This window comes from Drosophila miranda, chromosome 2, assembly GCF_003369915.1.
Source record: "Drosophila miranda strain MSH22 chromosome 2, D.miranda_PacBio2.1, whole genome shotgun sequence".
NCBI lineage: Eukaryota > Metazoa > Arthropoda > Insecta > Diptera > Drosophilidae > Drosophila > Drosophila miranda.
The window spans coordinates 24130435-24244014 of NC_046675.1; the positions used below are offsets into that span (position 1 = coordinate 24130435).

The following is a 113580-nucleotide window of genomic DNA, read 5'->3' on the forward strand; positions in this document are numbered from 1 at the left end:
CAAAGCTATATCGATGCAGATGTTAGTCAAAGCTGCGTTAAACGAGATCATGGTAAGAGGCAGTCGGATCCCGATACATCGCCCTATTTATCCCATCTTTGCAGAAAGCGGAAAAGTTCTTGAAAGTCCTCTTACTCGTCTTTCTTGCCATGTCCTGGACCGTCAGCGGAGCACGTAGACGCCTTCGTCGGGCACATTACAGATACCGTCCGTCAAAAATCATGAAATCCATTCATCATCACAAGCAAAACCAAATGTGGCCCAACTGCACTGGAATGTCCCGCGACCTGGCGCCCCTAGTGAAGTCCGCCATCATCGGACAACTGAGCAAGAAGCTTTTGCAGAAGTGCGGCTTTGAGGAGAAACTTCCGCAGCTGGATGAGTGGCGGGAAACACTAGACAAGCAGCTAGACGACCACTCGGTCATCGGCGTCATTGATTGGTTCTACGATGAGGTCCAGATTCTGCCAGTCACTGACGATCCTCCTTACTTGGAGGTATCCCATATTGATGACAACGAAGGTCCGCCAGCTCCCGAACAATGTCACGACTACAGGGAATATGTGCAGATCGTGGAAGAGCTTGGCGTTAACGATGACGATTGGACCTTTTAATGGTAATGATCAGGAAAAATAGAGTCGGGATAAATAAACAGAAGATAATAGAACTAGGTATTGGAAAATACAGATGATATCTTAATTATTTTAAATATTCATTATTCTGAAAGTCAAGAAATCTATGGTGCAATTTGAATTTGGAGCCAACTTTGCGTTCTATGGCAGCCAGCCTTTGATTGATAGCCAGTCTCGTTCATCGGGAAATTTAGTCATGTTTTGCACCATTAGCATACTTTGCGGCCCTCATGTAAAAAAAAACTCTAATTACAAATGTAGATGTAGATATCGTGTACAGTGTAAATATAATCTTTTCATAGTACCCAGCTTCAATAGTTTCATAGCAGACAGCATATAGTCTAATAGCATTCCACTTTAATAGTCGTATAGCAGACAGCATTAATAGTTTCTTTTTATACCCGAAGAGTTTAAAAATTCTTAATTCATATTCTTATATTAATATAAGTCTTGTGTTGGAAGTGTGTGTAACACAAGTGTGTGTGCGTTTCCTCCCCCGTAAAGTATAAATATTATTGATCAGCATCAATAGTCGATATATGTATGTCTGTCCAACTGTTTTGATGGACGCCTAGATCTCAGAGGATATACGAGCCATAGCAAACAAATTTTGTATCCGGACTCCTTTGAGATTACACTGAGTCAAGTGTATTTTTCGTAAAATTTCGCCTCCTTCTGCCCAACAAAGCACAGACATCTTTCGGGCGAAGATACCATATCTACCCTCTTTAATACAGCAGATTCAACAAAACATTCTTTAATGTTGAAGAGCCGCGGCCCTTTCCGCGACTCCCTACGTTTTGTTAACGGTATATCTCGGCTATAGAGCGACCGATCTGGACGTGGCATGTGTCCCTTTACGTTTCGTGTTTGGCAAAGTCTACAATGATTTTGTCAGCTGTCGTGGGATGCTGGCAATGCCTATTAAGATCCTTTAGATCAACGCCAGCCATCAATATATTATAACTTTTGTATGTACTTTTATAATACTTGCATCTCTTCTGTATTTCATGCCCCTCTCCATTGACAATGAGTAAAGAAAGTTTTGTCTACGATGTTCACACCACATACAATTTAATACTTGGCTCATAGCGTTAGCGGGTAAGTAATTTACAATTACAATTAAATAATGCTTAGAGTAGGAGCTTAGACTAGGATGCAGGGCCGGGGCTTCGACTAGTTCACGTAGAACTGCTCGATAGGAACGTTCTTCAGCAGCTGGTTGGCGAGTTTTCCGAATTCGCTTGCCAGCTTCTTCTGCAGCTGGCTCTGCATGGCTTCCAGGACAATCTGGGAGTTGTCGCGCAGGAAGAGATTGGTGGCCTCCACTAGGGGGACAGAACGCAATTGATTTAGGCAGGAGCTTGGGTAAATGCCAAGATAAACTTACGCAGGATACGGTTGTTGTTGAACGCCCCGGAGATGCTCATTTTTACATCCTTTACATCCAGCACCAGGCTGAGCGAATCGATGTGCAGATAGTTTGCCCCCTTGGACGCACGCACCGATGTCTTGCCGGTAAGATCGGCAGTCACGCCCTCGAAGACGGCATGGAAATCACCGCCGCCTGAGGCGGGCAGGATTAGCAGGACACCGGAGCTGGTGTACTTCGCTTCGATCTTCAGCTTGGGCATCACGATCTTCGCCTTGAAGGGCTCGTTGTTTTCAGTCAGCTTGAGAGACTTGACCTGGAAGTTGCTAGCCCCAAATGCTTCCATGTTCTTGAGGGTGATCTTATAGCCCTGTGGCCCCTCTGTCAGCTGCAGGGCCAGGGAATCCATCTTGAAGGGCTCCACAGAGGGCAGCTGGTGGGGAGAAAGGGAAAGAGTGTAAGCTTAGTCATAGGTTTGCTTGATTCTGCACCACTGCACCACTGTTCGAAGAGTGAGAGATTTCCGCACTTTCTCCACAAAAAAATTGGCGTTGCGCAAGTCAATCTCTAGCCCACTGACTTCCATTTGACTTACAACTGACTTATGCAACTCCAACTCGTTTGCAATGGAAAATCAGCAGAAAAGAAAGGGAAACGCAAGGAAAAACAAATGCAAATGAGAGAAAAAAGTAGCCCACCTGGATTTCGGGAATTCCACTGGCCAGATAGGGCTTCAGATGCTCTATGGCACCCATGAAGCAGTCCACCAGCTTGGGATCATCGCGATGACATTGCTTGATATAGGCGGCTGCAAAATAGAAACAAAACAGAAGATTAGAAAGGAAAATCACTTAGCACAGTCAACAAAGTAGAGATCAACAACAGTTAAAGTCTCTGCACTTCAATTCCTGTAAAGTTCAACGACTCTGCGGACAAGTAATAAATACCATAAACCAGTCTCGGCTTCAGGCGGCCTTCAGCCAGCCAGATTGAGATCTCGAACTCGATCTTGATCATGATAATGATAATGATAATGATTTGAGTCTGCGGGCAAGGTTGAGGCTATGCTGCGCTCTGCCCGAGAAGTGCAGCTCTAGAACCTGTTGTCGTCTCGATTCTGACGCACATGACACACATTTCGGCTGCGCTGAGGCCGGGGACCCCCGCCCCCGGGTAGCGATTACCGGTATTACCATTACACAATACTACAATGCGGTCCGATTTCATTAGCGCCATTCGCTGGCAAGGCAAACTGCACCGAGAGCTATCGAATTTTCAAGTTGAAGGCTGTTCAACGGCCACGCTCTCAAGCGCTAATTAAATATGGATTTGGCTCATAGTCTGCATTTTGAGTTCGAAGCTAAGATGCCATGATATGCTCCTAGCATGATGCCATGGGGCTCCAAACATTTATAATGCGGAAGCGACGTCTTTGTTGACACTCAATGCTTCCGAAGCGGGGCTTTGTCCCCCTTTTTCTTTGTTTCGCTCATTTGTCAAATAAAACTGTGTCGCTTCAAGCAATTAACACTTTGAATAGTATCTCTAGATCGATTTGGAATGGGTTGCACAGGTGCCTTTGTGTGTACATGTGTATGCCTGTCATTAAACTTGACTTTTGACTTATTCGGGAAGATGCAAATGCATTTTTCCCCAGCCATAGTGTGAAAAGAGTTGAAAGTGTTAATTGTTTTGATGGGTTTCACCAAAGAAACCATTTTAAATGAAATCGAAGCTGGAATACCCTTTAAATGTTATGGGTAAAGAACCAAAGGTATATCTTTAGCTTTTATTCAAAACTAAAAGAGTTTAGAATATTGAAATGTGCAGAGACAAATTATGGGTAATCCTTTTCGGGCAAATCTAAAATAAATATCAGACTCTGTAATACTTTAACTGTTGTAGGGAGAGCTTTTAAGGAGAACTTCTCAAATTATTATGCATTCACTTTCTAAAAGGGAATTTATTTTTCATCTTTTATCTTTGTCTTTTGGCTAGCGGGTTTCCCCACCAAATGATCCGTATTCCAACTTACGGGCTTCAGCCTGGACCATCCAGAGCGTCTGCAGCACAATCACCAGGCACACGTACTTCAACATCTCGGATGCGGATAAAAATAGCACTTGATCACTTTTATGAATTATAGTTCGACACAGAGAAAAACGACCAACACGCGACACGGAATGGGAATTATAATTAATTGAAATATTTATATTATTGGTCGTAGTCGTGGTCGAACGTCTGTCACCGCGAAGCTGAGAACTTGAACTGCGAGACAGTCGCCAGTCGATCGCAGATTTTAAAGGCCCCTCAAGTGGTGGAGCGGGAAATGGAGACTGGGGACTGCGGGGCACACACTCGTAGTACATAATGCAAAGCCCGGACAAGTTAAAGCAGAGCTCAAGTCAAGTCCCGACGTTTAAGTCGACGTCGTCGCTGGCAGAGAACTTCAATATTTCCGAACAGATCTGAGATGGGACTACGTGAAGCGTTGGAACTGAGTAGCAGTTGGCCAACTGACTGACTGACCGACTGCTTACCTGCTCTTCGGTCCCTCCATCTCTCTGTCTCTCTCTGTCTCTAGCTTGGGCTGGGCCTCTCTTTCCGTCTGACTTCTTTGGCTTCTTGCAAATTTTTTGTTTACCCATTTTGTCGAGTGCCATAAAAACTAATTAAGCAATTCCGTTTACGCAATAGACTGCAGATTTTCTTTGTCAATCTTACGAGATGCAGTAAGAACTCACAGTAGTACATATATGTAGGTAAAAATGTCTATGGTTTTCCCTTAAAGGGAAACTGAGAGACTTCACACCTGCTTTTATAACCTTCCTCCAGTTGACCGCAAAACAACCCTGGAGGCAAACAAAAGTTGTGGCAATTATTTAGAGAATCGGCCAAAGACATAATAAGATATATCAGCTTCAAGATCTCTGAGGAAACCAAACTTTGGATCCAATAAAACTTAAGTTTTAAAAACCTTGAGGTACTAAATAGAATTGGTACATTCTTGGAATCAGAACAGGCTAAAGCGAGCTAAATAAACCTCATTACGCGAAATCTGGGAATCAAATTAAATTAAGATGTTTTGTGTGTGTGTGAGTTAATGAGTTATTAGGCTTAGATGACAAGATGTGATTGTATAAGACTGTAACGAATGTCTTGTCTATGAAGCCTGACTACGTAATACTCTAAAATCCCGTTTAACACTTTGTTTTATGCATGAAATGGTCGTCAATAAAACTGTAGAATTGACATTTTCAGTCAGAAAAACATTCATTAACTTGAATGGTACTAGCATTGACTACTGACTCGCCCCTACATCTATTCACAAGAAAAATATTTACATGTTTGCTTATTAGCACTTCATTGAAACTAGTTAATCAGGCACTTTTATGTGTTGCACATGGTAAGACTTTCCTCACGCGTTCATCTTATAATGAATAATGAAAAGGTTATACTGGTTTAAACTTTAAGGCATAGATCTTATCCGTTAAGTTCTAGTTTCTAGCCAGTCCAGTCTCTGGAGAAATATTTAATTAATAGCTGGGTGAGTGACTAAACTGGTATAACTATGTGCAAATACTGCGAAATTCATTAGAATTCACTCTCTTCTATATAGAATGGAGCTGTCTGGGAACCACTGAAAGCCCAGATACTTTGCCCCAAAACTTTGCACTGCAGCCTCGAGACTTTCGACTGAACCTAGACGAATGAAGCTGAACTCTTAAACTGTTTACAATGGCCCTGAGCACAAACAAACAGCGCAATGGGGAAGTAGTACAGTATCTGGGAGCGTGGAATGGAACGAGGGCCAAATACTTATTTGTCATACAAAAGGCCTCTTCGCCGATTCTAAAGCTTGTTGACAGCAGGTCCATGCGTACAATGCGAGTAAGTATTTGTATCTGTATCTGTTTTTGTATTTGTATCTGTACAAAGGCATACGAGAATAAAGAGAATTGGCTGGGAAGTGGCAGTGCGAGCGGAATGGATAAATGCTTTAGGCTTTGAAGAGTAATGAAAACATTACTCAAATCTCATTGTTTTATTCACATCATTGTTGCCCCTAACTTTTTCTATACGTAAGTGTATCCCATCCCCTACATGTTCCCAGAAGGTGGCAATTGGCGCTGTTTGCCTGCTCACAAACCCATCATTTTTTAGTGAGACTGTCTTACTAATTAGCAAAGTGACTAGACAAATGTAAAAAAAACAACGAAGGTGGAGATCATTTAGCCAAACAGACTGATAAAATAACCATAATTTTTATTAATTAAAATTTGAAAGTTTTAATCACACTTGAAGAGCAGAAAAAGATAAATTTCCAAAAAACAAGTTCTATAAAATCTCGAAGTGACATTGTCTCAAAATTTGCATTTACTTTCAAGCTCTGGTATAATTCCATATTTCTTAAGCTTCCTTCTTTTCCTCTTTTGATTAGCAGTCAATTATCAAGTTTCGGCCATAAAACAGGAAGCAATATGACCCCAAATGTATGGTTTTAGTCCCTTAAAGCAGCTGGCCAAAAAGGAATCGATCCACAATTGCGTTCACTGTCGGGTGGCTGACCCAATAACCGAACCACCTTGACCTTGAAGCGAGTCGAAGTGAAGCAGTGGCACATGGGCCGCACAGTGGGGCCTTCGCCGAAATGATGTGCCAAAAGTCAAAATTTGTATGTGAGCTTTGGATAAATTGAATATACGGATCCAATTGAGAACTTGCCACAAATTCAAGCTTTAAGAATGCATAGACCGCATCTTTCAGGTTGTATAAAAATTCTAGATCAGCATCTGTAGCATCAACAATTTTAAAGATACCAGACAACCGACAACGCAGAACCGTAGACAATGACCATGTCTACGAGATTGAATACCAGATCTGGATGAGATCGAATCATTAGTATAGCCAGAATGAACAAATCAATTTGCATTGGCTACGCTATCACTTCCACGCGCCGAGAAAACAAGATATAACGTCTCTTTTTTGTGGGAAAATTGAGAGAGAGAGAAAGATGTAACGAAAAAAGGGAGACATAAGATATTCTACAAATTGAATCAAATACATATATCATTAGGTCGAAAGAATGAATTAACATTAAAACATAGCTAGAGTTCGCGGCGTGAATCATAAGATTATTTTCAATATTTATTTATTTAATTAACAATTATCTGATAATAATAGCTTAAGATAATAATACAACTGACGATAAATACAGAAGAGGGACAAGAAAACAATTTACAAATTTGCTAAATTCAGATAATGGTAAATATGATGTACTATAATCTTAAGGGATAGTTCGGGAATTATAAATATGGCATATAACCTCCAAAGGTTCATTCTGGGCGTATTTTGGCCGACGTAAGAGTTGGCGAATGGGCCGAAAAGTACGCGAAGGTCTAGAGGGAACCGCAAAGTCGATCTGACCCAAAAGAGTTTGGGAGTCAATAATCCCGAGAATGAACTTGTGCACGAACATTACACCATTATCTATTCTGCAATGAAGGTCTACAAGATTCAGAGTAAATCGGTGAGGAAGAAAGATTCTACCAGAGTCCCTCCTTGGACCAACCAAGGCTATATGGTTGTTTAACCACAATTTGAGATCGAAAATACTCCAAGGTCAATTGAACTCGATCGATTCGATCCAGGACATGATTTGCCAGAGAGTATGAGACCAAATTACTTGAAAAGCACATTAGTAGTTAATTTACGTCTAGTTGAAGGCGTATGTGCAAGTACCAAGCAGAGTAGGGCAGACGGATTTGAACATCATCAGCATTCACAAGTGGAGTAGAGGATGTTATAACTTTAGGAAGGTAATTGACTAGTTATGGGGTTGATATGTAAATAGAGCCAAGGATCTTGCTTCTTTGTATATTTCTTTACCTATGTACATATAAATGTCTCCATCTGCGCAGCTTTGCGTCACAGGGGCATCTATAGTGATATTTGTCTCAACTTCGCACAAAAAGAGCTAAAAAAACGCTGCCGGAGTTATAAGAAGATACATGGCCAGCACTTTGATTCACCCTACCTGCTCTTATCGGAAAACATTGTATATGGCATTTTCTCACTGCATGCAAGAATTAGATGCATGGAGTTTTATTCCTCGAGAGGGAAAATCATTGACGGCAGCCCTTATGGAAGGGAGGAACATAAATAAGGAAGGAAGTGATTCAAGTCGAGTGCAGCAGACATGGATACGGGAACACAAACGATGGAAACTCATCTCGGACTTTCTTTAAGAAAAACGAAATTCCTGCAAAAATAAATACATTTGCATGCAAACGACTCTGCAGTTTATACGTTTCCTTGGCATACTTTCAGGCGTTGTAGCTACAGTGGCGGTAGGAAATATTGAACCATGCTGTATGTAAAAATCGTGATCGTTGCAGACGGAAAGTCGGGACGGTTTTAAAACCCTTTTAAATATATTTATTAGTGCCAATCTGTGCGTGGCATTCTTTTTTCAAATGGATTTTGGGCAAAAAATTGTATAAAAACGATAGAATAGACTCGGAAAGATTGCGAGTGTACGCAATTGTTTTGATAAGTCGACTTTTAGAATCGCTATGAATTATTTTATTATTGCTAATGCACGGCGAGATAAACATCCAACTTTTAAACGATGTGATTCACAGCTCACGACCCGCTTACCTTACCATCTCTAGATGTAAATTAAATTTAAATGCAAAACGCACAATCATAAACAATCAGAATTATTCTCGACAGTGAATAAAGTTCAGTGACAAAGTTCTCCGAGGCATGTGCATTTCTTTTGGAGGGCTTGTCACTCGCTGTCAATGGCAGGAATAGATGGATGGTAAGCCCAATAAATATTACTGATTTATAAAGGAAAGGGTTCAATGAATGGCTGGAAAGATGGATGAGATAATGAGGTGCCGCTTGGCTATCACTTGACACTCTTTAGAACAAAGGCCGCAAAAAAGGGAGAAGCAAAAGGAGGTGGATGCTAATCCCAGCTCGACCATCGCTAATGATGGATTCATGATTCGTGGCAGACTCATTACCAGACTGCAAGTTTAGATGGGCTGGAGCTTAGGCGGTGTTGCGTTGCATTGCGGCACCCAAGTCAGAGACCCTTTAGTGCAGGGTTAACCTTCAACTTCAAGGCACCCAGGCCCCAAACGACGACGACCTGTCTACGCCTGCCTGCTTCTGGGGTGTGTCAGAGGCAGAGGCAGAGACTGAGACCGAGGCCGGTGGAAGTAACAGAGGTGGAGGCCTCTCCTTGTGTTCGTCTTTCTTTCTCTGGCTCTTTAGTTGCATTTCGTCGACGCTTTCGAGCCGACTTCTTGTTGGTTAAAATGGCTTGGACCAAAGCACTGCGAGCTCATTCCTCGACCGAGTCGCGTGAAAGTTGGACGCAAAGTAAGCGCAGGCCAAGTCACGCCGAAGAAAGCAGCGGACAACAATTCGATTCTTTATTCAAGAACAAACAACGACGGACTGGTACTGGTGCGGACTGGTTGGGACTGGCTCTGGCTCTGCCTCTGTCTCTGGCTGGGGCTTGGGCCTGGGTCAGGGACTGGGTCTGGGTCTTCGTTGACCCACTTAAAGAGCCCGAAAGAATTTCCGTCAAAGTGAAACCCACAGATTTACTGTGCGAGTGTGTGTTCAAAACTGTTCTTGTTCAACTGTTTTCGCTTTCGCTCGTAAACCGGGCAAAGACCAACGACGTCATCTGACCAAAAATTAGCATATATCCATATATTTCCGATGAGACAGTAGACAGTAGAGCAGAAAAAACGTGCTAATCAATTACGAAACTAGGGAAAAAAAAGGTGAAACACTATCAATAATTTCCTCTGTTACTTCTACTTTCATTCAGACAAAACAAACCATAAAAATGTGCCACAAATTAGGATTCATTTTGCTCGCGTCCATCGTGGGCGCCATTTGGGCCCAAGAGCAGCGTAAGTATACAACCATCTACAACTACTCGTATGATTAATAGATATCAGCCGATTGAGCTAGAAAGCTTTCTTTTCGAAGAGTTACATCAAAAGCAGCGCTGGCTTTCCAGACCCCTCCTTAGACACGTTCGCCGGCCCCGGCCACGGCCCCAAAATTGGCTTAAGTAGCCCATGGATTGGGCTTTAATTACCCACCCCCAAACGTGCCCCGGCAACAACGAAAGTTGGCTAATACCGGTGGCTACGACTACCGCGAATGGCAATGAAGTTCCCGGAATAGCATTTGATGGCAGTGCTATCTCTCATCAAGACTTCTGGTTCTCTTTCGGTACTTCACTGCATAAATGAGCAATCTGGAACGGAGTTACTTGTGCCATTTCATTTCGCTATTTTAAGAACTTTGAGGCCTATAAAGATGTTTAGGATGGGACGTGTCTGGATAAATCTAAGATATAAACAAAATTTCTGGAATCATTGCTCAAAGTTCAAGTCAATTAAAAGTGACGGACATAATACAGGGCTCTGCATCTTCCGGAAAAGTCTAGACTCGAGCGCAATATCAAGTATGACTTCCATTTATCAAGTCTGTATCTCTGATATACATCCTCAATTGTTTCCTCCACTGGCCTCTCTGAACACCTTTCTTAACCCGGCAATAAACCTGTCACCAGCCTCATTTCTCAGTCGCCGCTCATACTCGTAATGCAGGCTGAACATGTTCACAGCGATTATCCACTATAGCTGTGAGAGATCCCCTGAGATAATTGCGAACTTGAACCCAACGACAACTCACGCACCCCCTGGAGAAGGGGAAGCGCAGTTAATGGGAGGAAAGCTCGAGTGCGAATCTTCAGCTCCATTGTGCACAATTTTCGATGAAACAATGTAGACTGTGAATAGGCAAAAGTGGCAGCAATTATTAAGCACTGCAGGCAGTATTTCCCACCCACACCCTAACTACCGATCACTTTCAGCGTACTATCTGCAGCAGTGTCCGCGGGATGAGGCTCAGATCAACGAGTGTCTGCGGGACAGTGGCAACAAGCTGGTCCACTACCTCCAGAAGGGCGTGCCCGAGTTGGACATCTACGAGGTGAGTGGAGATCTATCATGCTTCACGAACATTGCTAACCTACGAGTATTTCCATTCTAGATTGAGCCCGTGATGATCGATGAGATCGGCATTGTCTTGGGAAGCGGTCCGGATGGCTATCGTGCTCTCTTCCGCAACATCCAGGCCTATGGAGTGAGCAACATAACTGTCACAAATATCCGGTAAGTTCAGGTACACTCAAGATAAGTTCAAATGTACTTTGGTCGCCACTACTTCTGTCGTGCCTGGGGGGCAAGCTTAGCTTTGAACCCGCATAACTTGACCGACACTTTAAGTGGTTGCTTCTGTCATGGAAGGGGAATGATAATGGATTAGAACAGCTAGAGTCCCACTGCTATTCAACCTGAATGGAACAAACCGGCATTGAACAAAAGAACTACTTTGATACTTAACTTCAGGCTAATTCGAGGCTTATAGGCTCTTATGGAATTTTATGGTGCATCAGAGATACTTTCACGGTTCTTGTACTTTTATTTCCTTATTAGCTGTACTAGAAAGAGCATTTAAACTTCTTTATACATTATTTGAATCTTAATTATTATATTTTAACAGAAGGGGCTACATGCATTTAACTCTAGAATGTTTATTTGAACTTCCGTTAAAAAAAATATCAAAAGTCAAAGATGTTCACGACATCTAAGTGAATCCGAATCTCATTCAAGCTTCACTTCATATATCGCAACTATGTTATCAACCCACTTGGCCAGCATCCGAGTCAATCGGTCAGTGAGTCAATCGTTCAGTTACGCATTCGATCAATACCTCTAAGCACGCGATCTTCGCCATGATCATCGCTCACGTTGTCAACATTGTGTGGGGAGCTCATTGAATGAGCGCAGTTTCCGATACATTGCCACCGGTTATGGGCTCTCAAGTTCTTGATTTATAGCCATTCGAAACGATTAGCACTCGCATTTGCACTCGTATCGATCGCGCCATAATTGATTTACATTTGAGTGGCTCTTCAACTCTAACTCAAACGTTTTATGTTTGCCCGGATCGATTTGCATGCGCACGAGGGGTTTTTTTCATTGCAATGTTGCAAGTATATCACGTAATTGCCCCCAGATCGGCTCGTGCCCATTCTGGTTTGGGGGTGGGTGTGTATGTGTGCGAACAGCTCCAGGGAAATCTAAGCCATGTCTTAGCTGGAATCAGCCAGAGAAACTGTTCGCTGGAAATTTGTTTGAGCTTGTGTGTTGGGCTATAACCGATTAGTCGTAATTCATTTTTATGGCGAGCTTGACAATCAAAGAAAAAACCATTACCTAATTATCATTTAATGGGGGATTTGACGACGCGTTTTGCGGTTGAGAGCAGATTCTTGGAAAAGCAGGGGAAATACATACTTCATTGGGATGCATCATGTGCTCTCCTTATACCTTCTGTGTGGTCAATAGACAAGTATGGAAAGATTCCTTCGCGTTTAACTGCTTTTCAATGACTTTTCAATCATCTCTCAAATGGATATGGTCTCAGTTTTTGGGGGCCTCTTGGATTATGCAACGCCCCCAAAGCCAATAGCACTTTTGGCTTAACTTTCCGGTATTTGGAACAACAGAACAGCAGAACAAGAGAACAACCGAACAGCAGAGACAACAGTCGACGACGGACTACCGTTTCTCTACAGACACTTGTCACTCAATTGGCGAAAAAAGTGACGCCAAGTCAATTGGTAGACACATAAACACTGTCCGCGATGACAGACCAGACCCACAGATCGTTGACCAAGAAACGAGCCAGAAAAGTGTGCCAACACTAGATACTCTATGTGGCCCCAAACAGGGGCCGGTTTCGGAATCGGGATCATTTCAATATTGATTTGTCCACCGAAGGTCGTTTCAGACTGTTCTTTTTGGACAGTTCTCTTTGGGGGTGAGACTTCGAATTAAGAGAGTTTCGTTTCGGTTACCACCCAGCAAATCAAGGTTGTGGCAGTAATCGTCTGCTCATCGTTTCAATGAAGTGGCACTTTTGTAAGGAGCTTTAAGAGTCATTACGCAGATTGTCACTGTCATTGCCATTAGATATTCATATTCATACGTATTTATATATTTCTATATCTGTTTACCTTACAGCTCCGACTTGGACTCACTGCAGTTCCAGCTGACGTGCGAGATACCCCGCATACGCGTCAAGGCTCAGTACCGATCCACAGGTGTTCTGATCTTGGTGAAGGCCTCCGGTGCCGGCGACTACTGGGGCGAGTATGGTAAGTAACTTCATCGGATAGATTTTTCATGGTCGGATGCTAATAATTCGCTTCTTGGCAGAGGGCGTAAAGGCCAAGATCTACTTCAAGGCGGTGGCCAATGAGGGAGCCGATGGCCGCACTTACTTGACCACCGATTCGGTGAAGATGGACTTCAATGTGAAGGATATTCAGATGGGTGTCGATAACATTGCCAATGGCAATTCAGTCATACGTAAGCTTAGATCTAGAGTCGTTCTAAAGCCTATTTAATTCTGCCCCATAACTTCCCATTCACAGAGGCTGCTCTCAATCTGTTCATCAACTCGAACTCTCAGGAGCTCCTCAAGGAAATGAAGCCGGCGCTTAGGACAAAGCTCACTCTGGTCATCAGGAACTTTATGGATCGCATATTCGCCAAAATCCCCCTGGATGAATGGATCAACTTAAACTAGTTCTCCCCAAGACCCATCCCTAAGATCCTGTTCTACTTCTAAGTTCTAATTTATTGCACAGAGTTCAAGCTAAATAAACAAACAAAAAACTGTACGAAAAACCAAAGATGAGAGGTGGAAACAGGAGAGATTATATTACTCAATCCTCCCGTGCGACCCAAACGAACAGGTTGCTATATTATCAGAGTTGTGGAGCTCATCAGAGGCGGCATTAGGCAACCGGGATCGGGGTTATCATTAGATGCACGTTTGAAAAGTTAGAAAAGTTACCCACTCTCGTTCAGGTTTGGCATGTTAATTCAAGGCCATCGCGCCGTCTCCATGAATGAGAAAATGTACGTAAACAACGAGGGTTTGGCATTTATCACTAGCCATATGGATTTAAGAAATAACCTAACTTTGTAGCTGTAGTGATCAGAAGATACGACAGTAGCTAAGATATCTCTTTAGAAATACATGAAGACAGCATTCCACTACCATTGGCACTGCACTTTGTGCCATACCCCCGCAAAACAATCCGTGAATGATCGACAATCCAAAGCTCCATGACCAAAGGGAGCTTCCCTGAGGCTTACCACTGCCGATTGAATAATAAACGATGAATGAACAGCAACTTAAGCCGTTGCAAGTTATCTAACACGTGGTGGCCGTTAAGCCGAAGCCTGGCCAACTGATCTTTTGGCTGACCCCCGAATTGCGTGCGGTTCAACAATTTTCCCCATACCACAATCAGTCGCAGCACCGAACCATGTCAGAGGCAGCCCAACGACGACCCAACCTCAACCCCAACCCCAACCCCAAGCGAGAGCCCAGCGAGAAAGCTTCTCGTCACCAGGAACATTACATAATATCCAAAGTGAACAGATTGTCAACCAACACACGACCTCAACTCACTACCGATCCGATCGTCTCCACGGAACACAGGGAAGATCTGTTCTCGACTCGTAATTGCGATTGGCACGACAGCGACCTTCCTTCCCTCTGGCCGCTGCAAACCCCTGACACCGTCGAACCACTAATCCCCGACTGCGTTTTCGGGTGGCAAGGCTGCTGAGGTGGGAAACAGCCCACAGCTTCCTGCATGACCTACCTGCTGGCTGTCTGCATTTTCCCAGCCGCCAACTGGCAACTGGCAATTTTCCCGCAGCTCGCAGATACATTTGTGTGGATGCAATCAGTATAACCATTATTATTAGTATTAACCAGTAGCTGCTTAGCGTCTTTCTCTATCTCTCTCCCTTTCTGCCGCAGCGTGCCTCGTGTCTCTCTCTAGTTGTCTAAGCGTTTTGCCAGCATGCTTCGCTCCAGCACCAGGGAGCGGAACCGGGGTATTTCTGAGTTCTACGTCGTGCTGCTGTTCTAGCTCCACAACTTGCCCAAGCTCTCATGTAAATCGAAGCGAAATTTTTGCTATAAAACGTGCCGGTCTCAACAATTTTGCATTCAGTACGATCTGTAGACGGTTACTAAAGCAACACTCGAATACGAGACTCTGAAACAAACAAACAGAATAAACCTCAAGCAGCAGCGAGAACGTTGAGCGGCCTTCGACATCAAAACTTAATCAAATAAAGTGCCCGAACACACAAAACTGAAATAAAAAGCTAAATAATCTTCAAGTGTAAGTTTCAGGCCAGGAAATATTTGTTTGATATATCCTAGAGAACTCGCAGGACAAGAACCCGGACGTAATCCTCAAGCAAAAATCTATTCAAGCGAACCAGTGAAAACATCCTATCTAAAGGAATACTCATTCTGCACCCCATCCATTACATTCCTTCGCACTTCTGAATGAGAATGAACCTTATTACGAAGGACTAATCTTCTGAAATTCGGCAAAACTATTTTTTTACTCCACGGAAATGTTTTGTACAAGAGTCCCAGCAGAGCTTCAATTTCAATCCATCTCTCTCAAGTTGAAAGGCAACCCCCCCCCTCCATTCAATTGCACTCTCGTAAAAGATTAACCAAAGTTCGCTCTCGCTGGCACCCCGCCAATCAGTGGCCATTCATAAAAACCGTAAAACATTGATAATAATATAGTGCGGAGACTCGATCAAAATCAGTTAAATTGCTCTCTACAAAACGAACAAAACAGACATCTGATGATAGTAATCGTTGTGGATCGGTTCAGTCGATAGAAACCTCCCACTTATTTGACTACGACGCAGTCACCATAATGCCTATAATCGGGACTGGGACTTGGGATGATTATAGCAGTGGGAGGAGGATCGGTTTAAAGGGGGCTGAGTGTGCCGACTCGGTTATAGCGGTTAATGATTTTTAGATAGATGTTCATTATGGAACATCGGCTGTGACGTCAATCGCGATAATGGTGGGATGGTGGGATGTTAGGGGATGGGGAATCAAACAATAGTTTCTGTCACCATTATTATAATACAATACAATACCTCTTTAATATCTTCCCATAGGAAACTAAACTTGCAACTATACAATCAATCAAAATGCAGTCCACACTCATTGTAGCGTCTCTGATGATCTGCTTCCTGGGCGTCACCTCAGCTGCCAGTATGCGTAAGTAAAAGGCTGATCCCATACTATATCCTTTACTCAAAATATCCTTTCCCTTAGCTGAATACATTCAGGTGTGCCATCGCAATGATCCCGAGCTGTCTAAGTGCCTGAAGAGCAGCGTCCACAACCTGCGTCCGTATCTGGCCAAGGGCATCAAGGAGCTGAACGTGCCACCGCTAGAGCCCCTTTACATTGGCGACCTGAGCATTCTGGACGGATCCGCTGGCATTACAGTGAGGGCTAAGAAGCTGAGCGTTCTGGGAGCCTCCAACTTTGAGATCACCAAGCTGCGCGCCTCTACTCAGAACAGGCGATTCGACTTCGAGCTGATTCTGCCACATCTGCAGGGCGAAGGCATGTACGAGATTAACGGCAACATTCTGGCGCTCCCCATTAAGGGCAACGGACCCTTCACCGGCAACTTCACCAACTTTGTGGCATATGTGCGCGTCCAGTACGACATCAAGAAATCGAATGATTTGGATTACCTGCACGTCAAGGAGTTCTCCCTGAAGATTCGCACTGGAAAGGGAAACCTGAAGCTGGAAAACCTCTTCAACGGCGACAAGGTGCTGGGCGATGTGATCAACGATACGATCAACCAGAACTTTGAGGTCTTCACCAACGAGGTGATCGCTCCGATCGCGCGCGCCCTTGAGGCCAAGTTCCTGGTCATCACCACCAAAATCCTCGAGAATTTCACTTACAACGAGCTTTTCCCCGTCTAAGATGAGCGTCATGGCATTTTGGATGCAGCTGTCGAGATTTAGAATTAAGCTTGTGATACCCTTTATTTGTTTTAATTAGTCTTAAAATATTAAAATATTCAATAAATTAAACGAAATTTAACAGAAACACACGATATTTGATATATTTAAGTAAGCAAGAAAATGCTATGTACATATACGCGAAACTAGTTAAGAATTTATACTTTTTGTCTTCAAATCTTCATCAAAGGCTTCCACTGAAACTATTAGGGACACCACTTCAAACAAAAACGAACCCATGTAAATCTTTACCTCTGGGGTAGGACGGAAATGAGATGAATAACTTCTAACTTTTAGATCAATGCTTTCTGTAAATGTACATATTATTTACTGAAAGAAATGAAATAAACCAATTGCTCCACACGCCTATTTCAATGATCAATATCGCTTTCAACGATCAGCGACTTCTGCAGCTTGCAAAGCCGGCTCGTTTTACCACAGAGCTCCGCCACGACAGTGCTCGCTCTTGGGTGTAGGCGTTTCCAATAACCGACAGATTCGGCTCGAGGTCCTTACTCTCGATGGAGTTCTTACAGTGATACTGGGTGATGGCCTTCTGGTAATCCTCTGCGTCTCGCAAGTGGAGGAAGAACCTGTGGGTAAACATCGAATTTAAAAGAATTTCCTTGAGAAAGGTTTTGTTAACATACAAGCGAATTGGACAGCATCATGTGTATCTTCGTTTCCAGAAGACATATGGGGATTAGCTCCGTGTCGTCCGATTATGTGTCAGTGACCACCTTCAGCGGTAGGATTCTTGAACTTCTCCGTAATCTTAGGGGCAAATATGAAAGGAAACCACCACAAATAAAGATAAAATTAGTATTAATATTTATTATATGACCCTTCACTGGCATAAATAACAAAAAAACATGACACGTTTTCACATTACTCATCGCAATCAGAAGCACAAGCCTTGCATGTGAAGTAGCTGCACTTTAAATGCACCGGGCGACTACATTCATTGCATTTAATGGAGTTTGCGGCGGTCAATTTACTTGGCAGAAGGTTCAGACAGATGAGACAGAAGTTCACATCATCGTCAGATGGTAGAGCTTCCTGTAGCTTTGTGCGCTTAGCCGATGATTTAGATGGAGTTTCCTTGGTGAGCTTAGTTGATGGTTTGACTTGTGGTGCCTTCCGTGTACGCTTTTTCTGGGGAGAAACAGATACCTTCATATCAGCCGCTCTTTTAGCAGCTTTAACCTTCAGTAAGCGCGGAGCTTTGCATCGGCTTTCGACCATTTCTTGTAGGCTTCTTTGATGTAGCCGCTTTCAGAGGAACAATGTCTTCCAAAAGTGATATGCAGATTGTTGAAAATGCTCTTGATTTTATCGAAGTCGAAGAATCTGATGTGATAAACTCAAGTTCGGAGTGCCGGCGCATGAATTTCGTATACCAATGGCGACCGGCCACCTGATCTTTATCCCAATTTTCTGGGTAGTCAACCGCGAGCTTCTTTGCGAATTGATAAGCCAATTCTCTAAGCTCGTTGATGCTTAGGTCATAATAATGGTTGGAACACTTTAAAATGTATTGGACAAGATCCATTTCTCGAGCCGAAGAGAAAACCTTTACAAAATGGAGTAAAGTAAATAAAATAATGATGCGCTATATATATATATATATATATATCGCTGCAGGATGCTCCGAGGAATGCCAAATGCAATAGCAATGGCCGCTAAGCAACACTTAGGGCTCGCGCACACTGTAGCTGAAATCGGAGCTGAAAGCGGAGCTGATAGCAGATTTATAAGCTCTGAAAAAACAAACACACTGCACCGGTGCAAGTGCGCACATTGCAGACTGAGCTGAGCTGAAAGCTGAAAAAGCTCGCTGAAATCAGCTCAGCTTAGTTTGATCGATCAAGCATGTTTGTTTTTTCAGCAAGCTGATTGCTGATTTTGTTCAAGTGTATTGGTTCATAAGTGATCGAAAATGGGCTGCAAAACATTGTTAAGCGAAATTACGGTTAACCCAGAGCTGGGGAATAAGCGGGATTATTAAAAATATTTGAATCATAGTTTTATTTCTGGCAGGAGATAAATTGGGCAAAAAAGTTGTATTATTTACCATTTTCATATGTCAATAATAAATATAATATACTATGTCCCCAAGTACAGTAAACGCTAGGAAAACATCACAATGTTTATTATTATACAACATAATGAATAATTGAGAAATTTAATAATAATTCGTAAAATAAAATTAATACGAATACAATACATAACGGAAATGTGGTTGAAATACACGGAATAAAAAAAAACGAAGAAAACTTCCGTCTGGCTACTGTACGTGCTGTGAAGTAATTAATTAACAATATAATAATAATAATTATAATGATAACTTTTGATGCCACTTGAGGAGACAAAGGGAGGAAATGGCTTTCAGCTTTCAGCAATCAGATCAGCCGACAATGTACGCACCTGCAAGCTGATTCTGCCTGGAAAAAGCTCTCAGATCAAGTGAGCTTTCAGCTCCAATTTCAGCGCCGATTTCAGCTCCGCTTTCAGCTATAGTGTGCGCGAGCCCTAATTGCGGAGGCTGAAGTACAATTCGAGAGGAATTTGAGGCGTGCTGCCTCACCAGTCCGTGCTGCTCCACCGGCAGCCGCTGATGAGGCCCCGCAGGACGCTCAATTCTGCATTCATTGCACATTCAAGAAAAATGTATAATAAATAAAGAAAATATAAGGACATAAGTACTTAAATAACTTCTTATTTGGGACGGGTGAAGGCCCTGGCTTGGGTATGGGAAGGGTTCTCTATGGAAATAGAACGCCAACGCTGACCAGGCTGTACATAACGGTTAACAGCTTGTTGGTCAGAGGGGGGAGGGGACGCGGTTCGAAAAAGAAATTTCAAAAGTTCGGTACGGCCTACTGGTGGCATGATCAACTTGATCTCGAACCTCCAGCATTATGCGAATGCTCCTTTCGTAGTGATATACGATGAGCTGCATGTGAAGTGGGATAGGCGCGGAACCATCAAGTGGAAGGGGCTAGCAATAGCAGCTTTTTGCTTGGATGGGTCGAACTTCAAGTTTTTGCATCAGAAACTCGCCCTGGGATCGCAGGATGTCATGGGCATGTCCTATGTGTTGGACAACATTCGGCAACGTGGATATGACCCGCGATTGATGGCCATCATAAGTGACGGATCAGCCAATATCTTCTAACAGGTAAGACGTATGTAGGGAAATGTAAGGAAATGCGTTTATATATAATATATATATATATTGGAGAAGGCCGTGGAGGCCGAGGAGATTCTCGGGAGAATGGCCTCAACAAAATTCAGCGGGCAGTTGCCACCATCGCTAGGGGAGCTGTCGGCGGGCGCCCTGCAAACTCCTGCCCGATCTTCAAAAATATTCAATCATTCTGTAAAAAATTGCAAATGTCAGGCTCCAGCAGCCCAGCAAGACGCCGACCACCGATTCCCGTCTCCAGACAATTTTTAAGCGGCCCATCGATGAGGACGCCGCCCAGGTGAAGGACGACGGCCCGACCAGCAGCCATGCCGTGGCATTCGAAATGTATGCGAATATACTATATTCGGATGACAATACTCCAGGCGAGACGCGATTGGGAGCATTATTTGGTTTTCAGAGAAGTCGGTTGTGAGCTCTAGATTGTTGTTTCCGTTTTCCGTTTTTTGTTTTTTTTGTGCGAAAATGGAATTGGATGCACTCTCAAACAAAAACCTCCTGGCCATGTGCAAGGAGCACGGCCTGCCCTCCGTCGGGGTGGCCGACAGCACTCGTGCCTGCATCATCCCCGCCGAGGGTTTATTTAATTTAAGTTTTAATTAGCTTTTAAATAATTTAGTTTTAAACAATTTAAACCTATTACTCGGAATCAAAAGCCATGCCCCCGAGAATATTCGTTGCGGAGGTTCAATTACGCTCCAAGAAGTGTGGTTGCGGAGGTTCAATTACGCTCCAAGAAGTGTGGTTGCGGAGGTTCAATTACGCTCCGAGAAGTGTGGTTGCGGAGGTTCAATTACGCTCCGAGAAGTGTGGTTGCGGAGGTTCAATTACGCTCCGAGAAGTGTGGTTGCGGAGGTTCTGGGGTGCCATGGTGCGCACGGTGCTGACTCCCTGCGCACTAGGTTTAGAAGAGTAGATGTTTACAGGAAAAAAAAAAAAAATAAAGTGGCGTGGATTCGACTGTGCTCGCCTTTTTATAGCAATTGGCAGCGCCGCCATTTGGGAAAATGACTTCGAAGTAGCGCAGTCGCGCCGCCGCAGGTTTGCCTTGCAAGAGCGAGAGAGATATATCGGCTGTCGCTGCATGTGTGAGATTTTGTATGTGCTTGCTTCTGAGTACAACAAAAATACGTCAGCCGACAGCGCAGCCGCAGCTGGTGTCTCTCTGTCTCTCTCTCTCTGCTTTTGCAAGATAGCAGAAAAGGGTGGGTTTTGTGTTATATATTTATTGTATACTTACAGTGTCGCTCAACTGAATAGGTTCAACAATTTTCCAAAGTCAAACCGCTATATCTTTTTAACCAACTTACCGATTTATATGAAACAATTGTTTGTGCATAGATTGATTCATTGTTAATAAAGCAAGAAAGTTTGTGGTTTCCAGGACACGTTTTTAAAGCTATTTATTTATTTCTTTTAAAAACATTACAAACGAGGGGGAACGTTGTGAGTTGTGAGATAATATTAAGCGACGCGACAAAGAGTGCGTGCAAGAGAGACAGAAAATCAGTCTGAGCGTGACGTCGGGCGTTGCGTAGCCACTGCAAATTGATATGTTCCTTTTGGCTATAAAAATGAACTAATGAACTAATCCAGATTCAGCAACCGGATAGATATGGTCATTCTCTATGATTCTGCGTTTTTAGTTTTCTCGAATCAGCACTATTGTGGATGCAACAGATTTTCGTTCTTTGTGTGGGCGGAAGGGGGTGGGGCGAAATTCTGAGATATACATACAGTATGTCAAGAAACTCTTTACACACTGAAAATAAATTAAATTTTTTTATGTTTTATAGTGAGATCTAACAGGAGTACGGATACCAAATTTGGTTACTCTAGCGTTAATGGTCTCTGAGATTTGTGGATGTAAGCCGTAGTATAGGCCTTTGTATACCCTATTTTGTTAATTTTCTATGAAAGTATAAATATTGATATGAAGATAAAACGTAACTAATAAAGACCTTTTCTCAAACTGACATTTTTTAAACATATTCATGTATATGATGAGTGTTTTGTATATATATATCGACCCTGGTACCTATTCTTGGTCTCTGCAAGAAGACAATAAGCTTTAAAATATCGTTGAAATAATATTTAATAATATATTAAAATCTATTGAAAATAAATTTTTTTTTGCCTGGTATGACAAACATATTCTTAATTCTATAACATCTATTTCCCCCAGGGTATGTGTGCATGGAATGGGACTCATTGTTGTGAACCGGTTATTACGACTAATTCTTGGTTAATCTTTCTTCCGTCGAATATTCGCAGCTATATAGATATCTTATTTTTGCCCAGATAATTTTATATGATTGCTGAATCAATTTTGATCAAGATTAACTACTTTTAAGTACTCGAAAATCTTTTATTTTGACAAAAAAACGATTTCAACAAAAATTTTCAATGTCGCAGGTTGTGACGTCAATGTTGCCGGCATTTGCAGACTCTTTGTTGTCAATTTCGTGAATATTATATAAAGATACTGTTTTCCAACCAGCTTTCAAATGTAATTAGTAAAGACCTTGTCTTAGATTGCATTTTTTTGGTCTATTCATGCATTCGATTAGGTGTTTGTAAATAAATCCTGATCCCAGTACCAGTTCTTGGCCTCTGTAAGAAGACCACTAATTGCAAAATATCGTTTAAAATAGATACTGACTAGTTTCTGCATTAATTAGAGCATGGGATGAAACACATTTCCGCAGTTCTATAACATCCATTTCCCCGAGGGTATGTGTGCATGGAATTAGCAACATGTTTGTGTATGGAGTGAGTGAAATTTCATTTGTTTGCCAGAGGGAAAAATTATCTTTTACGGCTCGCACTTTGTTGTGCTTTTTATGGGAACATAAACATCACTTGCATTACGCATTTTTGTGACTCTCCTTATTTGGATCATAATTAAACATCCCCGATAGATACTTAATATTCCATCCACAAGATTTCACTACTACATCCTGGAGCTCTGAAAGGGATGGGTGCACCTCCCTTTGGCTACTGCCTCTCTTCCAAGGGCCAGTGTGATCCCCTGGAAATGGGGCACTTGATAGCCATTTCTATCCCACATTCGACACGCTACTATATTGCTGGAGTGTTTGTCTTGGGCTCATGACTGCGTCGCTCTCTGGAGTCTTCAAGGGATTTCTGCCATGCCATGACATGTGTGTGTTTTTCTAATATTGAAATGAGTTTGTTGCGTTGTTTCCTCCAATGCCCGCATCACGATGTTGCCCCCCCGCCAGCAGAAGAGCTTCGTTCGATCATTTTGCTGCAATTGTGAGGAGGCCGCCTTAACCCATTGCCATGTCGATTACTATGGCTACGGTGGCAGGAGGAGGGAGGGAGGGAGGGGACAGGCTGTCAATCCAATTTTAATGAAATGTGTTACTTCGATTCCCAGGCGCAATTAATTTGAAATGTTTCAGTCGAGTAGGCATGCCGCCCTCTCCCCCCGCTCAATCCCTTTGCCCGCATTTGGAATGCAATTCGCATGAAACATACAATATTTCCAGGGCATTCCGGAGTTTTGGTCAATGCTCTCTCTCTCTGTCTCTCTCCTGCTACTATGCAGCCCCTCCCCGGACTTTCTGTGTAGTTTGTGTCAATTGTTTGAGCCTGAATTGTTTTGGCAAATGTTTGAAGAGCAGCCACAGCCACAGACACATATGAATACCATCTACGAGCACTCGTACATCTCTCTGTGCGGTTGAGAGGGGGCTGGGAGATCCCTGGGCTCATTGCACTCGTTGCTCTCCCTCTGTATCTGCATCTCTCTCTCTCTCTCTTTGCGCTGAGCCAACTTCCGGTTATGAGCCCAGCCAACACTGAGGCTGAGCGCACCTCTCGCACTGCAATTCCTATTCCCATTCGTATTCCCGTTTACGCTTCAGTTGCTTGTTGCAATGCAGGCGCCTCACCACCCTCCACCCTCCACTCTCCACCAGGCCCCTCTCGTGCTATCCTTTGGTGCACTTATGCCTAAGTGCAGCCGCGCTCTACGTTTTTCAAAATTAGTTGGCAGCAAAAACAAGCAGAAGCCGAAGCCGAAGCCAAAGTCAGAGTCATAGGCACGCCAGCAACAAAATGGTTTACTTGTTAGAGGTCATTAACGTTGCCATTGTTAGTGGAGCGAATGGCGGAGACGGGAGTGGGGAGTGGGAAGCGGGAAGAGCGTTAAAGGCAGGGAAAAGGTCACCCACACACAAAGTGCTAACGGATGTGGCCCCGGCTGGCTCATTAAAATCAGATTTTTGACTCTATTTTCACTGCACAAACACAAAAGGCTGAGGCCCGACCCGCTTAGAGCTGCTTCATTAATACATGCACTAATCGTGGCTTGTTCTCACTTGAACGCGCCCGCTGAAAGAGATACATATATAAATATGCAATATAACAGATTTCTAAACCTTACTCATGATCGCCTCTCTGTTGTCTTTGATCCATTCCAGATAGTGCCACCTATGTGGGCAACATACTGCGCATCAAGTCGGTGAAGAAGGAAGACCGCGGCACCTACTACTGTGTGGCCGACAACGGGGTCAGCAGGGGAGATCGCCGCAACATCAACATTGAGGTGGAGTTTTCGCCAGTGATAACCGTGCCACGGCCCCGTCTCGGCCAGGCGCTGCAGTATGACATGGATCTGGAGTGCCACATCGAGGCCTACCCACCGCCGGCCATTGTCTGGACCAAGGATGACATCCAGCTGGCCAACAACCAGCACTACAGCATCTCGCACTTTGCCACCGTCGACGAGTACACCGACTCGACGCTGCGCGTGATCACCATCGAGAAGCGCCAGTACGGAGATTATGTGTGCAAGGCCACCAATCGCTTTGGCGAGGCCGAGGCTCGTGTGAATCTGTTCGAGACGATCATCCCCGTGTGCCCGCCGTCCTGTGGCCAGGCGTACTATGCCGGAGCCGAGGATGTGGCTGCCACCTCCTTTGCCCTCGTGGGCATCTTGCTGGCGCTGCTCTTCACCAGATAAGCCAATGGTCCCCCCACTGACTCTGACTACAAACGCTCCAAGTCCAAACCATCAATCAGCCCTCGAATACATAAATATATACTATACATAGATATAATATATAGCAACCTACATCATATACAAATCAATCCAACAGACGTCGCAAAATGATTCGATTCTCTTTTCCTCTGTTCCTGACTATTTTTTGTAGAGTCTGTTTTTATACCCGATACTCAAAATGAGTATTGGGGTATATTAGATTTGTGGTAAAAGTGGATGTGTGTAACGTCCAGAAGGAATCGTTTCCGACCCCATAAAGTATATATATTCTTGATCAGCATCAATAGCCGAGTCGATTGAGCCCTGTCTGTCTGTCCGTCCGTCCGTCTGTCCGTCTGTCCGTCCCCTTCAGCGCCTAGTGCTCAAAGACTATAAGAGGTAGAGCAACGTTGTTTTGGATCCAGACTTCTGTGATATGTCACTGCTACAAAAATATTTCAAAACTTCGCCCCGCCCACTTCCGCCCCCACAAAAAACGAAAATCTGTGGCATCCACATTTTTAAAGATACGATAAAACCAAAAACGCAGAATCGTAGAGGATGACTATATGTTCTAGAGTGTAAAATCTCAACCAGATCGTATAATTATTATAGCCAGAATCAAGAAAACAATTTCATTCTTTCTCGCTCTGTCTCTCTCTAACACACAGGTTTCATGGTCGGCTTTGCCAATTGCAAAATATGAGTTCAAGGATCTCAGAACCTATAAGAGCCAGAGCAACCAAATTTGGTATCCACACTCCTGTGATATCGGACCTTGACCGTTTCGTGTCCAAATTTCGCCACACCCCCTTCCGCCCCCGCAAAGGACGAAAATCTGGGGCATCCACAAATCTCAGAGACTATTAAGGCTAGAGTAACCAAATTTGGTATCCGCACTTCTGTTAGATCTCACTATAAAACGTATATCTCAGAATTTCGCCCCACCCCCTTCCGCCCCCACAAAGCACGAAAATCTGTTGCATCCACAATATTGCAGATTCGAGAAAACTAAAAACGCAGAATCATAGATAATGACCATATCTATCAGACTGCTGAATCTGGATCAGATCGGATCATTTTTATACCCAAAAGGAACAAATCAATTTGCACTGGCTACGCAGCGCCCGACGTCACGCTCAGACTGATTTTCTGTCTCTCTCGCACGCACTCTTTGTCGTGTCGTTTAATATTGGCTGCGTCTGCCGGAGGAGAGCCAAATACAGACTAAGTATCGGGTATAACTGTAGAGTTGCGGTGTCCGCAGCAACTCACAACGTTCCCCCTCGTTGTTTCTGTTTCCTTTTGCTTTTCCGTTTCCGTTTCGCCCTGTCCAATCTTCAAACGTCCAATATTATGTCTTAAGTTAAGTACGCTAAGTGAAAGGGCCCACCATAACTACGATATAGTTTTTTAGAACCGAACCCAAAAGCTGAATCAAGCCCAGCCACCACATTCGTCCGCTTTGTTTTCTGATCTGGCTCTGTATATGTTTTAAATATGTATTTTATTCTAAGCAAAAGACAATGACGACGACGACAACGACGACGAAACATCACAGCATTCCAATTACACAACAAATTCATATCCGAATGAAGGCAAGCAACATCGTTGTGTACATCATTAGCTCCTAAGCGCAACTCGAAATTCTATTGAATACCGACATATTGTATGCCCAATTTGTAATGAGGGCGCAACAAAAAATCTATTTCGACTTTGTACTAAAATATAAAAACAAAAACAAAACAAACAAAAAATGAATAAAAATATATAAAAGTAAGATTTATAATTTATTTTCCCTTCGAGGGATGTATCCATCTACAAAGTATTTTGAGCTTATGCATTCTAAGAATTGCCTGAATTATTTAGTGGCCATAACCGAGCCCTCCATGGTGGCCATGCGATAATACAGATTGAACTCCGATTCGTAGTCGGAAAAGGTGCCGTTGCTGAAGACCTTTGTGGGAGGCACGTAGCGATTCAACGGATTCTCGAGTATGAAGTGATAGATGCGCTCAGCCTTCTCCAACTGAAGTCTGGACTTCACGGCGATGCCCGTTATGCTGTCCAGCTTTTGTTCGATTTTGTCCTGCTGGCGACGTGCCTTCAGCTTCAAATCGTGCGGATCCACTGTGGAGAAGGGGTAACAACGGAGTCAGACACGGAAATGATACAAAATGTCTACTCGGAAGGGTCGAGAATGCGAGCTTACCAATTAACGGCTGCAAACTCAATTTCAAGTCAGACGTGTGTGCGGCAATTGCCGACGCCCACAAAATGCGTTTACGGACTTCCTGCAGGGCCCTGAAGGGTGTCAGCAGATGGCCCGGCACCAGTTGAACGGTGGAGGCCAGCTCCTGGGCTTCAACGATGAGCGGATTGGCCGACAGCAAACCAGCGCTACCAGAGAAGAGAAATATTAAATATTAATTGCATTCATGTTGGGGGCTACGACTCTGACCCCCACTTACCAGGATCGGGGTACGCAGCTAAACTTTACCAGCGGCATTTCGGCGAACGTGTTTAGTTCGAGAAGGTGGCAGGGCACAAGGGTGCCGGGCCCAGATGTGAGAGTAACTGCCGAGCCGGCTGCTCCCGGCACCAGAGTGGAGTTGGCAATGCTGTTGTTGCCATCGAACTCAAGCTTGGTGCTACAGAACACACTGTCGTTGGCCATGTAGAAGCTTTCCGAGCTCAGCATCGACATGTTGTTGACCTTTAGCTTGGTGCTGATCAGCTGAGATTTGGCATTCTGGCTCTGGGTGGCTGCATGCATGTCATCGAGCAAGTTCTTCATCATGTTCCTCGAGTATAGGATCTTCTCCTTTATCTGCGAGAGCTGGCCCATATCTTCCTGTATGCGATTGATGGAGGTGCTTCCTGCGCTGTACACCTGTTTCACGGAGCTTAGAATTAGGTCGTGATTTTCGAGCTGCTTGGCGCCGGCTTTCAGCTCCTGGCGCAGCTGCTCAATTTGCTCGACGAGGAAATCGTTGCGGGCTATATTGAAAGTTCGCATGGTAAACTGCACAAGAAAGTCGCTGATTAGCTCGTCCGTGCTGTCCACGTCGGTACTGGCAATCGCATTGAAGCTGTTCACCTTCTTTTGCAGCTCGTCAACAAAAGGAGTATAGTCCTGGCAGAAGCGAGCCTCCAGCTTGACCAACTCCTTATCAGCAGAAAGGTACCTGGCCGCCAGTCCGAGCATCTCCGCCTTGGTCTTCAGAAGTTTTACCTCGTAGTTGGTCAACAGGGGCTTGGCTTTTGGGGTGTTTCCCTTATTCGCCGTACTTAGTTGCATTATGTACTGCAGCTGTTTCTCCTTGATCTTCATTATTACATTGAAAAGTGGAGCATTAGGAGTTTTAGAAAAGATGATCCGCATTTCGTTCCAAAGCCGCTCCTTGGCCTGGGCCAATGCGTCTGCACTGTTGGTCTCGTCATTGCAGACACCATAAAATGTATCTAGCTCCTTGAGCGCCTGTTCCACTACCTTGGTGGCCCGCTTCTCGCTAGCGTTCTCCGAACTCAATTGAACTGGTGTGCTCGCCAAGATTTGGGCCTTGTTCCTCAGCTCCTGCTCATACGATTTTTTCATTGACTCCAGTTTCAGCTCCAGCATATTGCACTTTGACTCCAGAAGATCTCGCTTGTTCTTAGCTCTAATAGTTTGTATGTCTGCGAATAAGGTAGGAGGTTAGAAGATGCCATTTTTTCTGTGCATTGCTCACTCTTTGATTTGATGCTGGCGGAAAGTTTATCATACTCCTGTCTGGCATCCTTCAGAGTTTGTTCTGCCGTCTCCTTCGCCTTCGTCAGCTCCTTCATTTGTTGGAGCCTTTGAAGCTGCGGTGGTAGAAGGCTGCGCGAGGCTAGGGGCACCACCTTGCCCTTATGACGCTCCACCTGGGCGATGAGCAGATTTGCCCTTATCTCCTCCACCTCTTCTCGAGGTCGAATACGTCTCTGCAGTTGCGCAAAAAGCTGGTGGGAGCCCGATTTGAAGATGCTGCGATCGGATATTTGACAATCATTAATGTCCTAGCGCCTATGGCTTCGAACTTACTTTCTGAGATCTTCATCGGCTGGTATGACACTGGGCGCACAGCCAAGACTTGTGGCCCATGCTTTAAATTCCTCAATTTTATCAGAGTGTGCCATTTTTAAAAGAATTATTTTTTGTTGTTGATTTTGCGCGCGGCCATTGATCTGAACGCGTCAGTGTGCCCGCGGATTTATCGACAAGATATACGGCCTGACTCTCCGAAATATACCAAAATATACCGTCTCATTTTAAAAATATACCGTAAATATACTGACGAATTCAAGTTCTATTTTACATATTCCTCGTTTTTGATATTCTGACGAATATTACTAGCTATATAGAACATTTAGCACTGCCCACATAATTTTACCCCATTGATGAATAAATTTTCTATACAATTGGTTAGTTTTTAGTCCTTGCTTTTATTGTATTTTGACTAAAACAAGGTTTAAACAAAATAGTTCAACAAAAAATCAGTCGCAATGTTGCTGGTATTTGAAGACATGATGCGTGTATAGGCCTTTGTGCACCCTATTTCGTTAATTTTATATGTAGATCAAACGCTATTTATTAAGACCTTTTCTCAATTTGAAATGTTTTTGACTTATTCATGTGTATTATTAGTATCTTGTATATATTTATCTCGATCCTGATACCTACGGAGCCTGGGATGACAAACATTTTCTCAATTCTATAACATCCATTTCCCCCAGGGTATGTGTGCATGGAATTAGCAACATGTTTGTGTATGGAGTGAGACTCATTGTTGCAATAGCGAAACTGCGGCGAATCGGGTATTGCCTATATCAAGCTATATAGATGCCCATTTAGCTCTATCCCATAGATAAATGCATTTTCTACAAGATTGCTTCTTTTAATTACCTTTACGTATTTTATTTTGACTAAAATACGGGTTTCAAGTAAATGTTGCCTGAACATTGTGTATGGAATGGGACTCATTGTTGCTAAAGCGAACTGCGGCGAATAAAAATTTTGGTCAAGACCGAAATATACCGAAACATACCGTTTCAATTAAAAATATACCGTAAATATACTGACGAATTTTATATATTCCTCATTTTTGATCTTCCGTGGAATATTACTAGCTAGATATGTTGGCTGCAGCCGCCGATTCTGGCGGGCCGATTATGGCTTTCTCGTAGCTGCTTTATATACAAAATTCAGCTTGTAATGTGGCCGTTGGTGTGCGCTGCGGGCACCCTGGGTACCAGTGCTGCCAGATTTTGAGAGTCACCATAAGCTAGATTGAAGAGAAAAAAGCTAGAATAGGCTAAACAAAAAAAAAGCTTAAACATAATCTAACAATAAAAACACATCAAAATAATGTACATATAATTCAATTTTATATATATATATATATTTTTTTTTTAATTTTTAGTGAAAGTATTGACATGATTTTATGTACTTGATTATGCCATGGCCGAGTGCTCAGCAATGTACAGCCTTTTGCTCCTCTGTTTTTGAGGACTTTCTAACAAGAGGTATTCTGTTAGTTTGTGTCATGCTAGCATTGGACGCATATGTTTTATAGCGAAAGCATACTGCCGTAATTCCCACGACTTGGCCCCAATTGTTGACTTACAAAAGCAGCAGTACGCTTATGTGGATTCAGTTAGCACATTTCGTATTTTTTGTATGTAAATGGGCAAGCAGGTGCAATACTGTAGTGTGACTGAAACTTATCAACGAATAATTACCTTAACAGGGTGACCGTTTACGGTATTTTTAATACTTTTCGGTATTTTTGGAGGTCAAAATTGAGGTCAGTATATCGGCATATAATGGTATATTTTGTCAATTTCATCAATCTATTAAATTTCATTTTCAACGTTATATAGAAATCCAATAAAAGTAAGTATTTAAAATAGGCCAGTCAAGTAGAAAATTGATTTATTAATCTTATAAAATGATGTGCGCATGGCTAAATGTTCTATCTAGCTAATAATATTTCACGGAATATCAAAAACGAGGAATATGTAAAAGAGAACTTGAATTCGTCATTATATTTACGGTATATTTTTTAAAGGAGACGGTATGTTTCGGTATATTTCTGAGGGTCGGTCACACTGTACTGCTCTGCTCAATTTGTCCTCAATAAAATTCCAAAATTTCACTGTTTCTGTTTAAAAAAAAGGCGCATATTTGCTTAGACTTACAATTCACAATACACACAAAGTGCTAGTATCGTTGTAAAAAATGTCAACACCCGCACGCAGACGTCTTATGAGAGATTTTAAAAGGTAAGAAAACGCCACGAAAAAATTAAAAGAAAAAAACGCAAAGTACACACACTTTGAGAGACCTCGTCGTCGTATCCGTCGCTCGTTCCCCAACCCAAATCGTGCTCTGCTCCCTCTGCCCCAATACATGTGAACGCAGAGCAGACCATTATGTCTGTATGTCGTGGAAAAGTTTGCGCAGCCAAAATATACACCCATACATATTAATGCATACATATGCATGTCTTTGACACTTGACTTTGATGTGGTGTGGTACTGCAGAAGAAGAAGAGCGCGAAAAACAAATCCAAAAGGAAAATAAAGATAGAATATGTGAAAATTGTAACAACGAAAATTCGTCTTCCGTTTTCGCCAATTGCGTCGCAGACAAAAATCATTAACAATAGCAACCATGAATGTGTGCCCCAGAGAGAGAGAGAGAGGAGACGAGAGGAAGAGCAGATCCGAAAATGTTGGGAATTGAGTCAGAGGAGAGAGCAGAAAGCAGCAGTAACAGCAGCTGCCCCAAAAGTCATTCGCATCCTGGTTGCTGCTCTCCCGCTCCCGCCACCACTCTCGCGTAACCTTGTTGACTTACGCGACAGAGATAGCAAGAATTGAGTGTGTTCCCAAATGGAATTTCATGTGATTTCGTCAGTGTATTCTCTTTTTGTCAATTAGATTTCACCCCAGAGATTGCACTTCGCACCGTCATGGCCCTGGCATAATGTCAAGGCTGCACCCGAACGAGAAGTGGGTGGCACGTGACCCTCTATTAACTGGTTTATCTCTTGGTACTCGTCCATCCATCCCTAGTCTAGTCCCTACTCCCTAGTAGTTCTTGTTTAATCGATGATTTCATTCGTTGGCCAGAGCAGCATTTCATTTCGCATTTAGGTATTGATTTAAGCCGATTGAAGGGCGCGGTTGGGTGGTAGGTCTTTTTTGTTGTGCGGTTTCGGCTCAGTTCAGGCCACCCGCTTGTTGCAGACCGCGCCAGCATTGACCTACATTCCTTACAGATCCCCGAACAGATAACGTGCCAATTGGCAGTTACCATATCGCGAATGGGATTCCTCTTTGGCTGGAGTTTTAGTCTGTTTATTGTGTACCTAATGTAAAGGAAAGGAAGGCACCTTAAATAATCATTTCGTGGTTACAAAATAACTTTCGCTGGACTTCAACAGAATCCTTCTTTATATTGATTACATCATACACTGCTTCAAATTACCGTGTCTCAAACAAAAGAAAAACCAACGACATATCTAGTGCTTAAGGCACTTAAAATGGTACCGAGCTTTCGTGTTTATTTCTATTTATATATATTTACACATATTTACGCGCCATAAAAAGCCTTCTCTTAGTCACAAAGAAAGATGTTTAATAAACAGTTTATGACTAAGTCAGATATGAGCTTTTGTGTGGACTAGTAAACAGTTTCAAAGTTCAATAAATATCATATAGATACCCAAGCAGATTTCATAATGCATTGATATTTCTAACATGTTACCACATTTCGAATCTCTTCACCAGACTTCAGGAAGACCCACCAACGGGTGTTTCGGGTGCGCCAACAGATAATAATATTATGATATGGAACGCTGTGATTTTTGGTCCACACGATACACCATTCGAGGACGGAACCTTTAAGTTAACCATAGAATTTACGGAAGAATATCCAAATAAACCGCCAACAGTTCGATTCGTGTCGAAAGTATTTCACCCAAATGTGTATGCAGATGGTGGCATATGTCTTGATATATTGCAGAACCGCTGGAGTCCCACATACGACGTGTCGGCCATACTAACATCCATACAGGTGAGGTTCTTAATCTCAATCGTGGTATACCGACATTATTTGTACTAATTGTTTTCGGTGTGTTCTCTTAGTCACTGCTGAGCGATCCCAATCCCAACTCACCGGCAAACTCCACCGCCGCACAGCTGTATAAAGAGAATCGACGCGAGTATGAGAAGCGTGTGAAAGCCTGCGTGGAGCAGAGTTTCATCGATTAGCCATGCGCCCACACTAGGAACAGCAACAGCAGAAAAATCAGAAGCGACAGCCAGGGCAGAGGCAGTACCAGCAGCAGCAGGAGGGGCACTAGCTTCAGATTGAGAAATCAGCAAACTACAGTAACAAAAATATACAATAAAATACACACATTTAAATTAAATAACAGCATGAATACTTATAACAATTTTAGTGCTATGAAATTGTAACAGTGTCACAGCAACAAATTCATTTACTATCCCCCACACAAACACTCACGAAAGTTCGATCCTAGTTAGATTTGTTTGGCCCGTTTCATCGTATCATCCAAGAACCCGATACACTCCCAGAAATGCGAAATACTTTCCCCAGCTGGCAGCAGCAGCAGCGTCAAAGGCCGCTGCAGCTGATAATCTCTTTCGTAAGCTAACAGCGATTCAAATGTTATAATAGTAGCATAGATAGCAGCGGCGAAAAATGATTAATAATTATAATAAAACACATTATAAAAACTATGTCAAATAATTGCAAAAACAAAATAGTTTCATTTTAGATGTGTGCAAAGCAACTCTACTAAGAACAAATTACTAAACGCATACTAAAACTAAATCCGAAGCTAAACCAAAAACTAAAAAGCGTAAAGCAACAATAATAAAACATGATACATATGTATATCTGTAGTAGTTCGTGTCGTAGCAAGCAACAGCACAGCAAAAGTTGAAAGTTAATTGATTGGCGGCAACTTTTCAGCTGCTCAAGAACCCGAAATTGAAATTGTAATTGAATTTTGAAAGTGGAATGCCAATGTTAACTCTCCAACCATGCCCACTTCCACGTGCACACACACACACCAACACCTACAGACTCGAACAACACCTGCTACCTAGATTGAATAATAAGTTTATTGGCTATAAAATGTGAAATTTACTAGAAATTTAAATTAAATGTTAGTTACTAGCAATTCGAAAAATGAAAATGAACATGGGAAGTGTGAAAAAATCCTGATCCTGGAAATGATTGGAATGAGCTGAGAAAGTAATGCTTGAAAGACCAATTCAAAATGTATTTTGTATATTCTTTTGTTGCTAACCCGGCACAGCACCACTTTCCTAGCCTAACTATAAGATCTTGGTCCTCCTTGGCCCGACCTGAACTCCTGAACTGGTTTGATATCGCACACGCAGAGACACACAGCACTCTCCCCTCCCCCAAAAATTACCCCAAATGCAATGGAGAAGATTGTATGATCGTGTGATCGCTCCCTTTAGTGTATAGTTGGATGGAAACACCTCATAAACTGCCATTTGCCACGCTATATAATCTCTAGGTTCAACTGTGTCTTGGCTGCGGCAATTCATTTAGTTTAGTCTTAAGCGTTTACAATCGAGTTTTGATCTGGTTTTGTATGTTGAATGAAAATTGCTGTTCCTTTTGCTATGAAACCAACCTCCCTCCACTTTTTGGCACTTTGTGTTGGACGCGAAACGAAACGAGATATGAAATATGATGTGGGATGAGATGAGATTAGAGAGATCCTGAATTGAATTGGAATATAAACGGAATAGAAGGCGACGAGAAGAAGCACTCGTTGACGGTGATGATGCTCTGAGCATCATGTTAATCTTATATATGTATGAATAATCTACCACATAGCAACCCATTCTTTTATTATTTAAAACTTATTATGAAACACTTAATAATGCGGAAACGGTAGAGCGGAGTAACGAATGAGTATATGGAAGAAACAGAATCCCAAATAAATCAAATCAAATCATAGAAAAATATAAATACCAACAAACAATGACAACAATGATTGATGCAACCATTCAAATTATGTGGAATTTCAAAATACCTTATTGTAATTAATATTATTATTATTATTATTAATAAAGTATAAGATTTCAAATATCAATAAATGAGAATACGACAAAAGTATCCCCCCCCACCGTCTAAAATTTCAATATGGAACTTCCCTTAATTTTGTTAAAATTGTTTTTATTAATTTGTTAAAGTCTATTAAAGTTAATGACTTAAGCTTACGATTAAACAATTGCATTATTTATACGTATATGAAAGTAGAATTTCATTAGATTTTTTTAATTTTTGCCAACAGTTTTTAACTTTCTCTATACTTTTTTTATTGCATATCGAATAAACATTTGACACAAGCGAATAAAAACTTTGAATACTAAAATACATAAAACCTTCCACTTAAATCAAAGTACAGATATAAAAAATACAGGATAAAATGATGTACTAGATACCGAAACAAAGACAAGACGAAACGATAGAAGACGACGTTATTTACAGGATTACTTAAGATACAAATAGAATACACACCGAATGTGTAGAATGTGTAGGGAGTGGTAGTAGAGTAGAATACAATATATAAAACGGGAATATTTGTTGTGGTGTATACGTTGTATAAAAAATAGAATACTAGAGGGCATTTCTATGCGTATGTGGTTGCTTGAGTGACTCCTCCATGGAATTGCACAGGGATTATACATATGTTGGGGGAGGACTTCGTCAAAGTACGTCCATGCTAGGTAGAGGTGTCCACATCCTAATTGCCGAGCACTGCATGGCTGTGTATGTTCTTAAAGTCTTGGGTCTGTGTGGTGCTCCGCAAAACCTCCAGCCATCTATGAAGATAAGGAAACCAAAGTTAGCTGGTTCTTTAGCTCATATCTGATAAATGTAGCTCCACTCACCTGTTATAGGTATGCGCACTCTCCGCTCTGAAGAAGTACACATGATTCTTGAAGGAGAGCTTGAACACAAACTCCTTCTGCACGGCATCCTGGTGGCCGGGCGGTCCCACTGTGTATCCCAGCAGCGGGAGACTGGCGAGGGCAAACTCATCCTGGTAACTCTTATAGAAGTACAGGCAGAATGAAGTGAAGACCACCCAGAGCTTCTGCCAGCCGGAGCTGTTCTTGAATTTACGCAGCAGATAGCCGGACAGCTGGTGCTCGGCCGCGATTAGATGATCGCCCAGTCCGACGGTTGCGCCACGATGCCAGCAGACGTGTAGAGCGGTATTGCTTCGGGATGGCTGCGTCTTGCTCTGCTGCTGCTGCTGGAGCTGCAGCTGCTGAGGGGTCAGGGGTCCGCCTCCGTTGATGCTGCTGTTCAGACTGCTGTTGTTGCCGTTCGTCAAACCGAACAGATCGAGACCTTCTTCGGACGAGCCTAGGGATAGCAAGAGACACAGAGATAGAGAGAGAGTTGAATTAGTTATGGTTCTGTATAGAGTGGAGACCGGGGATCTGGGTGCTTGCTTACAAGGCCTTGCAGCGTGCTTTTCTTGCCAGCCATAAACAGAGAAAAATATTAGAAAGTTTAACAAATAAAAGAAGACTAAAGAAAGAGTTATCTTAATGCACCCCACTGAATCCCCTCTAGATATACTCACTGCAGTTCTTGAGCGTCGTCAACTGGAGCTGCATGTTGGGCGGACCATTCTTGACGTCCGCCGCCGCCTTGGAGAGCTCGGCCAGCCAGAGGGTCTTCTCGGCGGTGGTGCCCGCACTCACCGTGATGGCGCACTGGCCCCCGAAGATGGAGAACGTGTTGTGCTCGGCATTCTCTGTAAGCAGGGAACGCACCGGAACGTGGCCGAGTATGCGAAAGCTTTGATCCAGCGGCGACTTTGAGCCGTACAGCAGGATGTCCGAGAACAGGAAGAACATGCGCTGCTGCAGGCCGCGCTTGGAGTGCTTCAGCAGGCAGCCCTGTCGAATGAGGCGCCGATGGGGCTGCACCAGCTGCTCGAAGCTGATGTCACGCTGCAGCTCGCACAGCTCAACGAAATTAGCCGAATCGGGAAGCTGGGCACGGATTTCCTTGGTGCTGCGAATGAGCAGATGGTAGACGGCCTGGCAGTCGGCATAGTCGATGTGCTCCTCGGCGTAGTAGTCGCAAAGCCGCTCCAGGAGGAGCTGGTAGTGCAGCAGGCGGTTTAGGGGCTTCAGCAGCAACTCCCCGATAGGCAGATAGCAGACCTTCTGTTGCTCAAAGTCCTTGTACACCTGCTGGAAGCGATTGTCCGTCTCGTACATGTCGTTCAGGCAGTGCAGTATGTCCAGATGGGTCTGCACGTACTCGTCATAGATGGGCAGCGCCGCCATGTGCTTCATCATCACGTCTCCGATGCGGTGGGAGTCGTGGGTGCCGCGGCCCTCCCACAGCACCATGCGGTGCTCGATGTCCCGCAAAAAGAGATTGTGGTGCTGCGCCAGCGAGTCGAGCAGCTCGAACAGCGGCTGCAGCTGCTCCACATCTTCAATGCTCAGTACCTGACGGAACGAGTTGTTCAGCACATCCAGGTCTTTCTTGTACGTCCGCTCTGTCATCAGCAGCTCCTTGGCCAGAAAGTAGCTCGGCTCAGTAGGCCACTTCCTCTTCTTGACCTCCGCCTCGATGTCATGCTGCGTGCTCATCGGATGGCCATTCCCGTTATGGCCGTTCTGGTGGGGTGCCGTTGCCGTGGCCACTCCGGTGGCCAGTTCCTGCCTCTTGGCATGCTGGATCTCTGCCTGGATCACATCGTAGGTGCCAGCCTCTGAGCGCGAGAGCGAAGAGGACTTATCCGATCCCAATGTGAGGTCGTAGCGCGTCGGAGGAGTGGTGATCTCCCCACGTCTATCCAGCGACATGTTGCCATTGATTCCGTGATAGACATCTGAAAATCAATTAAAAGGGGAACATAAAAATAATGAAATCATAAACCTAATGAATCAAATGAAGCTTAAAGCAAACTGTTAAAAATTAAATTAATATCTTAACTTGAAATATTTAACTCAAGAATATCATTAACTAAAATTGAATTTAACTAAAATATTGTTTCCTTTTTTTCTGAAATCCAAACTCATTCCCGATCTTTTGTTTGATTAATGAAGTTTTATTTATTTAGTTTTGTTTCTATATAATTATAATTTAATGCTTGTTAAATCGATTGCTCGTGTACATTTCATTTTGTATTCACTTTGTTTTAAGACCTTTGTATTATCCTTTTCGATTTGGTTGAGTTTTTATGTGAGATTTTTCGGTTGAAAAGAATTCAATTAAACTGAAATTTCTTTGATTATTATTTTTCCTGTCTTACTTTCTAAAATTCAGCTAAATTTTGTGTGTGGTGTGTTTTGTGTCTGTTCTCTATATAAATACAAAATCTTAAATGAAATAAACACTCAATTTGCACTCGAAGGAAAAGGAAAAGATTACAAATAGTAAATATTCCTTTTTGGCAACCGAAAAGTCCGGCTTAAAAAAGTTATCCTAACTAAATAATTGGGTTCTTTTGGTGGTTTGGGAAATCAAAAAATGATTAAATCCAAGCGAAACTTTGTTCACAACAACCAATTTTCGTTTAAATGTCATTCCCGACTAAGAGCTAAACACAAATGGATATTTTTTGATTCGAATACTTTTGATCTGGATTAACTTATGTGAAATTATTGTACGTTGTACGATCTTCTCTCCTGCTCTTCTAGGGCCCGTTTCTATTCTCACTAACAACTCTTATATATTTCTTCCAACTATCATTATAAACTTAAAGATCTCATGATGGAGTTTCCCAAACGATTTAAAACTTAATAGGGTCCGCCGTTTAATTCCTTGTGTTTCTTCCATTTTTAATAGTATAATTATGGAATGGGGATTGGGAAGTGGGTGTTTTCTTTTTGGCACATTTATGTACTAGAAACTAGAACTAATGGCTAATACAACATTTCTTCAATTGTGATAATTTTAATTAATATTTCAATTGTTAATTGCATCTAAAAACATTTTGGCATATAAATTAAAAACGTATATAGCACAAGAACTATATAAGATATATGGCTAGAAAACCCGCTTGGAGACATGAAGTAAATGCTTTCATTTCAAGCTGTGATAATACCGAACTGCTCTGATCTGGAGGATCTGTCACGAGGAACTCCCAAGATATTAAACTCCTTCCTGGAGGTTTCTATTTTCAATATATTTAGTTGGGTATTTCAAAGCATTTGGCTGATTTGTCGCACCTTCAACTGAGAGATTACTAGACTTATAGCATAGGTATTTGTATATATGGCAACTATCGTAGTTTAGAAGATTGATTCCATATACCCGCATGTATATGGATTGACACTTTGACTGGAACTCAGATTGATAACTATATTGAGAGCATAGATCTGCATAACCTATACTGATTGATCGAATACTGAATCATTGGCAACTTGAATGAAGAATCATATAATATATATATATATATATATATTGTATATAGATAACTTTAATCTTAAATGTCGTGTCGTCTCGATTTGTATTGTGTGTATTAGCTAAATAACAATTAAACATTTGTTTGGTTTATTCCATTATTCGATGATTAAACAGTGCATTAAAATTTGTTCAACTCGTTTAACGTTTTCGCTCTCGATATATCTCATATACTCGTATATATATATTTGAATGTTGAATTGATCTATAACATTATCATATATATATATATCATAATATATGTATTAGATACCGCTAATGGGCAACTCAATCTACCAACGATCTACCATCCATCCATACATCTACTACTTCATCTCATTTTTTAATTCTTTTCATCTGACATCAACGATCATCATCCTTATCATCATCATCATTTCGATTATTTAAGTTATTTTGTAAGTATTTTATTTGATTTTTTATGTTTGTTATGTTATGTTAATTTGATTAAAATGTCCTTTAATTTGGAATTTGATTTGATTTTCAAACGCTTCAATAATAACTTCTTGGCTCTTCTTTGGGTTTCTGTTTCGCAGCTTGTAAGATTCTTGGGATTCTTGGGATGCTTTGGTTTTTCTTTTTTCTTTTCTTGGTTTGTCGTAAATCAGTCTCAATTACAAATAAGTTGGTTATACATATAAGTACTTGGATTGTGTGTAAAAGTCGTAGAGTTGTTCTAAAAAATGTTGTTCCAAGGCGACGGAAGAAATCAAAATGCTGCACTCAAAAAAGGAGAGGGGGCACACGCAACATCCTAGGTATCCTAGAGATCTCTTTTAACCATTTTAATTCCATCTACCGATCTACTGATCACTTAGGTCATCCGAGTCATGGAACTTGGGCGGAGGATCGACGCGTATGTCCAGTCCACAGGCATAGCGCTCGTACTCAATGGGTTCGCTCTCGTAGTCGGACAGAAAATCGGGATATGGCAGCTGCTGTCGGGGCGGTTGTCCCTCCTGCTGTTGCTGTTGCTGCTGCTGCTCCATGGTTGCTCCTCTGGGTGCTCCCCGTCTTATGGTTCCCATGGATCCTGCTCCTCCTGCTGATCCCGATCCTGCTGCCACTGCACCAAAGCCACTGCAACTGTCTTCACTGGAGTTGGCCAGCTCATCAGAGAGACCTCCTCCTCGAGTCTCGTACTCGCTCTCCTCGGGATTGCAGTAGCTGCGTCCGTGGTAAGGCTGCGCCTGAGCCGCCGCACTCGAGGTGCTTGCTGCCATGGAATCCTCACGCTTCAGGGTCCTCTTTTTGGTGCGGGCTGGCTTCACAGGCTGCCCGCTGGCCGGGGGCATCGGGTGATTGGCCGGCGCCGGGCGATCCACCAGGGCCTGGTACATGGGCTTCGTGATGTGCCCGAGTCGGTCGTAGCGCGGGAAGCCCATCTCATCTACGTTGTCGCTCATGTCGAGGCTCTCGAACTTTCCGCTGTACTGCGGATAGTCATCGTATTCATCCGTCTCTCCGCGCTCCAGCTCCTCGTCGAACTCCAGATACTGATCGTCGCGTTGGTACTGGGAGGAGTACTCGGAGCTTCCCGAGTCCATCTCGGGCATATACCCCTCCGAGCACTCTGAGCTCTCGGCCTGCTCCAGTAGTGCAGCGGCCGTCATGTTGGCCCTGATCCTCTTGGCCGGCAGCTGTCGCTTTTTGCGATAGCCGCGACTTCGTAGCTTTGGGTCCTGGCCCCTCACATCCAGGGAGCTGTCCGTGTCGTTGCCACTGGGAGGACTCTTCATGGAGGTGGCCACAGCTGCCGCGGTCAGCTGACCGCTGGTCGCTTTCCTGGGGGGCTTCTGCACCAGCTGATTAGGGGGTGACTCCGAGCTGAGGCTGCTCGAGTAGTAGGGTGAGCAGCGGATCAGCTTGTCCGCCCGCTGGGGCATGTGAGGAGAATAGGGTTCGGTGCTCTCGCTGTTCAGGGTATTGGTGGTCGTCGTGGTGTTGGTGGCCGAGGATGTGGAGTGCGCGTCGCGCTCCTCGTCAATCCGCATGGGCTGCTCCTGCGAGGACTGCTGCGACTTGCTCAGCATGTGCTCGTGGAAGGAGCTCGACTGCCGCAGCTGCTTGCTGCTAGTCTTGAAGTCTCGTATCTGGGTCTTCGACAGTGTTTTGTCGTCGTAGCTATGATGCTTGGCTAGCGGCTTGGCTGGCGGTGCGCCCACATCTCCGGGCAGATCGCTGGGCGTCACAATCGGTGGCACAGTGGGCACCGGTGGAGGAGCTGCCTTTACGTGTGTTGGTACAGGAGGCGGCACCACTTTCTTGGCATTGGCATTGGCTTTGGCATTAGCCTCTTCCTCTGCCTCGGCGGCAGCGGCTGCCTGCTCTGCCAATCCTGGCTGCTTCATCTTGTTCAGGAGTGCCTGCATGATGGGACGGGTCACCGCTGGCTTCGGCTTTGTGGGTGGCTGTGGTGCCCGTGGCTTGGGGCGTACCTGCTGCGACTGTTGTGTCTGGATCTGAGTGGTGTTTAGTGCTCCCGCTGCAGTCGCAGCCGGAACAACCGCTCCGTGGAGTGGCACAAATTCCTGGCTCTGATACCGCTCCGTCAGCTTCTCCGTGTGCGCATACAAACGCTCCACGAAAGGCGACTCCGACTCGGAGCAGATCTCCTGGCTCTGGTAGAGTTTCGACATCATTTCCAAGGAACGTCGCTTGCGGGCCGCAGCACTGGTCTCGGGCTGTCCACTGGCGGTGCCTGTCAGTGGCGATATTTCAGTGTGCTCATGACTGGATCGGCCCTGATTGCCATTGCTGCCACTGCGTCGGTGCACCTGCGGCAGGGAGCAGCGCTTTTCCTCGCTGGGCGATCCCAGCGAACCCTTGGCGCCCGACCCCACACGCTGCTGCTGCTTCAAAGGAGGGGCAGCCACGAGAGTGCGGCTACTGGAGGTGGACCAATCGCTGATCGTTTGGGCCATCTCCGTGAGCGTCAGGGTGGTGTCGTCGCTGCGCGTGGCCGATGTGGGTTCGCTCATCTTGTCCGTCTCCGAGTTTGAGAGCATGTCGTAGCGCAGGCCGTCGGAGGAGCCGTTGTCCCCGCTGAACTTGTGCGAGAAGCTGCCGCCGCTCTGCTCGTTCAAGCTCTCCGCGGACTTGTTGATGGAGCTCATGCTCGACTTGGTTTGGTTTGACTTTTCGCTTTTGGCGCACGACTGCGTGGACACGGCCGACAGGCTGTCGGATCCCGAGAGATTGGCATACTGACGCACAGTGTTAGTGCCCGTAGACCACTCCGAGATGCTCAGCCCAATGGAAGTGTCCTCAGAGTGGGAGCTGTGCGTGCACTTCTTGTGTTGCAGTCCCATTCGCACGGTGCCATCCAGATCTGTACCAATGGAACTGGTCTCCTCCTCGGAGTGGCTCGAGTGACTGCACTTCTTGCAGCTGCCGCCGCTGCTCAATCTCTTCTCGTAGTTCCGCCGCACTGTGGTCTGATCGTCCAAGTAGGTGGTGCTCGCGGACAGGATGTCGTCGATGGAGGTGTCCGAATTGTTTGATCCTCGCGACAATTTTCTCAAATGTGGATCGGGCGAGAGCTGCACCTTGATGGTGCCCGGCATAAAGACATCGTCGTTGGAGAAGAGCTCATCCTCGGAGAGTGGGCTCCTTGGAGCTGGCGAGCGTGTGGGCTGGGCTACAATCACCTCGGGGCTGGAGTTCTTGCGTGGTCCCGCCCTGGCCGTGGGCTGTGTGGACGCCGTACTGCAGCTGACGTTCAGCGAAGACGACAGACACGAGGCAGCACTCAGGGTGGAGCTGAGACAGCTGACCGTGTCGGGCTGGATTTGCTCGCTGCCAAAGTCCTTGTCCTCGAAGGCAGAGGACATAAGGTAGGCAGTGTCCTCGTAGGGCAGCACCTTGGCCACATCGGGCGGTCCATGGCCCTCTTCTTCGAGCAGCACCACTTGGTCGGCGCTCTGGGCTTCGCTGGCGTAGTACGTCTCAATGTTCTCCACGATGATAGGTGCACCGACAGTGCTCGAGGGAGGCGAGGGCCAGTCTACGGAGTCCTGGCTCTGTTGAAAGGACATGCTCGCCTTCCAGCAGAAGGACTTTGGCACGGGCTTGTCTAGATCCGGCATGGCATAGAGGCTATCTGGCGGCTTAACTGGCACATGATCGAAGGGGATCTCTGGCAGTGGCCAGTCCTCCGAGTCCTGGCTTCCCGCATTCGACAGACACATGAGAGTGTGCCGCTCCCCGTCGTCCCCATCCCTCTGCTGCTCATCCACATGGGTCACCGAGAAGCGTCCCGTGACGAGGGTCGGGGACTTTGGGTCGTTTATGCTGCCCAAACTGGAGAGACGATCCCCGGTGGCCGAGTCGCAGGGAATCTCCGGCATTTCAGCGGAGGTGCGACGATCGGCATCAGAGATATAGGCCAGATTGGTGTTGCTTCTCGAGTCAGAGCTGAGACTCGGCTGGTGGTCGGTGGAGCCCACAGACTCGTCTCGCATGCTCACAGAATGCGTGGAGGCCTTGCTCACGTCATCTTCCATGCTGGACTTCTCCGAGGCCGTGCTTCGCTCCGAGATGCGCGACAGGGTGCGGCCCAGAGTGAAGCCTGTGCTATAGCCGATGATGTCCGTTGGATTGACCCCGATTCCGCCAAGATTGCTGGTCATCGCCGGGTAGCCGAATGTCGTGGGAAAGTCATTCAGATCGTCCTGGTAGCTGGTGTCGCTCTCATCTCTCTTTTGCTCGTCGGGGGACACCTCCTTCACGTCGCTGTCCGAGGAGTCGCGCAGGGGATGCTGCGCATCGTAGCGCTCGTATCCCCCATCCGTCTCCACGTGGTGCCAGGGATCGTCGGTGCTGGAGCTGTTTGAACTCTCGATAGGGAAGGGCTTCCAGGTGCTCTGCTGCTCCTTTGCGGCCAGGTCTCCGCGTCTCTGGGCAGCTCCCAGCGAGCCGGAGCTGCTCTCCGTCTCGAACGAGCCCCGCGACTCTACGCTCAGGGAACCCTTCGAGTCGAAGCTCGACTTCGACTCCTGGGAGCTGCGATCACTGCCAGATTTGCCCGGTTCCGCTTGGGTCACCGACAGCTTCTTCCCGGCATTCGCACGGGCGGGCTTCTCGATCCGCGGCGGCTTTCGCGATCCTCCCGAGCTCGATTCACTGTCCTCGGTCCGCTGAAGGATCTTGGCTATGCGCTCTTCAATCGGATCCAAGTAGGACTCTGTGCTGTTTCCCAGATCGATGGGACTCTGCTTCTCCAGCGTGGGAGTTGTTGGCTTCTTTCCTGGGATCAGTACTTTGGGTGGCTCGTTGGTGGGTGTCTGTTCATTGGATCCTCCAGCGGGTTCCTCCATTCCATCCTTGCCGGCGGCCACATCCAGCTGAAGCATTCTCTGCTTAAGCTCCTGGCACTTTTTGGCCTCCTCGTTTCCAAAGTCCTGTGAGATGCCCAGCGGGCGGGCTATGGAGCAGCTTACACTCGACTCCTCCTCGACGGAGCTCTTCTCTTTGCCCACCGACAGACTCCAATCCTGCTGCCGCTGGGGGCTGCTGTCCTTCTCGCCGCTAGTCCACGAATCAGAGCTCTTCGATCTGTCACTCTGCTTCTCCAGGCTGTACTTTTTTTTGGTGTCCGAAGAGCTTCCGGTGTACTTCTCGAAAGTCTCCAGCACGGACTTCTCAATCATGGGACTTGCATTTGGTGGCGTCACCAGTATGTTCAGGTCCGACGTGGGCGTGGCACAATTCGAGTACTCCAAAGGGTTCGCATCCTCCAGAGTGGCCTGCGTCTCGAGTATGTTCCGATCGGGCTCTAAGGTGCGCGGTTCATTCTCAGAGGTGTCCGATCCAATAAACTCGTCGCATTCTACGGTCATCCAGGAGCCCGTCTCGTCGCTGCGACTTCGGTCGAGACTCAGACGATTCGTGTCCTGCCTTCCGACCTTCAAGTGTCGTCGCTCCGAGGAGTTGTCGTCCTCCTCAATGGAGGGCTCTTCGCACTCGATGGTGGGCACGCGATGAGGGTAACCTTCCGTCCCAGGCACCGGGGACTTGCTGGCTGGAGAATGGCTGTCATCGGCCGATACGAAAGAGTCTAGGCTCTCGGCGGTGGAGGCCTTGCGACTGTGGGTGCACTCGCTGTCGCGGGCATCCTCGGAGGGCAGCGAGCGCTTAAGTATCTCCAGCGAACGACGCTCCGAGATCACGGCCTGCATGTCAATATCCTCCTGGACATTGTACTGATGGGCGAACATGCGGCGGTCCCCTATAGCGCTACGCGCCACAGGAGCAGGCTTCTCTTCGCTCTTTTTGGTCGCAGCTTCAGCGGCAGCAGCCGTCTGTTGCCTCTTGTCGTCCAGGCTGCGCGCCTTAATGTCCGTGCCGAGGTAGTGGTGCTCGGCAGGTCGCTCCAGACTGTTCGACTTTCCATCGATCTTCTTGTGGACGACACTGCCCTCGATCCTCTGCTTGATCTCCTGCGCCTTAGCTATTTTCTTGGGCGACTTGATGAGCATGTCCTCGGGCACATCCGATTTCTCCGAGTCCTCGAAGGACTTGTTGCGATCCTCGAAGCTGCGATTGGCCTTGTCCAGCTTGTCGGGGCTGCGTCCCTCGTCGAAGCTGCGACTGAACTTCACCAGCGAAGTGTCAAGCTTTCGAGGAGCCTTGGCGATCAGCACGTGATCCTCGGCCTTGGACTTGAATTCCGTTTCGATAATTATCTTGTCGCCGTCGGTCTTCACCAGAATCTTGTCCTCTGGCGCAGGGAACGCAGGCAGTGCGTCCTTGACGGGACTTAGCATGGTAATGGTCTGCTTCATGGCCGATTCGTAGAGCTTCTGCTGTCGCTCCTTGCGTTTGGCAATATCCGCTTCAGTCTCCTCCTGCGACTTGCTCTTGTCCTTGCTTAAACGCCGCATGTCAATGGAGCGGGGTCGCTCCTTTGGACTGGACTTCTTGCTTCCACCGCGACCATCCCTGCCTTTAATGTCATCCGCACTGGTGCGTCTCGACTCGGGACGGCTGCGGGATACGGGCCTTCCTTTATAGGGCTCCGCGGTCTTGAGCTTTCCCTTGCCCGTGCTCTCGATGCTACTGGCCCGGGACACACCGGGAGAGGTCTTGCGCGAGCTGTTCGCCGAGCTGTAGGGCGACCAGTCCGTGAAGCGATATTTGGGAATGTTCAATATGAGATGGTCCCCGCTCTTGAGCCTCGTCTTAGACTTTTTCTTGTCCTTGATTTTGACGCCCTGTAGGGCTATCTTCTCGATGTACTTTAGCTGATTCAGGAGCTGCACCTCCTCGCTGTCGATGGTCACGGCACTGAGGAGCGAGTCCTTGCCATGGGCATTGTTGTAGCTGCTCTGCGTGGGAATGGACCCGCCGCAGGAGTGCACGCTGTCCGCGTTGTCATCGTCCTGCGCCGCCGTTTGATTCGCACGCTCCAGCGATTTTTCCTCGAGGATCTCGGCCTCCTCCTCGAAACCCACAGTGTCGTCCTTAGAGGAGAATGCATTCATGGGCGGCAGACGATGCATAGAGATCACTGGGGTGTCCAGGCTCTTAGTGCGACGGTCTGCCGTCGGCGACTGCACCTGCGTGGCCTTCTGACGCTGAAGCGATACTGATCCCTCAGACAGATTGAGTCGAGCGTGGGCAAACAGGATCGGGGCATGGCCCTTGGACCGCAGCACAATCGAGGAGTCGATGATCTCCTCCATCATCTTGACCTTGGACTTGGCCGCCTGCGATCCGCTGGCCGTCTGCTTCTTGAGCGTGTAGTCAATGTCTGAGCCGGTGATCTTCTCCTCGTGGCACGTCTCGTAGATGTCGTCGTTGCTGCGGAAGAACTCGGCATGCTCCAGTATGGGCGAAGGGATGTTCTCGTTTCGCTGATAGTCATTGGTGCACTCGTCCATGCGTCCGCGCATCGGCACATGTGGTTCGTCCTCCGAGGAGGGTATCGAAATGGAGCGTTCCGAAATGCGCCTCAGTTCCGTGGCATTGGCATACTGTGGATCCAATTTCTGGGTGTGATAGCGACTCTCCAGATCGGCCAGGCGACGGCACTGCGGGGGCGAGCCTTCGATCTCGGTGGAGCTCATGGTCTGGCCGCGTCCCCAGGCGGCTGAGATGAGTCGACTTTGTTCGATGCGCAGGATCGATTCGATCTCTTTGCGCGACTGTGGGGGCGAGAACTCCAGCCGGTCGGGGATGGCCTCAGCCGAGCCAAAGACGTCATCAGAGTCAAGACTCTCGTCGTCCGACGAAAAGGAGGTGATGCGGGTCTTGCCATGCTTCTTCGACTTGACCCCCGACTTGGTTTTCGGTATGACGCGCGGCTTGTTGGCCTTGCGGGCATTCGCTTGCAGCTCCTTGCGAAGGCTCTGGATGAGCTCCATCTGCTTCTGCTCGAGCTTCTGCTGCTGCTGCATGCTCTCGGTCCGCGAGCTGGTGGCCGAGTCACTCTCGATCTGGCTTAGCTTCTTGTTGAGTTTCTCCAGCGTGGAGGCGTCCATCTGCTTGGTGATGTCCCGCTTGGGCGAGGACAGCTGTATGGTCGGGATGGTCTTGTCGATCTCCAGGGTGATCGGATCCACCTTGGACAGATCAATGTTCTGCGTGAACAGGAACTCTTTGGTCTCTGCGGGTAGGAGGCTGTCCAGGATGTCAGGCAAGAAGTCCCCTCCCATTACTGGCAGCACTGGGGCACTGGCCTTTGGTGACTTTGGTGACTTAGGAGACTTGGGGGATTTGGGGGACTTTGGAGACTTGGGCGACTTGGGCTTCGTGTGCTTTTTCTCGCTGGGAGAAGGCGCAGTGCCGTTCATGATGTGCCGCTTGTGCAGGACATAGGGTATGTCCTCCTTCAGGACCTTGGTGAAGCGACGCTCGTAGTCGCGGAAGAAGCTCTTCGGCAGTTCGAACCCTGTCTTTGGCAGCTCCTGCTGGGTGGAAGTGCCGCCTCCATCGTAACATTTGGGTAACTCAAAGTTTCCATGCGCCTTGCACAGCGGCGGGGCACTCGGTATCTGCTTGTAGATATAATCCTCGTCGCTAGAGTTGGAGTCCGCCGGCGTGAGATCGATGGACTTCTGGTGCATGAGGACATGGCGACGGGAGTTGCTGCCGAGGCGCGCACGATTGGCCAGCGAGTTGGGATCGCTCTTGGTGCGCTCCACGGTGGCGTGGCTGTAGCTAAGAGGCACCATTATGGGGTTGTACTCCTCGAAGTGCGTCTTGGCCATCAGCTCCTCCTTGCGCGTGATCTTCTGGTGGGCCATGATGCGGGCCTGCTGCTTCTCAAACTCCGATATCAGCTCGGGCGTAAGCGGATATTCGGGACTCTGTTTGGACTCTTTATCTTTTGGCTGGCCTTCCCACTGCTTGGTGTACTTCTGGATGCACTCGATCCGATCCTGGTCAAAGCTGAAGATGTTTTCGCTGTCGGAGCGCCGTCGGAAGGCGGAGATCTTGCACGACTGCGAGTTGCTTTTGCGGAAGGTCGTCAGCTCAAGCGATTCACCCGTCTGGATGTCCTTCTCCTTGCAACGCATGCCCGAAGCTGGTGTCGACACCGATTCGGGTGATTTGGCGCCGAAGGACTTGGCATTCCGCTCGATCTCCACGTTCTGGAGGCTAATCGAGTGTACCTTTGAGGTCTTGTGGGTCTTGTTGCTGGGGAACGTCGAGTACGTGTCCCGGCTGTCGTAGAACGAGCTGTTGGCCGTCGAGCTGTGGGTGTCCGAGAGTAGGCAGTCGTGGCTCTTGACCTTGGGGCGGGAGTAGAGACCCTCGGGGGCCTCTGCCACGACACCGCCCCCCTCCACGGCGTCGTAGTAGTCGCTCTTGGAGTCCTGTGAGGACTGGGCGAACTTGTCGTAGAGGTCCTTTTTGTTGAACTGCTTCACCTTCTTGCAGGTGGTCGTGGGCATCTCGTAGTTGCGCCCAAAGCAGTCTCCGACCAGCGACTCCTTCGAGTCCTGACTGGAGGCCACCGAGGTCTTGCTCTTGGTGGTTTCACGCGACTTCTTGCTATCCGTGTGGTAGAGGCTGTCGCGCGACTTCTTACTGGAGTCGGAGCTGCGCGAGATCTTCGTCTCGAATATCTCGCTCTGGCTCTCCTGGCTGGATGTGCGCGTGAGAGCCTCCTGGATCTTCTTGTAGAAGTTCCCGTCCGACTTCACCGACAGCTTCTCGCGCGGCAGATAGCGTGGATCTTCGGCGTCCCAGATCTCGTTCATTATGTCCGCCGCGGACTTGGACTTCACATCAATAGCCGATCGGTACTTGGGCTGCTCCGAGACGGACTCATCGTCGCTGGGGATGTAGTTGCCAGAGTCCAGGGAACAGGAGCGCATGTGGTCCTCGGAGCGACCGCGACCGCTGAAAAAGTCAATGTCGTACTTCTCCAGCAGCTCGTAACTATCCTGCGAGATGTCATCCTGAGACCCCGAGTAGTCCAGGTGCTGTCCATGGTGCCGTTTGTCTTGGGCGTTGTACGTGCTGCCCGGATAGCTCGAGGAGTAGACCTTGCTCTGCGGCAGCGGGGAGAAGTCCTGGTGGGCGTCGATCGAATGGTTCTTGGTGATGTACAGCGAATGGCGCGAGTCGTCGTACCGCGTGACAGGCGAATCGATGCGGTTTGAGGAGAGGAACTCCTTGTCAAGAACCGTCATGGGCTTAGGATGTTCTCGGTCGTAATAGGTGCTGCTGTAACGCTCGAACAGATCCTTGCACGAGCTGCTCTTCAGCCAGGACTCGCGTTCCACCTGATCGTAGATATTCTCTCCATCGACATCAGCATCCTCCTCATCCTCCTCCTCGTCGTCCATGTAGTGGGCTGCCGCCTCCTCAGGCTTTACAAACTGTGCCGTCGAATAGAGATTGCCCGAGGACAACTGATACTCGAGCTTCTCCGAAGAGGAGGACTGGCGCGGCGGCGGCAGATTGCCCACCGAATGGTGGGTGATGTAGTGACTGTCGTACGAGTCCACCGAATCCACCCCGGAGAGCTCCGAGTTGCGGGGCAACGAGTGCGTGTGCCTCGAGCTCTGAGAGTCCATCGAGGGCGTCAGATAGTTCTCCGACTGCGCCAGCTTCACCCTCTCGCTCTGGCCAGCATAGCGCTTCGTGCCGAAGCCAGTGCCAAAGTATGAGGAGGAAGACGACTCCGAGGGATGATTGAGATCGTTGTGGTACTGATTGTAGCTCATACCGTTGTAGTTCCGCTCCTGGAGTACAGACGCCGCGTAGGCAGAAGTGCTGGGCTGTTGTAGCAGTGGTGGGCCGACTCCGCCTCCCATCTGCTTGGCTCTGGCATACTGGATGATGGACTGATCGATGAACTCATCGCTAAAGTGCTTCTCGCGTGTCTTAGACTTGGCCTTGCGATTGACCGTCGCGTAGATGTCGTTGCGCTCGTTCAGATTGAGGTGTTCGCTGTTGGAGATCTTATGCTCCTGTGCATGTGGCAGGGTGCTGTGAAAGTCTGGATATTTGTAGTGGCCCATGTCGTTGATGTCGGTGTAGATGATGTTGTCGGTCTCCGTTTCGGTTGAGTTGGCATTGGCGTTGGCGTTGTTCAACATGCACTGCTTAGACATCGAATAATTGGTACTGCTATAATGGACTGGGGTGACAGTTTGCGACTGGGACTCCTGTGACCGAAGCGGCTGACGATGGGCACTGGCCGAGGCCAAGGCCGAGGCCGATGTTCCCGATGCCAAGGCCGATGCTGCCGCCGCTGATGCTCCCGTTATAGTCTCCCGATTGATGGTAGATGCTGTCAAGTCCGAATCCGCTTCCTCCTCGACTAATTCCTCCTCCTCCCCCATAGGCTCCTCCTCCGCCTCCTCCTCCGTGTCCGCAGGACCCAGGAATTCCTCCTCCTCCTCCTCCTCCTCCAATTCCATGGAGCTGCTGAGATCCACCGAATGACCCCCCACCAATGTGCTGTGTGGCATAGTGTTGTTGTTGTTGATGCTGATGCTGGGATTGGCATTGGGATTGGCATTGTGGGTGCTGATGCTGATGAGCTGCGGCGACGCAGGGACAAACGCCTGGGATCCCACTGAGACTCGACGAGGGGTGCTGCTGCTGTACAAGTGGGACAAGTGGCTCAGACCTGCATAGGCGCGCGGAGAGCAGCAATCAGACAGAGAGTTAGCAATCAATCAATTATGATCATATGTGGGACGTGGTAAAACGAAAGCCAAACCGAAATCATACCGAACACAAGGGATCACAAATCAAAACACTGAAAACGAAAGTGGGTTAAGGCCATTCTCTGCTTGAAATGCCAGAGAATTATACAATTCTTACAAAACTCAAGGCTAGAAATAACTTAGGCTTAAAAATATAACGGAGGTTGGAACTAGAGGTCTGCATGATGCTCAAAATGGATTGAAATAAAGTCCTACACCGATAGAGTTTGACTGAGTATGAGCATAGGCAAGCATAAAAGCATAAAAGGGCCTCCGTGGCCTTCTTCACTCTTTTTTTTTTGATGGTCAGGCTCCAATTAAGCTTCTTGTCAACTACCAATCCTGTCGATGAAGGAAAGCCTGCTTAAATTGAGTATTAGGGAGCTGAGAGGTTTAATCTTGTAGTTTTTTGTGAAAAGCACGAGTTCCTTTTTCGATGGATTAGCTCCCAGTCCCCTTGATCTTGTCCGATCAATAAGTCGCACAGTGATTGAGGGCATTTAACTTTGCACCTGGTACGAAATTGTTAAGGGCTCCCTTGATATCAAGAAAAGCTATTAAGGAGATTTCTTGAGATTTAGAGATTCTCTACCACCGAAATTACTTCATAGAGTGCCGTTTCCGGTGGGCATGTTATGCGCCTGACAGCATCCGAGAATTTAGGGAAAGTTTTCATAAAATAATTCCTTCATTTCGTTGTGTGCGCTCCTTCGTTCTAACTCATTGAATGCCGAATGCTGGGACACTCAATACACATTCGCAGTCATATCGACTCGTTTCATTGTGTGCTTCGGACTCACTTAATTCAATTCAATTAGAAGGCATACTATTGGGCTTATGTTGGGAGTGAAGCCACGCAGATCTCTAGTTGGAATCTCCCTTTGAAGAGAAAACATCATGCAACATCTATAACTAAAGACTAAGAATTCCTAGTGAGTGTCATTCCACTTTCTTATGGGATTTAAATTATACAACTACAACTAAATTAAGTCTAAGAATGTCTTAAATAATAAATTTAATCTAAAACTATAAAATCCTACTATTCTTAGATGAAAAGTAAATCATATTATAAAATCTATTGCGCGGATGTTGAATCCACACCTTAAATGGTTTACAAATCATTGTATAATCACAAAATTATCTCTAGGAATCGCTTAAATCATATGAAAATATAATTAACAATAATCTTGGGCTTAAGAACCAACTTAAATGGAGGTTGAGGTTGATGCACTCCTGTGCTATGGCAGCACTCACCTAAATTGTGATCGCCTGGATGCGCACGAGCCTGATCGGGAGCGTTGCGTGGCGGTGGCTGTGGCTGATGGTGGCTGCTGCTGTGGCTGGGCGAAGTCCACGATTGCGGACCCTGTGGTGAAAGCGAGCGGTTCGAATTCATTTGGTCCATAGCCACTGCCGAGTGGAGTTGTCGATCCGCCGCCGAGCATGCCGCCGCTTCCTCCTGCGAGGTTGGCGATTCCGCTGCATAGTTCTTCGTCTGATAGATCTCCACCTGGGCTGCTGTGACCTGAAAAAAGCAATAATTAGATGCAGAACTAGAGGGTTTATTGTAGAGACTAACTTGAGAACGCATGTGGTCGATAGGATTGTCGCGTCGGCGATCCAAGGTATCCGCTGCCTTCTTCGTCAGAGAAGGGGTCATCGAGTCGCTGCATTGATTGCGATAGTCCCATGTCGCTGTAGAGATCCCAAATTAAAATCGAAAAACATTACAAATCATACAGGACATAGCATATAGAAGACTAGAAGAAGAAGAACTCGACTCGACTACACGCACAACACAGACAGCATATAGAAGGCACGTGCGTGCCTTCTGCCGCACATTCATCATCAGCTAAGGCGACAGAACCGAAAGGCATATAACTCAAGAATTGAACTCAAAAATCGAAATAATCAATTAAGAAATCAGAAAATCGAATACATTGAATACTTGAATAGTTGAGAACGCATGTTGTAACAAAATAAATACAAACCAGTGTCAATTGGGAGTAGGGGATTGGCTGAAATGCTGGAATTCACATACGTATGCGATTGACTTCGGCTACTAGCATTCAGTGGCCCTTGCCGGAATGACTGAGACCTGCAGCAAAAGAAAAGACAAGAGGATACCACGCTTTATATATTTTCACATGCTCAGTTTTGTTTTTTTTTTTGTTCTTTAGTGTTTTTTTTTGGGTTTAGCTTTAGTTTTAGTTTTTCATTTTGGGGGTTTAGTTTTTGGAGAGATTTAGTTTGTTTAGCACAGTTTTTAGTTTATAGTTAGAAAGTTGTTCAGTTTGAGAGCTCAGAGGGGCGTCAGTTAAAAGTATAACAAACACAAGACACAACAAAACTTAGGAGAGTTTCAAAAGTTAAGGATTAGTAAACAACTAGAAAACAAAACTTGGAATAAAACACAACACAATATCCATTATCATAGGCAACTACTGGGGAGGGGTTTTGTTCCTTAAAGGAAGTCTCGGATCTCATAGGTGGATTACTCCTATGTGGGTTTATTATCATATTTATAGAGTATACCAAACATTATCGAATTCAAAAGTTTCTAAACTCTAAGGAATCGCACACGACTAATAAACTACACATTTAGTGGGAGAAATGGTTGGGAGGAGTCTTATGAACTACATTATGCTTGTAGGTACAGTCTAAACAAAACACACACAAAATTGTACGACAAAAGCAGCATTTTATTAAGTATTTTCGAGTGCAGGGCAAACCAAAGATGAGAACCACAATGATTAGCGATGATTTGTTAGAGCTATTCCATGAAATAGTCAGAAATGAATGATATACATACACGAATATTATAGTACACAAAAGATGAACGCCAATTTTTGGATAATTTATAATAATGGTCTCTAGTTGATTTGTGGTTCACACTCTCAACCATACACACACACACACAGACACACATACAGATTTGTTAGTGAGGGAAATCATAAATGGAATATACATTGGAAAATAAATTGGAAATCAAGAATGATTGTAATTGAAATGCTCGTCATTGCTCTGCTGTACATATCGACTAAATTTTGGTATTTTTTTGGGGTTTTCTTTGGGGTTTTTTGTTCTTTACTATTTGTATGCAAAGGTTTGGTTTTTAGTTTGTTTTTGTGCTTTTTTACCAATTGGTTTTTTAGATCCTCTTCTCTTTTCTAAAGCGCGCCACCAACATTTCGACCAAGTTATAGAGTTTTTTGTGGTGTTCTTTTTTCTTGTGGGGGTGGGGTTTTCTTTTGTGGGTTTTACGGAAACATAAATTGATTGATTTTAGAATTAACAACAAATAAAAACGAATATACAAATGTTGTAAAGAAGTGTAAAAGAAAGAACGAATGGATCTATCGATCGACGATGCAAACGATCGAGCGAACGAGTCGAGTTTTTGGATGAGAACGGAATCTGGATGAATTGGCAAATGTAGGCTGATGAATATATTATTATTTGCTTATAAAATATATATATATATATAGATAGAATATTTGATATTTTGTTAGATCTTGATTTGGAAGGATTAATTTGATTTTTTGTTAAGGAAATATACGATTATAAGCTGCAAAAGCCAAAAATATCATAAATTCCATCTCAACCAAACAAAATCGTTAAAGACAAAAGATAAAGGGGGAAACTTGTTAAAGAAAAACACAAACTTTTGCCAGAATAAGTTTTGATTCACAAAGAAAGAAAAAAAGTCGGAAGCTCCCCTACCTTTGGAAGTTCTGCCGCTTCACATAATTCTCGCGTACAAACTCGATGATCTGTTTCTGCGTCTTGCCACTATAGCTGTAAGGGAAAAAGCCAAAGCATTAGAAACTATAACAACATACATTTGTATATATTTTTAAAGATATTCCTACCGAAAAGAGCTGCCACGTGAGAGGACACGTGTCTTCCGTCTGGGGGTATTTTGTACTGCGGTACAGCGAAAGAATCCATGATTCTCGACGCATTTCTTCCAAAAGTTTTTGCACTCATTGCGACCCTCGAAGAAGAATTCCACCGTGTCTTTGTAATAGCCCTGGAATGTACACAAATAACAATCAATATGAGGCTGTAAAAGATCTTAAACCCGTATTTACATATCCCTCTGGATGCAGTTTCACCAAAAAACGTTTGCGCTTGAAAGATATCTTTCGTATCTTGGCCCACGAGAAGGTATTTATGCGCGTTATGTTCTGAAAGACGGTGATGCCCATATGGGCAACCGCAAGATTGAGTGGCACGCCTTCCACATCCTTTCCCGGGTGCATTTTCATGCCATAAAGCTCACAACGTCGTGCGGTCTCCAGCAGATTAAGATCTGCCTCCGCTGGGGATTGTCCGCTATCGAAACAGAGTGGGACAGTGTGCAAAATATATTAGAAATGTTCTGGGCAGCTCCATAATGATAGTCTTACACATGCTTCTTGTGGTTCTCCATTATCTTCCGCTGCACGCTGGCATCCTGATGGGGCACAAAGCGGTACGAAGATAGATACGTATGATCCGGATAATCCTCGGGCACAAAGTCCCCGCAAGAGGCCTGTACAATGTAGCTGGCCATCAGGGCGGCCGTATTATCGTTGCACTGTAGACTTCCTGTGGCCAAATCCCGTTTGATTTGCAAGCAGAACAGATACCTAAAATGAATACATTCAGCCTTCGATTCTCTGCGGAGGTTTCAGATGTTCCAGATATACCTGGTATACTCCTCTTCTAGTTGCGCTGGATCTGGTGTGTAGAACTTGATGCAGAAGCGCAGCACGGGATCGACGAGCGAGAGGCCCACCTGGCGATTCATTGGCTTCTCCAGGTCCAGCCAGTATTTGGTATGTGTGGACATTTCCTGGTACTCCAATCCGAAATAGTCCGCCTCGAGTAGGTTTAACTGACGGCAAACTTGCTCAAAGAGCACACGACCCAAGGCCTTGGCCTGGAAAATAACAGAAGAAATGGGATTTAATCGATGGAAACAACCCAAAGCATTGTCTGAAGGAACTTTCATCTTTTTTGCGGAAGAATCAGCTCAAAATACCATTTCAGGGAGATCTAAATATCGTCTTTAGCATTCTTCAAGAAACACCAAGACATTGGCTTTAATTGGTTGCGTCGTGCACACGAAATTTATGTTGTTTTTGCAGTGCTAGATAATATTCTTTTGCAGCATTCGCCTGTACCACATCATGTGGAAGCGATGGCAGCAGGGACGAGCCCTGGTCTTCAGAACTTTCACATTTATAGGGATTACCTATTCAAAATACCACCTAGGAGACGCTTCCATGCAGTATTTTCTTATCCAAGACCTGTCCCAAAGAACCACTTCAATGCAAACCCCAAAAGCCTTGCCACACCACTTTTCAATGTCAGGTCTGCCTTCCATGCATGCATGCCCAATTTCGACAAGCCACGGGGGCTCCATGAGGTAGGAGACTCCTGCCTCCCCGCTAGTGTCTTGGTCTTGCACACTCATTGAGCTCGTTAAAATCTAATCTAGCATGCAGTTTTCAGATCATCTCAGACGACCACAACGGCCGGCCCGCCGCACGACAAATTCTTTTTGTGGGGGCGGGCGCTGCAGCGTCTGATTGCATTTGAATAAATTTCAATTGAGTTTGACGCCTGGGCTTGGGCCACACTTTGCCACTTCTGGGAGCAAGTGGAAAAAACTGGGCCAGCTTGTCTCAGGCCGCAATTAAGTCATATACAAATAATTTGGGTCGTCGCGTTTCGCCAGCGAGGGTTTTGCATATTTTATGAACTATGTGCCGTATTCATATTTCGAATTCTGGCGAATGATTTATGTGGTTCCAGCATTTAAATTGCTGCCAGGAGAGCAGTTGCCAGTTGCAAAAGCCATAAGAAAAACCTACTTCGAATTTATGACACATCAAACAGAGATGTTCATCATGTAGAGCCGCTCCCTAAGCCCACCCCTTAAACCTTTCCTCTAATTACTTTCAGGGATTAGCAGGCAAATGAGTAAAACAGCTAATGGGCCATTAAATCCTTGGTCCTAACACCTATTAGGAATCCAATTTCAATTTGCTAATCCTCTTACGTCAGGCCATGTGTGTGCCGTGTGAGTCGTGGAATATATTAATTTTTGGATCGGGAAACAAGGAGATTGCTCCTCCACAGCTGTCTCCCCGCTTGGCAAATACAGGGATTCCGTCTAGCGCTGGCCAATCAAGGAAAGTGCTTTGTCAGTTTTATTCCAAACGAAGCCAAGGAACCCCATTCCACCCAGGCCACAGGACACAGGACACACAATCTATCAGAGTGTGAAATGTTCCGCAAGGAGTGCCAAAATGTTATTAAACCCTCTCTGTTTTCTCCATTTGAATATTTTATGGCTCTCATGCATATATACTCGTCGTATAGAAATGTAAAACCAGATATTAAGGACAACAAATTTGTTGGCAAAAGACCAAAATGCTTTTGCGGCTTTCAGGCGCATAAATCGAACGAACAGAACCCAAACAGAATTGGGCGTGGTCAGGACAGGACATTGCGTGGTCAGGACAGGACATCCTATTAAATAAAGATACTCGTAAAAGCCCTAAAAAGATAAAACGAATGGCCATATGCGGCAGTTTTTCGCAGTTTCCGTTTTCCATGTGATATGAAATAATCAGTAAAAATAAATACAAATAAAATAAAAGCTCGCAGGGAGAACAAAGGAAATTACTGATGCATTCGTTATGAGTGGAATTCAGTTTAAATTTTTGTATTATTTTGCATGCCCCGGAGTTCCCGGTGCTACAACCCGAAATCCCTCATTCGTCGGAACTGGAACTTATACTTTATTCCATATAAACACCTTCAATTGAACAATATTTGCTGGAACATCTCTCTTACTTTGAAAGAATAAATCTCGGAGAAATTAAATCGGTTTATTCCCAATAAATGATCAACTTTTTCAGCCTCATATTTATCTTCAATTCCAGCAAATAGCAAAATAATATTTAAGCAGATATCATATTGAAATGAGCGCTCATTAAAGCTCCTCCTTTTTGTGAAACAAAACCCCAAAAACCGAACCGAAAACCAACAGCAAAATGAAAACCCCAAAAACCGACAGAAACCGACAGCAAATCCATGTCATGGAGGCCACAATTAAATTTTCATTTTAGTTTTCCCATTCAGCTGTCGACGAAGCAAACCCGAGCCGAACTCCCCAATGGCCCCCATAGAACTCACAGCGAAAAACTTTGTTATAACACTGTTAATGCAATTTATGGCACTTGCCACTTGCCACTTGCCACTTACCACAAATGCAATTTACAGGCTCGAAAAACTAAAATGTTATTTGCCAAATTTTCGACAATTGAGGGACATTTTTAATTAATTCGACAAACAAGAGAAAAATGATGACAAGAGCCACAAGAGCATGGATGCAGATACATCAGGGTAGAATGCAGGACATTTTCCCAGGAGATGCAGTGTACGAAAGACCTTTGTTGGGGGACACACCAATTGGGGACACAGCCACGCCCATAGCCCTTTTATAGGGCCATAGCCATTTATCTTTTAAGGGCAATTCCTGTCTACGGCTCGCCCCGCCTCTTGGCCGGCTACAAAACAAACCAATTAACTTTGGCGACTTCTGCAGGCTGGGACAAGCGGAAATGGCAAAACGACAGGAAGCTTTTCAATGCAAACAGCCCTCTCGCAAAAGCCTCGCCATTTCCCCATTCCCCCCATATGCCAAAAGTTGGCCCACAATTGTCGGCTGTTCAATTTGTCGCTGTGTCGAGAGGAGGAAGCAACAGCAGCAGCAGTGGAATAGCCAGGGCCAGTGGCAGTGGCAGCCAGCAGGAACTGCAAGAGGCAGGTGTCGTCCTCTACGAGGGAGCTGCACATGCGGGCGCTTCCATTTCCCGTGTCATAGCCGACATTGTCCTTGCCTATTGAGTGGGGCCTCTAGCCCTAACCCTAACCCTAAGCCCCCCCCATTGCTGCCAAGTCCCTGAGCTGCGGGCTCTCCGGTCCTCGAATGGCAAACTTTCTTCGGTAACCAGAAAAGTTGAGAATGTCTTTTCAAAGAGCTCTGGAGTTTAGACGAAAATATGTTTTGGTTCGGAATAACTTTTTGGCAAGTACGTAATGCTTGTTGAATGGAAAAAGGTTTATTACTACGACACTGACTCTGAGGATGTGTCCATAAATAGAAGGAATTGGCAATGTCTTAGATCTAGAGATTATTCGTATCCCTCCATAAAGGATCGTATACTCCGAAAGGAATTCTGGGACCAGGAATACACTTGTAGCATTTGTAAGCAGAGAAAAACCAATGGGATGATTGTGAATTATCCAAAAAATAAGCCAAGAAATCAAACTGAAAGTATTTGCCTTCTGGCTTGCATAATTAGCTGCGTAGCCAATGGAAATCGTCTGTTCTTTGAGATCCGTAATGAATCAAGTTTCTGCAATTGAATCCCCTTCAACTCACGACAAAGAACCCCGACATTGTACAATAAATGCCTCAATTATTTGCGTCATAATTTAATAAAGTTCTCGGAGAATGCTTTCCCGTGTTCGTTCCTGCACTATCAGCACAACGTTCTCCCCGCTGGAAGATAAGCTTTTAAGAATGTTTGCACACACCAGACAGCCAGGCAGGCAGAGTGCTTTTGTTTGCTAAATATATGAAATGGCGTCAGGATAAGGCATTGAGAGGTGAGGCTCTTAAGGTAGAGTGCAAAACCTTAAACTTTTGGCAGCCGTAAAACATTAAAATCCTAGAAGTTATTCGCTTCGACCTCTGGCATTCACGAAAACATTTCAATTGCAAACATTTTTGGCCACATTCTTCTTTGGGAAATTTACATTTGTAAAGTTTGAGTGCGATTTTTCATGGACCACATGACCGACAAGGTCTGCCACATCCTCAGAGGCACAGCCACAGCCACATTATCGTTTACAAGCCACACAATCCATTAGGAGCCTTGATTAATAATGCAGTTGTTGACCAAGACCAGGCCACATACTCGTATTCATTTCTATTTAAGGGCCAACATGCGATGGAGAAAACGGTTCTGCAACTGATATTATGGCTACACCACACAGTGGCGAAGCACCGAAGGGAGAAAGGGTTGCAGGGTGCCTTGGGGGATGGGGTTTCTATTTTTAAAAATGTAACCATGTCAATATATATTACGTATACGCAGTGCACAGCGAAAGAAGTGCACGTCACAGCAGAAATTGTAACGTGATTGAATTTTTAATACCAGTCGGAGCTCAAGGAGAGCTTTTCGCGTCGAGTATGGACATGGACCGATGATATAAGCACAATGCCATGTGAGAGGTTTGAAGAGCTTTGAGCGGTTGATAATGGAACTGCTTTGATTTTCCGTAACATTTACAAGCGTTTTATTTGGTTTGGTGTGCCTTTTCCCAGGGGATTGGTCTCAAATATAGGAATTTCCCAGCAATTTATCGCTTGCATTGACATTTACTGCTTTATATAGGTAATACTTTAGCTTAAATCTTTAATAACTAATCAAATCTCCACTGAGAATGATGTTTTTTTTGAAAGAACATGGCTACAGATCATTTTCCTTGCAAACATATCATGGTACTGCTTAGTGCTGCTTTGCGATGCCTTGTTCTCTCTAAACTGCTTATAATAGGTAATGTTTTTGAAAATACATACTAGTGTGCACTGCTTTGAACAGTTTTTCCCTTTTTAAACCTGATGTACACTTTAATAGATACTGATTTGCACTTTAAACTGCATTTCCGTGATTAAAACTGCTTGACACGAATTTGCACTGCTTTATTTCCCCCTAAACTTCTCAGAATAGATAATCTTCTTATGAATACTGATTTTCGCTGCTTTAAACTGTTATGCACTGCTTTGAACTGCTTTGTTTTGCTCTAAAATGCTTCGAATAAGTTCAATTTAAACAGATTCTACTATTAAGTACACACTAATAAAGATATTTGGCCAAGGAATAGCAAACGAAGATCATTAGAAAGCCCGTATGACTCTTATTTATCAATATTTTCCATTGCACTGCTTTTAATACCCGTAGGAAATCATATTCCCCTTTTTTAAGTGGCTCTTTTCTACTCTGCCCTGCCCTATAATTGTTTTATAACAAAGTATTTTTCCATTATCCAAACAGTAAACTCAAATACAAGCCAGCAACTTCCTAAGCTTAATTCCACAACTAACTTTCATCCTTTTTGTATCCTCCCAAGCCCAGTCCTCCGCCAGAGTCCTTCCTGCACCTCCACTGGCAATGTCAGTCCTGAAACAGAGGCGCGACACGAAAAAGTGCTGCCTCCGCCTCCACCAGAGCTGCCTGGGGGCCTGCACTAAAGCAGAGAAATACCACAAGAGTGGAATGCAGACGGCGAATGGCGAATGGCATGGCACATACTCGTACATAAAAAAATAGTTTTGTGTGGAGCAGCACTTTGCAGCACAACATTTACCGAGCAGCGGGCAGCGCCTCAAGTGCAACTGGTTCACAAAAAGGTTAGTCCAGAGACAAACCACAACCCCCTATCCCAACCCCCAGCCGCCCATCTGTGTGCTGCAACCCCCCAAAACAATGGCCACCATTCTGTTGTAGTTGTTGCCCTGAAACATTTCCACTCCTTGCTTGTTGAAGCCTTTGAAATGTGTCTGCACTAGAGAGGAGAGATGAGAGAGGAGAGGCAGAGGCACAGGCTGGGGCTCGGGCTGGGGCTGTGGCAGAGGTGAGGCTTTTGGGCGTATCCACTTCAATGGTAGGCAGAAAAATTCCTAAGCCCGGGCTAATGGAGCCAGGAAGTGGCGCAACAGCAGCGCCAACAATAAGAACAAACAACAAACTACGACAAAATCCATTAGCCAACACAGAAACTGAGGGACAGCAAGCAGTGGGAGAGGAGCGAACGGACAGCAAGCAGTGGGAGAGGAGCGAATGGCGAGAGCCAGAAACAAAGGAGCAAGCAGGGCTACGACCAAGCGAGGAGGAGGAGTACAGCGAAGAGCAAGTAGTGCAGAAAGATGTTCAGCTGTTGTCGCGTCCTTGCTCCCATATGACGACCCGACTCGCGACCAACATACATGTTGTGTCCATGACGCGGCACATCGATGCACAGCTCTAATTTGTGTGTTGTGGTTTTGGACTGCTCCCAAAACCAGAAATCCTGCCCATCGTTAATGCGATTTGCGGTCGACAATCAGACATTTGCAGGCCGCGGGTCTCCAGGCCACAGCCACCACAGTTCGTAGACCCCAAAATGCTCCACTGCCACTCCCTGGCCGCCCTACAAATCCTCTTTCGTCCACTGAAAAATAGCCAAGAATCAGGAGAAATCTATGCCATGTTTTATTTTGGTGGTCCTGGGGCTGGGGCAAGAGAACGGATGTGCAGCATCTGCCCCGTGCAGCACCATCCACTTTCCACTTTCCACTTGCTACTGCAACTGCTGCTGCTGCCGCTTCTGTTGATTTCTGTGCCTCTTGTTTGCCAGAGGAAACACCGAAAAAATGTGCTTCATTCTCTGGCCGAATGCCAAACAAACTGCCAGCCACGCCTTCTTCTGGGCCCGAACCAAACGCAGGGCCCCTTGTCGCACAAGCTGCCCCCAGACTCCTCCATTCCACTCGCTATATCTTTCTTTATCTCTCTCCGACTCCGCTCCGGAGTTCCTCCGACTGTGAAGCCACTCTGTATCATTTTTTCGAGTTTACATTTAATTAAAAGTAGCTTTTCACATATTTTCCCGTTTGCACGTGAAGCTGTTTGTTCCAAAAGGGAGAATGTATACTCCTCGTATGTGGAGGGAGGGGCACTTGTGCAATTTCCATTTAACGGATGACTTCCGCTTCGGCAGGTGCTTCCTGTGTGAAATGGAAGATAGCTCCGACGCGAAGGGAAACTGTATGCACAGATAGACATTCTGGCAGCCTTATTGGATGGAATTTTCATTTTCATATTACATTAACTTTATGAATAAAGTGGCTAAACGAACACTTGTGCACTTTTTGGGCAGCATTCATTTTTGGAAGTTACTTTCCAGCTTACTTCCTTTGGACTCTTCTTGGACTCACCTGCACTTGAAACATGGTAACCGAATCATCCAGCATTTGTATGCGGACGGTAAGCTTCTTGCCTCCGCGATGCCTGGGCGTTGAGGGGGTGCCGTCCACACCGGAGGGTGTGCTCAGCGAATGGGTCATCCGACCGCCGGGTAGACCTCCTGCCTGGCCACCGCCAGAGGCCAGATCATAGTGACGGCCACCGCCACCGCCACCGCCGCCGCCGCCACCGCCACCGCCTCCGGTGGATCGCGAGGCTGTGCCCATGTCGGCGAGGGACATTTTGTAGACGAGAATTTTGGGGGATTACGGCTGGAATAAGACTCGGTTCACTCCGATCTGTGGCATAGATCGAGGGTCTGTCTGTTGTCTGCCGCCTTCTTTGGCTCTGTCTGTTGTCTCTTGTCTTCTTTAGGAGTTTCTTTTAAATGCTTTAAACATGGAATGCTACTGGGGGTTTCTTCGTTTGTTTGTATTTCGTTTCGTTAATTGAATTTCAGCTGTCTCTTCGCTTCTGTTTTTTTTATCTGCCTCTGTTTTTGTAACTGTATCTGTATCTGTATCTGTATCTGTGGCTGTCTGCTTTAATTCGATTTCATTTCGTATCCAGAAAAGAACAATAACAGAACAAATTGGAAGCTATAACGCCACACACCACACACACACACACACACACACGTTCTCACATGTGTTTCACATTTGCCATGTCTTCGGGTGTGGATTCGGACTCGGATTCGGATACGTTCTGGTGCGTTCCGACGATGCCTCTTGACTTCCCTCTGGCATTATTCGCGCAGAGAGCCAAAGATATATTCGTTTCGTTTTGAAATCGGCTTTACGGCGTTCAGCATTTGCTTGGGCCACTCGTGGATTTCCTCATCTCAGTTCTTACTCGGACTGGCCATCGTTTTCCTATAAAGATTGAGAGAGAAAATATGTTAGTCATAATTTTAAGTGCAGTGGAAAATTCATAAGCTCTTCGAGTGGGTTCTGTTCTGCTGGTTTATGTGCATAAAATATGGGACAAGCAATTATGAGGCTTCCACATATAAAAAGAGAAACTTTTATACGCGTCATGTGGCAGCACCCCTCGGTCAATATGCGTTTCTGCAAGGAAGCATCCCCTGGGCTACTGAATGTGGCAACAATTGCATCAGCGAGAGCCCTTGGAACCCATGTTTTAAATAGTTCTTATATTTTTACTTCTCCACATTTCCTTTCCCATTTTCCACCCATATCGCACGATCTTCCATGGACAAATCTCATTAAATTTCAAATAAATCAGAATCATGGCCATGTTTTTTTTTTTACATATTTCCAAAGCCCTATATCTCAGGATCGTGAAGTTTCAAAAGAAATCGAAATAATCGTCTTGGAAATGTATCAAACGCCTTGCCAAAAGTGGGCGTGGACACACTCAGAGACAGACTTTACAAGACAGAGTCTTGGATGGAAAACCATTCCTCAGGCCTCGCACAATTAGATGACAGTCGACAGTGGGCGAGCATCTCTCGCTGGGGCTGGGGGCTGGGGGCTGGGCTGTTCCTCTGAGCCGAAACCCATTCGACTATTGAGAAATTAAAAGCACATAAAAAACAGCCAAAACAATGACCCAAATAAATGCCTGTCAGGGGAATTATTTAAAACATTAAAAGCCCATAAAAATGGTAAATTGGAGAAATATGGAAAGAAGAAAATTAGGGAAAACACCTGTGAAAAAATAAATAGGCTTATCACGACGAGAGGGCCCAGAAGCGGCACGAAATCAAATGGAATGGAATGGAATGGAAGTGGAAGTGGAAGTACGAGTGTAACTTCTGGTTTGCCGCCGAATCAGGTTTGATGCGGCACCGCCTACCCACGTGGCGGCTGCCGGCCCACGCGTTGGATCGCATCCGAGAAAAGAAACTTCCAGCCTACATACAAAAGCAGTCTTAGAGATGCAGATAGATTGAGGACTGGGGATGGGAGATGGAGCTTGGAGCTTGGCGCCCAATTACTATGTGGGACGCGAGACGAGAAGCATTTTCGTAGAAGCGAAATATAATAATAAAATATGGGAAAATTATGAACAAGAAGTCGTCTTCCAAGCCCCCGTCCTCCTGTCCGCTCTGTGTCCATTTATTTATGGTTTTGTGGCTCGTAAATTTAAATGCGAACGTGGCCAAACGGCGGGCTGTCAATTTGCAAAAGACGGAGAGAGATACACACAGGATGCCCCCCAGTCGCCAGTCACTTCCATACGGTTGAATGGGGCGTGAAATGTGTGAATTTACGATGCGATATGAGAATACTCGTATCTTGTCCGCCACCAGAGTCGGGGGGGCGGTGGGCAGGTTCTCCTCAGGCCGATGATAACCACGGAGACAAGCGTTGACATCGTTCAATGACCCACAGAGATGATCTTCATTCACTGAGAAGGTTCTGATAACAAAATGCATATACTCCAGAGACCGATAGGGATAGGGAGACTGAAAAACTCTCCTTCTCTCTCTCTGTGAAGTTGTGGCTTTTCTGTTCACATAAGTCACGTTTTGTCATAAATAACACACAAATGATTATCATGTGGCCTCTTCAAGCACATTTCTACAGATAAAATGCGGGCAGTGCTCTCCCCCTTTTGTCTTTTGCCGAATTCTGAGATGATTAATGTGGAAGAGACCGCGAAACATCCTTGGAACAGATAGAAAATGAGAAGACTTTTAAGTAGAAATAAGGAGAGTTCTAGCATTGGAATACATTCGAAACTCCTTCTGTTCTTTGTATCATTTTTGGTAGCCTTTCAATCGCTTGCCATCGATTTGCTTTCAATCTTTGGTGGACCACTTCTCTTCTCCGTTGATCCTTAATCATAAAAGACACACACAGAGAGAACACCTTAAACGGCAGCGGCATCAAGACGTTGCCGCAATATTAATGATGCTCGCCAATTTATGGACAAGTCGCTAGAAGCGGTCTCTGGCAGCCACTGGTCTCCGGCCCGGTCTCTCTGGGAGCTAAAGCAGTGCTAGAATGGGGTTACAGTACCGCTTGATGAGCCACCAACTTGGGCCACGGCAAGGCTATATCTATGTCTACTCGTATCTGTTGGCCTTATTGGCCGGCCTGGCATACTCTTCGGCATTCCATAAACTTCAGATTGGCGAATGATGTGCTCTGTGCTTCTGGCTGTCCCCTGTGGCTGGGCTCCAAAACTGGAGGCATGAAGAAGTTTTTAACCAGTTTCCACAAGAGTATCCCCCCCCCCCCCCCTCTCTCTCTCTCTCTCTCTCTCCTTTTGTATCCGTGTGACCCAAAAAATGTTGTGTGTGTGTCCCCATCAAAGTTTTATGACTTTTATATACTATGGAGTGACATAAATTCATGGCTCTTTAATTAAGTTTCCGCCTGCCATTTTGCCATTCTGGCACTTTGGGTGTCTCTCCGTTGGCTAAGGTCGGGAAAAGGGCGTGGTTTTCATTGAATTTTCCCTGCTTTTGAATGCATTTCATGGAATTTTATTTGCCTACACATCTGAGAATTCGTTCAAAGTATTTTCCACGCAAAATATTCCATTAACAATGAAGTTTTTCATAGGAAAAACATTCTACAAACTTTTCTAATTTCTACAGAATTGTTTTGTATTTTCTATATATTTAGAGATTTTCTTTAGGAATTTCCCAATTCCCCCCCTAATATTTCATTGATTAAAACTCTCTTACAATTCATCATAAATCATCTCTACTGCCTCTATATATACAAATCCATCATATTGGATATTGGATCCCAAATAATTGACAATATCAATTCGAAATGTCAATAATAATAATCTTTTAAATTGCTTTTAGAAGAGTTTTCCCCCTCCACTCCTCTCCTCTCCAATGACCTGCCTTTGGTTCGTTTTTGTCATCGTTTAAATTGAAACAATCTCAATCTCTCTGCTCTGAGGCATCTTTGTATCTGTGATGGCAAATGCATCTCAATTAAAATGTATCTCGAGCATCTTTCATAATTCCGCTGCCAAACGAGAAGATGAATCACTTGGGGCCGTTTCCATTCCAAGAAATATGTACAGCAGGCCAAAGCCCCTGCCGAAAGAACAACAATTGTTGTGGATGGATGTTTGTATAGGGCCAAAAGCCAGAGCGAAAGATATAGTAGATATTCTCTTTACAGCCCACATGGTGGCTGCAACTCCATCTGTCTGTCTGGCTGTGTTTTTTTCACGTTTCACAGCGGTTTATAAATAAAATGCACCGAACAGAGAGTGTATTTTATGTGTGTGCCCGAGCCTGAATATAAAAGGATGCACTCCGCCGTCTGACGGATGGACGTTCCTCAGATGTGCTACTGCTTGCTGCCGGCGAGTGCATTTCAAAGTCAACTCTTTTTAGCCGTCAGCGGCACAGCACTGCACTGCCTTTAGTGCAGTTCATTAAAATATTTATTTAAAGTTTCCCCCGCAATGGAGCCTCGACCAGAAACCAGGAACAGCACCATCATCCCATCCGCCAGTTGCTCTTTTTTTATACGACTCGAAGACTCTTTGTTTATCATTGGATTATATATACAGTACAGGGCCTTACTTTATGGCACACACACTGAGAGAGAGGGCTGCACATGTGTGTCCCTTCATCGTCTGGTCTTTTTTTGTTGTTTTTTTGTACTTGTCAGCGGATAATATTCCACAGAATCTGCATCTCTTAATTGCTATCTGGCTCTGGCAGGCATCGTCCTATGGAAACCTTTGTTCGCCACAAGAAGTACTTTAATTTTAGTTTTAATGGAACCCATAGAAGCTGCAAGTGTCTTTCCAGAGGGTCCAGACAGCCAGAAGTGTACTCCAAGCAACCGACTGCTTTAAAGATATTTTCACCTCAACGAGTATAAACAAAAAGATTTGCTAATATGCAAAACAAACCACGAACCCGTGGGGGAGACGTGGGGGGAAACCACTCATAAATAGACACAACAAAACGCAATTGAAAATGCCGAACGAAATCAATTAGTATTGTCGTTAGGTAGCTCCACAGATACACCACAGATACAGATACATATAAGAGCCCTGCATGAAAGGGGAAAATAAATGTCGTTGACAGCCGGACAACACTTTGACTGAACAAACAAGTGGCTCTGGTTATTGATTAGACAGTCAGGCAGTAGACCCCTCCCCTCGACCGCCCTTTTTCCCTGGCGGACAAGCACTTTCATGGAATTTACAACAAATTATAGCAATTTGTTGGACAAAGTCAAGATACAGAATGGCAGAATTTGCAAGTAAAAAGAATAAGCAGGCGGGAGGCAGGAGGCAGGATGCGGGAGGCAGTGCAAAAAAGTTCTTGAGATGAGGTGACAGCCTTGTCGCAGAACACTTGACTGACATTTTCAACGAGTACAAAGAAACGGGTTAAGGATAAAGCCCAAGTACAGTAGAGCCAAAGCCAACAGCAGGAGAACAACAATCGATTTGCAGAGATTCCGGAAGGATTTTGCGGGAAACTTTGTTAGAAGAACAATTAAATGTACGGAAAAAGAGTCAAATAGCATTTCCACTCTCTGATCTCTAGGACATATCCTTATCCAAGGGGACTTCCGTCTCTAAATGCACTTCTTAGCGAACATCTGCTGTGATAACCGAAGGCACCCATACATTCCACATCCACTGGTATGCTCTGCCCATGAGATGGGGCTGTGCCAAACATATGGCTCTACAGATAATGCCCCATTACGTCTGATGCGATTAGAGCATCGATCGTACAATAGCTGAAACTATAATAGTCACTGGCAATCTGAAATGACGAGCTCCCGTCTCATTTTTTGGCACACCTATCGCATATCCACTGTAACCCTCGGACAAGAGATCCCTCCACTATGTCGGTGTGTGTGTGTGTGTGTGCAACCATGGCTAAGCAGCACTTGAAATTGTCCTCAATTTGTATGCAGCACAAGTCAAGAGACCGCCGTCGGAGCCGACACAAGATACATTTTGAATTTATGAGTATGCTGCCCCGAAACGGAAATGGAAATCGTTTTATGCTTTTGACCAAAGCCAAAGCCAAAAAAAAGAAACCTGTTAACGAGTGTAAATCACAGCCGAAACCCAACCGAAAGACAACAGATTTCAATTAGACCTCTGAAAAAACAAAAACCGAAGAGAAAACAAAGGCAAAACAAATTCAATGAATGCAAGTGCCCCTCCCCTCCTCGCCCGGCCCGGCCCTAGCATTGGGCCACCCTCACTCATCCCCTCCCGGCACAGAAAGCCAACAAAGCGTATTGAGATCGCAAATAAATAATGTATGGCCTGAGAGAGAGAGAGAGATAGATAGAGCGGGAGACTCAGAAGTTGGCTCGCAACTTAATTTGCTTTGCCCCATTGAGGCCTGGGGACTGTCAGCAGGCTTTTGTATCTGTGTAGCTTTGAGATACACGTACAGACGGACTCAATGTTGACCCATTTCATCTGCACGATTAACTCGTTCTCTTTTGGCCCCAAGTTTGATTCGCCTTCCACCACCGCAACGTGTGATATTTCTATGTTTGAACTCTGCATCCGTGTTGTGTTTGCCTAGACTTTTGCCATACATGGTCCGACCTATCCATTGGATACATTTGGTATAGTATCTCACGCGACGGAAACACTCTTATTGGGTTAGGAACGTGTACGAAGTTTCCATGTGGACCACTTTGGGGGCTCCATTGATTTACAATCTAGTTTTTTACAACAAGTTGGTTGCCAATACAGAATATATGATCGCCAAGACCCTTGATCAGATATTATTATACGTTTTTAAGAACCAGTTTTAGGCTGAGAGCGGCTGAAAGCCGTTTGATTATCAGGAAAATTTATTTTCCAATCATCATATTCGTTATTAAAACCATAATTAGGACGACATTTAATCAACTTCTAGCGCGAGCTTTGTAATCTTGAAGTTGAAATTAAACTGCTTATTAAGAATTTGTTTTAAATATAATTTAGAGGGGTTAGAGGGTTTAGCGGTGCCGTAGAATTTCAATAGAAAAAAAAACAAAATACATGAGAATACAATTGATTTTATTTTTGAGTCAATCTACCCCATAAAATTCCTCTAACTGCAAATAGTAATCTCTGTAAGGGCTGGGCTGCCGTTCCCCCATCAGTATTTCATTCATTTCCTTGCCGACTCGTGATCGAGTGTCCCCTTTCTAGACTTCAAATTGAGCATGAAAATCTGTGGATGATGATGTCAGCAGAAGGGAGGCGGGGGATAGGTGGAGTTGCCAAAACAACGAAAAACAATAAATAAAATCCACAGGAAAAAAAGAGGTAGAAAAAAAAGCGAAGCAGCTATGCCAACAAACGGGTCTTTTTAACAGCCACAGCGCTTCGGACTCAGTCAAGTGTTGTCGTCGCTTGCTTATCTCTGTCGCGTCCCTCCGCTGCCCTACCCTACCCCCTGGCAACCCTACAGCACACACACACTCGTGTATGTAGAAAAACTGATAACGAAGTGCGCTCCGAAGCATGTAAGCGGTCGTGTGTAAATAAGGGAGCAGCAATACCCTATACCCTACACCCCACCCCCATCTCACTGGCAGGCCGCCTGCCCTCTTTTACCCATCGTTTATCTATTTGATTGTTGTCTGTTTCGGAACACCGTTATAGGAACTCACTCTCTGGTGCTGTAACTGTGTTCTGGATCTGTTTTGTGTGTCTTATCAATCTTTGAACCGTTATCTACAAGTTTGTGTTTTCGTTTTCGTTCTCGTTCTCTTTTTTTTCTCTTTTTTTGCACTACCCATATCGAGGAATATGCGGACATGTCCCGTCATTATGCAAAACCAGATAAAGAATATGCTGACATCATACCGAAAATAAAGAATGGTAATAGAGCTCTAAATTTCCATTAACAGTACTATTAGATGTATTATTTGAACGTTTTAGGAAGAGTTTAGAGGTGTGAGTTCTATACTATCCATTAGGAGCTTTGATTAATGAAATAAGCTGATTCCCATCTACCGCTCACTCTCAAGAATGATAATATCCTTAATCATATCTTACGGCAAAAATCTAATACAAGAATATAGATCCAGAACAGCATTAAAGAAAGCTTGAAACGAAAGGGAAAATCCATGGGAAAAACCAGCTTAACACGCAGGAAAAGAGCCGAATCCACAGCGAAAGAAAGAGAAAGACAACGAGAGTGCATGAGTAAAGGAGAGCGAGATACAAGAATAGAGAGGGAGAGCATGCATAATGGGTGGGTGGCGCTGCTCCAACAAATGCAATGACCTGAATTTGGAGCATTTTGTGCAAGAAAATGTGGCAAAGGGGCGCCGGGAAGAATGCGAGAAAAAGCGGCAGCAGAAGGACAAGAAAACACAAGTGTTTGAAATATAACAAAACGTAAGATTTTCGAAATAATTGCACGGAAACTTACATTTAGGAAAAAAATTGTCACCCGCACCGTTTAAAAAAAACTAATTAAGAAATGTTCCCTCGATTCTCTTCATTTGAATCCCCATTCACAACCATCTCTCACTGAAAAGGGTTATTCCCCCACTCCCCCTGCAAAGTTTACGGTTATCCATCACCCGAATATTAAAACAAAAAACGCGTAAACATGTGTTGCCAAAAACATAATAAAATTGAAGAAAAGGCGCGGCAACTGCGACGCTAGCGTCTGCGTCGACGACAACAGCGCAGGCGACAAGTGTTTACAAAAAATTTCGGGGCCGAAAACTGTAACTGTAATTCTTGTTGCCCCTGCCCCTGCCCCACGTCCCCTGCTGCGCATGAATGTATGCGTATGCCATGGCGTGTCCTTGTGCCTAACACAACAAAAGCAGCAGCAACAGCAACAACAGGAGTGCGAAGGAGAGAGAAAGCAGAGACGTGACTGAGTAAAGTGTTGAGGGGGCCCAGGCCACGGTATATTCACAAGAAGGTCAGGAAGTCCAAGAAAACGGTCTCTAATCGGCAGCGTATACTGACAATACCTTGAAGTGGGAATTTAATATATTTTTTTCCACAACAAATCACTCCTTTTTTCATAATAAATCGTTCACAAAAAAGCAACTATAATGTTAATTTGCGAATCCCTCACCCCACACAAATCTACCTTGCAAAGGGCCACCCACTCATTTTGCTGTTGCCAAAGTCTACACTTGCCTTTGGGTTCGCTTTCCTCTCTCTTTCTCTCTTTGCCAATCCAGCATTCCTTTCGTCGAGGGGGGAGTGGAGTGGTTGTGCGTAAGCGCGGGGAAAGCAGAGCAGGGTGTGCGGTGGTTTGGGGTGTGTTCCGGAATTTACGTGCTTATTGAATTTTCAGCCCAAAAACGAGTTGCGCAAAAAAGAACCAAGAGCTGGGCTGGAGCTGTTGAGCGGCAATTAATTTCAATTAAATTAAGATCCAAGGCTAGAATTTTCTCATGGATTTTTGGCTGTTGCTCCGGTTTTCTTCTTTTGCGATGCTGCGCCCTTCACACAAAAACATATATACACACAATAGAGCGAGAACTTAGGGAACTTTTTACGCATAAAAATTTTATCAAGTGACAAACTGAAAAAAACGCGCCCTCGAGCAAATGAACGGTGAAAAACCATCGGTACACACTATTTTCTTTTGTCAATCGCTGTATTCCACTTGCACGCTAATTTTCTCCACTGTTCGAAGGCTTGCAACGCGTTAATAGATGCAATTTTATTGCATTTTTCACTGCTGCTGAGACTGGAGGATTGGCTGCGGCGACCCGTGTGTAGAAATTTCTCGCACCGCTCACGACAACGCCATTTTTCTTTTGAGCCAGCTGAGGAGTGTGACCGTTTAAGAATAATCACACACCTTGCAATGAAATACTGAAATCGAAATCGATGACCGGGTTTTCCAGCTGATTTTAGCCCGACAACCGAAGTCTGAAATCGATAATGGCTGTTTCTTAGATGCATATTTTCGGTATATTGAAAAATGTGACCTTATATTTCTGTTTTCAAAACCATACCAAAATCATAGAAAGACAGCTGAAAGATCCTGGAACGTCGCGAATCCTGTGGAAGGGAGCTTCATGTACTTGACAGAGCCCTAAGACTCCATACGCTGATCAGCGATGAGCGTATCCACCACAAGAGGAACAGAGGTGACAGCTGTTGGACCTACTCCTACTACAACAGCATTAACGTGACCAGGTAAATCCCTCTCTATACTATTCACCCGCGTAATTTTGCTCATAAAACGTTGCCTCTTCTAGGTTTCTGGGCGAATCACTGGGCGCAACACTGCCGTGTATGAAGTTTCTGCTCTTCTGGACAGATGTCGGCAGCCATAAGAAATCAGCCAAAGGATGACCAGGCTGCGGGTCCGTTGTCGCCCTCAACGCGTATTATGTCTGAGCGCATGTCCAAGATTTCCTCTGTGGCGGATACGGTGCCACGCTCAACATCACGTTACGTTTGCCTACAGCACCACCACGAATGTCAGTAAAATGCTGGCCCATCAATCCCATCAATGCGCCGCCCTGCTCCACCGCGATCTGCGACTAGTCCGACTCCAATTACAAGAGCAAAGAGATACAGGAGGAGGAGTTGGAGCATGGCTCCGGCAAGCATCCCACCGAACACCAATTTTTTGTATAGATTGATATTATTTGGTTGCTCTAGCTCTTATAATCTCTGAGCACTAGACGCTCATAGGGACAGACAGACAGACATGGCTCTATCGACTCGCTCAAGAATTGGTTCTGCCGACCGTGCGCAGTAGAAGAGAAAAAACTTAGTTTCGTCTCTTTTGCGGCTGCGTCGTTAGCACTCTTTTGCTTTCTTCGCTTTGCATTTGTTGTGTGCTGTGATTTTGTAATTATTATCAGGAAAACGCAGTGTTTAAATACTGTACAAAATAATTATAAATTGTATAAAAATTAAATTTATGACGGGACAAACCTTCACAACGTAGGAGCAACACTAATAGAGAGTAATATTAAGTATAGTTGAGTTACACAGTGTAAGGACCTTTAAAAAGTATATTATTTTATCCAATATCTATATGCCTGAGGATATACAAATTCTGGACAGAACGAAAAATTATGGTACTGAACCAGCAGATTCCAGATTTATTCGACAAGAGAATGGTTTATTCGAAATAGCAGATACATGAGAATTAAAATATAATTTAGGTACAAAGATAATGCCCAAGTCATTAACTTTGTATAGGCGTTCCAAGGAAATGTTATTAATTGAGAAGTCAGACCTTTGTAAAGGCCATATTTTAAAAGACTTAACTGGGAACTAGACAAGAAATCTATCTCCTCAAAAGTGCAAGTCCAATCATTCCCAGTCAGTAATAGGTTCAGTTGTGTGGAGGCCCGAAGGAGTCCTTGGCTTTATGAAAAGGTAGTCTGAGGAATTTTCTTACCCCTATACCATAAACTAATCTACTTTTCTCTTTTCTGGTTCCTGTATCTCGTCTCCTCACTACCAAAAATATCAAGATATGTTTCTGGTACCATATGTGTTTACAATAAATAGTTCCATCGTCTTGCCTTTGATACTTATGCTTCCAATGTCAGATCTTAATTAATGAATAGTTTAAGTTAGCTTTCTTCTGTGTTGAATTTTTTGGCGAACTTGCCAGTAGCAGATAATTTATGATTTGTACATTCTTCTTTCTACACAGTTTAACTGAACATAGAACATATCCTTCGTTCTTGAGTGACTCGACCAGCAATAGGGACTCTCGATATTCTTGGTGTTCATGGGATTGATAAGCTCGGCTTCCGTTTCCTCTTCCCCGACATCAAATGACGCCTGCAGGCACTGGATGGCCATCTCAATGCTCGTGCTCTAATTGTGGGACTTCACGTCCACCTGCTTGTTGAAATAGTCTACGAAGGTGCGGACAAAACTTCGCTGCACAACTGTAGTATTTATGTGATTTATGCTGAAAAATTTTTAAATACACACATAAGAAAAATTGTCTCGAATTGTCTCGCACTCGACAACCTGTCAGTCCAGGCTTAAAAAATGGAAAGTCCAACATCGCGTGGTCCTCATGGAACATTCTTTTCAGTAGGCAACAACCGCTTAGGCCCGTAAATTCAAGAAAAATTTACTCAAGACTTAAATTCGTGTTGCAGGATACGTATTGTATTAAGGATCTTGAGACTTTGAGTATATTTCTCTTAGATGGTGGTGCCTGAGTCATCTTACAAAATCCACGCAGGCAAAAAGTCGGGCAAGAAATTTGTACGTTACACATTTTACTATTCAAATTAGAATTAAAATTTTAAATAGATGTATTGGATCCGCTATATAAATATATTCCGGGGAAAACTATGAATAAATTAGTACATTTTAATAAAATTTCATTCTTTTATTTTATAAATAAAGTTTATAGTTAAACGGTGCTCTATTTCAACATGAATTTTTATTGGATGAGAGATTCGTAAAGGGAATAACCATCAATGAAATAATGTATAAATTGAAACAAAGGAACATTGGGTTTACTTTTTGGCTCTGGACTTGGGCTTGGCGGCCGTCGAACCAGCGGTCGACTTCTTGGATCCGCTAGCTGCCTTCGACGTGCTGGCAGCCGTGGACTTCTTTTTGGCCTTGATCAGGCCATCTAGCTCTAGGTTGTCTTTATCCTCGTCCTCATCCGAGTCTACGCGATTGGTTTCCCCCTCCTCGAGGTCCTCTTCCAGGCCCAGCAGCTCCTCATCGGCGGCACCTGCCTCCGACTTTTTCTTCTTGATGTTCGCCTGGGCGGAATAGGAATAGGCCATCACTTCCTTGTTGTAGGACCGCGTCAGGGCTGCCTTCACGCGGCCATCCACGGCATCCAGCGGGGACTTCTTGCCCGGCCAGGCGGTCAGCTCCACTAGCGAGTCGAGGTCCTCACGCAGCAGGTGGTAGTCCTTCATTACGTCCAGTGCAGCGGACACTCCATCCTGGCCATCTTTGGCCAGCGGACGGGCTATGTTGTCCAGTAGAAAGGGAGCGTAGTCCAGCCGGACGGAAAGCCTGGAGCCGGAGGTGCAAGACCTAGTGTGATCATGCAGCTCCTGGGCTAGTCTCGCCCGTTTCGTGGTCCGCGAGTTCTTGCCCAGCCAGCCGTTTTGCCATTTTCTCTCCCGGGAGAACAGAGCTGAAAAATGCCTGCGTGGGCAGCAGACTCCAGGCGGAGTTGGCACGGATTCGTTTATCTATCATATCGCCAATACTAAGGGCATCCGCAGTGGCTGCCACTTTGCTCAGAATATCCTTTCTGAAACAAAAGATGATAAAAGTTAATAAACTGATTCCTACTGGAGGATTTACCGAGACTCACTTATTGCCCTGTGGCGTGACCTGGAGATAGTTCTGCTGGACAAACAGTGGCGCCAGACTGTAGTCGTGGAAGAATAAATCACATTTATCGGCGAAAGACATCCGCTTGTGCTCCTCGGCGCTGAAGACCTTGCGCACCACTTCCCAGGGTCCCAGCTTCAGATCTTTGGAGGCCGTCTTCAGCTCCACCTTAGCCTGCGATTGGGTGGGAATATCTTCTCCCGCACTCATCAGGGAAATGTGATTGATGGACTGACGAATATCGTTGTTTGTGGCTGCTATGATCTCCTCCACTTTGGCCGCCGAGATCTTGACCTTCTCCTTGAAGCATATGCTCATGATCTTGCCTTTGATCTGCTCGAGACGCGGCCGCTGGAAGCGCAGATCAAAGCAGTAGTTGACGAGAGATCGGATCTTCGGGTGATTGCGATCGTTGCACATGCAAATGATGGGTACGGAGCTGTCCTTGATAAGGGCAATTAGCTCCTGCATCCCGCCGCGGTCCTCGTTGCCAGCCATGCCGTCCACCTCGTCCATGATTAGCACATGCTTTTTGGACACCGCCTGCGACTGTCCATTGAAGTAGCCATAGAGGGACTTGTTTCCCAGCAGCGTGGACACCTCATCCTTGAGCAGACGCTTGCTCCGAGTGTCGGAGGCATTGAACTCCACCGCATCGAAGCCCAGTTCCTTGACCACTAGCGTAGCTGTCGTTGTCTTTCCTATTCCTGGTGGTCCCGACAGCAGGGCAGCCTTGTAGAAGCTACCATCGTCGTTCTTGGCCTAGGGAACGTCGTTCCTCTCTCTTTCTCTCTTTGCCAATCCAGCATTCCTTTCGTCGAGGGGGAGTGGAGTGGTTGTGCGTAAGCGCGGGGAAAGCAGAGCAGGGTGTGCGGTGGTTTGGGGTGTGTCCCGGAATTTACGTGCTTATTGAATTTTCAGCCCAAAAACGAGTTGCGCAAAAAAGAACCAAGAGCTGGGCTGGAGCTGTTGAGCGGCAAATAATTTCAATTAAATTAAGATCCGGGGCTAGAAATTTCTCATGGATTTTTGGCTGTTGCTCCGGTTTTCTTCTTTTGCGATGCTGCGCCCTTCACACAAAAACATATATACACACAATAGAGCGAGAACTTAGGGAACTTTTTACGCATAAACATTTTATCAAGTGACAAACTGAAAAAAACGCGCCCTCGAGCAAATGAACGGTGAAAAACCATCGGTACACACTATTTTCTTTTGTCAATCGCTGTATTCCACTTGCACGCTAATTTTGTCCACTGTTCGAAGGTTTGCAACGCGTTAATAGATGCAATTTTATTGCATTTTTCACTGCTGCTGAGACTGGAGGATTGGCTGCAGCGACCCGTGTGTAGAAATTTCTCGTCCCGCTCACGACAACGCCATTTTTCTTTTGAGCCAGCTGAGGAGTGTGACCGTTTAAGAATAATCAGACACCTTGCAATGAAATACTGAAATCGAAATCGATGACCGGGTTTTTCAGCTGATTTTAGGCCGATAACCGAAGTCTGAAATCGATAAAGGCTGTTTCTTAGATGCATATTTTCGGTATATTGAAAAATGTGACCTTATATTTCTGTTTTCAAAACCATACCAAATTCATAGAAAGACAGCTGAAAGATCCTGGAACGTCGCGAATCCTGTGGAAGGCAGCTTCATGTACTTGACAGAGTCGCCCTAGGACTCCATACGCTGCTCAGCGATGGGCGTATCCACCACAAGAGGAACAGAGGTGACAGCTGTTGGACCTACTCCTACTACAACAGCATTAACGTGACCAGGTAAATCACTCTCTCCACTATTCACCCGCGTAATTTTGCTCCTAAAACGTTGCCTCTTCTGGGTTCTGGGCGAATCCGTAGGCATCATCGGTACCGGGGACTCGGAGAAGCCTCGCAACACTGCCGTGTATGAAGTGTCTGCTCTTCTGGACAGATGTCGGCAGCCATAAGAAATCAGCCAACGGATGACCAGGCTGCGGGTCCGTTGTCGCCCTCAACGCGTATTATGTCAGAGCGCATGTCCAAGATTTCCTCTGTGGCGGATACGGTGCCACGCTCAACATCACGTTACGTTTGCCTGCAGCACCACCACGAATGTCAGTAAAATGCTGGCCCATCAATCCCATCAATGCGCCGCCCTGCTCCACCGCGATCTGCGACTAGTCCGACTCCAATTACAAGAGCAAAGAGATACAGGAGGAGGAGTTGGAGCATGGCTCCGGCAAGCATCCCACCGAACACCAATTTTTTGTATAGATTGATATTATTTGGTTGCTCTAGCTCTTATAATCTCTGAGCACTAGACGCTCATAGGGACAGACAGACAGACATGGCTCTATCGACTCGCTCAAGAATTGGTTCTGCCGACCGTGCGCAGTAGAAGAGAAAAAACTTAGTTTCGTCTCTTTTGCGGCTGCGTCGTTAGCACTCTTTTGCTTTCTTCGCTTTGCATTTGTTGTGTGCTGTGATTTTGTAATTATTATCAGGAAAACGCAGTGTTTAAATACTGTACAAAATAATTATAAATTGTATAAAAATTAAATTTATGACGGGACAAACCTTCACAACGTAGGAGCAACACTAATACAGAGTAATATTAAGTATAGTTGAGTTACACAGTGTAAGGACCTTTAAAAAGTATATTATTTTATCCAATATCTATATGCCTGAGGATATACAAATTCTGGACAGAACGAAAAATTATGGTACTGAATCAGCAGATTCCAGATTTATTCGACAAGAGAATGGTTTATTCGAAATAGCAGATACATGAGATTTAAAATATAATTTAGGTACAAAGATAATGCCCAAGTCATTAACTTTGTACAGGCGTTCCAAGGAAATGTTATTAATTGAGAAGTCAGACCTTTGTAAAGGCCATATTTTAAAAGACTTAACTGGGAACTAGACAAGAAATCTATCTCCTCAAAAGTGCAAGTCCAATCATTCCCAGTCAGTAATAGGTTCAGTTGTGTGGAGGCCCGAAGGAGTCCTTGGCTTTATGAAAAGGTAGTCTGAGGAATTTTCTTACCCCTATACCATAAACTAATCTACTTTTCTCTTTTCTGGTTCCTGTATCTCGTCTCCTCACTACCAAAAATATCAAGATATGTTTCTGGTACCATATGTGTTTACAATAAATAGTTCCATCGTCTTGCCTTTGATACTTATGCTTCCAATGTCAGATCTTAATTAATGAATAGTTTAAGTTAGCTTTCTTCTGTGTTGAATTTTTTGGCGAACTTGCCAGTAGCAGATAATTTATGATTTGTACATTCTTCTTTCTACACAGTTTAACTGAACATAGAACATATGTATCCTTCGTTCTTGAGTGACTCGACCAGCAATAGGGACTCTCGATATTCTTGGTGTTCATGGGATTGATAAGCTCGGCTTCCGTTTCCTCTTCCCCGACATCAAATGACGCCTGCAGGCACTGGATGGCCATCTCAATGCTCGTGCTCTAATTGTGGGACTTCACGTCCACCTGCTTGTTGAAATAGTCTACGAAGGTGCGGACAAAACTTCGCTGCACAACTGTAGTATTTATGTGATTTATGCTGAAAAATTTTTAAATACACACATAAGAAAAATTGTCTCGAATTGTCTCGCACTCGACAACCTGTCAGTCCAGGCTTAAAAAATGGAAAGTCCAACATCGCGTGGTCCTCATGGAACATTCTTTTCAGTATGCAACAACCGCTTAGGCCCGTAAATTCAAGAAAAATTTACTCAAGACTTAAATTCGTGTTGCAGGATACGTATTGTATTAAGGATCTTGAGACTTTGAGTATATTTCTCTTAGATGGTGGTGCCTGAGTCATCTTACAAAATCCACGCAGGCAAAAAGTCGGGCAAGAAATTTGTACGTTACACATTTTACTATTCAAATTAGAATTAAAATTTTAAATAGATGTATTGGATCCGCTATATAAATATATTCCGGGGAAAACTATGAATAAATTAGTACATTTTAATAAAATTTCATTCTTTTATTTTATAAATAAAGTTTATAGTTAAACGGTGCTCTATTTCAACATGAATTTTTATTGGATGAGAGATTCGTAAAGGGAATAACCATCAATGAAATAATGTATAAATTGAAACAAAGGAACATTGGGTTTACTTTTTGGCTCTGGACTTGGGCTTGGCGGCCGTCGAACCAGCGGTCGACTTCTTGGATCCGCTAGCTGCCTTCGACGTGCTGGCAGCCGTGGACTTCTTTTTGGCCTTGATCAGGCCATCTAGCTCTAGGTTGTCTTTATCCTCGTCCTCATCCGAGTCTACGCGATTGGTTTCCCCCTCCTCGAGGTCCTCTTCCAGGCCCAGCAGCTCCTCATCGGCGGCACCTGCCTCCGACTTTTTCTTCTTGATGTTCGCCTGGGCGGAATAGGAATAGGCCATCACTTCCTTGTTGTAGGACCGCGTCAGGGCCGCCTTCACGCGGCCATCCACGGCATCCAGCGGGGACTTCTTGCCCGGCCAGGCGGTCAGCTCCACTAGCGAGTCGAGGTCCTCACGCAGCAGGTGGTAGTCCTTCATTACGTCCAGTGCAGCGGACACTCCATCCTGGCCATCTTTGGCCAGCGGACGGGCTATGTTGTCCAGTAGAAAGGGAGCGTAGTCCAGCCGGACGGAAAGCCTGGAGCCGGAGGTGCAAGACCTAGTGTGATCATGCAGCTCCTGGGCTAGTCTCGCCCGTTTCGTGGTCCGCGAGTTCTTGCCCAGCCAGCCGTTTTGCCATTTTCTCTCCCGGGAGAACAGAGCTGAAAAATGCCTGCGTGGGCAGCAGACTCCAGGCGGAGTTGGCACGGATTCGTTTATCTATCATATCGCCAATACTAAGGGCATCCGCAGTGGCTGCCACTTTGCTCAGAATATCCTTTCTGAAACAAAAGATGATAAAAGTTAATAAACTGATTCCTACTGGAGGATTTACCGAGACTCACTTATTGCCCTGTGGCGTGACCTGGAGATAGTTCTGCTGGACAAACAGTGGCGCCAGACTGTAGTCGTGGAAGAATAAATCACATTTATCGGCGAAAGACATCCGCTTGTGCTCCTCGGCGCTGAAGACCTTGCGCACCACTTCCCAGGGTCCCAGCTTCAGATCTTTGGAGGCCGTCTTCAGCTCCACCTTAGCCTGCGATTGGGTGGGAATATCTTCTCCCGCACTCATCAGGGAAATGTGATTGATGGACTGACGAATATCGTTGTTTGTGGCTGCTATGATCTCCTCCACTTTGGCCGCCGAGATCTTGACCTTCTCCTTGAAGCATATGCTCATGATCTTGCCTTTGATCTGCTCGAGACGCGGCCGCTGGAAGCGCAGATCAAAGCAGTAGTTGACGAGAGATCGGATCTTCGGGTGATTGCGATCGTTGCACATGCAAATGATGGGTACGGAGCTGTCCTTGATAAGGGCAATTAGCTCCTGCATCCCGCCGCGGTCCTCGTTGCCAGCCATGCCGTCCACCTCGTCCATGATTAGCACATGCTTTTTGGACACCGCCTGCGACTGTCCATTGAAGTAGCCATAGAGGGACTTGTTTCCCAGCAGCGTGGACACCTCATCCTTGAGCAGACGCTTGCTCCGAGTGTCGGAGGCATTGAACTCCACCGCATCGAAGCCCAGTTCCTTGACCACTAGCGTAGCTGTCGTTGTCTTTCCTATTCCTGGTGGTCCCGACAGCAGGGCAGCCTTGTAGAAGCTACCATCGTCGTTCTTGGCCTAGGGAACGTCGTTCCTCTCTCTTTCTCTCTTTGCCAATCCAGCATTCCTTTCGTCGAGGGGGGAGTGGAGTGGTTGTGCGTAAGCGCGGGGAAAGCAGAGCAGGGTGTGCGGTGGTTTGGGGTGTGTCCCGGAATTTACGTGCTTATTGAATTTTCAGCCCAAAAACGAGTTGCGCAAAAAAGAACCAAGAGCTGGGCTGGAGCTGTTGAGCGGCAAATAATTTCAATTAAATTAAGATCCGGGGCTAGAAATTTCTCATGGATTTTTGGCTGTTGCTCCGGTTTTCTTCTTTTGCGATGCTGCGCCCTTCACACAAAAACATATATACACACAATAGAGCGAGAACTTAGGGAACTTTTTACGCATAAACATTTTATCAAGTGACAAACTGAAAAAAACGCGCCCTCGAGCAAATGAACGGTGAAAAACCATCGGTACACACTATTTTCTTTTGTCAATCGCTGTATTCCACTTGCACGCTAATTTTGTCCACTGTTCGAAGGTTTGCAACGCGTTAATAGATGCAATTTTATTGCATTTTTCACTGCTGCTGAGACTGGAGGATTGGCTGCAGCGACCCGTGTGTAGAAATTTCTCGTCCCGCTCACGACAACGCCATTTTTCTTTTGAGCCAGCTGAGGAGTGTGACCGTTTAAGAATAATCAGACACCTTGCAATGAAATACTGAAATCGAAATCGATGACCGGGTTTTTCAGCTGATTTTAGGCCGATAACCGAAGTCTGAAATCGATAAAGGCTGTTTCTTAGATGCATATTTTCGGTATATTGAAAAATGTGACCTTATATTTCTGTTTTCAAAACCATACCAAATTCATAGAAAGACAGCTGAAAGATCCTGGAACGTCGCGAATCCTGTGGAAGGCAGCTTCATGTACTTGACAGAGTCGCCCTAGGACTCCATACGCTGCTCAGCGATGGGCGTATCCACCACAAGAGGAACAGAGGTGACAGCTGTTGGACCTACTCCTACTACAACAGCATTAACGTGACCAGGTAAATCACTCTCTCCACTATTCACCCGCGTAATTTTGCTCCTAAAACGTTGCCTCTTCTGGGTTCTGGGCGAATCCGTAGGCATCATCGGTACCGGGGACTCGGAGAAGCCTCGCAACACTGCCGTGTATGAAGTGTCTGCTCTTCTGGACAGATGTCGGCAGCCATAAGAAATCAGCCAACGGATGACCAGGCTGCGGGTCCGTTGTCGCCCTCAACGCGTATTATGTCAGAGCGCATGTCCAAGATTTCCTCTGTGGCGGATACGGTGCCACGCTCAACATCACGTTACGTTTGCCTGCAGCACCACCACGAATGTCAGTAAAATGCTGGCCCATCAATCCCATCAATGCGCCGCCCTGCTCCACCGCGATCTGCGACTAGTCCGACTCCAATTACAAGAGCAAAGAGATACAGGAGGAGGAGTTGGAGCATGGCTCCGGCAAGCATCCCACCGAACACCAATTTTTTGTATAGATTGATATTATTTGGTTGCTCTAGCTCTTATAATCTCTGAGCACTAGACGCTCATAGGGACAGACAGACAGACATGGCTCTATCGACTCGCTCAAGAATTGGTTCTGCCGACCGTGCGCAGTAGAAGAGAAAAAACTTAGTTTCGTCTCTTTTGCGGCTGCGTCGTTAGCACTCTTTTGCTTTCTTCGCTTTGCATTTGTTGTGTGCTGTGATTTTGTAATTATTATCAGGAAAACGCAGTGTTTAAATACTGTACAAAATAATTATAAATTGTATAAAAATTAAATTTATGACGGGACAAACCTTCACAACGTAGGAGCAACACTAATAGAGAGTAATATTAAGTATAGTTGAGTTACACAGTGTAAGGACCTTTAAAAAGTATATTATTTTATCCAATATCTATATGCCTGAGGATATACAAATTCTGGACAGAACGAAAAATTATGGTACTGAACCAGCAGATTCCAGATTTATTCGACAAGAGAATGGTTTATTCGAAATAGCAGATACATGAGAATTAAAATATAATTTAGGTACAAAGATAATGCCCAAGTCATTAACTTTGTATAGGCGTTCCAAGGAAATGTTATTAATTGAGAAGTCAGACCTTTGTAAAGGCCATATTTTAAAAGACTTAACTGGGAACTAGACAAGAAATCTATCTCCTCAAAAGTGCAAGTCCAATCATTCCCAGTCAGTAATAGGTTCAGTTGTGTGGAGGCCCGAAGGAGTCCTTGGCTTTATGAAAAGGTAGTCTGAGGAATTTTCTTACCCCTATACCATAAACTAATCTACTTTTCTCTTTTCTGGTTCCTGTATCTCGTCTCCTCACTACCAAAAATATCAAGATATGTTTCTGGTACCATATGTGTTTACAATAAATAGTTCCATCGTCTTGCCTTTGATACTTATGCTTCCAATGTCAGATCTTAATTAATGAATAGTTTAAGTTAGCTTTCTTCTGTGTTGAATTTTTTGGCGAACTTGCCAGTAGCAGATAATTTATGATTTGTACATTCTTCTTTCTACACAGTTTAACTGAACATAGAACATATGTATCCTTCGTTCTTGAGTGACTCGACCAGCAATAGGGACTCTCGATATTCTTGGTGTTCATGGGATTGATAAGCTCGGCTTCCGTTTCCTCTTCCCCGACATCAAATGACGCCTGCAGGCACTGGATGGCCATCTCAATGCTCGTGCTCTAATTGTGGGACTTCACGTCCACCTGCTTGTTGAAATAGTCTACGAAGGTGCGGACAAAACTTCGCTGCACAACTGTAGTATTTATGTGATTTATGCTGAAAAATTTTTAAATACACACATAAGAAAAATTGTCTCGAATTGTCTCGCACTCGACAACCTGTCAGTCCAGGCTTAAAAAATGGAAAGTCCAACATCGCGTGGTCCTCATGGAACATTCTTTTCAGTATGCAACAACCGCTTAGGCCCGTAAATTCAAGAAAAATTTACTCAAGACTTAAATTCGTGTTGCAGGATACGTATTGTATTAAGGATCTTGAGACTTTGAGTATATTTCTCTTAGATGGTGGTGCCTGAGTCATCTTACAAAATCCACGCAGGCAAAAAGTCGGGCAAGAAATTTGTACGTTACACATTTTACTATTCAAATTAGAATTAAAATTTTAAATAGATGTATTGGATCCGCTATATAAATATATTCCGGGGAAAACTATGAATAAATTAGTACATTTTAATAAAATTTCATTCTTTTATTTTATAAATAAAGTTTATAGTTAAACGGTGCTCTATTTCAACATGAATTTTTATTGGATGAGAGATTCGTAAAGGGAATAACCATCAATGAAATAATGTATAAATTGAAACAAAGGAACATTGGGTTTACTTTTTGGCTCTGGACTTGGGCTTGGCGGCCGTCGAACCAGCGGTCGACTTCTTGGATCCGCTAGCTGCCTTCGACGTGCTGGCAGCCGTGGACTTCTTTTTGGCCTTGATCAGGCCATCTAGCTCTAGGTTGTCTTTATCCTCGTCCTCATCCGAGTCTACGCGATTGGTTTCCCCCTCCTCGAGGTCCTCTTCCAGGCCCAGCAGCTCCTCATCGGCGGCACCTGCCTCCGACTTTTTCTTCTTGATGTTCGCCTGGGCGGAATAGGAATAGGCCATCACTTCCTTGTTGTAGGACCGCGTCAGGGCCGCCTTCACGCGGCCATCCACGGCATCCAGCGGGGACTTCTTGCCCGGCCAGGCGGTCAGCTCCACTAGCGAGTCGAGGTCCTCACGCAGCAGGTGGTAGTCCTTCATTACGTCCAGTGCAGCGGACACTCCATCCTGGCCATCTTTGGCCAGCGGACGGGCTATGTTGTCCAGTAGAAAGGGAGCGTAGTCCAGCCGGACGGAAAGCCTGGAGCCGGAGGTGCAAGACCTAGTGTGATCATGCAGCTCCTGGGCTAGTCTCGCCCGTTTCGTGGTCCGCGAGTTCTTGCCCAGCCAGCCGTTTTGCCATTTTCTCTCCCGGGAGAACAGAGCTGAAAAATGCCTGCGTGGGCAGCAGACTCCAGGCGGAGTTGGCACGGATTCGTTTATCTATCATATCGCCAATACTAAGGGCATCCGCAGTGGCTGCCACTTTGCTCAGAATATCCTTTCTGAAACAAAAGATGATAAAAGTTAATAAACTGATTCCTACTGGAGGATTTACCGAGACTCACTTATTGCCCTGTGGCGTGACCTGAAGATAGTTCTGCTGGACAAACAGTGGCGCCAGACTGTAGTCGTGGAAGAATAAATCACATTTATCGGCGAAAGACATCCGCTTGTGCTCCTCGGCGCTGAAGACCTTGCGCACCACTTCCCAGGGTCCCAGCTTCAGATCTTTGGAGGCCGTCTTCAGCTCCACCTTAGCCTGCGATTGGGTGGGAATATCTTCTCCCGCACTCATCAGGGAAATGTGATTGATGGACTGACGAATATCGTTGTTTGTGGCTGCTATGATCTCCTCCACTTTGGCCGCCGAGATCTTGACCTTCTCCTTGAAGCATATGCTCATGATCTTGCCTTTGATCTGCTCGAGACGCGGCCGCTGGAAGCGCAGATCAAAGCAGTAGTTGACGAGAGATCGGATCTTCGGGTGATTGCGATCGTTGCACATGCAAATGATGGGTACGGAGCTGTCCTTGATAAGGGCAATTAGCTCCTGCATCCCGCCGCGGTCCTCGTTGCCAGCCATGCCGTCCACCTCGTCCATGATTAGCACATGCTTTTTGGACACCGCCTGCGACTGTCCATTGAAGTAGCCATAGAGGGACTTGTTTCCCAGCAGCGTGGACACCTCATCCTTGAGCAGACGCTTGCTCCGAGTGTCGGAGGCATTGAACTCCACCGCATCGAAGCCCAGTTCCTTGACCACTAGCGTAGCTGTCGTTGTCTTTCCTATTCCTGGTGGTCCCGACAGCAGGGCAGCCTTGTAGAAGCTACCATCGTCGTTCTTGGCCTAGGGAACGTCGTTCCTCTCTCTTTCTCTCTTTGCCAATCCAGCATTCCTTTCGTCGAGGGGGGAGTGGAGTGGTTGTGCGTAAGCGCGGGGAAAGCAGAGCAGGGTGTGCGGTGGTTTGGGGTGTGTTCCGGAATTTACGTGCTTATTGAATTTTCAGCCCAAAAACGAGTTGCGCAAAAAAGAACCAAGAGCTGGGCTGGAGCTGTTGAGCGGCAATTAATTTCAATTAAATTAAGATCCGGGGCTAGAAATTTCTCATGGATTTTTGGCTGTTGCTCCGGTTTTCTTCTTTTGCGATGCTGCGCCCTTCACACAAAAACATATATACACACAATAGAGCGAGAACTTAGGGAACTTTTTACGCATAAACATTTTATCAAGTGACAAACTGAAAAAAACGCGCCCTCGAGCAAATGAACGGTGAAAAACCATCGGTACACACTATTTTCTTTTGTCAATCGCTGTATTCCACTTGCACGCTAATTTTGTCCACTGTTCGAAGGTTTGCAACGCGTTAATAGATGCAATTTTATTGCATTTTTCACTGCTGCTGAGACTGGAGGATTGGCTGCAGCGACCCGTGTGTAGAAATTTCTCGTCCCGCTCACGACAACGCCATTTTTCTTTTGAGCCAGCTGAGGAGTGTGACCGTTTAAGAATAATCAGACACCTTGCAATGAAATACTGAAATCGAAATCGATGACCGGGTTTTTCAGCTGATTTTAGGCCGATAACCGAAGTCTGAAATCGATAAAGGCTGTTTCTTAGATGCATATTTTCGGTATATTGAAAAATGTGACCTTATATTTATGTTTTCAAAACCATACCAAATTCATAGAAAGACAGCTGAAAGATCCTGGAACGTCGCGAATCCTGTGGAAGTCAGCTTCATGTACTTGACAGAGCCCTATGACTCCATACGCTGCTCAGCGATGGGCGTATCCGCCACAAGAGGAACAGAGGTGACAGCTGTTGGACCTACTCCTACTACAACAGAATTAACGTGACCAGGTAAATCCCTCTCTCCACTATTCCACCCGCGTAATTTTGCTCCTAAAACGTTGCCTCTTCTAGGTTTCTGGGCGAATCCGTAGGCATAATCGGTACCGGGGACGCGGAGAAGCCACGCAACACTGCTGAGTATGAAGTGTCTGCTCTTTTGGACAGATGTCGGCAGCCATAAGAAATCAGCCAAAGGATGACCAGGCTGCGGGTCCGTTGTCGCCCTCAACGCGTATTAAGTCCGAGCGCATGTCCAAGATTTCCTCTGTGGCGGATACGGTGCCACGCTCAACATCACGTTACGTTTGCCTACAGCACCACCACGAATGTCAGTAAAATGCTGGCCCATCAATCCCATCAATGCGCCGCCCTGCTCCACCGCGATCTGCGACTAGTCCGACTCCAATTACAAGAGCAAAGAGATACAGGAGGAGGAGTTGGAGCATGGCTCCGGCAAGCATCCCACCGAACACCAATTTTTTGTATAGATTGATATTATTTGGTTGCTCTAGCTCTTATAATCTCTGAGCACTAGACGCTCATAGGGACAGACAGACAGACATGGCTCTATCGACTCGCTCAAGAATTGGTTCTGCCGACCGTGCGCAGTAGAAGAGAAAAAACTTAGTTTCGTCTCTTTTGCGGCTGCGTCGTTAGCACTCTTTTGCTTTCTTCGCTTTGCATTTGTTGTGTGCTGTGATTTTGTAATTATTATCAGGAAAACGCAGTGTTTAAATACTGTACAAAATAATTATAAATTGTATAAAAATTAAATTTATGACGGGACAAACCTTCACAACGTAGGAGCAACACTAATAGAGAGTAATATTAAGTATAGTTGAGTTACACAGTGTAAGGACCTTTAAAAAGTATATTATTTTATCCAATATCTATATGCCTGAGGATATACAAATTCTGGACAGAACGAAAAATTATGGTACTGAACCAGCAGATTCCAGATTTATTCGACAAGAGAATGGTTTATTCGAAATAGCAGATACATGAGAATTAAAATATAATTTAGGTACAAAGATAATGCCCAAGTCATTAACTTTGTATAGGCGTTCCAAGGAAATGTTATTAATTGAGAAGTCAGACCTTTGTAAAGGCCATATTTTAAAAGACTTAACTGGGAACTAGACAAGAAATCTATCTCCTCAAAAGTGCAAGTCCAATCATTCCCAGTCAGTAATAGGTTCAGTTGTGTGGAGGCCCGAAGGAGTCCTTGGCTTTATGAAAAGGTAGTCTGAGGAATTTTCTTACCCCTATACCATAAACTAATCTACTTTTCTCTTTTCTGGTTCCTGTATCTCGTCTCCTCACTACCAAAAATATCAAGATATGTTTCTGGTACCATATGTGTTTACAATAAATAGTTCCATCGTCTTGCCTTTGATACTTATGCTTCCAATGTCAGATCTTAATTAATGAATAGTTTAAGTTAGCTTTCTTCTGTGTTGAATTTTTTGGCGAACTTGCCAGTAGCAGATAATTTATGATTTGTACATTCTTCTTTCTACACAGTTTAACTGAACATAGAACATATCCTTCGTTCTTGAGTGACTCGACCAGCAATAGGGACTCTCGATATTCTTGGTGTTCATGGGATTGATAAGCTCGGCTTCCGTTTCCTCTTCCCCGACATCAAATGACGCCTGCAGGCACTGGATGGCCATCTCAATGCTCGTGCTCTAATTGTGGGACTTCACGTCCACCTGCTTGTTGAAATAGTCTACGAAGGTGCGGACAAAACTTCGCTGCACAACTGTAGTATTTATGTGATTTGCGCTGAAAAATTTTTAAATACACACAAGAAAAATAATGACCTATCTTGGCTTCTTTATTATGAGCGAATTGTCTCGCACTCGACAACCTGTCAGTCCAGGCTTAAAAAATGGAAAGTCCAACATCGCGTGGTCCTCATGGAACATTCTTTTCAGTATGCAACAACCGCTTAGGCCCGTAAATTCAAGAAAAATTTACTCAAGACTTAAATTCGTGTTGCAGGATACGTATTGTATTAAAGATCTTGAGACTTTGAGTATATTTCTCTTAGATGGTGGTGCCTGAGTCATCTTACAAAATCCACGCAAGCAAAAAGTCGTGCAAGAAATTTGTATGGAGTTACACATTTTACTATTCAAATTAGAATTAAAATTTTAAAGAGATGTATTGGATCCGCTATATAAATATATTCCGGGGAAAACTATGAATAAATGAATACATTTTAATACAATTTCATTCTTTTATTTTATAAATAAAGTTTATAGTTAAACGGTGCTCTATTTCAACATGAATTTTTATTGGATGAGAGATTCGTAAAGGGAATAACCATCAATGAAATAATGTATAAATTGAAACAAAGGAACATTGGGTTTACTTTTTGGCTCTGGACTTGGGCTTGGCGGCCGTCGAACCAGCGGTCGACTTCTTGGATCCGCTAGCTGCCTTCGACGTGCTGGCAGCCGTGGACTTCTTTTTGGCCTTGATCAGGCCATCTAGCTCTAGGTTGTCTTTATCCTCGTCCTCATCCGAGTCTACGCGATTGGTTTCCCCCTCCTCGAGGTCCTCTTCCAGGCCCAGCAGCTCCTCATCGGCGGCACCTGCCTCCGACTTTTTCTTCTTGAAGTTCGCCTGGGCGGAATAGGAATAGGCCATCACTTCCTTGTTGTAGGACCGCGTCAGGGCCGCCTTCACGCGGCCATCCACGGCATCCAGCGGGGACTTCTTGCCCGGCCAGGCGGTCAGCTCCACTAGCGAGTCGAGATCCTCACGCAGCAGGTGGTAGTCCTTCATTACGTCCAGTGCAGCGGACACTCCATCCTGGCCATCTTTGGCCAGCGGACGGGCTATGTTGTCCAGTAGAAAGGGAGCGTAGTCCAGCCGGACGGAAAGCCTGGAGCCGGAGGTGCAAGACCTAGTGTGATCATGCAGCTCCTGGGCTAGTCTCGCCCGTTTCGTGGTCCGCGAGTTCTTGCCCAGCCAGCCGGGGAAGTTGATCTGCCCCGTGAAGTGGCCTGCCATTTTCTCTCCCGGGAGAACAGAGCTGAAAAATGCCTGCGTGGGCAGCAGACTCCAGGCGGAGTTGGCACGGATTCGTTTATCTATCATATCGCCAATACTAAGGGCATCCGCAGTGGCTGCCACTTTGCTCAGAATATCCTTTCTGAAACAAAAGATGATAAAAGTTAATAAACTGATTCCTACTGGAGGATTTACCGAGACTCACTTATTGCCCTGTGGCGTGACCTGGAGATAGTTCTGCTGGACAAACAGTGGCGCCAGACTGTAGTCGTGGAAGAATAAATCACATTTATCGGCGAAAGACATCCGCTTGTGCTCCTCGGCGCTGAAGACCTTGCGCACCACTTCCCAGGGTCCCAGCTTCAGATCTTTGGAGGCCGTCTTCAGCTCCACCTTAGCCTGCGATTGGGTGGGAATATCTTCTCCCGCACTCATCAGGGAAATGTGATTGATGGACTGACGAATATCGTTGTTTGTGGCTGCTATGATCTCCTCCACTTTGGCCGCCGAGATCTTGACCTTCTCCTTGAAGCATATGCTCATGATCTTGCCTTTGATCTGCTCGAGACGCGGCCGCTGGAAGCGCAGATCAAAGCAGTAGTTGACGAGAGATCGGATCTTCGGGTGATTGCGATCGTTGCACATGCAAATGATGGGTACGGAGCTGTCCTTGATAAGGGCAATTAGCTCCTGCATCCCGCCGCGGTCCTCGTTGCCAGCCATGCCGTCCACCTCGTCCATGATTAGCACATGCTTTTTGGACACCGCCTGCGACTGTCCATTGACGTAGCCATAGAGGGACTTGTTTCCCAGCAGCGTGGATACCTCATCCTTGAGCAGACGCTTGCTCCGAGTGTCGGAGGCATTGAACTCCACCGCATCGAAGCCCAGTTCCTTGACCACTAGCGTAGCTGTCGTTGTCTTTCCTATTCCTGGTGGTCCCGACAGCAGGGCAGCCTTGTAGAAGCTACCATCGTCGTTCTTGGCCCAGGGATTGGGTCGCTGCGCCTTCTTCTTGCCATCGTGGCTCACATACCACTTGGACAGCCAGTTCATCAGCCTGCGCAGGAGATGGTTCAATAGAAGGTGGACATGGGGGTTACTTTACTCACTTGGTCACGTTGCTGGCTGCTCCGGCCTGGCCCACGATCTCCTTGATGTTCGTCGGCTTGTGTTTGTCCACCCAGGCCATGCTGCCCAGATCTAGGGGCTTCACAACGGGCCTGCTCTGAGCTTGGGAAGTGTCTATGGATGTCGGCTCTTTCTTCACCTTGACGGCGACTGCTGGCACAGACTCTTCCTTCTCCTTCTTCACCTTGAGGGCGACTGCTGGCACAGACTCTTCCTTCTCCTTCTTCACCTTAGAATCCATCTTCTCTACTTTGACCAATGATTGATCCTTCACTTCCTTCTTTACCTTAGGCTCTTCCTTCTTTGGTCTGGACTCGCTCTTCTCCTCCTTCTTTGGACTCTTAATCTCCTCTTTCACCTGCTGCCTCTTGCCCTGTCCCGACTTCTCCCTGATCAAATCGAATAGTCCATCCTCGCTCAGGATGGTCACGTTCAGTTCCTCCGCGGTGGCCAATTTCTTTGGACCAGCCTCCTCGCCCACCACCAGATACATGAGCTTCTTGCCCACCACCTTCATCACACGGCCGCCGTACTCCTTGATCACCGACTCGGCCTCCTCCCGCTCCATGGACTCCAGCACGCCGGTGACCACAAACGTGAGACCCTTCAGGCAGTCGGGTGTTCCCTTTGGTATTTCCTTACTGCCGGGATTGAGGCAGGCGCTGCGGTTCTTGAACTTCTGGTAGAGGACTGCCGACATGCGCTTCCGCTCGTGGCGCTCCTCATCGGTCAACACGCTGGTCTCGAGGTCCGCTGGCGGCTTCTCCTTCTTCACACGTGGCGTCGTGGTCTTGGCCTTAGCTTTCGACTTTGGTGTGTCCGGACTGCTGCGCTTTGGGGGCTCCGGACTCTTGGGCTTTGCTGCCTCTGGACTGATACGCTTTGACGGCTTCGGTGCCTTTGGACTGCTACTCTTTGACGGCTCCGGGCTGCCGGGCTTGGCTCGTTTGCGCGAGGGCGACTTGGGAGCAATAGCCACTCTCCCTTTCTCGTTCTCTTTAGGTTCCGCTGCCCTTACGCTTTCATCAAAATCCACCTCCATGAGACTCTTATCGATATCCTCATCCTCAAACTCGATGACAGCCTTCGTCTTTTGCTTCGGCTTCTCCACGCGCATGGTCTGGCCACCAAACAGCTGCGTGGGATCCACCTTTTGCACCGGCTTCAGCTTGGAAAGCGATGGCTTCTTTCCTCCAACACCATTTGTGACACGCTTCTTTGCCTGCGATACATCTGGACTGGCGGCCACCTTGTCCTCATCGCTGCATACGGTTTTGCTGCTCGTCTTGCGTTTCTTTGGCTCCTGCGGACTCGCGGCTATTTCCTCTTCATCGCTAGATATAATCATGGGCTTGCGGCGTTTTGGCGCCTTCGATGGCGTCTGCTCTTCTTCATCGGATTTTTTTGTTTTGCCTGGCAGCCGCTTGAAGAATGCGTCAATGTTCTAAGGGCAAACAATTAAATATGGGCTTGATAACCAAACACTTCACAACATACCCTTTGCATTATAGCACTTGTATTTTTAAATTTTAAGATTTGTACTATGCATGAATTTTTTTCTGCCGCCGCGATGGTTTATGGTTTTTGAGGTTATGTTTTTTGTTTACTTCGGTCACACTAACCCAGTGCTGCCGATTACGCTTTTTTCCGTAAGAATTGGCTTTGTATTTGCACATTTTGTATGCACAGTTTTATCCCCTATTCTTAATATTAAAACTACTGTTTTCCAAGCTGCTTTGAAAAGTAATTAATAATGTCTTTTCACAGATGGACATTTTTTAACCTGTTCATGCACCTGAAAACTGCGCTTAACAGCACTGTATTAACATTCTCAGCTCGTACCAAACAGCTTTTGTGCAGTAGCAGTTTAAAAATTCATGTTTAATTGGAATTTGGCAATAAATTGCAGATTGAAAGTTCAAATAGATTTGAAAGGCTAACCCGTTTTATAAAATCGGAGAAACAGAAAATAATTGTAAGGCTACTTACCGAAGTTAGAGTGCAGCTCGTCAGAACTGTTGTTCATGTCAGCCTGAGCTTGCGCGGCAATTCAATATTGAAAAATAAAAACCAACAAATTAAAAGTATTTACAATTCAATTTTAAACCTTCTACAAATTACTTTTCACCACGAAAAAAGTTGAACAACAAATCGGCTTACATTCTTATGCATTTACCATGTTATTTGACGTATGCTTCATCAATCTTCCGCTAATGAAATGCAATCTAATCAAATCAGAGACGAAATCACATCATCAACGGCACTTTACATCGCACTGAAGTCAATCCCCAGAGCACACAAGCTGTTTTGTTGCATTTACAGGGCATTAGGGCCTCCACCCCGCTTTTCACAGCCCTGGGCGCCCAGATTACACGCGCAATTAAGGGTTGCGGACAGCCGACACCCCCGACAACACCACCCACAGTTGTGGCACTCTGGTGCGGCTTGCGGCCTGTTGCACGTGCTAAAAGCCATCAAATGTTACCCTTGGGGCCGCTTTTGAATGATCGTTTGCTGAACACCGATTTTGATTAAAATTTATATAAACAAACGTTTACAGAGACGGTAAGGGAAGAGCTAGGCAGTTGATTTATAACCCTTTTGGCTAACTTTTCCTTATTTAAAGATCAAAAACCAAATCAGTTTTTCAAGGCGACTGTACCCCACACTTCATAGAAAGAAGGGCAGCCCTATCAGTCAGCATTCAACAAGTGGAATCTATTCATTCATTGATAAACCACAAAAAACGTATGCATCCAAGCAGAAAAACCAAAAAATACATACATTTTTGGGTGAAAACATGCAAAAAAGGGTTGCAGTAGCCTGACAGACTGACTGATGCGAAACCACATGACAGAGTTCCCACACTCGGAAAAACTATGAATATAAATTGACTTCGGGTGAATTCCAATCCCTTTGGACAGGCCTTAAATTATGCGCCCGAAAGTCGTCGGTAAGTAAATAAATACAAATCTGGGGTTGGACCGGGACCGGGACCGGGACCGACCCGCCCACTGAGCGCATTTCACACGGATTTATTACATTTGCATTTGCTTTTCCCGATTATGTGACATTTTGCCTCTGCAAAGTGTTAGAGTCATGATGGTGGGGTGTGAGCTTTTCAGCGAGGGGTTCGCTTTTCTCATTGTTTTCCACTAATTTGGGAATGGCGTGTGATGGAAAACACTTGTTCTCTACTCTTTGCTGCCTCCCGACCCTCACTTATCGATCATTAGCAGAGGGCTAAGCCTCAGCCCCCCGTCACTCGCCTCTGACTCCACCCTGTTTAATCGTGATTAATTATTTTGACGCATTATTTTGATTCGATATTTATCAAAGTCTCGCAAAATGCCGCTTAGCCTTTTATTATGTTTGCTTAACTGATTAATCTTTTAAGGGGGGATTCATGTACATAGTTGACTTTTATGAACGCCAACGCCTTATATAACCTTCTTGGCAAACAAATATATATGTATATATATGTATATATAATATGTACATACATTCTCGTACTGTATTTATGTTAATTCTGTGCTAATGTTAGGTATTAACTGAAGAAATATTTGAGCTTCCCGGTAGATTAGAAATTTGTATAGCTTTTAAGTAATTTATGAATTAAAAATGTTGGACCTTTATGTATCCCATACACCCAATGACATTTCCTAAATTAAAGGAGTATACCTACTCCCGTGTTCCAGTGCCCAGCCCATCAAAAATACCTTAAAAGGTTAATTGTACATACATTCAATAATGGCCATAGATATAATTTAATTAAATCGAACTCTACCGCACCGCATCGCATCGCATCGACCAGAACCCAACCCAAATCGAACGAAAAGCCAAACTGAATAAAGCCCACACGGAGCGCCGCGATCGAAGAGGGAACAAGTTTCCCATGGATAGAAATTAATAAAATTTGCAATTTACAATTTGGAAGCGACTTATATATCAGTGGGAAAACATGGCGCGATGTGCGCAGAAAACATGTTCAACAGTTAATAAAACAAATAATTGCATCGTGTGTGCAATAAAAAGAAGGTTAAACGTGGCCCAGGCCAAAGCCATAGAAAGCTCCACAGCTCCAGAGAAAGAGAAAGGGAGATGTGAGTGAGAGGGACAGAGCAGGGGAGAGTGGGATAGACACAGAGACGACAACTAATCATCAGTGGAAGGAGCAAGACCTAGACGAAGCGAAGACGTCGCGCCAATTGGAATTGCAAATCTGCCATGTGTATGAGAAAGAGAAGAAGATTGTAAGGTTGTAAAGGGAGAGAGAGATAGAGGAGCTTCTTCGAGAATGTGGCAGAACAGGAGCGGTCTTAGTTGGTTAAGGCGAAAGAATTAAACTACAATATAATATGACTAGAGTAATTACAAGGAAAGGTTTTTCTATACAGCATATGATATTTTTTAAAGAGTATAAATTTGATATAGTAGTTTCTCATATATCATTTTGAAGTGTAGGTAAAAGTACCAAAGTATTCCAACATCATTCCCTTAAAACCAATCGCAAGATCCCCCTCCACATCCTTTATAGCGCTCCTGTCAGATAACATACTCACTTGTACATACATTGGCCACGTCTAAGACAAAATGGTGGAGTCATGGACGATGACGATGTGGATGTGGATGGGAATGACGACGACGACGACTAAGACCACGACGACGGGGACGCGGCTGATGATGAGAAGGAGTAGGACACACAGGTTCATTCTCCCATAAATACGCTCAGCGGGTGTTAAATATTTTGTACGACTTCTGCAAGTCCTCAACTTCGGTCGGACTCTGCAAAAAGACTCTCTGTCCAGGGCCCAGACATGGCTCTCTGCTATCTCTTAAACAAACGCACAACTTTTGGCCCAAACGCCTTTGTTCATCAATTAAGCTGTCTGTCCACTGTCCTGCTCCTGCTCCTGCTCCTGCTCCTACTCCTGCTGCCGCTGTCTGCACACACACGAAAGAGACAGAGCTATATGGCAGAAGGGAGACAGAGATATATGGGGTACGAGTGAGCATGGGGTACGGGGGGTGGGGGCCGTTGGAGACACATGCTATGGCTTGTAAATTGTGCGTCGGTCAGAAATTGAAATATGGCGTCGCAACGCAGGCAAATTGAAATCAATGAAAATGCTGTATTCCTCTGACTAAAGTGTGGGGAGTGGTTTCAGAGGGGGAGTAGGAGTAGGAATGAAAAGGAAAATTCAGCTTTCTTAAAGGGAATTTCTAGGATACAACATTCCGTAGAGGGCTTTCCATTAAAGCAATGGCTGACAGACTGGACCAGCAATAAGCCACTCTGTATGTGATCTCTTATTCAGGCTCTGCAATTTGATCATCAATTAGATCGTATATTTACCCATTAAGGTATCCATTCTTCTAACCCAAAGAAAACTCATCTTTAATAATTACGACATCCACCACTTTAATGGAATACTCTAATCTCGTAGACATTTATGACCAGGATATATCCGATTACCTTCCTATTTGGTAAGCCACCGAGCTGATCTGAGCAATTCGGTGGCTTCCCTCTACTGTGGCGCCTCAAACTGATGAAATCCCATAGCTATCCATACCTATCGAGTAGCTGCCTCTGCATCTACCATGATCGCTGCTCCTCGAACTGTTTATAGATATATTTTAAATGCCGATAAAAGCGCATGTACGACAAGCAACTAAACAAGAGACAGAACATGCCATCATTACCACCAACCGATCCAAACGGACAGCGCCGAACTTAGGTGAGCTGCAGAGCCGATGCTGCGCCATGTTTGATGATTAAATCTCGAAAATGTTAATGATGCCGAAAGAGGCAGCCGTAAACGAAGCCCAGAAGAAGGGGCTCCAATCGAATCGGCCGGGCGACAGATGGAACCAAAACTCAGACATGGAAATTAGCTGACGATTGGAGCAGGCTCGGACTGAGAGGAAGGGGCACAAGACGAAGACTGCTTCCATATCGATCGTTAAATGAACGCCAAGGATCCCCATCGCCATTCGGGATCGATATCGGGATCGGTTTTCATTTGACGCGCTCCGCTCTGGCGGCATTTTCATATTGATTAACCAGACTGAGCCCTCGTTCCCTGCCCTGCCCCTCCATCCAGAACGATCAAAATACCTATTAGCAATTAAAAGACAGACAAAAAATACAGAAATCTTATGACAAGTCGAGAAAGTCGTATCTAGGTACCGTTGCAGCTCTCGAAGATCGTTCGATCCGTCCTTCGCCGGTCGCCTCTGTGCATATATGAAGTTGGAAATTATGGGACATTAATTGACTGTAGGTTAACAACCAACACAGACACAAAAAAAAAGAAGAAAGACTGAGAAACTGAACAGAAAATTATGAAAAATATTATTGCATTGTCTGGGGCCGAGAGGTGCAAAGGGGTCTGTCTTTATGGGCTTCTCTCGGTCTTCCCCTTTTTGGGTTCTTTTATGTAACTGGTTTTATGTAACTTGTCTTCTTAAGCCCTTTGTCATTGGAGGGGACTCTCAGTCTGTGCAGCCATTGTGTCGTATATATTGATTATGGTGTTTATAACTATGGCTTTTTGTCGAGGCTTAAGAGCTTTCGAGGGGGAGTTAGCATTATGGAAGAACATTTGATTAAATCCTCTATTTGCAATGCTCCCAAAACCTCTTTGAGATCGATAAGGAGTGCTCCCTGGATTTTAATATCTTAATTTTGCTAACTAAGCAAATCTTTGAAACTCCTGGGACTATCGTTGATTCTGTTCTGCTCTACCCAAAAAAAACCCCATATCCAAAACACATCGTCCGTTGTTGTCAAGTTTTGTGAAGATTAATTGAACAATCAATTTTAAATTTTATAGGTTTTCAACTTTTCATTTCTCTTACACGATTTTCTGTGTCTCTCAGTCTCTGTCTCAGCCTCCGTTGTAGTTGTTGTTGGGTTATAAATTTGTTTTCTTTGTAGCATTGGAATCGACCCTCAGTTCTGTCTCTGTTCTCTCCGTCCGAACCACTCCAGTCCACTCGCGACCAATTTAAAATTATGAAATAGTAGCATTAATGAAAGATAAACTTTGTGTGGATTTTGGCGCATTGGTTTTCGGATAAAGAGTCAATAAAGGGAGTATGAAATGGAGGGATATGTGATCGTATGGAATGAACAAGTGAGGTATTCGACATCCATCCGACTCTGCAAATAGGAAAAAGGAAAGATATATACTTAAGATTAAAATGTTCTTCTAGAATATATGTATTCCATCCATAAAAACCCCTTCCTCTCTTTTAATGGCTGTGCAAATATTTTGATGTCTAACCATTAAACACAACCATAAATTGAGCCACAAAAAAATCAATTACTTTCATCGCGAACATTAAACAGGAACACTTAACGACAGCGGAAATTTGCAAAAGTTTGTCGGCAATTTTCTATAATTTATATAACTTTTTATAGCTCAGAAATTGCCTCTAATTGAGAGCAGGATTCGGCTAGAGTGCAATTATTATAATCTTCCTCTTAAGCATCGGATGCATAAACATTTTTATATCTATCGCGTCGAGTGGCGCCATTTTAACGAAACTTTAATGAAATTATAAATTCGATCGAACGTTTGACTGACTTTTATTGGATCTCCAATATTGCTCTGGGTTCGGGTTGGGTTTGGGTTTGGGTTTGGGTTTGTCTACCTCCAATGGCGGGCAGACTGTGACAATGGCAACACCTACGGTTTTTTTAGTGCATCTCCCTTATGAGTTTTCCTTGCTCTGCCTTTTCTACATTTTCTTTTCCCATTTAATTTATGTGCATTTTAAACGTTTTCCCTCTGTCTCTATGGCGCATGCGCTTCGGTTCTGGATCGAACAATAGTCTCCATCCACTTTGAATATAAGCAAACAAGATTTTTATAGTTTACACACATCAAAAATCTTAATGGGTTAGTTGACGTCGGCCTATAGAGGGTCTCGGAGAAGGCGTGACAGATCTTGTTTGATTGTAAACTTGGGATTGCATTTCTCGAATCATCAAAGGCGGAATCTAAAGTTGATGAAATAAAACTGGAGATACTCATCGGGATGGTAAGGAAAAAGGATTTCATGGCTCCATAAGAGTTTGATCGTTTCTTGTTCAATTCACCAATACACCAATCATAGATATTTCGGTCTTTCCTTAAGATTCTGGCTTTTTGGGGGTAACATTTCATCACAAACTTTCTTTATCTTTCACTTTATTCAGACTCACTTTTGATATCGCATTTCTCCAGCCCTGACACAGAAATTCCGGCAAAAGAGTTTCATTTTCTGCTGAACCTTTCAATTTGCCATGAAAAATAGAAAACAATCTTTCTTTTCCTCCCGTAACTCTGGGATGATTGCTGAATTGCTATGCAAATTTCTCTTTGGCCCGAAATGAACAAACAAAACAACGAAAACTTTTACATTTCAATTTTCCACACTGTCACCCCAGAGCAGAGCAGAGCGTCTAATGCCCCAACTAATTAATGAAAGTAAATTAATTTATACGTAAATTGTTTTGTTTCGAAACTCGGGCTCCCTCTCCCTCTCCGCGACCAAGCCGATTCGGTTTCAGGGTAAGGGTTTTATCAATGACTTTTGTGCGACGCTCTTTGAATGCCTAATGAGAGAGTTGGGAGCAGTATTCAGAGTTTTCTGGGTTGACCCGTCTCGGGCCTTAACTTAATTCGCTGTGTAATTGTTGATTTGGTTTCGTTGGGTTCCTTAGTGGAACGTGGGAGATTTTCCCGCTTATCGAACACTTCATTGGGGGAGTGCATATATAGGGATCTATGGGGTATAAATGGGGTATACATAGGGGGAGGACTGGCTAAGACTATTAAGTGGGGTCATCACTATCTGGCATGCTTTTGATTAGCTAGCAATACGATATATCAGACAAGTGGCCAGCCCTGGAAGTTGGTAGTTGGCGGTCAAGCAACCAAAATATCGCACAAGTTGGCAGCACAAAACTCCACCGCATGTACGCCTCCCTCTAATCTAAGCTTTGGTTTTGTTCGCCTGGACATTAAACAAATGATGTTCAATTATGTTTTTGGACAACCACAGAAATCCACTTAACTTAGTTTGTGGCCAAAACTCAAACTCTGGCCACTGCAATGAAAGCTCATTAAGTCATGTTGAGAGTCCTCGATGCTGTCTGGCAGAGGGGGACTGTCTATAATAGCTGCAGGGGAGGACAGGACAGGACATACCCGACCAGAAACCAGGAACCATGAACCAGGAACAGGACCAAGAACAAGAGCATAAAGCAATTATTTGCATAGCCCCCAAAGTGCAGACAAAGAGCGCAAATTGCAGCCACGCAAAACAATGCACCAGAGAGAGATAGAGAGAGAGAGCTAGAAAGGGACGGAGAGTAGAGCATAATGAGCATTCACCTGACCCATGCCCACTGTTCCACTGCTCCGACGATGGTACGCTGCCATTCACTCGAAGCATTGTCATCGTCCCACTCGTTTGCGCATTCATTTATTCAATTGTGGCCACTTGTTAGGACAAAAGCCTTTCTAGGACACACACAATGCCCAGCAAATTTCTCTCCATCTCCACCTACCACTCCAACTGAAGCCTGCGACTCTCCTTTGAGCGGACATTAACTTGTTTGTTTGCCGCTGATTGTCGTCATCATCCTTATCATCATCAGCATCTGCGTTGTCTTCGCTGGCTGATTTGTACCACACAAAACGTGGGGCCGGTGGGGGAGGGATCTCCTGAACGGACTGGCGCTGTCAGCCGCATTGAAATTGAAGTTGTTGCTGGAAGGAACAACGTCTCGTGTCTTGTGCCGCTGACATTTCGCCTTTTGTGATCCAGATCCCCACTGAATGTTATGATTCCTCTAACTTGTCGCCATGATTGCACATAATTGGGTCACATGCTTGTCACAAAAATATACGAGTACATACCATATACTCATTTCTTGTCTTTGCAATGTAAAAGATTTTTCATTAAAATTGTCAGCTTTTCTTTTCTCTTTATTTTTTTTTTGGCCCCTGTCAGTTCAGGCTGCTGCTGTTCTCGCATCTCACATCTCGCTCACTCTCTGCCAGGGTTTCCTTAAATTGCTTTCTTGTGTGGCAGCAAAAAAGGACTTTTTGTAAAGCTTTTTTTCACTTTGTTCATTTTGTGGTACTCTCTCTGAATGGAAAATTTAAAGAATTGAATGGAAAAAATTAAAAACGATGAAACTGTGTACTATTAAACGAGGTCCTGATTCACTTTTCGATTGTTATAGAGTGAAACATACTTCACAGAACTTTATAGGTAAGTAATTTCAGAGTTATGTATGGAGACTTTTACCCCCAAAGAGCATTCCGCATTCGACTTGTTCTTTCTTCGTTCATATTTTCTTTGCCATTTCATGCTTTTGATTGCGTACACAATTTTTTGCCGATTTTTATTATGTGCCTCGTCGTTTATTTTGCAGTGCATAATTTATGCCTTACTCCCTCTTTTTCTCGCTCTCTCACTCCCTCTCTCTACCGGCGCGCCGTTTATCTCTGTTGCCTTTTCTCTTCTGGCGTCGCCATTTTTTGCGCTTCCTGAGCCGGATTCTGCCCCTGTTCCTGGTCCCCAAGCCCACTGTTGGTTCGGTTCGGCTCTGGCTACTGGAGTGTCCCCTGTCCGGTGCTGCTGCTGCTGCTGCTACTTGTCCTGGTCAGAGGACCGTTGTCGCTTGCCCGCTTTTGAACTGCTGGCGGAAATGTATTTACACCAAAACGTTCGTAAAATGGCGGGCATAAAATAAAGTTTTAACGGATGTTTACGCAATGCGCATGAATTGTCCAATAATGACAAGAGACAAGATGGCAAACGATTGGTCGGTATCCCAGAATAAGAATAAACTCTATGGCCATAAGGACGGGGGACCTATTGAAATTTTAATGGCCTCAGCCAGTGGCTGTGACGTCTTCAATGGCTTGGAAATGAAAGGAAAGGAAAACGGGGAAGAGAAAACTTTAAGAAGGCCGTATATAACAGGACTACTATGGGAAGACCTAAGACCAATCAGCTGGATTATCTCTTGACTACTAGGCCTCATTAATTCAAATGCATATTTTAGTGATATTTGGGAAATGATTAATAATTATTCTTTCTATAAGCTCCCTTACAACCTTTGCCCTGCTCTTATACTCGTCTGTTTAGTAACTTCTCGGATTACCTTTAAACCTTGACCCTTCTCTGCGCTTCTCAATATTTCTACTTTAATGCGAAACCGCAATCGCAACTTTGGTAATTTGATCCAAGTTTCCCAACCTGCAACCCGCATCAGCCCTAAAGCTGGAGGGTTAATCGAGGACATGTTGGCAATGACAGCATAATTATGGACTCGCCAGACAAAGGAAAATGGGCAACGCCCACATAGTTATGACATTGACAGGACAACCTATCTGTCCAACGCGAACTCCCCTTCGCCCACTCTGCATTCAAAATATTCTATATATGTATTTATTTAAACGAGGGTTGCAAAAAGAAAATCTCCGCCAGCTAATCATGTCGAGATGTCGTTGCCAATCTTTCTCCGGCGACCCTTGAGCGAGAAGAAACTTCACGCACCATAAATTTTTCATTCGTTGTCATTAAATCATTTCGTAAGGTCCCCGAAAAGTGTACAGACCCCCAGAAGAAAAAAAAAAGGAAAAGAAATTGAGGAAGCCGAAAGGAGCCAAGGATAATGACAAGCAACATGCTGCAAATGTCAGGGCAGACAGGAAAACGGAAACGTATTGGCGCAGTGGAGTTCGCTGTGAATGCCAGAAGGAAAGGAGGCCGGAGCAGGAGCAGAAACAGTACCAGGCGAAGCCGTGAAGATAATTTGGGAAGTAAGTGGATAAGTTTTGTTCCTCACACGCGGTACTTGAATATTATCCATGAAACTATGGCGGGAACTCTTTATCCTATATTATTTCTGATAATAATTGGAACTGAATCTACTAATGAACCTATAAAGAATACTTTCATAAATGGAATATAGCAGATGTTTAGTCACAGAACAGTCGGTAAAGGATGGATATCTGTAGTTAAATAGGGTTTCATTATGGCTTGATTAATACTAAATAAACCTTTATCTTAAGAACTATTTAGAAAGAAGAAATCTTTCACAGCAATCTACAAGATGTCTTCCATTCGAGCACTTCCCATATAATAAATTTCGTTCAAGCATTTTTTTGGCTACCAATTCTATGGAGACTGCGGAAACGGATGCGGGTGCGGACAACTTTAAGAAGTCTGCCAAGAATAATATCATACACACATACATTTAGGAACATAAGGAACAGGGAAATTTGAAAAATGCGACAAGTATCCATGAAAATCATAAATTATGCAAAATACTTGAATATTTGATTAAAATTCATTTACTGCCAAAGAGAGCGACAGAGAATGAGAGAAATGATAAATGCCAGACAAGAAAATCAAAGCAAATCACTTGCAGTCGCCGAAAAACGGTACGAAAAATGTTTAATAATGGAAATCCCCAAAGCACGCCCAGAACTCAAATGCAGGACTACCGTACACGTGTCCGGAGTTGTCCTTGCACACGCCACACTTCATAAATTTTCCTTCGGAGAGGAGGGAAACCCAAAAGCGAAGGAACCTTTACAGTTACAGTTACAGTTATGATTGCCCGAAAGTCAACTGGGGGACGAGGCGACGTCGGATGTCCGCCCATCCGCCCATCCACCCATCATCATCATCCGGAAGCTAAGCCTCGCAAAAAGAAAACCGCAGCAAAGTAAACACCCGAAGGAGGAATCGTACTCGCACTCGTACTTCCCCTCCGAAGGATGAAAGCCTCTAACACACAAACAAACAGAGGGCGCATTCCAGCTACCCTTCGAACCGAAGCGACTCTGAGTATAGACGCATAGACACATTCTGGCCCATTGGCCGGGTGAGGCAAGGGCAACGGCAACGGCAACGGCATCGGCAACGGCAACGGCAACGGCAACGGATCCTGTGCCGCAATCAAATCATCTGCCAAGTTTATGATTTATTTAACTTTTTTAATTGACTTTTTCCGAGAAAGAGACAGCAAGAGAGAGCGGCGGCCGCGTAGCGTCCTCCCCTCGGATGGTGGCTAAGGACTGCGTGTGAAAGGATAATGGTGGGTCTTCAAATAAGGAAACTTCACTTGCAGTCTGTTGTTGTAGCTGTTGTTGCTGGTGGTGTTGATGTTCCTTGTAGTAAATGCGTCATATGAAAGGATACGGATACGGATGCGGATGAGGATGAGGATGCGGAGGTGTACGTGTGCGCATGGGAGGGGGTTTGTTGCAAATCCGGTTTAGTCTATTTATTTAAAGGCCTATTTTTATGCTCATCCGGCTGCCGTTCACTTTTTAACAACTTAAATGGAGGATATATCAAATAAAAATCTGAATCTGTTGATTTATGCAACGGTAATTGCTGGTTGAAACAGTGGAAGTGAAACAAGAGTACAGTCCTCAACAGATTTTTGAGGAGAATTTAGGGGTTATTCAGTAAATGGAAGGGGGTTGATAAAGGAAGTATCTTTACCTCAGATCCTAAGCAAAGGGAAATAATAAAGCTATCTAAACTCATTAATTAATGACAAGCGATTTCTTGGAACATTCCCATTCCACTTACGTAATCTAAAACAATTCTTATAGCCTCTCCATATCATTTATCGCCCTAAAATTCCTCAGTCCACACATGTGAACAAATTCCTCACATTACTACCCTTCGTTTCGTAAGGACCTACATCCTACACACACTCAGCATGACTCAACCCCATTCCCATCGGTCACCGTGAAACCAAACTAATTTGACAGCCAACTAGCGCCGGACCCACCGTACGAGTATGGCCAAAGATGGACATGAATACAAAGAAAAAATTGGAATCCTAAGGCCCCAAGCCCACTTGTCAGTCTCCCGCCCGCTGTCGGAGTTAAACTTTCAATTTCTTCAAAATCAAACACACAAAAACGCACCCAAAAAAGTATCCCACAATCAGACTGGCAAAAATATAATTTATGAGCCAACCGAAAAAAAAGAGAAGCAGAACTCTCAGCATTTGATGTATACATTTTGAGCTTTGTGGAGACACAAAAATGATTTTGATGGACACTTAACAAAACGACACCAGATTCGGCTCAAACGAAACCTGGTCCCCTGGCTCTCGGTCGCTCTGGTCCTGCTCCAGAGTCATTTCAGGTGAGGAATAAAGCCAAGTGAAACCCAAGATCTGTTCTTCTTCGAGTTGCAAAAAAAGGGGAGAAAAACGGAGAGAAATACGACATATTTCATATTTTATTTATTATTTAGAAAGGGTACGCTGCATAAATCAAAAACGAAATGAGTACGACATAACAACACCAAAAAGCTGAGACTGAGACTCGGACTCAGACCCAGATGGAGGTGGCTATGGGGATAGGGTTCGGAGACGGAGGAGAGACCGAGTCGGAGGCGCAATCGCAGTCATCGATGTTGTCCAATGCAGCCGTGGCCAGCCACCACCATCCAAGCAAACAACCGTCGAACCAACCAACCAGCATATGAAATAAAATCAAAATAAAAGCACCCAAACTCAAACTCAAACTCAGACCAAACTCAAAACTCAAACTGAAACTGAAACGCGAAAAAAGTTCCCACATGTTCACAATTTTGTACACATTACGAGTACGTTTATGGGCAGCGGGCGAAGCGGTTCGAAGGAGTAAAAATACGAAAACAATCAACGAAAAACCCACAGATCTGCGAGTAAAGCATAAAATATCATTCATTCAACATAATGCAATGGGGGGCGGCTGCTTGGCTCAGGAGTAGTGGAAATCTCATCTTCTGTCTTCTTTTGTTTGCTAATTGTTGGCACTGAGAATAGATTGAAATGAGTTGAGGTGGAAGATACTACAAGCTTTCACTGTCCATCTCCCTGAGACTACATAGAAGAATCAACTTCAATTGACAATTGATCGAAGTAATCACGTAAATTATTTGTAAGCCCGCAAAATCAATCTATTATCAAAAATGCCAATCATATTTCAATTAACAACTTTCGATAATTTATCGATTTTTGATCGATTCATACTAGAAATATATACCTATGTAGCTAATACATTTTGGAAATCTATAAGGTATTTATTTATCAGAGCATTCCCTGTCCCCATAACCGATTACCTGATCATTTCTCGCAGTGCATTGCAGTGACATGAAGGAGGGAACCAAAACAACAGCAGCAACAACCATACAGAAAACAGTCAAATGTTGTATGTTTGGTATTTTTGCGTCACGCGTTGTTCCACCTTGTCGATGGGGAAGGGGGGACAGCGGCAGAGAGTGAATCGATTCGAGGATTGCGCCTGCGCACACGCCTGAATGCGAAATACTGTAGAGGCTATACCAGAGAGCGGGTTGGAGTCCAGGCGGGGGATGCCATATCAGTGAAATGATCGCAATCTCAACACAAAATTTGTGTTTGGCGCAGACATTTTTTTACTGTGTGAGCGAGCTCTGGAGGTGAGGTGCAGGAGGAGGACGGGAACGGGGACCTGCGAAGATAACCGAAAGATGATGAAGATGAAGCAGCAGCAAATCTGCAAAAAGCCAGGGAATGTGTGTGACCCCCCCGCGCACTGCTCTACAGCCTGTCTGCGACTGCGACTGCGACTGGGACCGGGTCCTGGTCCTGGTCTGGGCCTGAGGTCCAGGGTCCGGGGTCCTCCAGCCACGTCGTGTTGTCATAATGAATGGTGCAGCTTAAGTCATTTCATTTTGGAGCTGGTCTTGAGGTTGCTGCTGCCTTTTTTATAGTGCTGCTGGCGCCATGAAATATTAAATTACGAGCTGCTGTTTGTGGTCACCCCTGGCCTGCCTCTCCCTCCATACGACCCTGTCTCTCATTAGAGAATAAGAGAGGGAGATACATTCCACATACGCCGTGTGTTCGCGAGGTCTTCGTTTGCGAATGAAATTAATAACTAAAACGTTGCAGAACCATAAAAAGGCCCTCCAATCGACCAAATTGAAATTCCCAACTTGCTGAATTAATAAGTTAATTTCTGCAAACGCCCCTCCACGTCCAATCCATCTGCACATATTGAAATGTTTTGCATAATTACAGGGAGATCTCCAGTCGCCCAGCATTTTATGTTGCCCCATTTATGACTTTGGCTAATTTACCAAGGGGGTACGGTATGGTATGGTATGGTATGCTTTGTATGTGTGGGGAGGGGGGACTTTTATGAAGCGGCCTGCCATTAAAAAGGTTAAAGTTGAGGCTCAGCCACGTAATGACTATTTTTGGGGCGACTCGGAGGGATTGCGCTTACACTTTCAGCTCATGTTAATTTCTCGGACATTTATGGCAATTGCCTGACACATGTTTGCGGCAATCTTTATGGGGGTTAATGGGTTGAAGAGCTTGCAGCAAGTACTTAGGAGGAATGTGGAAAGGATTACTTGGGTGCCGGGTGCCAGTCGTTCAAGGGATAGATACGGGATAGGAAATGACTTGATTTGTACTCTTTACGTGTAGTAAAAGCTCTTTTGGAGGGAAATTAAAGAAGGGAGATCTTTACTAGCTCTGCTCATTTATCACTTATCTCCAACTATCTCTCTACCATTAGCAGAAATGATGGGATTCTTTTCGTCTTTTGAGAAAGGCCTTCTATACCTTTCACTGGCACTGCAATGGCAATAATTATGGAAAGATCTTTGACTCATATGGCCAATACGTTTGGCCGAAATCAAATAACGATAAAAAATCACACGAATATTAATTCGAAGAATTGCAAAGACCTTCAGCCAAAAAGGCAACTCCAGTGCCAAAGCCAAAGGCAAAACCCAATGGCAGAGCAAAAGCCAAACTGTTTATGAAATTTATAGTTGCGGTCTAGGAAGAGAGACTGAGACCGCAATCGAGTCCCAGTTCCAGGTTCTCCCGTACCCCCAATCGCCATTCCACAGCTGGTCGTGTGAGAATGTCTGGGGCACATGTGCCTTAGTTCTCGGTCCTCTATCCTCTATCCTCTGTCCTCTGTTCTCGTCCTGGTCTTGCTCTGGCCCTGAGTTCAACTGCAAAAAGGCCAAGCACAAGCCCAAGCAAAATAAAAGGCAAAAACGAATCCAATCCAACTACTGGCCAACTCCGAAGACCGAAGCTCTAATGCCAATACAAAGCTGGAGTCTTTGTTTTTTACCCTCTCCCTCTGCGGATTTTATGCGATCAACTTCCATGGAAGTGGAAGCTTAAGCCCAGCGACGAAAATATTTATATATATATAGGTATTTGAGCGCAGACTTATCGCCCAACAAGATCAATATGCACGATATCAATATGCTCTTGGTGTTGTTCCAGTCCCGAACAACAAGAACCACAACGCTGGACGAACAAGATCCAAAAGCAGGGTCAGGCCCGGAAGGAGACCGAGCGGGGAAGCGGCGCGACAGAGTTGTAAGTGGCAATGGAAGTGGGGTAGGGTATGCTCCAGTTGGGGGTGCTTCCAGTGTGGAAGCACTTAGAGGGAGTAAATTATAGGTGACGTATAAGGTTCTCACAATCATTTCTATCCTAGTCAATAAACAGAAAGGGACCATTCCTTCTTCCATGCCATCGAGTTTTCCAGACCTTATTAGATCCTGAAAATAAATAGATAGATCAACAAAGTTGTACGAGTATGTACATATACCCTTTCTTTCCATGATGACGAATATTCGCTGAGCAATTTTTGGGCCAGAACTGTCTGCCCGTCAGTCTGCCAAGATTTGTCCCGCTTGTCAATATGATTAGAAGGATTTAATTTTGTGTTAATATAATTTTTGTTGCTCGAGAAAATTCGCAGAACTCAGAGAAGCAAGAGAAATACACAAAGAGTCCTCTACACACAACGAAACCGACGAAACTACCGACGAAGTCAGGCCAGATGATTGCATAGGACGATTGGATTGGCTTGGATAGGATTGGTTTGGTTTGGTTTGGTTTCTGTCCCAGTGCCTATGCCTGTGGCTGTGCCTGGACTCATGCCCTGCCCGTTCGTTCCCCTGTCTGGTTGTGGCATTTGCATATTTTGAATGTTCGCGGGCGACTCGTGGCACGTTTAAACAACAAAAATGCTATCGATGATTGTGGGCGAGTCATGCGGTTGTCTCTTGACGACCTTTTCATAGTTCTCCATGTCTGCGCTTGTCGCTTGTTCCCTTATTGTTGCTGTTGTCAAACAATTGTCACAACGTGTCGGCATTCACACGAACTTTATGTTTTATCCAACACCTCGGCGCAAATCTCTCAAGGGTTAAAGTTTGCCCAAGTCTCCGAAGGGGGTTATGGGACGGTCTCCAGAGCGGAGTGTGGTTTTCGGATTCCTTCCACAGTGATATGTGATCCATCGCCCTACCGCATTGCTGGCATTCATCAATAACATTCTGGAGTATGTCTTGTCCGGCGGCGGTGTTCAATCAAAAGTTCCATACAGTTTTGTATGAAAAAACCAACACCCATGCTGAAGGGTCCTTCAATTCTTAGCTAATAATGAGCGGAACCTCAGCGGTTCCATTGTTCTGGCTCCCCTCTGACTCCTCTTCCAATATGTATTTATTATATTTATGGCACAATTTTGCTTTCAAAATGCTGAGGAACAAAAAGAAACACTTGTGCCAGGACGGGCCCCGGTACCGGCCCCTGTGCCTGCCCCAGCCCCTGCCTCTGCCCCTGGCTGACAAGCGGAATATCTTTTTTCTCGCGATCGATGGAAGAAACGAACGATCGATCGGTGGATGGTCGGATGGATTGGCTCCTTTGCTGAATAGATCACTCAACCAAAATGAATTATTGATGGACTGATCAACAATAAACACAAAAAACTGAAAGCAAAGAAGAACTGTAAGGAGGTGAGGGAACTCTCCGAGATGAAATGTAACCAGAGCTTTGACTTAATGTGGCAGTTCAACCAGATCGATATGTCCATATAACCGAATCGAATCGAATCAAATCGATCGTGCTGCTCAAGTTTTGTGACTTTGTCAAGTCCTCCTCCTCCTCCTCCTCCTTCTGCTCCTGCTCTTGCTCCTGCTCCTACGGATCATTTGTGATATATTGTTTCGGTAGCAGTTTGTTAAACGTGATCAATTTTTAATTACCCATCATCATCATCCATCCAGGCAAGCACCGATCGGTGATCGGCGATCGGCGATCGGTGATCGTCCATCGACGATCCGTCGTCCGATTGTCGTATCAATCGCACCGCACAGAATGTAACTCGGACGTTTGTCGCATGTCATTCAACGATTTATGCCCTCTGAGCGACTTTAATAAATGTGTCTTTGCCGCTTTTGGCCTGCACTCTTGGTACGAGCCTCCATCCCTGTCCGATCCCCATTCCCTCCTTCAGTCAAGGCATCATTGATTGAGGCGACTTTGGCACTGATGATATGGCGCCGTTGTCTTCGCCTGCTCCAGCTCCTGCTCCTGCGCCTCCTCCCTCCCTACCTCCTTGTTCCTGTCCCTAAACGGAGCGTGTGTGCGTAAAATGTTTAATTAGTTTTGTCTAATTAACACTTGGAACATGGCAATAGCGACTTGAAGTGTGCCACCAGAGGCGTGAACATCAAAAGGTAAACAAGCGGCAATGGCTCGTAGGAGAGGAGGTAGGCAATGGACGTGCGTACCTCTGCAAAGAGCTAAGAGTGCTCTAGAAAGTGTTCCTTATTACGAAATGTTTGTGGAAGTAAAATCTTTGTCATGGTCTAGAGGAGGAATCCTAGTATCTATCAGAGTGGACTTACCTTACAAATGCTTCCGCAATTAGTTAACCCTAAGCCCTTCAGTTCTTGCGATCAGAGCATTCTAAGCGATCACGTAACTACCTTCATAGACAGACATTTCCCCTAAAGCTTTGTTTCATCTTCCCCTTTTAGTCTTTACTTTGGATTGCCCTGGACCAACAACATAATTTCTACATCTACACACGCCCATTTTGCCACCAGGCTTCCACAGATTGGGAGCCAGAGCTCCCAGAAATCCAGAGTCTAAGGTCTTGGGCCCTTGGGCAGCACACAAATGAAAGAGAACGCCCACAGCACGCGCCAAACAGACAGACCGGAGGGAGCGACCCAAAGCGAGCCCAGAACCGACCAGAAATGGACCTGGAGATGGAGATGCAGAATAGAGGGAGCAGCCAAGCTGGCTGCCAAAACTCCGGTGGAAATATTTGCCACTTGAGTTTATGTTTGTGGCTCGCTCTCGGCTCTCGGCCCCCGGCACCCTTCTGGCCATGGCTCGGTCACTTGAAGTTCTTGGCTGGCGTTTATTTTTGTTTTGGTACGGGGCGCAGAGTAACAAATTAAAAAGTAATTCACAGGCGCAGCATAATTAGCTGCTAAGTGACACTAATGGGGCCGCAGTTGAAGCACAGTTGCAGTGCCTCCAAAACGCCCCCAGCCCTGCCCGTCTCCGCCTCCGTGTCCGTGCCCCATTCTGACTGCACTTT

The 113580-nt window shown here is 45.0% G+C and overlaps 9 protein-coding genes, 4 long non-coding RNA genes and 2 pseudogenes across 22 annotated transcripts in view; 9 read left to right on the forward strand and 6 right to left on the reverse strand.

Annotated features, from left to right (window-relative positions):
- The window catches only part of LOC108157828, a 735-nt gene extending 49 nt beyond the window's left edge, over positions 1-686 (forward strand). The window contains exons 1-2 of the mRNA XM_017290029.2: positions 1-52; positions 105-686. The exon at positions 1-52 is cut by the window's left edge and continues 49 nt beyond it. Of these exons, the coding sequence (XP_017145518.1) occupies positions 1-52; positions 105-614 (562 nt within the window). The 3' untranslated portion in view covers positions 615-686. The remainder of the gene's footprint in view (positions 53-104) is intronic.
- A 996-nt stretch (positions 687-1682) lies between these two features.
- LOC108157678 lies at positions 1683-4289 on the reverse strand. Its single transcript, XM_017289843.2, has 4 exons — positions 4040-4289; positions 2703-2812; positions 2023-2437; positions 1683-1960 (listed from the first exon to the last, which is right to left on the reverse strand). The coding sequence occupies exons 1-4, from the start codon at positions 4101-4103 to the stop codon at positions 1809-1811; spliced, it is 741 nt and encodes a 246-aa protein (XP_017145332.2). The 5' UTR covers positions 4104-4289; the 3' UTR covers positions 1683-1808.
- A 5029-nt stretch (positions 4290-9318) lies between these two features.
- Positions 9319-13805, forward strand: LOC108157810 (protein takeout). The gene is made up of 7 exons (XM_017290007.2): positions 9319-9399; positions 9860-9944; positions 10919-11037; positions 11098-11219; positions 13137-13270; positions 13332-13484; positions 13550-13805. Exons 2-7 carry the CDS (start codon positions 9878-9880, stop codon positions 13702-13704), a joined length of 750 nt encoding a protein of 249 aa, XP_017145496.1. The 5' UTR covers positions 9319-9399; positions 9860-9877; the 3' UTR covers positions 13705-13805.
- A 1337-nt stretch (positions 13806-15142) lies between these two features.
- Positions 15143-17094, forward strand: LOC108157681 (protein takeout). The gene is made up of 3 exons (XM_017289847.2): positions 15143-15325; positions 16137-16239; positions 16297-17094. Exons 2-3 carry the CDS (start codon positions 16170-16172, stop codon positions 16965-16967), a joined length of 741 nt encoding a protein of 246 aa, XP_017145336.1. The 5' UTR covers positions 15143-15325; positions 16137-16169; the 3' UTR covers positions 16968-17094.
- A 3585-nt stretch (positions 17095-20679) lies between these two features.
- Positions 20680-25400, forward strand: LOC108153884 (lachesin). The gene is made up of 2 exons (XM_033388372.1): positions 20680-20791; positions 24666-25400. Exons 1-2 carry the CDS (start codon positions 20680-20682, stop codon positions 25205-25207), a joined length of 654 nt encoding a protein of 217 aa, XP_033244263.1. The 3' UTR covers positions 25208-25400.
- Positions 25401-26996: 1596 nt separating this feature from the next.
- LOC108153883 (augmin complex subunit dgt5) lies at positions 26997-29461 on the reverse strand. Its single transcript, XM_033389097.1, has 5 exons — positions 29292-29461; positions 28957-29234; positions 27697-28903; positions 27438-27625; positions 26997-27355 (listed from the first exon to the last, which is right to left on the reverse strand). Exons 1-5 carry the CDS (start codon positions 29384-29386, stop codon positions 27087-27089), a joined length of 2037 nt encoding a protein of 678 aa, XP_033244988.1. The 5' UTR covers positions 29387-29461; the 3' UTR covers positions 26997-27086.
- A 1878-nt stretch (positions 29462-31339) lies between these two features.
- On the forward strand, positions 31340-34175 carry LOC108154711 (ubiquitin-conjugating enzyme E2-17 kDa). Its single transcript, XM_017285064.2, has 3 exons — positions 31340-31531; positions 33044-33329; positions 33401-34175. The coding sequence occupies exons 1-3, from the start codon at positions 31488-31490 to the stop codon at positions 33524-33526; spliced, it is 456 nt and encodes a 151-aa protein (XP_017140553.1). The 5' UTR covers positions 31340-31487; the 3' UTR covers positions 33527-34175.
- Positions 34176-35616: 1441 nt separating this feature from the next.
- Positions 35617-73772, reverse strand: LOC108154710 (FERM, ARHGEF and pleckstrin domain-containing protein 2). Of its 5 annotated transcripts, XM_017285061.2 has the most exons (13): positions 73544-73749; positions 63981-64880; positions 56629-56861; positions 56347-56568; positions 56029-56272; positions 55807-55967; positions 55658-55732; positions 53926-54032; positions 53514-53629; positions 53189-53459; positions 36922-38190; positions 36218-36698; positions 35617-36148 (listed from the first exon to the last, which is right to left on the reverse strand). In XM_017285061.2, exons 2-13 carry the CDS (start codon positions 64248-64250, stop codon positions 36070-36072), a joined length of 3528 nt encoding a protein of 1175 aa, XP_017140550.1. In that variant the 5' UTR covers positions 64251-64880; positions 73544-73749; the 3' UTR covers positions 35617-36069. The 5 variants fall into 5 exon arrangements, with proteins under 5 accessions (XP_017140550.1, XP_017140551.1, XP_017140552.1 ...); XM_017285063.2 differs by lacking the exons at positions 35617-36148; positions 36218-36698; positions 36922-38190 and adding an exon at positions 38386-51855 and having other exon boundaries at positions 73544-73772; XM_017285062.2 differs by lacking the exons at positions 35617-36148; positions 36218-36698; positions 53926-54032 and having other exon boundaries at positions 38055-38190; positions 73544-73750.
- Positions 73773-73892: 120 nt separating this feature from the next.
- LOC117187443 lies at positions 73893-75482 on the forward strand. Of its 2 annotated transcripts, XR_004472126.1 has the most exons (3): positions 73897-74112; positions 74175-75312; positions 75411-75482. It is a non-coding gene; the product is annotated as an uncharacterized LOC117187443 (long non-coding RNA). The 2 variants fall into 2 exon arrangements; XR_004472125.1 differs by having other exon boundaries at positions 73893-74112; positions 74175-75473.
- An 844-nt stretch (positions 75483-76326) lies between these two features.
- On the reverse strand, positions 76327-78404 carry LOC117186951 (annotated as a pseudogene).
- A 422-nt stretch (positions 78405-78826) lies between these two features.
- Positions 78827-80437, forward strand: LOC117187444. The gene is made up of 2 exons (XR_004472127.1): positions 78827-79046; positions 79128-80437. It is a non-coding gene; the product is annotated as an uncharacterized LOC117187444 (long non-coding RNA).
- An 857-nt stretch (positions 80438-81294) lies between these two features.
- LOC117186952 lies at positions 81295-83373 on the reverse strand (annotated as a pseudogene).
- Positions 83374-83795: 422 nt separating this feature from the next.
- LOC117187442 lies at positions 83796-86267 on the forward strand. 3 transcript variants are annotated; one of them, XR_004472124.1, is made up of 3 exons: positions 83798-84015; positions 84097-85245; positions 85529-86267. It is a non-coding gene; the product is annotated as an uncharacterized LOC117187442 (long non-coding RNA). The 3 variants fall into 3 exon arrangements; XR_004472123.1 differs by having other exon boundaries at positions 85344-86218; XR_004472122.1 differs by having other exon boundaries at positions 83796-84015; positions 84097-86213.
- Positions 86268-86809: 542 nt separating this feature from the next.
- LOC108154712 (replication factor C subunit 1) lies at positions 86810-94729 on the reverse strand. 3 transcript variants are annotated; one of them, XM_033390137.1, is made up of 5 exons: positions 94625-94729; positions 93109-94571; positions 92202-93056; positions 91997-92138; positions 86810-86980 (listed from the first exon to the last, which is right to left on the reverse strand). In XM_033390137.1, the coding sequence occupies exons 1-5, from the start codon at positions 94631-94633 to the stop codon at positions 86909-86911; spliced, it is 2541 nt and encodes an 846-aa protein (XP_033246028.1). In that variant the 5' UTR covers positions 94634-94729; the 3' UTR covers positions 86810-86908. The 3 variants fall into 3 exon arrangements, with proteins under 3 accessions (XP_033246028.1, XP_033246027.1, XP_033246026.1); XM_033390136.1 differs by lacking the exon at positions 86810-86980 and having other exon boundaries at positions 91254-92138; positions 93109-93311; positions 93357-94571; XM_033390135.1 differs by lacking the exon at positions 86810-86980 and having other exon boundaries at positions 91254-92138.
- On the forward strand, positions 88766-90374 carry LOC117187445. The gene is made up of 2 exons (XR_004472128.1): positions 88766-88981; positions 89045-90374. It is a non-coding gene; the product is annotated as an uncharacterized LOC117187445 (long non-coding RNA).
- Positions 94730-113580: the final 18851 nt, after the last annotated feature.

Excerpts from the sequence above, each read along its gene's own strand:
- LOC108153883 (XM_033389097.1), bottom strand. The coding sequence starts at position 29,386 with ATGGCACACTCTGATAAAATTGAGGAATTTAAAGCATGGGCCACAAGT. Across the intron at positions 29,235-29,291 it reads GCCGATGAAGATCTCAGAAA|CATCTTCAAATCGGGCTCCC; the intron begins GTAAGTTCGAAG and ends ATCCGATCGCAG. Across the intron at positions 28,904-28,956 it reads CGCCAGCATCAAATCAAAGA|ACATACAAACTATTAGAGCT; the intron begins GTGAGCAATGCA and ends CCTTATTCGCAG.
- LOC108157678 (XM_017289843.2), bottom strand. The coding sequence starts at position 4,103 with ATGTTGAAGTACGTGTGCCTGGTGATTGTGCTGCAGACGCTCTGGATG. Across the intron at positions 2,813-4,039 it reads GATGGTCCAGGCTGAAGCCC|CCGCCTATATCAAGCAATGT; the intron begins GTAAGTTGGAAT and ends TCTATTTTGCAG. Across the intron at positions 1,961-2,022 it reads CAACAACAACCGTATCCTGC|TGGAGGCCACCAATCTCTTC; the intron begins GTAAGTTTATCT and ends CTGTCCCCCTAG.
- LOC108154710 (XM_017285063.2), bottom strand. The coding sequence starts at position 64,250 with ATGTCCCTCGCCGACATGGGCACAGCCTCGCGATCCACCGGAGGCGGT. Across the intron at positions 56,569-56,628 it reads CTAGAAGAGGAGTATACCAG|GTATCTGTTCTGCTTGCAAA; the intron begins GTATATCTGGAA and ends TATTCATTTTAG. Across the intron at positions 53,630-53,925 it reads CCTACTCCCAATTGACACTG|CGACATGGGACTATCGCAAT; the intron begins GTTTGTATTTAT and ends GGATCTCTACAG.
- LOC108157810 (XM_017290007.2), top strand. The coding sequence starts at position 9,878 with ATGTGCCACAAATTAGGATTCATTTTGCTCGCGTCCATCGTGGGCGCC. Across the intron at positions 11,038-11,097 it reads CCGAGTTGGACATCTACGAG|ATTGAGCCCGTGATGATCGA; the intron begins GTGAGTGGAGAT and ends TTTCCATTCTAG. Across the intron at positions 11,220-13,136 it reads ATAACTGTCACAAATATCCG|CTCCGACTTGGACTCACTGC; the intron begins GTAAGTTCAGGT and ends TTTACCTTACAG.
- LOC108153884 (XM_033388372.1), top strand. The coding sequence starts at position 20,680 with ATGGAATTGGATGCACTCTCAAACAAAAACCTCCTGGCCATGTGCAAG. Across the intron at positions 20,792-24,665 it reads CTGCATCATCCCCGCCGAGG|ATAGTGCCACCTATGTGGGC; the intron begins GTTTATTTAATT and ends GATCCATTCCAG.
- LOC108154712 (XM_033390135.1), bottom strand. Across the intron at positions 93,057-93,108 it reads GCAGCCAGCAACGTGACCAA|GCTGATGAACTGGCTGTCCA; the intron begins GTGAGTAAAGTA and ends TCTCCTGCGCAG. Across the intron at positions 92,139-92,201 it reads GTCACGCCACAGGGCAATAA|AAAGGATATTCTGAGCAAAG; the intron begins GTGAGTCTCGGT and ends CTTTTGTTTCAG.
- LOC108157681 (XM_017289847.2), top strand. The coding sequence starts at position 16,170 with ATGCAGTCCACACTCATTGTAGCGTCTCTGATGATCTGCTTCCTGGGC. Across the intron at positions 16,240-16,296 it reads CACCTCAGCTGCCAGTATGC|CTGAATACATTCAGGTGTGC; the intron begins GTAAGTAAAAGG and ends CCTTTCCCTTAG.
- LOC108154711 (XM_017285064.2), top strand. The coding sequence starts at position 31,488 with ATGTCAACACCCGCACGCAGACGTCTTATGAGAGATTTTAAAAG. Across the intron at positions 31,532-33,043 it reads CTTATGAGAGATTTTAAAAG|ACTTCAGGAAGACCCACCAA; the intron begins GTAAGAAAACGC and ends TCTCTTCACCAG. Across the intron at positions 33,330-33,400 it reads CCATACTAACATCCATACAG|TCACTGCTGAGCGATCCCAA; the intron begins GTGAGGTTCTTA and ends GTGTTCTCTTAG.